The sequence below is a fragment of the Ammodytes marinus genome (genome assembly GCF_949987685.1).
Source record: "Ammodytes marinus genome assembly, chromosome: 3".
NCBI lineage: Eukaryota > Metazoa > Chordata > Actinopteri > Uranoscopiformes > Ammodytidae > Ammodytes > Ammodytes marinus.
In genome coordinates, this window is record NC_137232.1 from 7,934,814 (window position 1) to 8,068,314 (window position 133,501).

Here is a 133,501-nt window from a genome sequence, read left to right on the forward strand (position 1 = left end):
CAAGACATTGATCACTCCATTGTAGAATGGAACCGGTTCTCCAGTCAATGTGTGGATTATGTTTAATTAACCAAGGATACCCCAAGACAACTGGCTGCTGAGGTGCATTAATCAGGTGAAAGGTTAGTGATTCAGTGTGGTTACCTGATATGCCCAGATGAATAGGAACTGTGCGATGGGTTACAGTGCAGAGGAGGCGCCCATCGAGAGCAGTAGCCTCAATAGGCTCGGCCAAGGGTTCCTGGTTAACACCCAGCTGCATGGCAAGGCCCCGATCCAGAAGGTTGGTGTCAGCTCCCGAGTCAATGAGGACAGCGACAGTATGGGACAGACCATTAAAGTTGAGCTGGGCATGAAGTAGTGCTCGAGAGGGACCTTCAAAGTTCTTGATGCGGCTCACCAGCGCCCTCTGGATTCCTGGTGAGCCCTGTCTTTTACTGGACAGGATGACACGTAATGGCCTCCCTCTCCACAGTACATGCAACAGTTCTCCCTTTGGCGCCGTTGTCGTTCAGCAGCTGACAGCCTGGTCCTGCCCAGCTGCATGGGTTCAACTGGGTCACTAGAGGCAGCAGCGGTAGGAAAACACGTTGAAGTGGAAGGTGAAACTGGAAGACGTGGAAGGCTACGGGAAGTGCTGGTCAGTACCTTCTCTCGTCTCCTCTCCTGGATACGTCCATCGATGCGGATAGCGGTGGCGATGAGAACGTCCAAATCCCCTGGAGGATCCCGGGCCGCCAGCTCGTCCTTGATGGCATCAGAAAGTCCGTTGTAAAAGGCGTCAGCCAGGGAGGAAGAGTTCCAGTTACTCTCTGCAGCGATAGTCCGGAACTCGATGGAATAATCAGTCACTCTCCGGCTCCCCTGAGCCAGGTTAAACAGACCCCGAGCAGCCTCTCGACCAGGGGTAGCATGATCAAACACCTTCCGAAGACCCTCAGAGAAGGCAGCCACAGAAGAACAGAGAGCCGACTGCTTCTCCCACTCGGCGGCACCCCAGTTCCGGGCCCGCCCAGTAAGCTGGGTGATCATGAAAGCCACTCTCGACCTCTCCGTGGGATATGTGAGAGGTTGTAGTTCAAAAGTCAATGAGCACAGAGTCAGAAAGGAGCGACAGGTATCTGGAGCTCCAGAAAAGCGCTCTAGAGCACTTAAGCGGGGCTCTGGACGGGAGACAGCAGGGACAGGAGGGCTGGTGGGTGGTTGAACCGCTGGGGTCTGACTGGCCAGCGTGAGCTGCTGGAGCTGGCCGCTCAGAACCTCAAAATGCTGATTGTGGCGTTCCGAAGCTTCCTGGAAAGCCACTTCCATAGCGGTGAACTGTCTCGAATGCTGGTGTAGGGCGGCACCTTGTGCTGCCACTTCTTGCTTAAGAGCCTTTGTGTCGGCTGGGTTCATCTTTTGGCCAGATTGTACTGTCAGGATTGTACCAAAATGGCAGGCCAGAACCCAATAGCACGACAACAAGCAGTTCAGGTATAGCAACAAAGTTTAATGAGAAATCAAACCAGGTGGTAGCGAGGCAACAAGTCCAAGAGGGGCAGGCAAAGGGATAATCCAAAATCCAAAAGGCTGGGTCAAAACACGAATAGGCGGGCAGGTAAACAGGCAGGAATTCAGAATGGGCTGGAGAGCAATGTAACACAAAGACAATCTGGCAGGGAACTGAGGGAATGAACCGGTATATATACACTGTGGGGCTAATAGCTGATGGGGAGCAGGTGAGTGTGGTTAGGCCAGGTGGAAGTAATCAGCAGGGAGTGCAGAGCAGGGGGGAGTGGCCGGGTCTGAAATGACAAGAGAGTTAATATGGGAACAGACAAATGACAAAAAACTAAATTGTGGCTGAAGTAGTGACAGCCGGGGGTTGTGTGTTTGATACTAACCTCATATTATGCAAATTTAAGTTATCATACAAAAAAGGACTACAATGTTTTGGTCTAGATAATTAATAGCCTAATAATTTAATCAGTTCACCTGGGAGGTATCCGAGGTTAATTGATCACGTCAAGTTCACATCCATGCACATTGTTTATTGAGTTTATTTAAAAACATTTGGAAATACGGCTGCCCTCAGTTGCCCATGCACTGTGCTTGTCTATAGCCTACTTCAGCCTCGTCAATGAAAAAAGAGATAGCTGGACAACAGAGTTCTTCTGCTTCGTTCCTCTCACTGCATTTAAATGCATTCATTACATTACAGAGAAATGTGTCCCGTAAAAGAAAAACAGTGCCAAGCCCAACCCAGAGGACCCTCCATAATATTTTATTTTAAATTAATATTTTATGGAAAATCCATGTGTCTTTCTTCAAAAACTTCTAATTCATCCGACCCAGTGTCTCCAAATATTTATTCACACAAAATTCCTTAGATTTGGCCTCTTAATTTCCCTCTCAAAGTGCACCAGATTCATGCATTTCACTTTAAAAAGCTAAAAAAAAAATCCCAGGGGGGCATACCCCCGAATCCCCCTAGGAAGGCCTGGATCTTGGCTATTTACTAGCATTTATCTATTATTTTATATGTATCTACACTATTTCACCAAGCTGCACATTTGAGGCACTAAGCAGAAAAACAATGGGTGTGTGAATGTCATTTAGCAAAGGTCAAAAATGTGGGCTGACTATCATTGGAGAGGGCCCCCTGATCATATTCCGCTTGGGGCCCCATGAAAGCTTGGGCCGGCTCTGGTTTTGAGTCCAATTGCAAGAAAAGCAGGCAGACAGGCAGACAGACAGACAGACAGACAGACTACAGTAGTGACTCACTCGTTGAATGGGAGCAGATGACTTTTCTTGATGGTCTGGATTCCGGCCCTGCGTAGATCTGGACGAGCGTCTCTGATGAAGTGTTCCAGCGTCGCCCGGTAACAGTGTAACCGTAGCAACAGGCTCCCGTCACGCAGCCGCTCCATGTAATCCTCCATAGCGTGACACGCCCCCTCTCGCGCCTTTAAATCAAAACACTTTGTTTATATAGCGCTTTCTATACAATCAACATCTTCCCTGCGTTCCAGTCCCCATGCTATCTACTAGTTTGTATGGTAGAAAAAAGATTTAGGATGTCCCGATTCTTGTGGCCAGATTTAGTATGGTTAGAAAGACCCAGATGTCTACTACATCCGGGCGAGATTTTTAGGGTGAATCTCAATTCAGGGCAGGCCCGGTTCAAGAAAGTCAGGCTTGGGTGGGCCTGTAGAAATTTTAGGTGGGCACACTTTTGAGGGAGGCCGAAGATGCGAGCCCTTGTAAGATCTCTGTGTCTGCTTTTTGGCACATTTACTGTGCATTGTGTAGAACACAATATGCAAATAAACTTTGAGTGTTGCTGTGTGGGAGATTTGATTCTTGCATGTTTTTTTTCCAAAATGTTTATGAATAACATATAATATACATTATATACAACATAATGTATCTATTTTTCTTAATCGCAGTATTAACTGCAAGCAGCCTGAGCTGATTGCAGAGAAAGCTTTGGGACTGGGCAACCTGGATGGTGGTAGTCCAGAGCTATATACTATACACACTACTTTCCAGTATGTCCAGCTGGGTGAAAATAGTAGCCAGCCGAGGTCACGACCCTGCTGGGGGGGTCCGGGGGTAGTCCCCCCCGGGAGTTTTTTTTACCTTTTTAAAGTGAAATGCATGAATCTGGTGCACTTTGAGAGGAAGATTAAGAGGCTAAATCTGAAGAATTTTGTGTGAACAAATAATTTGGAGACACTGGGTCAGATGAATTAGAAGCTATTGAAGAAAGACACATGGATTTTCCATAGAAGTATACATTTGAAATAAAATATTATGCAGGGTCCTCTGGGATGGGCTTGGTGCTCTTTTTCTTTTACGGGACATATTTTTCTGTAATATAATGAATTAATTTAAATGCAGTGAGAGGAACGAAGCAGAATAACTCTGTTGTCCAGTTATCTTTTTTTCCACAGACGAGGCTGAAATAGACTAGAGTATACACAGTGCATGGGCAACTGAGGGCAGCCCCATTTTCAAATATTTTTAAATAAACTCAATACACACTGTGCATGCCATGGACTTGAACGTGACGTGATCAGTTAACCTCGGATTACCTCCCAGATGAACTGATTCAATTATTAAGCTATTAACTATCTACCAAAACATTGTATTCCTTTAATTGTATGATAATTTACATTTACATAATATGATGTTGATATCAAACACACAAACTAAAAAAATAAATAAAAATTGGGGGGGCCCCCCTGGCAGTCGGGACCTTAAGCAACCGCTCATTTAGCTGATGCCTTGGGCCGGCGCTGCTGACCAGTGACCACTATAAGCGGGTGGGTAACTTGGAGGCAGGCTGTCCTGCCCACCCAATAATACAATTAGAAGCAATGCATGGTAATGGTATATTCTTTAGTATTAATTAATTGTCTGAATTTTATTTGACATTTTCTTGGACAGCGAATGAACACGTCCGTCCGATAGTGGGTCTGGACTTCCACCTAAAAAAAAAAAAAATATTATTGTTTTTTTTTTTTTTGGGATTGGGTGGGCACAGCCCACATTTGGGTGGGCACGGCCCACCCTGGCCCCTGGCTACCGCCGGCCCTGATTCAGGGGTCGCAGCCTAAGAAGGCTGCATTTGAAGACCGATTGCGTCATAGCGGCGCGCAAAGGCTTGTTCCATTTGGAAGGCTCCTTCATATGCGGCCGAGAAATGCAGCCTTCGTTTCACGGTTTTGAAGGGTCCAACAGATTCATTGCGTTTTTTTTCAGAGATGGCATAAAATAAAATAAAAAATAACAAAACAGCAACGTGTTGCTCCATCTTCTTAGCTTTATCTTTCTTTCTTTTCTTGTCTTTTCTTTTATTTCTTCTTGTACTTTTTTTTTTTTCGTCTGGTAGGCAACTTCTTTTTCGTTTTTCCTCCGTTGACAAGGCTGTTTCCGTTGGCAGCAATCAGGGTTGCTAGGCAGCACCATAGATAGTAAATAATATGGATGTAGCATCCGGGCTGACCTCAGTTATTCACACGGCATCCAATAATCCTGGTTTGTGCGCGTCGCCATTTTGTGAGGGGGAGGGAGATAGCTGACGCATACCTCCGAGGCAAAGTGAGGGACAACGGGCGGAGAGCTGTCACTCAAGAGATCGCGTCAATACATTTTAACCTTCAAAAGAATAAAAACTAGCGTGGGCCAAAAAAATGCACCCCCCTCTGTGTTGAGATATGACCTAAACATACAGACTAAAATGGTTGTGTGGCCCAGGCTGTAAATAGGTTTAATAATGCTGTGAAAACGGCATGTTTCACATTGGAGTCAATGAGACATGGCTGTCTTCTGCTCCTAGCCCCCAGTGGCACTTCCTGGTTACTACAGTTGTGGTCACTTCCTTATTGGATGCTGGTAAAAATCGCTGTGGTTGGGGCTTGGGCAGCACAGGAGCGGCGATTCGTCACGCAAGGTAACGGTTTGTTACGCAAAACGGAAATGCTCATAAATGGAGACCTGCAGAGACCGTCTCGTTTAACAACGCTCGTTCGGCCTTCGAATCGGCCTTCACAGGCTATAGCCTTCATAGACCGCGTAGACCGCATCCTGTCTCTGGAATGGGATATAGCTCAATTGTTGGCAGCATCCTATTGCCATCCATTGCAAACCTGAAGTGACGTCACATCGACGGAGCCTCCATATGAAAACAAACAGGAATCCGACGGATATAAAAGCAAGAGGCAAGATCCAGGCGCAATGTTATGATGAAATAAATAAGTACAAGTATGTCCCAATAGTATGCCTACTGCATCCTAACTAGATTATTTGTATGGTCAGATGTGCAGTAGTATGTAGAATAGGAAAAAGAAAGAGTATGCGATTCGGAACACAGGGTCTATTTATATTGCACTTTTCATACAAGCAAATGTAACACGAAGGGCTGTTTTCGAAACGGCCTACTAATGTGTTCCCTCCTTACACACTCAACATGTATATACACTAGAGATTAACTTCAACTTTGGAGTTCTAAAAACTAGGAATGTAAAACTTTTACCCTGAGTTCACTTGAAAACCTTTGGAGTCTGGTCTATTTATTCTTCATGAGCGAATCTCATAGACGCCCCATGTGTGGACATACATGCAGTTGATAGAAACACATAATAACATTGTAAATGCATAAGGTTGAAATGTGCTCCTGGTATGAATATTCAAATGACATTTGCTGCGTGGCTCTCCTGTGTCTAGTGTGGCCCTCTAGCATCAAAACTCATAAATATAGTGCAGACAGATACTTTGAAATTTTGAGTTAAATTAATCGAATAATATTTCATCTGTGCGTGTAGGCCTTCCGGGGTTTTTCGTGGCTCAGAATGGGCCTTTGGGGGGACAGTACAAGGACCAACTTTTTTTGGGTTTGCGACTATGTGCAACAGTAAAGGTAAAACATTGTTGTATTTTAAGAAGGGTGTGGGGTTGGGAGAGGGCAGTTTCTGTCCAGCTACAGAGCATTTAGGTTAGTCTGTCAATCGCTGTGTTACCATGGAGCTCACTGACTGATAACATCACAATATGAAGTCAAAGTACTAATAATGACTAGGCCTACCTATTTAATACTTTAATTGTTTCTAATTGATCTAAACCATGGAAAGAAGGTAGGGCTGCTCGATTATGAGAAAATCATAATCATGATTATTTTGATTGACATTGTGTAATCATCATGATTATCAAAGACAGTTAATCATTGATTTAAGAACATCATGCATTTATTTAACTTTTAACCAGGTTGTTTCTATTTACACCATGACTTTGGACTTTAAACATAGGCCTAATTGAACTGAAAACAAGGAAAATAGAAATAGGCTAAATAAGTGAAACATATTTTTAATAATTGAATAAAACAAATATGTCAAATTAAAAATAACCCGTTGCAAATGGTGTTGATAGGCAGGGCTGTACAATGCGACAGTTTTGATCGCATTTGCTACTGAAATTGATCACGTGCAATGATGAATACAAAGTCCAGTCGCACCAGTGCTAATGAGCAGATGCTGTCTGTTTGAGACACAGAGGAGCTATGCACAATACTGCTTAGAGGGCTCTACATTAACACTCTCCAAATGCGGGTGAATGTAGTCTTAGGCGAGTAAGTTATTAAGTCTACCCTCCACTTTGGCTGGTGAAAGATGTGTGCTCGGGATCTGTGCTTGTGCGGCGATTATAGCGTCTAACTTCACCAACGGTTAAAAACAGGAAGGAGACGGCTCTCTTTACATTAACGCAGTCAAGTTAGTGTGTGTGCAAACAGAACATTTCCTGTGCGCCTTCACAATAAAAGTCGGTTACTAGCCAAATGCGAGTTGACTCTTATTTTGAAGCAGGTAAGAACAGGAAGTTAGCGCTTCACAGTCCTGCAGTCAACCATGGACCTATAAAGAAAGCAGTCAACAGCAGTAACTATCTATGATTTAAACAAAGATCGACACAACCTATTTAACTTGGCCTAAATTGTATAACTATGTTTACTAATTTATTTAATAGGCTATATGTTCAATGTTTTAAAGTATGGTTTTCATTAAAAGAATGAAATGTTCTAAAAATGTTTGTCATTATTAGCCTAATATAATGATATGTTTATAATAATATATAGGTATAGACATTTTCTATTCTGAATCAGCAAAAAAATTGCCATTGGCAGGTTAGACTCTTTTGTCTAAATTGCAATCAGTGCACCCCTATTAATTTTTCTACAATTATTACTGCACACTAGGATATCATATTCATTGAGAATCTCAAATAAAACCAAGATGACATGCTCATAGGTAATTAGAGCTAAATGCAAGGGTTAGGGTCATGCAAGTTTTCGATAATACTTTTTGTGCTACCAAATTTATTTTTGTGCTCCTGAATTCTTTTGCTTGCTAGCACCAGTGCTACCACTTTAAAAAATAAGCGCACAGCCCTGTTGATAGGGCATGTATTTTGCTAACAGGGATGTGAGGGCATCATTTATTTAGCTGGCTGGATATTGTACAGTGTTAACTGACACACACACACACACACACACACACACACACACACACTCTTGTGTACTGTTTTTACCATGCCAGCTGTTGTTCCTGGGTGAGTGTACCCATGGCAAAGGCGTTAAGAAAAACTTTATTAAAATAGCATTCTTTTTTTTAAGCTTGTGTGTGCTGGTAGGGACCCCAATAACCTAAAAAGTGTGCCCAAACACCGGCAATGTTTGGTTTTTCATAATATGTCCCCTTCAAAGGTACAGTGTGTTATATGACATCATCAAGAAAGTTCTAGAATGCAACGCTCCTTAGGTAACCCCACCCCTTTTAAATACACTCAACAAAAATATAAACGCAACACTTTTGTTTTTGCTCCCATTTTTCATGAGATGGACTTAAAGATCTAAAATTCATTCCAGATACACAATATTACCATTTCTCTCAAACATTGTTCACAAATCTGTCTAAATGTGTGATAGTGAGCACTTCTGCTTTGCTGAGATAATCCATCCCACCTCACAGGTGTGCCACATCAAGATGCTGATCTGACATCATGATTAGTGCACAGGTGTGCCTTAGACTGTCCACAATAAAAGGCCACCCTGAAATGTGCAGTTTTGTCTCACAGCAAAATGCCACAGATGCCACAAGCATTGAGGGAGCGTGCAATTGGCATGCTGACAGCAGGAATGTCAACCAGATCTGTTGCTCGTGCATTGAATGTTCATTTCTCCACCATAAGCCGTCTCCAAAGGCGTTTCAGAGAATATGGCAGTACATCCAACCGGCCTCACAACCGCAGACCACGTGTAACCACACCAGCCCAGGACCTCCACATCCAGCAGGTTCACCTCCAAGATCGTCTGAGACCAGCCACTGAGACAGCTGCTGAAACAATTGGTTTGCATAACCAAACAATTTCTGCACAAACTGTCAGAAACCGTCTCAGGGAAGCTCAACTGCATGCTCGTCGTCCTCATCGGGGTCTTGACCTGACTCCAGCTTGTCGCCGTAACAGACTTGAGTGGGCAAATGCTCACATTCGATGGCGTCTGGCACGTTGGAGAGGTGTTCTCTTCACGGATGAATCTCGGTTTACATTGTTCAGGGCAGATGGCAGACAGCGTGTGTGGCGTCGTGTGGGTGAGCGCTTTGCTGATGTCAATGTTGTGGATCGAGTGGCCCATGGTGGTGGTGGGGTTATGGTATGTGCAGGCATCTGTTATGGACGAAGAACACAGGTGCATTTTATTGATGGCATTTTGAATGCACAGAGATACCGTGATGAGATCCTGAGGCCCATTGTTGTGCCATACATCCATGAACATCACCTCACGTTTCAGCAAGAGAATGCACGGCCCCATGTTGCAAGGACCTGTACACAATTCTTGGAAGCTGAAAATGTCCCAGTTCTTGCATGGCCAGCATACTCACCGGACATGTCACCCATTGAGCATGTTTGGGATGTGCTTGACCGGCGTATACGACAGCGTGCACCACTTCCCACTAATATCCAGCAACTTCGCACAGCCATTGAAGAGGAGTGGACCAACATTCCACAGGCCACAATTGACAATCTGATAAACTCTATGCGAAGAAGATGTATTGCACTGCATGAGGCAAATGGTGGTCACACCAGATACTGACTGGTTCTGAGTCCCCAGACCCCCAATAAAGCAAAACAATGCACATTTCAGAGTGGCCTTTTATTGTGGACAGTCTAAGGCACACCTGTGCACTAATCATGATGTCAGATCAGCATCTTGATGTGGCACACCTGTGAGGTGGGATGGATTATCTCAGCAAAGCAGAAGTGCTCACTATCACACATTTAGACAGATGTGTGAACAATGTTTGAGAGAAATGGTAATATTGTGTATCTGGAATGAATTTTAGATCTTTAAGTCCATCTCATGAAAAATGGGAGCAAAAACAAAAGTGTTGCGTTTATATTTTTGTTGAGTGTATGTCCCCTTTAAAGCCACAACTCTTGTCTGTCTATACGAGCTGTTTTTGTGAAAAATTATTGAGTAATTTTCAATATTGAGGTGTTTTTTCCCGTCCGACCTGGCGAGGATGGAGTATACGTGAGGGTTAGCCTACAGCAGAAGGCTAACATTAGCCTAGCATACAGCATACACTAGTTAAGAGTTTTGTCTCGATATTGAAAATTACTCAATAATTTTTCACAAAAACAGCTCGTATAGACAAACAAGAGTCGTGGCTTTAAAGAAAGTAACATGTATTTGTGAAAGGCATGTCGTATTAAGTTTTTATTAAGTTTGTTTGAAGAATACTTTGTCATTCAATATAAAGTGAATGGAGCGCTGTGCATTGTATCCCCCCACGATGGGCGTGGCCTCCGATTATGACGCTCTGTCTCTATGGGCTGTTTTGCTACGTGTCTGTGTGTGGTTGAACCTTCTTTATATGTCCATGGGTTGAACAAACTGTGTTATATAAGTATGAGTGTATGGGAGGAGACATTTTTTTTTAAATACTACCAAGCAATTATGAAAGACAGGTGGATCTTTGGCGCTTTACATTCTTATACAGATTACTCTGAGGCGATGACAGTTTGAGTGTTTAAGTTACACCTGTGCTATTTGTACAATTCCAGGAACCCAACGAGACACAATGTGCAAATCTTCCTCTGAGCTAAGAGTCACATACCAAACATACAGCACTTTGTTACCGCTCAAAAAGCACACGTGAATGTGTCGGTATTTAGAGTACACCTATGGATTCATCATACCTAAACACAGACCACGCCCTGTGCTGGGGCCTCATATTTTATAAGGAAAGCACAAATAAATAGAGAAAGTGTAGTGGCTGTGTTTTTTGATCTTGAGAAAGCGTATGACATGATGTGGGGAGAAGGACTATTAGTAAAGCTTGGTAAATTGGGTATTAAAGGTCAAATGTATAAATGGATTAAGGATTTTTTATGTGGGAGGGTAATACAGATACGAGTCGGGAATCAATTCTCATGGAAATATGGTATTGAAAATGGAACACCTCAAGGGAGTATTATAAGTCCTCTATTATTCTCTTTAATGATAAATGATGTATATGAAGAGATAGTAGATGAGATGGGAGTTTCACTTTTTGCAGATGATGGGGCAATATGGAAAAGGGGAAGGAATGTGAGCTTCATAGTGCAGAGATTGCAGAGGGCTATAACAAGGGTAGAAGAGTGGTCATATAAATGGGGTTTCAAATGTTCTGTGGAAAAGACAAAGATAATATTTTTTACTAGGAAGAAAATTGTGAGCGAGGTTAAATTAAAGTTATACAACCAGGAGTTGGAGAGAGTTAAACAGTATACATTCTTAGGTTTATGGTTTGATGAGAGGATTACATGGGCTGTGGACAGGAGCAAAAAAATACTTAATGTAATGAGGTGTTTAGCTGGGTATGAGTGGGGGGCAGACAGAATAGCATTAAAGGCTATATATACTGGGTTAGTAAGATCTGTGTTAGACTATGGGTGTGTAGTGTATGGGTCAGCTGCAAAGACATCTCTTAAAAAAATAGATAATATACAGTATCAGGCTTTGAGGGTATGTACAGGTGCAATAAAAACAACCCCAACAGCAGCACTACAGGTAGAGATGGGGGAGATGCCTCTAGAGTTGAGAAGAGTACAGCTGGCCTTGAACTACTGAATTAACCTTCGGGGCCATAGTCAGGATCATCCAGCACAAAGCACTTTAAAACCGTGTTGGGAAAAGGAGAAAAGGGAAACAAAAAGTTTTGGGTGGACAGCGAACCAGAGAGCAGTTCAATTTAGAATAGATAAATTAAACATAGTTCCTACAGTACCGATACCTATAATTCCACCGTGGATTTTGCCGGATGCTACAGTTGATATATCATTATTAGAAAATAAAAGCAGAAATAAACAATTAATACAGGAGTACATAGAAACATTCTGTAGTTATGTTCAAATTTATACAGATGCATCGAAGGACTCAGATAATAAAGTAGGGGTAGCTTTTACTGTACCGGAATTTCAAGTGAAAATAGGGAAGAGGGTTAGTAATGAGGTTTCAGTGTACACAGGTGAACTGCTGGCATTACTGTTGGCAGTGCAGTGGGTGGAGGACAACAGGCCATTAAGGTCAATCATTTGCTCAGATTCCAGTTCAGCATTAAAGAGCCTACAGTTCAACCGTTCCGAAAGCAGACCAGATATTCTGATTGAGGTTCAACAAACATTATACCGAATACAAATGATGGGGCTTATAGTGTTTTTTTATGGGTTCCAGCTCACATTGGGATAAGAGGAAATGAAATGGCAGATAAGCTTGCAAAACATTTTACCAAAAAAAGCACAATTGATATAAGTATAAATATAGGTAAAACTGAAATTAAAGGCATTAGTAAGCAAAGACTGAATAGGAGATGGCAAAAGCAGTGGGAGGAAGAGTGGAAAGGAAGATGGTTCTATAAAGGCAAGTGGGAGATATGAGATGTGGAGGTAAGAACAGAAGAGAGGAGTCGGTTTTATCACGAATGAGGTTTGGGCACACAGGGCTGAACAGTACACTGTTTTTAATAGGTAAACACGAAACAGGCAGGTGTGAATGTGGGCAAGAAGAGACAGTAGAACATGTTGTAATGCAGTGTGAGCGATATAAGGACGAAAGAAGGCAGATGAGGGAAAAATTCAGAAAAGAAAAAGTAAGTTTTGTCGTGATCACAGCTGGCTGCTGTGCGTGTTCCTCCTCCTCCTCCTCCTTCTGCCACTCCCCCCTGTCTGTCTCCACACCTGGTTCTCACCAATCAACTCACCTACATCTACTCCTGGTTTCCCTGCTGTCGTCGCCAGATCGTTATCATTCACTACAGTGGTAACTATTCACGCCTGGCTCCAGTTGATAGTAACTCGCTCGTTCTAGTTTCTCGTGTAGTTCTGTGATCCTTCTTAACTTGTGTTTTCCTCTGCCTGCAGTTACCCGGATCACTACCTCCAGTCTACCTACCTGCTGCACTACCCCTGGCTTCCCCATTCACCACCTGCTCCCCACCTCGTTAAATAAACCTTTTTATTTAAATCCTACTTTGTCTCTGTCTGCTCTTGGGTCCAGCATTGTAACCATAACAAGTTTGGATTTAATAGATATTTTACAAAAGAATTCCATTAAGTTTCATCAAATTCTATTTCATTTTCTTAGGGTAACTAATTTGTTTTTGAAAATATAGCTTCTTATTTGAATTAGTATTACTTTATTTAGTTATAGTTTATTTTTATTTATTTTTTTGAAGCGAGGTTGTCATTTATGCCACACTCCATACCAGTAGATGGCGGTAATGCCAACCGCCAAAAAAACATTACGCAAGAAGAAGAAGAGACGGTAACGTGCGCATTCGAGAGAGACTTTCAGCAAGCGGACCAGCAGGACTGAAACTCAGTTAAACGAGGAGATTGATTATTTGTAGACGTAATACCAAGTATTGGGCACGAATATCTGTTACGGATAAACTTTGGTTGCGTTCCGAATCGCATACTCTTTCTTTTTTCTATTCTACATACTACATCCGACGATAAAAAGAATCTAGTTAGGATGCAGTAGGCATACTATTGGGACATACTTTACTCTCTTATTTCATCATAACATTGCGCCTTGATCTTGCCTCTTGCTTTTATATCCGTCGCATCCCTGTTTTTTTTTTTGTTTTTTTTTAATCAACTTTATTGAACAATTCTCATTACATAAATGAAAAGTACTCCATAAATCTTATCTTCTTACTGTATACATACAAATACAATAACAATGTAATATACATACATGCATATAGACATATATACATACATATATTAAACAATAAAAATAAACAGCACAATACCATAAATAAAAATAAAAAACATCATTCCTCCTCAAAAAGATGTTAAAATATATTGATAGTTTTGTTACTTTTTTTAGTATCAATTAGTGCCAATGTTTTAATATACTCTTTGAATTCGGCCAGAAAACCTATAAAATTGGGGGAAACTTTAGCAAATTTGCATTTATGTATGTGAAATTTTCCGAATAGAATAAATAAATTAACAATAAATTCAATGTTAGTGGATTTATGTTCGAAGTACATGAGGACATTTTGACAAGTAATTCTAATAGCATCATTCATTTTACACAATAAATAATTTCCAGTCGAATCCAGAAGGTGATTGAGTGTGAACAAGAATAAAATAAATTAATTAAAGATTCTGGTTCAACATCGCAAAAGCTACATTTGTCATCCGTTTCTAAAAATTTGGAAAAATATAAATTTGTTGGATATACAGTCGTATGTCTTTGGTATGTAAGTGGTATGTCTTTAATTTACCATGAACAGCTAACTACTGGGATGTTTTCCAAACAAAGATTTTTTGAAAAGCAGTATTTGGTTGAATGAAATAAAATAAAATGTGAAAAACTGGCTGTGCAAAAATATGGGAACCCTTGTGGTTTTGTTGATTTTAATGCATGTAACAGCATGTAAAACTGAGGACTTTAAACACAAAATTGGTTGGATTATGTTGTTAAGCCTTGAACCAGAAATGTCTGTTTAATCATGAGAAAAGGTATGTAAGGTGCCTAAATGTAAGTTGCACTTCTCTTTGGCTCTCTGCTGAATTGAGACAGAATGGGATCATCAAAGCAGCTCCCAAAAGATCTGAAAAACAAAGATTATTCATTGTCATGGTTTAGGGGAAGGCTACAAGAAGCTTTCCCAAAGTTTCAATTGTCAATTTCGACTGTAGGGAACGTTGTTAGGAAATGGAAGGACACAGGCACAGTGGCAGTTAAACCCAGGCATGGCAGACCAAGAAAAAAACAGGAGCGGCATAGGTGGAGGATTGTGAGAATGGTTGCACACAACCCACAGATCACCTCCAAAGACCTACAAGAACATCTGGCTGCAGATTGTGTATCTGTACATGGTTCAACAATTCAGCGCAATTTGCACCAAAACATCTGTATGGCCGGGTGATGAGAAGGAAGCCATTTCTGCGCCCACGCCACAGATACAGTTGCATGGAGTATGCTAAAGCTCATTTAGACAAGCCAGCTTCATATTGGAAGAAAATACTTTGGACTGATGAGACAAAAATTTAGTTATTTGGTCTTTATAAAAAGCGCTTTGCATGGCGAAAGAAGAAAACTGCATTCCAAGAAAAACACCGGCTACCTACTGTCAAATTTGGTCATGCTGTGGCCACTTAAGGGACTGGGGCCCTGGTTAAAGTCGATAGTCGGATGAATTCAACCCAGTTTCAACAGATTATTCAGGATAATGTTCAATCATCAGTCACAAAGTTGAAGTTGCACAGGGGTTGGATATTCCAACAAGACAAATTCCTGCAGAGAGAAAAGTACAATGTTCTGATATGGCCGTTGCAGTACAATGACTTGAATATCATCGAAAATCTATGGGATGATTTGAAGCGGGCGTTCCATGCTCGGCAGCCATCACATTTAACTGAACTGGATCGCTTTAGTATGCAAGAATGTTCAAAATACCTACATCCAGGATCCAGACATTCATCACAGGCTACCGAAGGCGTCTAGAGGCTGTTAGTTTGCAAAAGGAGGCTCAACTAAGTACTGATGTCATTTTTTCTTTTGGGGTGCCCAAATGTATGCACCAGTCAAATTTTGTTATGATGCCTATTGCATATTTTCTATTATTCCAATAAACAAAATGACACTGCTGAATTGCTTCTGTTTCCCTAAGGTATGTCATATATGAAAAGGAATTTGCTTCTTTGAAATCCCAGCTAATGATGAACAAAAATCCCCAAAATTGGAAGGGGGTCCCAAACATTTTCATATGACTGTATATTGTGTAACATTTTGTGAACATTTTGTGAACTTCTCTAATCTTGTTTGTAATACAATAGTTGTATGGGAGCAACCAATTCTTCTGCCAAATGATGTCAGTAAAGATGGTGGCCCAAAAGGCCTTCCCCCTTGGAGATATTTTCCTTCTGTCATAAAGTGCATTCCGTATATGTTTGTTATTGCATTTTGGGTTCGTTATATCAACACCATTAATCATCAAAAGGGATTCTATTCTAAGAGCTTCTTGAAATTGAAGATGATTTTTCATGAGAAGACATAATCCGTTTGGAATAGCTTTAGTTACTAAGTTAAATTCTCTATATGTGACAGGAAAGGATTTAATGAGAAGGAAGCGTTCATAACTAAGCATTTCACCATGAGTGTCAAAAAGATCATTAACATAAACAATTCCACGGTCAATCCAATTCTGTTTGAACATAGATTTTCTCTTTACTGTGATGTCTTCATTATTCCAAATGATACTTTTGTGTGGAGAAAAGTTATGGGAATAACATAACTTCCATGCAAGGCTTGTTGATAAAATTTAGACAATTTAAGAGGTAATTTGGTGATATTATAGTTGCAAGTAAGAATGAAGCGAAGACCACCAAATGACTTAAAAATATTGTTTGGAATAAAGAACCAAATTGAATTGGGGGCCCTAAGAGATTCCTTGATCCATTTCATTTTGAATGTGTTATCTAAGTCAATGAAGTTTAGTAATTCAAATCCCCCTTCTTTTCTGGATCCTGAAAGTATATCTTTTTTAAGGTAGTGTTTCTTGTTTTTCCAAGTAAAGTTAATTTCTTTGGAAGTTGAATCATGAACAAAAAGAGATAGAGCAGGGTAGACTAATCTTGAAATACCTTCCGCCTTAGTTAAAAGAATTCTACCAAAAATAGATAGATCACGCTGAAGCCACATATTCATTATATTTTGTGTTTTTTTAAGTCTAGGGAGGAAGTTGAGTTGTTGCCTGGTTATCATTTCTCTTGTTAAATCAATACCTAAATATTTGACGGATATTTTGACCGGAATGTTACATATGCTCTCAATATCTGTATCATATAGGTTCAAAATTTCACATTTACCTATATTAACCCATTGATGACTATTGCAATCTAGGATGCATGTCCTGAGCCTGAGTGCCTGAGGGTTTTCTGAAAAAATAGTATGAATTGTCAAGTCTACCAAAACCTTAATATCTAAGCCTGTGTAGCACATAGAAACATGAAATAAAATACATTTAAAAGTTAAGGTTCACAGGTTTTATTTAAACATGCTCCCTTAGCACTTACAAACCAACACATTTTTCTAAAAATCGTCAAAATTAGATGGGGGAGAAAAAAAAAGAATAAATAATATAAAATATTTAAAAATAATGTGCTAAATGAGGTTATAATCCTGCTTCCTTTTAGCATGGATAGTAGTGACTGAGTGTGTAGTGGAGGGATAAAGATAGACAGATATAGGAAGGAGAAGATAGCTTTATTTGATTATTTAGTTCAGATATCACTGGCAGCATAAATCCAACTTCCCAGTACAACTGGAACGCAGACTGACTCCGGCTGTCGGGAGCCGATCAGCTGGTCCAAACGGCTGTATACCACGGAGATGAAAACGAAACTGAAACTTAACTATCGCCTGGCTGGGCTGAATTTGAGTTGGAGCAGCAAAATATAGCCTAAATTCATAAATATTGTTAATAAATAGATGCAATGTGTTGTGTGATTTTCGTCAGTAGTCTATAGTAGACCTTGATTCTGCGCATCAAACGCCACTAACTGTTCAGTAATACAGTATCGCGGACACAGCTGGCGTATTTTATTTATTTATTTTTTTTATTGACGTGATTTTCGGCAAACCACACAACTTTTGGGTGGTCACGTGGTCTTAAAAAATCAGCAAAACCCACCTCATGTGTATTTGAACCAATGATGGTGCATTTTATGCTGCGCACGCCATGAAAATTAGATAAAGTAACAATGCTGCGTTACGCAGCATCAGGCAGGAGATACAATGTGGCATCGCGCAGCAGCCGTCATCAATGGGTTAAGATGTAAACCCGAAGCCTTTGAAAAGTCATTGATTAGTTGTATTGCTGGTTCTACTTGATGTTTGTCTTATAAATAAAACCGTATCATCAGCCAGCTGCGTTATTCGAATCTCTCTTTGAAATATGGATAAGCCTTTTACATTAGCACTATTTAGGACCTTCAATGAAGCAGCTCTACAGCAATCAGAATCATAAAAACACGGGACGAGATATTAACTGTCCGTTGTGCCAATAGATGGTATTGATGCTCACACAAGAGGTTTGCCTTGAAGTTGAGTGACGTGGGAACTGATATGGGACAGATGTAAATTTCGGGACACATCCTCAGTAGTGTACCTTCGAATCAGTGGGTGTTTCGGCCTTTCATCACTAGACACCCTCATCAAAGGTGGCCAGCTACAGGGTGATCAAGCCTGTGCTTGTGTCCCATGCCCAATCATAATAAATGTCATGGTTGTTGGAGCAGCCCACGGGACTATGCAAGGCAGGGGGGTCCTCTTCCCTGAGTCAGGCCTAGAGCTGACCGCATACCTTGTTCACCCTCCTCCTGGAGGGTTCTGACTTGGGTTCTCAAGTGGGTGATGGGGGTGGGGATAATTGAGCATGTCATGTTGCTGTTTTATGAGCCCAGCAAGGGTCCTTCCGCTTGATCCAGATCCACTGGCTGCTTCTTTCGGCCGCTTCAGAGACTGATTTAATTGTCTGTCGCAGAGCCTGTCCATGGATGCCAAGGTCTTTCAGCAACCTGATTGTGGAAGAAGCCACAAATAAAAATGGTGAAATTGGGCAGCCTTGGCGGACAGATCTACCGACAGGGAATCGTTTAGAAGTGCTAGGGTATATCATCAAATTACTATTTATGTCCTTATAAAGCATTTTAACTATTGAAATAAAGTTAGCACCAAATCCTAATAAATCTAAAACTTTGTATAAAAATGGGTGTTCTACTGTATCAAACGCTTTGTAAAAGTCGAGAAATACAATAACTGCCTGTGATTCCACGTATTCTGAATAATCTAGCAAATCCAAAATTAATCTAATATTGTTACTTATATGACAGTTAGACATGAAGCCTGTTTGAGTTTCATTAATAATTTCACCAAGGTCTTTTTTTAAACGTCTGGCAAAGACAAGAGCGAATAATTTGTAATCTATATTTAGAAGAGTAATGGGTCTCCAATTTTCTATACATAGAGGGTCTTTGTTTGGTTTGGCATTAGGCTAATTAATCCTTGTTTCATTGTTGTAGTCATTTTGTTGTTAGCAATACATTCTTTATACATATTCATGAGCGGGGTTTCAATTATATTCCAGAAAAATAAATAAAATTCAGTGGATAAACCGTCAATCCCAGGAGATTTTCCGGATTTCATATGTTTCAAGGCTTCGACAAATTCACAGTTCAAGATGGGTTTCTCACAGTTATTTTTAAAGTGTTCTGAAATGGTAGGGATAAATTCTTTAACGTTGTTTATAAAATCATCACATTGTTCAGCATCAAATTTTGATTTATACAACTCTTTGTAAAAGGTGCCAACATGTTCTGCAATTTCTTTGGGGTTGGTTACAACATTATCATTTATTTTCAGCGCTGAAATACTACTTCTTTTGCGGTTCCGTTTTTCGAGTGCAAAAAAATAACTTGAGTTTTTTTCCCCCTTTTCTAACCATTTAGCCCTAGATCGTACAAAGGCACCTTTAGCTGCATCAACATATAATTTATCTATACCATTTTGGAGTTGCATTAGTTTTGCTTGTTCAATTTCTGACAGTTTTTCTTTATTTAATAAGATATTTAAATTTTCCATAATATCCCTTTCTTTTGCATCATTTGCTTTTTTGATGTTTTTGCTACGACTAATGGCAATTTCTCTAATTTTAAATTTAAAGAATTCCCATTTCTGTACACTATTCATTTCTTTTTTGGTAAATATATCTTGAGCCATTTGTTTGACCAAATCTTGAAAGGTTTTGTCTTTAAGCAAGTTATTATTAAGCTTCCAATATCCTCGTACTTTCTTATTACTTTCTTTGGAACCAGTTAAGTTTAATGAAATCATTTTATGATCAGATAAAGGAGCATATGAATGAGAAACTTCAGATATATATATTGTAAGCAAGAAGTGGATGTTAACCATAAATCTATTCTAGATTGTTGTGTACGTTTAGCGTTACACCATGTAAACTCTTTGCAATCCGGGTTAAAGAATCTCCAGGCATCAGTAACTGTCTATTTCTGATTTAAATAGAGGGTGGCTTTGAAATTCGAATTGTGTGAAAATCTTTCTGGAATTCTGTCCAACAAGTCATTTGGAGCATCATTAAAATCACCTCCAATAATTAAATATGCATCTTTGTTTTTATCTTGAAGATCCCTCAATTTAGAATAAACTTCAGTAAACATTGTTTTAGCTTGTGCTATTCCATTGTGACCATATACATTACAAATTATGAAAAGAGAATTGTCTAGTTTGATTACAGCTATAATCCATCTGCCATCTCCAGAGTTGAATGTCTCCAAGACATCACCAGTGAACTTGTTAAATAGAACAGCGACCCCTGCTGAGTGATGTGAGGCATGACAAAAATATGCTTGATCTCCCCACTGTCCTTTCCAAAATTTGCTATCTGTGACACAAGAGTGTGTTTCCTGTAGAAATATAATGTTGGCATCTGTTTTCCAGGTAAAGAGGAATATTGCTTTTCTTTTAGTAATGTCTCTTATCCCCCTGACATCGAGGGAAACTATTTTTAAGGAGTTGAACTTAAATTCTGACATAAAAATAAAAACTAAATAAAGAGAGAAGTACGGTAACTGGTGAGTAAAATAAGAAAATAAAAAAACGTAGAAACAAATAAATTCGAGTCTTAAGATAAAATAGATTTGCTTATGAAAGTATCTCAAGGAATGTGAAAGAACTCTCAGAATTCCAGGCATTAATGAGTAACAATATTAACCATAACTGGGTTGCATAAATACCAATATGTGAAACCAAACGTGTTCACTGGTCTAACATATTCACTTACCAATCAACCTTATGTGAGTCCATTAACAGTATGCTCACAACATGAAAACAGAGTCGAGGGCTCTATATGTTCAGTTAAGCTGTGTTCTTGAGTGTGTCGGCTGCGATTCTTCTTCCATCGATGATCACGTCAGGACCTCGCCATGACGTCTTTTTCCCTTCCTTGCGAGCTTTGTCAACAAGCGGCCACAGTTTTTTACGACATTGTCTCTCCATGTAAGTCAGATCCTCTGCGAGACGAATCTTCTTCTCCTTCATTACTGCAGCGTTAACTGATGCTCTCCATATTTTCTGCCTGAAGTTGCGCATGGTAAATTGGATGATCACCGGACGAGGGTTCCCGTCTTCCCTGGTGCGTCCGACCCGATGCACTGTGTCGATTAAGAAGCCCAGCTTGCTTTTTTCATCCGGAACAATGTGGCCGAAGATCTGGAAGACCTGTTTCCTTGCATCCTCTGCGGTTTCGTTGGTGGCTTCGGGAAGGTTGAAAAGTTTCAGATTCCAACGGCGCCTGTAGCGCTCCGCTTCTTCAATCTTCATGTCTTGCTCTGTCAGCCGCTGTTTCACTGCATGCACGTTATCATCAGTTGTCTTCATCAGGTGTTCCATCCCTTCGACGTTTTCTTTGATAGTGACGATATCTGCTGTGTTCTTGCTTATCTTTTTTTCCAGGGAAGTGAATCTGCATGTTAACTCTTGGACAGCTTTCAATATGTCCGCATTGGACACTTCATCCTCACGGCTAGAACACATCTTTTTTGGGTTAGGACTTGCCCTGGGGGTTTCCGGTAATGGTGAGCACAGAGGAGTTGCCTGTGCCTCTTCAAACTCCATCAGAAGATTTGCCCTTCTTTCATTCGCTCGCTTAGACATGATGTCGCCTGGTTGCCGCGCAGGTAGCATTAAGGTAACTAGCTTACATCAAGTAGTTAGCAGGTCGTTGGTTTTCCTTATAAACGTTCAAAATTGTAACAAGTTTGTTAGACTAATGTTTTAAATCGGGTCTTTCTATTTTTAACAGTCTTTTAGCGTACCATCTGGTCAACTTTTCCTGTTAGGTGAACAATTATGCCCAAAATTTCTCAGAGCTCAGCACAAAGCGTGTGCACTGGCCGCCATCTTGCCAGCCTCCATCCCCGTTTGTTTTCATATGGAGGCTTCGTCGATGTGACGTCACTTCACGTGCGCACTGGATTGTGGGTCAGAATTGCCCAAATAGGATGCACTTTTCACATGGACATATAAAGAAATGGACACCGGACTGAAACACGGCGCTCATTCATTCCTATGAAACTGCTCATTGGCGCAGGGAAGCCACAAGGAAGTGATATGCGGAAATTCATGCGGTCCATGGTTCATGGCGATAGGTCCATGAGCATGACGTAGCGGCATTATGGACCTATCAAGAAAGAGGGCGGCAAGCGTAGCAATGACGTAGCGGACTGGTAGCGGATGTAGAATCATTCTTGTTCTGTAGCATCCGTAGCATCTAGCATTGTAAGCTAAAGGTCTTAGCGAGCAAAGTTGTATTGCTTACCGACCATGGTCGTATAAGTCACTAACCCCCCGATGAACCGCTATATGTGATCTTTGAATTACACTCCGTTTTTGTAAAGTAAAACAGTGGTGAATAAGTTCTAAACTACGACTCTGTTCAGCTGCCCACGGCTGCCCCCTCCCTCCTCCTCCCTCGAAAACAAACTGAAAGCCGTTAAAAGCCGTTGGGCTAATAAGACGCTTGAGGTGGCGTTTTGAAATGAAAAAACTTCAGTTTTAATAGTATATGGTCTAATGATAAGTATGAGCCTATGTTTGATATTCAGAAAAATTTTGCGGAGACACAATCTTGTTCGCCGCTTGTATTGTGTGGACGGGGAAATCTACCTCAGGACAGCATGAAAATAAGCTCCACCCCCCAGCCCCATTCACAGCATGCAGTACTAATGGTTTGGCCACTTGTCCATGGTGGTTGCTCGGAGAAGGCAGCATCCTGGGGGCCTGACTTTTCAACACTAATAATCTTGGCCGCATGAAGTAGGACATCCGGGTACTTCTAACCATCCTAAATCTGGCCACAAGAATCGGGACATCCTAAATCTTCTTTCTACATACTACTATATAGTAGAAAGTATGCGATTCGGAACGCAACCATAGTGTATAATGTGTAGTGTTGACTTAGTAAAGTAAAGTGCTCCACCGGGAGACAAAGGCCCTGTTCTCACGGTGAAAACGTGACAGTTTTCCCGTTTTTGTTTTTTTTAAAAACCCCGTTCAGACACAATTTATCTGACATCTTCACCCGTGCACATGTTTTCAGAGGAAACGGGACAACATCGATGTAGTAAGCATGCCAGGCCAGCAGTTGGCGGTACAAGGTAGTAGTAGATAGCTTTTCCGGTACAATTTGATGCATAAAACCTTACTGAAACTGAAAATGAATGCCACTAACGTTCAAAAAGCGGTTGATGTAAGCTTGGGGTTACAAGTATTGTAAATGACAAGCTTTCTGCAGGGTTCTCAACCCTCACGCAATGAGAGTGAGACACACGCATTTCAGGCAATTCACACGCTCCACGCCACACCTTGCATTTCTCACGCAAATTATAACTCTGCCAAACATTTTTTTTTATATATAGCCAATAGCTTCGATAAATCCTGGCCTTCACCACCATCACCTAGTGTTGCCACCTTATTTATACTATCTATGGTTGCCACCCGTCCCGTTTTTCCCGAAATTGTTCTCTTTTTTCACCAGCTGTCCCGAGGAAAGAAAAATCTCTCCCGGGGACACAATTTGTCCCGTTTTTTGGGGAAAAACTCATTCGTTTTTTTGGGGAAAAACTAATTTGATTTCCTTCGTTCAGTAGTTAAGGCCGTTTCACACGGGCCGTGGCGTTTGTTGCGCCCACTAATGCATTCTGCGAGAGCCGAGCGGGCAGAGAGAAGGCGCAGCGTTTCGTCAGGCTACACGACAAGCGTGCAGGGGCGGTCCTAACGATCTCGGGGCCCGTTTCAAGACCCTGTGTGGGGCCCCCCACATTTATTTTTTATTTTTTTCTATGAATAATGCTTGTGCATGCTCCCCGCAAAAATAAAAAAGATTGTGGAAACTAGTTGGTTCATAGACGGATTAGGAGATAATAGGCCCAGACTCTTAAAGCCCCCCCGCCCCCCTCCCTATCCAGTCAGTTACATTGACTTTTCCGCAAAGATACATACGTTTACTGGCATAAACATATTAAGGGAGACTCCCTTAATATGTTTCCCACAGGATTTTGGGATACTGTGGGAGATATCCTGTACCTTGTTGGAGGGTCAGGGGGCATGCCCCCCTGGAAGAAAATTGGTTTTAAAGTAAAATGCATCAATCCGAAAAATCAATCTGGAAAATTTAGATTTAAATCAAATCTTGAGCTGCAGAAGGAACATTATTTTTCTTAAACAAGCAGCACTCTTTACTCTGCAACTGTAAAAACATTTCAGTAGATTGGTCTGCAGACCCATGTTATATGATGGAGGGGCCCATTGCAACAGATACAGGGTGGAAAGCTACTTTTTATGAACAGTATATAATTTACATGTAGAAAGTGTATTCCTGTATGTGTGTGGGGGCCTTAGAGAAGCCCATAAGACATAGCTAATAATGCTTTTGTTTTGCACTTGTTTTTCGATTTTTCACCTACTAGTTGAGGGGCCAAGTTGGTTTTAGTGCTCCCACATTCAAATGCGGACGCCGAAAGAGTCTTCTCCATGGTTGGTCTTCACCAGCACCAGAAACAGACTAGCCCTAGAAGGAACATTGTCCTCCATTATGATGGTCTAAATGGCTGGTGTGGAGCCACAGTGCTTCAAGTTGGAGCCAGAAAACCCCTATCCTTTTTTGTATAATTCTTTTTATTTTGTTGTTTTGTAACAATAAGCAAACAAACAAACAAACAACACCAAACAGTACATACAAACTAAGAAAGGAGAGAAAAAAAAGAAAGAAAATGGACAGATGTGTATGTTGTTCATTATTTGATCTTCTTGACACCCTCTGAAACATGCAGAGAAATGCATCCTTAAAGATTTCAAACCTATATATAAAATAAATAAAATACTTTTACATGAAGTTATTCATCGCCCTCCTGCTCACACACACATACACACACACACACACACACACACACACACGTAACATTCAAAGACAAACACAAAAAGAAAAATCCATGTCCTGTGAAAACCCCTATCCTGAAGGCCTCAAAATCTGCCACTCGAAAGCTACAACAGCGAGCATCAGTAATATCCAGTATCCATATTTGCTGAACTGAACTAAGAGTTTTACTGAAATAACTACCCCGAAGAACTACCCTAGGCCTACACCCATCTCATTAGTCTGGCATTTGGTATTAATCCAGTTATACTTTCATCATACAATTACTACAATAGGCTATATTTTAACTAAAACAAAGAAATTATATTGAACTGAACTTGTGTTAAAAACCATTATTATGCTTTAAATTAATAAATAAACACAATAAAATGTTGTGGGAAATCCGCTTCTGTCTCACTCTAAACAATTTCCAAAAGTTGAGAACCCTGTTTCTGTCCTCTTATTTCACCGCATTGAACTCGTGAAAACAGAAGACATGCTGATAGTGAATGGGCTTTGTGAGCGGCTACTTTTCCTGTTGGGCGTACTTCAAAATAAAAGTCAACTCACGTTTGTCCGGTGAAATGCTGTTAATGTTTAGCCAGTAAAATGCTTTTACTGTGAAGCCGTAGCCTTAATGCTCCTTTTGTTGAACAGTAACTTAACCGCTGCGCGCTGAACTATGGATAGTGTTTTTTAATGTAGAGAGAGCCGTGTACACAAGTTTATTTTGCTAGAAAAAGCGGCAGAGGACAAATCTTTCCCCAGACAAAGTGGAGGGTGCATGGTATCAATAACTTACTAATAGACTACAGACTAAATTGGCGAGTGTTATAGGCCTATTTAAGCCCTGCACGTTATGTTGTCTTCTAACTTTATAACTCGCGTGTGGGACAGCAAATAGCGGTTCCCAAACTTTTTTAGCCGCGCACCCCCTTCTATGTTGACGCACCCCCACACATTAAAAAAAAAAAAATGCAACAAGCTTTTTTATAGCCATATTAAAGGTGGCATGTTCAATCATGCTCAAATGACCAGAACACACATAATAAAATAATCACGACCACAACAAGGGGCAGAAAGCAGATAAAATGGGGAAAATATTATAGCCTAATATTTTGAGTCACGTTGAGCAACAATTGCAGCAAGTTTAAATGACCGTAGAGCAAACAACCCTGTCATCATAACACAGGTTATGGAAATAAAATTAGAACGCCAGTAATTTTAAATAAATTGCGAGAATTAATGTAGAGGCCACAAACTAGGTGCGCATATGCGTAGAAGAAGATAACTTCGCTTCATTTTGAATAGCCTCCATTTATTTATTAATTAAAATTCAAGTTTTTGATTCTAACAAAGGAAATGTTTATTTACACGTCTTTATTGTGTGGAGAAAAAACACTGTACCCGTAATGGTCCGAGTATAAGACAACCCCGATTATAAGACGAACCCCCCGTTTTTCAAAACTCAACTCAATACATTTTATTTATTTAAATAATGTACGAAAATAAAAACGCATTGAAAAAAACACTTTTCTTCATTGCAAATAAACAGTAGGATAGTGCAAATAGACCGAACTCTGATGTGTTCACTACAGACTATTCTTCACACGCAAATTCCTCTGCCCCGCTGTGATCGCTCTCGCTGTCATCTCTCCTATGCTCTGGTTCGGTCGTGCATAGCGGGTCATCCTCGCTGCTGTCCTCGGCATCTGAGACGCAACATTTATTTAATGCTCATCACATAGCCTAGTGCTGAAACGAAAGCTATCAACGCCGTAGTTTAAGGCTGAAATGATAACCGGGGTACGTTAACGTTGTCGAGGGGAAGCCCTCCGAGATCTCCGTTGGTTTCAGTTTACAGCTCACAAAGTGACAATCGCCACCATCACATGGACAGCGTTTAAATAAAGCGTCTCATTCTTAAAATCATTAGCGCTTTGATGCAAATGAGGAAATCTGAACATTACAGCAGCAGTGCTGGTGCGTAAAAGGACAGCGTAGTTGGCAATCTCTCCTCAGCACAACTGCAGCAGCTAAAAAGCCACAGTAAAAGTCGATCGCTCTGCCGATTCCTGCCTCTGACACGTTGACTGGCAACATAATGATTTGAGGCTTTGAATCAGCTTCGTCGATGTCCCGTGCCTCTTTTTTCTCTCCACACAAAGCGTTCTCTCTCCAAGCGCACAAACGCCCCGGCCGCTTCCGAGAGCACAGCCAGTGTTCCACCCTATTAAAAAAAGAAAATAAACACAACTTGGAAAACACGACCCGACCTTTTACGACCTATTTCCGCGAAAATAAAACCCTCTTATACTCGGACCAATATGGATTGTGTAATGATCAGACCGCCATTACATTTTTCATCTCGCGCACCCCCTAGCAGCAGCTCACGCACCCCCAGGGGTGCGCGCACCACACTTTGGGAATCCCGCATACCTGAAGTGGAGCCGTGACGTCAGCGTTACCAGGGGAAATGGTTTCGGTGTTCACACGAAACCAAAACCGTTGTGTTTTCCAAAAAATCCTCCCTGGGACGTGATCTCAAAAACTTGCGGTTTCATGCCTGCGTTTGCTGTTTACATGTACATGATTTGTTTCGTGTTGCCGTGAGAACAGGGCCAAAGACTTCACTTAAGTGCCGTATTGGATGGATGCTGTTTGCTGCCTCGCGAGGAGGAATTCCACCGCCGGACCTGCATTGCCCACCGGAGGACTATCCGTCTTCAACTCGCCTGCTGTCCTTTCACCGTGAGCTGAGCCGTTTCATCTTGCTTGCCATCGTTTCAACGTCGGACCAGTTGCCGAGAGGGGTTTTCTGTTTCATCTCGCCTGCCATCGTTTCACCGCCGGAGCACACTGCCAGCTTTTCATCTTGACCGCCATTGTTCCGATGTCATCCCAGCTCGTTGATTTCGGCCGAGCTGGTGGATATGTGAGTAAAGTTTCCGACACAGAGAGTGTCGCCGCAAAATAAAGGAATTATTCATCATATGTGCACCAACTTATGGGCCCCAACTAATTCAAACTCAAGCGCTTGGTATAGTTAGAGAACATTTAAAAAGGTTGAACTGGTCAACAAGATTGCACTTCTTTCAATGTGAGGTGTGTCATTATTCAAGTGTGTTAGCGTTGCCTATATTTCATGTTTAAAGGGTAACTGCATACAATTTATGTTTACTCTTTACCTTTAATGTGAAAAGGTTTAAAGGGCTCTTGCCTGTACATTTATTTGCATTTATTATTTTCTTTTAAAGGTTTTTATTAGTGCATTGGTACTAATTGAGTTTTTGTGAATGAACAGTTAAGTTGTATTGAAAAGAGAACTAATTACAGGAAATATTAGAAAACAAGCAAAGAACAAGAAAACAGCATTAGTAAATAAAGTCCGATTTGTTAAACATTCTACTTTATTGTCCTGAACATTTACTTTTATACATTTTCAGGGGAAATACCATTATAGCTCATAGAGTGTGAGTTAAGTAATTCCACAGTGGAGGCACTGCGCTATTATTTCTAAATCATTTATTTGTTACATATGCCTGTGAATAATATTGTCTACTGGTAACGGGAGATTTAGCCAATTCACCATTCAACTGCTAAGTACTCAGGATCCTGTTGATTAGAACATTTATATAGTAACCTTATTTAATCATATTATACTTCCAGCGCCAGGAAGGGGTTACAGTATAAACATAAACAAACATTCGCCAAGTGTTCGCTAGAGATTACCTATGTGCCTTTTAAGTATGTATATTTTAACCTGTCTACCTTTCTCCTACGTAGTGTAATTTAGTCTCCCCCTGGGAAGCAAATGTCCTTAAAATGTGATGATTTTAAGGAAAACGTCATCACTCTTTGCAACATACCCGCGTGTATTTTGCCACTAGTGACCCTCCACTGAGATCCTTGCCATTATTGAAATAAACCCTTTTGCTTCAACAACGTATCATTCTGCTTTTTTCTCACGACAGGCCCCATGAAGGCTTGGGCCGGCTCTGCATTTGCTAATTCATCAGCAAATGCATACAGATCATAGCCTGGCATCCCCAGACCTGCCACTAGGCGCTGGCAAATTAAATTTGCTGCGCGTGTTGGTCTGGACACGCTCCGTTGAAGCTTATCAAGAAAACCAGAAATCTGGCGGGCGCGCCAGAGCCCCTTATATGGTACTCTGGGGAGGACGTAACCGGATGACGACAGTGACGTGCATGCGACGTCGAAGCCGTGATAGTAAACATCAGACATGGCTGCGGATATGTTGTGTGAGTTTGAGACTGCTTTGGCCTCGACCCTTAACGATTTAGAAGACGGCACTCAAATCTTTCATTAGCAAGTAAGTGGAATGTTCTATTTTGCCGACCGACAACGGCAAACGTTTAATTTAACAGTTTAACAGCTGTTCGCTAAACGAAAGGGCCTTACGTCGCCTTGTGCATCGCTCTGATTGGTTGTAGTGCTATCCAACTGCGTGCAGTGGCATTTGAAATGCACGAGTAGGAGCCGCCCCTTGAGTTGGAAATTACTATTGATCGTCGCCAGACCCTCTATCGTTCAAGATATCAGGGTCTGGATTTCCAGGCTATACAGATCATCTTCTTTCGTATAAAAATGCCCTGACTGCTGGGACCGTCAGCTATTTGACTTTCAAAATAAGAGCTGAGCGCTTCCTGTTGCTCACTGTTAGTTGGGTCATTGCGTATTTCCTCCTCCAGGTCATCAGGGGAAATGTAGTTTGGCTCCGCCCCATGCCACTTTTTTCACCTTTTTTTTCGTGGGAATTTTCTAGTTAAACAAAAAATCTATTTATTTCTGCTACATCACCCAAAAGGATCAAACCCAAATACAGTCAAACTATACAAAATAAAACATGTTGTCTTTTTGTGCATCATGTCCACAGAAACAAAGAACAGATATGAAGAGTTATCTCCCTCCTTGTGGTGTAAATCACAAACATCACAGCTTTATTGTACTTGATTTTATTGAATAAACGTCTGATTGTAAAGATTAATACAAAGTCATTGATTACAAATCAAAGGATGAATACATTGCATGAACGAAATAATGAAACACAGTTTGCCCAAAGTTCTTTAGATAATCATATTATTAATAACTAAGAATTGATGAGTCATTTTTGACGTTATTATCTAATGCTTTTGGATCTGATCAGACAAACAACATGTTGTGCCAACTGTCAGGTACTTGTACTTCGCTTTAATGTAGAGTCAGTGATTCTGTAGAACACTTGTCCTAAAAATCACTTTTGTCAAAATCAGTGAATATTTCCTCATGCTCCACTACCTGACTGTACTGTGTGTGTGTGCGCTGAAAACAAATACAGTGTTAATACACAGCTTAGGCTCTGTAAACTGACATTTTGCTAGCTACTGTGGCCACTTTCCAGTTCACTTACTTTGACTCAAAGGGATTTTGAAGCATTTTCCAGAATCGCTGACTCCACCTTTTAGTGCTTATATTTCATACAAGCTTATATGTCGCATTTCTGATTTGAAAGCTGTATTTCGTAACTCACATACTCTGTGGGTATGTTATGCCCCTGTCTAGGGGAACCAGAGACACAACACAAATGCGACAAATACCCACTCCCCGATCCCCAAACCACCACGCACAGACTTCTAAAGTAGAATAGATACTAATTTATTTAAACTGATCAATAATAAACAAAAGCAACATAAATCTTCAGGGTGAGTTAACGGCAAAACAACCTATACTGAAACAAAATAACAAGTAAACCCTAACCTAAACAGTGAACAAAAACTAAGAGACAAACTCTGCAAAAGAAATGACAACTCACCCCTACACAATCAAATACAATAATTAACACATAGTAAACAATAGAAGTGGTTCGGGAATCTGCGAGCGAGTGCTGCCAATCATGCCCCCGGCTGAGTGAATCCGGCGGAGCCTTTGAATGCCCAGAGGCTGATTGTGAGCCAATCAGCTTCCGCCACTTACGGAGCCAATCACCCGCACCTGCACCTGTATAGAAAAGCTCATTCACACGCAGAGGTCTCACTCCCACACCACTCTCAGAAGAAAACAAAAGGAAAACAGCACAGAACAAAACAGAACGAAGAACATACGACCAGGGTCGTAACAGGGTAATGTGCACTTTTGGCGTGTTGTACATTTTGTTAAAAAGCTACAATATGTATATGTTGAACTTTTTTAGGAGCAATTTTTTTTATGTCAAATATCATTTTGTTTCTTCCTCCAACCAGAATATGAAAAACATCTTTCTCTGTGTCCTGTTGATATATTATGTTCAGCATCAATAAAGAATCATCAAATCACATCAAAACCTTGTGATACCACTTGGTAAAACCAGAACTGCATCATCAATTCTGGCTTAGATTAAAATAATCATATTTCAAAGATCATAGTAGGGGGATGCTCGTGCTGTGTTCTTCCACGTGTTAACAGCACCATCTTTAGTTTTCACACCTAGCATCCGTAAAGCCGGTTGACGAGGGCGATGTCTTTGTCGGTCATACTGGTGGCTGTTCCGAGTCTCATGTTCGGGTTGCTCTTAGCGATGATGGTTGGACTCCCATTTTTGGAGAAGGCACGGCTGGAGGAGGACACACATTAACCTGTTTACAGACCTATACCTTGTCGGTTTGCGTCTGTATATTTATCCTATACAACGATCTTTCAATCAAATCAAAAAACCTCAACTTCTAAAGCGCTTACATCAACTAAACTTTCCATTATCCTTACTAGCACTATTCTGAAGGTTATAACAGAAGGATTTGTTCATATGTTGTTCATTGTCTGATTTATTAGATAATTTTGTTTTAAAAAAAAATGCTGAGAATAATTTCTTAACATTGTAGACATGGTATATTTGTATTTATAAAATGAAAAAAGGCTGTATCGAAAATATGTTCTGAAAACACTAGGTTGAAACATTTATTTATAGGTTTTAACTCTGGCTTTATCCAACTTCTAGTGGTTTGGTTTTCAAAGAGATGAAAATTCAAATTCATTTGTTAGATATTGACAAGTTTGCATATTCAAATATCTCTGAAAAGATGTTGATACAAAAATTAATAGTTTTACATGTCAATAATCAACTGGCAAAGTTTCATGATGATATCTATAAGTTGTTCTATCCTATTCACCTGCAGTGTAAATAGGCGTTACGCAACAGTTAGTTTAACCTGAAGTCTTATTGTTAGCTCTTGTTTGATCTCTGTTGAAATGAATACAACACTGTACAGAAGAACAGCGTAATACATGATGATATATACTGTAACTTGACTGTACACTCACCTGCTGTAATGCATGATAGAGTCAAAGTCGTAGTCAGTTCCCAAGTTGTTAGTTTCGGCCTTCCGGAAGTTACGTTCCCGTCCTGCAAAGGAAGAGAGATCAGTCCTGGGTTAGTCTCGCACATCCAGACCTAACCACAGCTAGCAGTGAGTTCTCATTTCTGCTATAAAGGGAAAAAGTGTCCGGCATGTTTTGGATTTCTTTGAAACAATCACAATGGTCTTGACCCAGGAAGGAGAAATGGTGGCCTTGCAGACTAGTCTGGTGTGAACTTGTGAAGAGGTTGGCAGTAAAATGGCTAAATCCCCACCGAAAACGCCACACAAGACTATTAAAGATATGTCACCTATGTGATGTTAGCTTTAGGGGTGTGAATGTTTACAAAAATGTACATGTTTAACCCTTAAAAAATGGATGTGGACTGCAATTGATTGGTTCATGTAGTCGTCAATCTAGCCTCCAGTCGGACCGGACCCTCCCCACTTTCCGACCGTTAGTGGAAGGCAGCCCCCTGATTGGTTCTAGTCATTGACTTCAACATGGATCAATGATTAAGCTTGTGAGATATGGTTGGTCTCACGACGCTAGATTGACAACTAAATGAACCAATCAGCAGTTGCCTTCCACTATAAGGGACAGGAACTTGGGCCCCTATTGGCCAGGTCATTTCCTGACCTACTCATCCCTACCAATATTGGAGAATGTCCAGATTAATCAGTTGGAGAGAAACGAATGGGAAGCTAATGAGATCAGACTGGTATCTCCAGGTTAAAGCCCACTGAGACAAATGTATTTGTGATTTTGGGCTATACAAATAAAACTGATTTGATTTGAACAGCAATAGCCTTCATATTCTATTGTTGGTTAATCTGGTTAAGACCAAGGATATCTTCTTTCAATTGCCCAGGGTCTGAAAAAGGAAATGAAATGAAGGTGTGTGTGTGTGTGTGTGCTGCTGACCTGACTTTATGTTGTTGTAGAGGATGGTGACATAATTGTCTCTGTCGGAGCGTTTTTGCTCGTGGTGGAAGCCCAAAGCGTGGAAAACTTCATGCTGGATCGTGTCCATGCCCAAACAACCTCTTTTCTGCAGGGAGATGTCCTGTCTGCCACCCTGACGACCCAGGTACGACCAACAGCTAACACACACACACACACACACACACACACACACACACAAAAGGACTTAATTCACCAACTGTAGAATTATTTTCCTATGCATCTTATCTAGGTGTCTGTAGGTTCTGAGTTTTCTTATCTAGGATTTGTTATTAGCTAAACACTGTTTCTACAAACACTCAGGAGCTCTCTGAAGAACATTTGAGAGCTGACAAGTGTGTGCAAAATAATAAATTAGTTCCTTTCTTTTGATTGTACAGATATTACATTGTAGGATTTAAGTTAAGCAGTGGTTAAGCAAGTTTCAAGCACTGGTCAATTTGAGATTCTTGTCTATTTTGCTTCCATAACATATCTTCTTTCATACTACAATAAATCAAAGGTCCAAAATGTAAATGTAGGTGTTTATTTGACTAAACTTTGTCTGTCTGCGTCTTTAACGGTCATCATCTCAACATTTGTTTTTTGTCAATACTCTGAAGGGTTTCTTTCATACACTCAACAAAAATATAAACGCAACACTTTTGTTTTTGCTCCCATTTTTCATGAGATGGACTTAAAGATCTAAAATTCATTCCAGATACACAATATTACCATTTCTCTCAAACATAGTTCACAAATCTGTCTAAATGTGTGATAGTGAGCACTTCTGCTTTGCTGAGATAATCCATCCCACCTCACAGGTGTGCCACATCAAGATGCTGATCTGACATCATGATTAGTGCACAGGTGTGCCTTAGACTGTCCACAATAAAAGGCCACTCTGAAATGTGCATTTTTTTGCTTTATTAGGGGTCTGGGGACTCAGAACCAGTAAGTATCTGGTGTGACCACCATTTGCCTCATGCAGTGCAACACATCTTCTTCGCATAGAGTTTATCAGTTGTTGACTGTCTGATTTAGGAGAAATGTTCTTCTTAAAAACATGCTGAAAATGCATTTTTTAAAACCTGTTACCCTACCTGCAGTGTCTTTTAAATTGCAGTAATATTGTGTGTGTGTTCATACCCAGTGCTTGGGATGAAGTTGATGTAATCCCGATGATTCCTGTGCCACAGAAAGCGAATGCAGGTGGGTCTGTAGAAGCTTACCAGTCCCTGAATGATCCTGGTGCGCTCCTGACTGCCTGCAGAAAAATCTCAGTCTCAGTTGGTGAACACAGGAATGTGTAAGTTTAAACATAGGCTAGATTCAATATTCTGAAGAGGATATATTTGTCCCCCTAAAAAGAATTATGAAAGAGAACCCCCTTCTTCCCAAAGAGGTACGGATAACAGTTCAGGGGGTGGAAAGTTGGAAACATTTCCTTCTGACCTGAAACTACATATAGGGGAGAGTGGCCTAAGTTGTGCAACTTTTCACTCAAAGTGACTTTAAAGTAAGGCCTTGACAGTAAAGTCTCCAACTCAAATATGTACATATATTTCAGGGTGTTGTGCATCCCTGGCAATAAAAACTTTGGATCTGGAATAAACTGTTAAAGAAATATAGCTTTCGGAAAAAAAGTTGTCTTGATGCACAACTTGCCCCCGGTGTGGTGTAAGTTGTGCGGTTGGAGAGAATACCATGGGGTGAATTGTGCCATTGATATATATCTCATAAACTGTAATGCAAGACAAATCCATTAGACAATCACTTATTTAAGGTGTATTTAAAGTAAATAAAGTAAATAGTTGACAAAGATTGAAGGACAATTTTCTTAAACAAGGCCTAGCAGATCTAATGGTTTTACCTGCAAAGCTCACAATGACAAAGTCACCATCATCATCTTTCTGGCCATCTGAACTCTCATCAGTGGTGTCGTTAAGTGGAATTGAGATGTCACTCTCTTCTGAGCTACTGTAGACAATCACTTTCTTTTGGTGACCAGCGTATACAGCCATGCCACTGGCACAACTCTCAGAAATGTACTTTGCACTAGTTGCTCCGTGCTTGTGGAACCAACTGCCACCTGACAAATGTGATTCCCCTACATTTCTGCCTTTAAATCAAGGCTCAAAACCCATCTGTACACCCTGGTGTTTCCTCCCCATTAACTATCTTACCTCTGCACTACTATCTGTGTTTATGTGGATGTATGGGCTTTACGTCTTTTATTTTGGTTATTGTTATTTTACCTTCATTGTTTACCTACTGAATGCACTATGTACAGCACTTTGGACAGTGCAAACTGTCATAAATGTGCTTTTATAAATACATTTTACTTACTTACTTACTTACTTACTTATAACTCACCCAGGCCCTTTGGCACAAATCACCCCAATCCCAGAAATTTGGATAATAAGCATGATGCAGCAATTTAGGGCTGACATCGTGCTAACTCTATAGACTCAAAATGTAGCATACCAAAGCACTAAAACATGTGTCAAATGTTTTCAAACTTGTCTATAATTGTTCAGACACAATAATCAAAAAACCTTGATCATGGAAATTTTACTTTGAAAGGCAAAACACAGTTTTTTGAGCTTAAATGTGCTTATATCTTATTCCTTGTGTCTCCCTTCTTTACAGGATGAGTCAAATGGATGGCTCTTCTTAAATATGTGGTCACATTTCCAATTTCTCCCACGGTTTTCTAGAAACAAGGGGTGGCACAACTTCCAAAATGCACAACTTAGGCCACTCTCCCCTACTGTATTTCCCAACAATTTCACACACCCCTAAAGTGGACCGTACCATCTTAACCTTCCACTCAGTGGCCTTTGACAAGTCACTGGGGCAGACAACACAGGAAGGTTATCTGGTATAAGCAAGGCAACCTCGCTAGCAGGACTCACTCCAAGCTGATGAAAATATTATGGATGTTCAGCAGATGCTTTTGGATGAAGCAGAAGTGACAGAAGGGATGCTGTCAACACTGACTTTGTTTGCATGTGCAGCTTACTCACCAAAGTGTATCTACATAAAGACTGAGAGCCTTACTGCATTAGATTCCATTATACTTCACTGGGGACCTGAATGTTATCTTTTTCTTTACAGAAATAAAGACATTTCCAACAGAAATTTATGCAGAAAAGGCACAAAAGTATGTACAAAAATATATCAGAATGTAGGAAATTAAGTGTTTGACGTTAAAAATGTTCTGCTTAATGTGGCCCCAAATTTATTTGAAACAACCTATGCCCATGGCTATAAAGCATTATTGGTAGGATTCACCCCCTTCAACTTATAATTGTATTTATATCATCTCTTTTTCCTATGTGACTGGAACCAAACAAAGCTGGTCCTTATAGAGTTAGTATTTCTTACTGTAGTCGGCAGAGATGCTGACTGGAACATAGACATAGCGACCGGACTTGGGCCACTTGCAGCCTGCGGCCGTGCAGGTGTGAGCGTTCCTTCTACGATTTGGCATGATGTCGCCGTCCACCAGTCTGGCTCCTACACAACAAAAGATTAACACACTTCCATTTCCTAGTCAAAGCAGGAACACTGTAAAAATAAAGAATGTAGGAAGACTCAACATTTCAAGGTAACTGTCTGCTCTATATCTTTGAGTTTTGAGGGTCAAAACTTAAACTTTTAAAGCAATAGTGCGTAACTTTTTCATATTAATGTTACTTGCATATAAGCCACAATTCGTTGATACAAAGTTGATCAAGCCTATGAGCTCCACAAAACTCTCTGTATTTCTCAATAAGCATTTTTAGGTATAAAATCCATACGCGATCACCGAAGGCTTACCTCATCTGGATGCCCCGATACAGTGTTGTTGTTATAATTTAGATTACCTCATGGGGGAAAACGTTTCAAGTTTTAAGATCTACAAACTGAGAATTCTAAAAAGTAAAAGTTAAGCAAACTTATTTATTTTAGCCTCAAAGTTTTTCAGACAGTTTTAACACTGTTTAATTCAGCATCAACATTTTGACTGACTTTGTTTTGTTTTCTGTAACCTATGGCAGATAATATGTTGGAACTATAAGTTTTGTTTGAAACTATTAGTTTGTATACGTTTTTATATAAAAAATATATTTTTATTATATATGGATGATAAGTTTTCAAAAAAATAGATCATTAGTTGGCTGTAGGCAGTTTTCCTCCAAACGTAAGCGTTTTAGACTCAGCCTCAAAACTTAAAAATCTAGTGAAGACAGCTACCCTGCACATTTGAGTTTTCTTTACTTTGTTACTTCTATATTAAATCTAGAGTGACATGTTTGACGCCATGATACTGTAAATGATGCCTTCATTATTTCTTAATTATGTATTTGGTACAACAATACATTAGTAAATTGACTTAACAATGAACTGATCATGTTTCCTTACCTGTGCCTTCGTTAGCTTCGGCGATTGCATCAGAGACGTCTGAAAGCAAAAAGAGAAAACATCGTAAACCAGGAGTCGTTCACCTCAAGTTTGATTAGAAACGGAATGAAAATATTCAACTCACCTCTTTTGACGACATTATCAGCTGCACTCTGTAACACAAAGGCATTTTTTTTAAAGATCATATGCTATTTAATTGATAACAGGAATTATCCCAATATTAGCTTTTTCAATATTTTGAACCAATACTCTCAAATTCTACCACTTCATCTACTTTCCATAATCCGTCTTAACACTATTCTGATAGTTAATACAGAGGGATTGGTCCATATGTGGTTCATTGACGAAAACAGATTTTAAGACCTTTTTAAAAAACTGTATCTAAAATCTGTTATGTTGAAATGTTGGACACTAATATGTCTGTAATCAAAGTTTCATGATGATATCTACATATGTAATTCTATAATATTATAAATGTTTTCTGTAATTTAACATAAAAAAGGGAAAATTTCATATATTTGAGATTCATTGTCCAACATGAAAAATGGAAAGTGTTCATTTAATTTTGATGATAACACCTTAAAACGCCTGGAAATCCAAAATTCAGCACCTTTTAAATAAGATAATAATACATAAAAATTATCATTCTAATGTTTTGAGATACTGGATTACTGATTTCCATGAATCTTCCATGATATTCAAAATGTTTTAGATGCACTTGTGTAAGTAAAAAAAAAAGACCCTATTACCTGCAGTGTCTTAGCTGAAAGGCTCAAAAAATAAATTGAATAATCTCAGAAATATTCTTACCGCCAATGTGAGGAAGACGATGATGATGAAGACTGGAGTCATGGTCTTGATGGTAAGGAGTTTACTTGTACTTGATGCTGGAGGCAGCAGCTCTTATATACAGGAGATCACAGGGTGTGACTCAACCTAATGCTAGTAAAGTTGTCACTCAAACACTTCTACAGTAAAAAAGAGGCTGGCACTGATTCACTTCCCATATAACCTGCTAGACAAGGTGCGAAGATGTTTTCCCCTTTGGACACTGAAGGTCATTGTTCTTGTTCACACACACTGATGGAGGGGAAAAGAGCTTGACATTAACACAAAGAAAACAAAATAATTTAGTTTTTTTTTCTATCTGACTCATAAATGTCATCTTCTTAAAGAAACAAGCTGGTACTTTCAATAATATCCTTGTGGGTGACAATAGATCATCAGATGAAAAACGTATCAAAGCAACCGTGAACTGCTAAAACTATCATTCTTAAGTTTGAAGAGAAAAACTGTAACTAATTACATTTAGTTGAGATAACTTATCATTCATATATAATGTACTAACTTCAACTTTAGAGTTCTAAAAACTAAGAATTTAAAACATTGACCGTGAGTTCACTTCAAAAGCTTTGGAGTCTGGTCTCGTTTTTTATGAGATGCGAGCGAATCTCATAGGCACCCCAGGTGTGGAAAGTTGTTTGAAACATATACTAACATTGTAAATGTTGCTGAGGTTTAAATGTGCTCCTGGTATGAACAACTAAATTACATTTCCTGCGCGTTTCTTCCATCCTCAGTGTGGCCCTATAGCGTCTAAAACTAGGCCTGTCAAGCGATTAAAAAAATTAATCTAATTAATTACAGGCTCTGTGATTAATTAATCTAAATTAATCGCATACTTTTATGACACTTTTATACCTGTTTATAAACAGCTGTATAGCCTGCAACAGTTTGTTTCCTCTCTCTCTCTCGCTCTCCGTCTCTCCTAACTTCTGTCTCCACAACAGACAGGCAGCGCTGCACTGCCACATATGCCTATGCCGATTCATTCATCATCGTCGTACTCATAGGCAAAAAATATTGACACACACACAAACACACACATGGGGCGGGTGTCCGTTTACGCGGGAGACGAGACAGCTAGCAAACAATATTGAGACACACGGAGGAAGATTGAGAGATACTTTTGAACCTACATTGCTGCACCCACTAAATCAATAATGCACAGACACTGCGGAGAATAAAGTAAAATGTCTTCCTACCTTCATGCTTATTTTCCCGAAGCATCCCATAAACCGTCCATAGAGCCCTCGGCCCCGCCCTTTCCCCTGCTTCTCTCTTTACTTTTCTCCCTTTCACCCGTGCGGGCTGTGTATGCAAGCTACAGGTGCAGCTCGGTGCAGCTGCGCACCACTTTTGCACCGGGTCAAAGGGCATTATAGAATTGCAATTAATCTGCGTTAATTTTTTTAATCGTGTTAATTTTTCTGTGATTAATTAATCGAAATTAACGCGTTAATTTGACAGCCCTAGTAAAGACTCATAAATCTAGGGCAGACAGATGCTTTGAAATTTGGAGCAAATTTAAAGTTTTGAGCAGTGCCGGCCCGAGACATAAGCAAACTAAGCGGTTGCTTAGGCACCCTGACCGCCGGGGGGGTTGTGTGTTTGATATTAACCTCATATTATGCAAATTTAAGTTATCATACAAAAAAGGACTACAATGTTTTGGTCTAGATAATTAATAGCCTAATAATTTAATCAGTTCATCTGGGAGGTAATCCGAGGTTAACTGATCACGTCAAGTTCACATCCATGCACATTGTTTATTGAGTTTATTTAAAAACAATTGGAAATGGGACTACCCTCAGTTGTCCATGCACTGTGTATAGTCTATAGCCTATTTCAGCCTCGTCTGTGAAAAAAAAGATATAGTAGCTGGACAACAGAGTTCTTCTGCTTCGTTCCTCTCACTGCATTTAAATGCATTCATTACATTACAGAGAAATGTGTCCCGTAAAAGAAAAACAGCTCCAAGCCCAACCCAGAGGACCCTCCATATTTTATTTTAAATTAATATTTTATGGAAAATCCATGTGTCTTTCTTCAATAACTTCTAATTCATCCGACCCAGTGTCTCCAAATATTTATTCACACAAAATTCCTTAGATTTGGCCTCTTAATTTTCCTCTCAAAGTGCACCAGATTCATGCATTTCACTTTAAAAAGCGAAAAAAAAATCCCAGGGGGGGCATACCCCCGGACCCCCCTAGGAAGGCCTGGATCTTGGCTATTTACTAGCATTTATCTATTATTTTATATGTACACTACTTCACCAAGCTGCACATTTGAGGCACTAAGCAGAAAAACAATGGGTGTGTGAATGTCATTTAGCAAAGGTCAGAAATGTGGGCTGACTATCATTGGAGAGGGCCCCCTGATCATATTCCGCTTGGGGCCCCATGAAAGCTTGGGCCGGCTCTGGTTTCGAGTCCAATTGCTAGAAAAGCAGGCAGAAAGACTGGCAGACAGACAGACAGACAGACTACAGTAGTGACTCACTCGTTGAATGGGAGCAGATGACTTTTATTGATGGTCTGGATTCCGGCCCTGCGTAGATCTGGACGAGCGTCTCTGATGAAGTGTTCCAGCGTCGCCCGGTAACAGTGTGACCGTAGCAACAGGGTCCCGTCACGCAGCCGCTCCATGTAATCCTCCATAGCGTGACATGCCCCCTCTCGCGCCTTTAAATCAAAACACTTTGTTTATATAGCGCTTTCTATACAATCAACATCTTCCCTGCGTTCCAGTCCCCATGCTATCTACTAGTTCGTATGGTAGAAAAAAGATTTAGGATGTCCCGATTCTTGTGGCCAGATTTAGTATGGTTAGAAAGACCCAGATGTCTACTACATCCGGGCGAGATTTTTAGGGTGAATCTCAATTCAGGGGTTGCAGCCTAAGAAGGCTGCATTTGAAGACAGATTGCGTCATAGCGGCGCGCAAAGGCTTGTTCCATTTGGAAGGCTCCTTCATATGCGGCCGAGAAATGCAGCCTTCGTTTCACGGTTTTGAAGGGTCCAACAGATGTATCCTTCGCGGCCCAACATATCCCAAGATTCATTGCGGTTTTTTTCAGAGATGGCATAAAATAAAATAAAAAATAACAAAACAGCAATGTGTTGCTCCATCTTCTTAGCTTTATCTTCCTTTCTTTTTTTTCTTGTCTTTTCTTTTATTTCTTCTGTACTTTTTTTTGTCTGGTAGGCAACTTCTTTTTAGTTTTTCCTCCGTTGACAAGGCTGTTTCCGTTGGCAGCAATCAGGGTTGCTAGGCAGCACCATAGATAGTAAATAATATGGATGTAGCATCCGGGCTGACCTCAGTTATTCACACAGCATCCAATAATCCTGGTTTGTGCGCGTCGCCATTTTGTGAGGGGGAGGGAGATAGCTGACGTATACCTCCGAGGTAAAGTGAGGGACAACGGGTGGAGAGTTGTCACTCAAGAGATCGCGGCAATACATTTTAACCTCCAAAAGAATAAAAACTAGCGTGGGCCAAAAAAATTCACCCCCCTCAGTGTTGTCATGGAGATATGACCTAAACATACAGACTAAAATGGTTTCGTGGCCCAGGCTGTAAATAGGTTTAATAATGCTGTGAAAACGGCATGTTTAACATTGGAGTCAATGAGAGATGGCTGTCTTCTGCTCCCAGCCCCCAGTGGCACTTCCTGGTTACTACAGTTGTGGTCACTTCCTTATTGGATGCTGGTAGAAATCGCTGAGGTTGGGGCTTGGGCAGCACAGGAGCGGCGAGTCGTCACGCAAGGTAACGGCTTGTTACGCAAACCGGAAATGCTCATAAATGGAGACCTGCGGAGACCGTCTCGTTTAACAACGCTCGTTCGGCCTTCGAATCGGCCTTCACAGGCTATAGCCATCATAGACCGCGTAGACCGCATGCTGTCTCTGGAATGGGATATAGCTCAATTGTTGGCAGCATCCTATTGCCATCCATTGCAAACCTGAAGTGACGTCACATCGACGGAGCCTCCATATGAAAACAAACAGGAATCCGACGGATATAAAAGCAAGAGGCAAGATCCAGGCGCAATGTTATGATGAAATAAATAAGTACAAGTATGTCCCAATAGTACTGCATCCTAACTAGATTATTTGTATGGTCAGATGTACAGTAGTATGTAGAATAGGAAAAAGAAAGAGTATGCGATTCGGAACACAGGGTCTATTTATATTGCACTTTTCATACAAGCAAATGTAACACGAAGGGCTGTTACTAATGTGTTCCCTCCTTACACACTCAACATGTATATACACTAAAGATTAACTTCAACTTTGGAGTTCTAAAAACTAGGAATGTAAAACTTTTACCCTGAGTTCACTTGAAAACCTTTGGAGTCTGGTCTATTTATTCTTCATGAGCGAATCTCATAGACGCCCCATGTGTGGACATACGTGCAGTTGATAGAAACACATAATAACATTGTAAATGCATGAGGTTGAAATGTGCTCCTGGTATGAATATTCAAATGACATTTGCTGCGTGGCTCTCCTGTGTCTAGTGTGGCCCTCTAGCATCAAAACTCATAAATCTAGTGCAGACAGATACTTTGAAATTTTGAGTTGGATTAATCGAATAATATTTCATCTGTGCGTGTAGGCCTTCATACATCTACTTTTTTAGAAACTCGAACTGTTGTTCTGTGTGCTTACATTGGTAAAGTCCCTAGTAAACACGAAACGGTGCAAACGCGGAAATATTCCCGCGGTTGCACTATATCATGTACATGAAAACAGCAAACGCAAGTTTTTGAGATCTACTCCCAGGGAGAACTTTTTGGAAAACACAACGGTTTTGGTTTCTTGTAAACACCGAAACTATTCTCCCTGATAACGCTAACATCACGGCTCCACTTCACATATGCATAGTCTATAACATTTGCTGTCAAAATACCCACACGCGAGTTATAAAGTTAGAAGACAACATAACATGCACGGTGTCTCCGCGGCACCATCACTGTGATCAGCAGAGAGTGTCGTGCAGGGCTCAAATATAACACTCGCCAATTTAGTCTATAGTCTATTAGTAAGTTATTGATACCATGCACCCGCCACTTAGCCTGGCATTCCCAGACCTGCCACTAGGCACTGGCAAATTAAATTTGCTGCGCGTGTTGGTCTGGACACGCTCCGTTGAAGCTTTATCAAGAAGACCAGAAATCTGGCTATGGTTTCAATTGGTTCTATCTAATATGGGCGCGCCAGAGCCCTTTATATGGTACTCTGGGGAGGACGTAACCGGATGACGACAGTGACGTGCATGCGACGTCGAAGCCGTGATAGTAAACATCAAAGATGGCTGCGGATATGTTGTGTGAGTTTGAGACTGCTTTGGCCTCGACCCTTAACGATTTGGAAGACGGCACTCAAATCCAGTGGCGTGGCGTGGGGATTTTTTTTGAGGAAGCCAAGTGAGACAACACCTTTAATCTACATGTGTATTGGAAGGTGGGGGACAGAAAAGAGTAGGCTACGTCGCAGCTTGTATTTAATGTAACTACAAGAGCTATTATAGCGCCTGGTCACTTTACCAGGACTTACACACGCCTGTAATCTGTCCGACACCGCTCGTTCGCTCTCTCTCTCTCTCTCACTCACTCACTCATTCACACACTTCCTTATCGTCTTATTAAATTATAAATTTTATTGTAAATGCACCCCCACCCCGACCGGAATGCACAACTAGCCGCTTAATGCCCAATGCAGATTCGAATTCATTCACAATATAATTAGTGGACGTTTTAGGCTATTTTAAGTTTCACGTTCACATGAGACACGACTCACACAATCAGTTGTAGGTGCTTGACATACACACATACTTTCTATAGGCTACATCCTTTTCGTTTAAGAAATAGGCCAAATGTTAATTACAACACTATACTTAAGACAACCCAGAACAACTTCAGTGGATATACAGTAGGCCTACCAATGCAACTTAATTCAGGCAATCAAGGCACAATTATCAATAAAATAACACAAAACATAACACACATAGTTACACAGACAGTAAAGGGAACAGTTAACCCGCGCCGGGAGAAGGTGTGTATTTTACTCACTATTTGTAGAGGAAGGCTGAAGTTTGCCGCTACCAGCTAGCCACTCGGTGCGGACATAGTTATCCTCACGGAAAGTGCGATAAACTTTCTTTCTCTCCACACGCATTGGCCTACCGTCAGATTTGATTTTTAATGGCTTCTCAATTGGCAGTTTGGTAAAATAATTTGTTACTAAATACTCAAAATCTCCACCCTCCATAACTGTTCTTGCTAATATGATAACAATGCAAACATGCTAATCTCCCGCTATTGTTATTGTTGTTAAATTTCAGTGACGTTGATAATGATGCTTTGATTTGATTGGTGTGAAGCCAAAGGCTGAGTGGCTTCCCTTGGCACCCTCCTGACCAATCACAGAGGGCAGTGTCATGGTAATAGCCTCACCTGATTGGTCAATTATTTTTCTTTTTTTTACCAAGGGAAGGCTTCCTCGCAGACATACAGTGTGCAGTGTCGTGTTTCGCCGCGTCTTCAGAATCTAAATGTAAAGGGCCGCTGTTTCGCGCATTGTGAAATGCTCACCGAGAGGAGAGAAATGGGGAAGAAATGACAGGAGCACAGCACCAAAGATTACCGAAACTGTTAATATAAATGTTTTTATTGGATGACAACTACAGCCTAAAAAACAGGGAAGCCTGGCTTCCCTGGGCCTCCGGGAGAAAACGCCACTGCTCAAATCTTTCATTAGCAAGTAAGTGGAATGTTCTGTTTTGCCGACCGACAACGGCAAACGTTTAATTGAACAGTTTAACAGCTGTTCGCTAAACGAAAGGGGCTTACGTCACCTTGTGCATCGCTCTGATTGGTTGTAGTGCTATCCAACTGCGTGCAGTGGCATTTGAAATGCACGAGTAGGAGCCGCCCCTTGAGTTGGAAATTACTATTGATCGTGGCCAGACCCTCTATCGTTCAAGATATCAGGGTCTGGATTTCCAGGCTACCCGCCACTTTGTCTGGGGAAAGATTTGTGCTCTGCCGGTTTTTCTAGCAAAATAAACGTGTGTAGCTTCTATATGCCAGGGACACGGCTCTCTCTACATTAAAAACTCTATCCATAGTTCGCAGCGGTTAAGTTACTGTTCAACAAAAGGAGCATTAAAGGTCACATATTATGCTAAATGCACTTTTTAAATGTGTTCTAACATATCCATGGGTCCACGGTGTGCCTAGAGACTGCCAAAATATTTAAAAAAAATAACAATCTCTCCTTTTCTCACTCTCCCCCTTTCTGAAACCCCCACCCCTCCCCCCCAATATACTCCAGTCAGAGTTCTCGTCGGCACAGCCACATCCCCATATTTTCTTTATATGTCCATGCTTCCCCCCCAGAAACGTCCACCGTGCAGTAGTCTATGATAACCCCACCCCCCATTTCTTATTGGTCCACGGCCCGAGATCCGATGGAAAATTTTCCGAGCGACAGCCATGTTGTTTTCCCCGCTAAGCGACAAGATGCCCTTAGTACAGCCTGAATGTTACATACACCAACACAGAATGCTTTTGCTCATACTCCACTAATTTATCATAACCACAGCAGTCTATTAATGCCTCGTTTTTAATAACACAACGGATAGGAAGCTACCTGTGCTTTTTTTTTAAACGGTGAAACTAAAATAATAGTTTTTATTGGTAGTTTTGCCTGACTGGTGTATAGCTATTAGCTTTGGGACAAGCAACCAGCTTTTGCTCATAACACGCTGTTTATATTCCCCACAGCAGTCTAAAAATGACTCGTTTTTAACATGACAAAGGATGGGAAGATATTCCTGTAGAAATCACACTTTGAAGCTACTGTTTTCACTGGTTTAAATCGTCTGAGTCTTATTTTTAGCGTTAGCGCCCATGTAGCTTCGGTTGTAGCACCAAGTTTTGCTCCTAATACACTAACTTAGCTTTCCCCTTGTAGTCTAATAATGCCTCGTTTTTAATAACACAACGGATAGGAAGCTACCTGTGCTTTTTTTTAAACGGTGAAACTAAAATAATATTTTTTATTGGTAGTTTTGCCTGACTGGTGTATAGCTATTAGCTTTGGGACAAGCAACCAGCTTTTGCTCATAACACGCTGTTTATATTCCCCACAGCAGTCTGAAAATGACTCGTTTTTAACATGACAAAGGATGGGAAGATGTTCCAGAAATCACACTTTGAAGCTACTGTTTTCACTGGTTTAAATCGTCTGAGTCTTATTTTTAGCGTTAGCGCCCATGTAGCTTCGGTTGTAGCACCAAGTTTTGCTCCTAATACACTAACTTAGCTTTCCCCTTGCAGTCTAATAATGACTCGTTTTTAACATGACAAAGGATGGGAAGATATTCATGTAGAAATCAAACTTTGAAGCTACTGTTTTCACTGGTTTTAATCATGTCAGGTCATGTCAAATTGTTAAAAGAATGGCTTAGCTCCGGGTAAACACTGTGTTTGCAGTCACACAGTGTCTCTCTAGTATCGCGAGAGCACGGCAGAGACGGTGGGAGAGCCCCATGGACATATAAAGAAAGCCCGGCAGAGAGGTGGGAGGGGCCAGCCAGATCGCACAAATATAGGTCATCCTGAGACCAGAGGACAATCAGGGTATAGAGGCTTGCTACAATAAATGATCTGAACGGGTTTTTCAGCAAACATCTAAAAAAATAAGTATTAGGGACTACTTGGACCATATAAAATTGACAGCAAAGTGCATAATATGTGAGCTTTAAGGCTACGGCTTCACAGTAAAAGCATGTCACTGGCTAAACATTAATAGCATTTCACTGGACAAACGTGAGTTGACTTTTATTTTGAAGTACGCCTAACAGGAAAGTAGCCGCTCACAAAGCCCCTTCACTACCAGCATGTCTTCTGTTTTCACGAGTTCAATGCGGTGAAATAAGAGGACAGAGAGCTTGTCATTTACAATACTTGTAACCCCAAGCTTACACCAACCGCTTTATGAACGTTAGTGGCATTAATTTTCGGTTACAGTAAGGTTTTATGCATCAAATTGTACCGGAAAAGCTATCTACTACTACCTTGTACCGCCAACTGCTGGCCTGGCATGCTTACTACAGCGATTTCGTCCCGTTCCCTCTGAAAACATGTGTACGAGTGAAGATGTCAGATAAATTGTGTCTGAACAGGTTTTTTTTTTAAACAAAAACGGGAAAAACCTAAGTTAAAGGCCTACTTCACCGGTTTGAATATGAAGGTGTATTGAATTCTGAGATCCTATGTAGTATAAATGTGCGAAAAAAATTGAAATCGGTTCATCCTAGCCTGAGAAAAGGCAGAAAGAGTGTTTTTTTTTAACCCTATATTTCTCTTTCTCGTGACATCACAGAAAGAGAAATATAGAGTTAAAAAAAACTTACTTTGTAAATATTACTGTGATGTCTTTTACTGTGACATCACAGTAATATTTACAAAGAAGTGGAAGTGCCTCAATCTTGTACTTAAGTACAGTACTGGAGTATATGTTGTTAGTTACATTAATCCGCTGCTTACAAGTCATGTTTTTAATGTAGGACTTTTTGATCTACCACATCATTTGTACAGTTTATTATTTGAACTCATTTTGTATTGTATAGTGTATTGTGATTGTTTATGTGCTACACTCTTTGTGTAGTTATATCGGTGTCTTGTAACCCTGTGTGGGATCTGGGCCACTTGTGTGGTATGACAAGAAAAAAACATCATTGTCATCATGCATTTTCATTTTGATAAAGAATGTGAATACTTCGTCCAGCATTGCTTAAGCTATACGCATAAGGGCGGATCACTGCACCGTGGTAACTTCCTGTTATAACCTTCTGAGACATGACCCCTCTGTAATCTTCACAAAGAACTGGTGTTCTGAGGGGAAAGCATTGCACATTTAATGAATTTTCTTCCTGGAACATTTAACCAGACATAATGATGTCTGACACAATAATGTGCATTGTTTGTTCTGTATGATTCAGAAAGAAAAGGATTGTGTCTTGCAACCCACGACATTCATGTTGCATCAAAGAGTAACTGTATCTTACACGGCAGGCAACAAATATTTCTTCTTTCATAATAGCATGAATCCAAAATGTACATTTATGTGTTTATTGGCATACACCTTGTCTGTTTGCATCTGTATATTTCTCCTGCATAACCATCTTTAATGGCCATTATCACATTATTTTTTTCAGTACATCTCATAAATTTCAACTTCCAGAGCACTTACACTAACTAAACTTTCCATAATTATTCCTAGGACTATTCTGAAGGTATTCACTGAACATATATTGTCTATATGTCTGATTTATGAGACAGTTTTGTTATTTAAAACATGCTGATGCTGACAAGACTAGTCCTGTACATATTATTTTTTGATTAATAAAATTAATAAAAACTTTGGACACTAATATGTTGTAAAAATGAAATAATGAATGTAATTAGTCTTCAAAAAAATCTTTATTTTTTATTTTTTTGCATTTCTTAGTTAACCCACTAGTGCAGGGGTGTCAAAACAGATTGATTGGCCCTTGGCACATTTTAAACATTTTGTGTAATATGGCCCTTTTAATTATTAAATAATTTAAATGCACTCATTATATTACAGAGAAATATGTCCCATAAAAGAAAAAGAGCACCAAGCCCATCCCAGAGGACCCTGCATAATATTTTATTTTAAATTAATATTATGGAAAATCCATGTGTCCTTCTCCAATAGCTTCTAATTCATCTGACTCAGCGTCTCCATTTTTTTCATACAAAATTCTTCAGCTTTAGCCTCTTAATTTCCCTCTCAAAGTGCACCAGATTCATGCATTTCACTTTTAAAACTTAAAAAAATCTCCCGGGGGGACATACCCCCGGACCCCCCTTGGAGGGGCAGGATCTCGGCTGGCTACTATTTTTTTATTACTATTTTTGCAAAGTGGCCCGGCCCTTTGTAGATTTTTCTGTATGTGGCCCTCAGTGAAAAAAGTTTGGACACCCCTGGTCTAGATAATTAATAGCCTAAAAATGTAATCAGTTCATCTGGGAGGTAATCCGAAATTATCTGATCATGTCACGTTCACATCCATGCACAGTGTGTATTGAGTTTATTTAAAAACAATTGGAAATGGGACTACCCTCAGTTGTCCATGCACTGTGTATAGTCTATAGCCTATTTCAGCCTCGTCTGTGAAAAAAAAGATATAGTAGCTGGACAACAGAGTTCTTCTGCTTCGTTCCTCTCACTGCATTTAAATGCATTCATTATATTACAGAGAAATATGTCCCGTAAAAGAAAAAGAGCTCCAAGGCCAACTCAGAGGACCCTCCATAATATTTTATTTTATAATAATATTTTTATGGAAAATCCATGTGTCTTTCTTCAATAGCTTCTAATTCATCTGACCCAGTGTCACCAAATATTTGTTCACACAAAATTTCTCAGATTTAAACTCTTAATTTTCCTCTCAAAGTGCACCAGATTCATGAATTTCACTTTCAAAAGGTAAAAAAAATCTCCCGGGGGGGCATACCCCCGGACCCCCCTAGGAGGGTTTGAATCTCGCCTGTCAAATATTTTCACACAGCTGGGTGTGCTAATGACATTTAACAAAGGTCTATAGTTTTGGCTGCGCTAACATTGGAGTGGGCCCCCACTCCAATGCCCCCTAATCATATTTCGCTTAGGGCCTGTGGGGGAAAACTAGCCCAGCCTGATTATACATCTGAATGGACACTGTTCTTGCAGACAGCCTCCTGCTGCTTCTCTGGTCAGCCTGCCCCTCCCACGATTACAATATCAATGTATATCGAACCTGTCTGCCTCCCAACCTGTCTCCCCGTCCCCTTGTAATGTAATTTATTCGTCTTCCCCCACCCAGAAAGTAACTGCTTCCTTAAGTATGTATATTTGAACCTGTCTACCTTTCTCCTACGTATTGTAATTTAGTCTCCCCCCCTGGGAGGCAAAATGTGATGACTTTAAGGAAAACGTTGTCACTCTTTGCAACATACCCGCGTGTATTTTGCCACTAGTGACCCACCGCGGAGATCCTTGCTATTATTGAAATAAACCCTTTTGCTTCAACAACGTATCATTCTGCTTTTTCCTCACGACAGGCCCCATGAAGGCTTGGGCCGGCTCTGAATTTGCTAATTCATCAGCAAATGCATACAGATCATCTTCTTTCATATAAAAATGCCCTGACTGCTGGGACCGTCAGCTATTTGACTTTCAAAATAAGAGCTGAGCGCTTCCTGTTGCTCACTGTTGTTTGGGTCATTGCGTATTTCCTCCTCCAGGTCATCAGGGGAAATGTAGTTTGGCTCCGCCCCCATGCCACTTTTTTCACCTTTTTTTCGTGGGAATTTTCTAGTTAAACTAAAACTCTATTTATTTCTGATAAATCACCCAAAAGGATCAAACCCAAATACAGTCAAACTATACAAAATAAAACATGTTGTCTTTTTGTGCATCATGTCCACAGAAACAAAGAACAGATCTGAGGAGTTATCTCCTAGCCTGGTCCAACCAGACCATCGTACTTCATTTCATTTGTACAGAAGGTCTGGAAGTGCTGTAATTGGTAAACGTTCACTCACTTGGAGGCGGGTGTCTGTCGAAGTTTAAAACTATTGGATCTGCCCAGTGCCACTCTGGATTAGCCAACCAATCGCATCACGTTTGGTCGTCACGTGTGTCATGAGCCGGCTTTTGACGGTGCGTTCCAGTTGGACAGGAAATTTCCGACTTCACTACATATTGTAGTCTATGAATATACCGGTACCTGGCAACAGTAACTTGTTAGAGCCTAACGTTTAGTTATTTGGACGAGAAAGGTTTTAGGCGTCCATACTTTCGCGAGCAGATGCACTGGAACACAGACAGGTCGGAACTCGGAACTACCAAGTCGGAAATCTCCTTCTTCCAAGTATAAAGGAACGCAGCATTCAACTGAAACTGGAGCGCGACTTCGACTTCATCGTTTTTAGCCACTCGCTCTGTTCGCTGATTGGACGACAAAAGATTCTCCGGCGAAAGCTGGGAAATGCACTGTACACCCAGACTGACTACTGAATTTGGCCGGAAGTAGGCGGGCGGGCGGAGCCAGGCTAGTTATCTCCCTCCTTGTGGTGTAAATCACAAACATCACAACTTTATTGTACTTGATTTTATTGAATAAACGTCTGATTGTAAAGATTAATACAAAGTCATTGATTACATTCAGCATCAATAAAAAATCATCAAATCACATCAAAACCTTGTGATACCACTTGGTAAAACCAGAACTGCATCATCAATTCTGGCTTAGATTAAAATAATCATATTTCAAAGATCATAGCAGGGGGATGCTCGTGCTGTGTTCTTCCACGTGTTAACAGCACCATCTTTAGTTTTCACACCTAGCATCCGTAAAGCCGGTTGACGAGGGCGATGTCTTTGTCGGTCATACTGGTGGCTGTTCCGAGTCTCGCGTTCGGGTTAATCTTTGCGATGATGGTTGGACTCCCATTTTTGGAGAAGGCACGGCTGGAGGAGGACACACATTAACCTGTTTACAGACCTATACCTTGTCGGTTTGCGTCTGTATATTTATCCTATACAACGATCTTTAAATCAAATCAAAAAACCTCAACTTCTAAAGCGCTTACATCAACTAAACTTTCCATTATCCTTACTAGCACTATTCTGAAGGTTATAACAGAAGGATTTGTTCATATGTTGTTCATTGTCTGATTTATTAGACAATTTTGTCTTTAAAAAAAAATGCTGAGAATAATTTCTTAACATTGTAGACATGGTATTTTTGTATTTATAAAATGAAAAAAGGCTTTATCGAAAATATGTTCTGAAAACACGAGGTTGAAACATTTATTTATAGGTTTTAACTCTGGCTTTATCCAACTTCTAGTGGTTTGGTTTTCAAAGAGATGAAAATTCAAATTCATTTGTTAGATATTGACAAGTTTGCATATTCAAATATCTCTGAAAATATGTTGATACAAAAATTAATAGTTTTAGTGTCAATAATCAACTGGCAAAGTTTCATGATGATATCTATAAGTTGTTCTATCCTATTCACCTGCGGTGTAAATAGGCGTTAGGCAACAGTTAGTTTAACCTGAAGTCTTATTGATAGCTCTTGTTTGATCTCTGTTTAAATCAATACAACATTGTACAGAAGAGTAGCGTAATACATGATGATATATACTGTAACTTGACTGTACACTCACCTGCTGTAATGCATGATAGAGTCAAAGTCGTAGTCAGTTCCCAAGTTGTTAGTTCTTCTCTTCCGGAAGTTACGTTCCCGTCCTGCAAAGGAAGAGAGATCAGTCCTGGGTTAGTCTCGCACATCCAGACCTAACCACAGCTAGCAGTTAGTTCTCATTTCTGCTATTAAGGGAAAAAAGGGTCCGGCATGTTTTGGATTTCGTTGAAACAATCACAATGGTCTTGGCCCAGGAAGGAGAAATGGTGGCCTTGCAGAATTGTCTGGGGGGAACTTGTGAAGAGGTTGGCAGTAAAATGGCTAAATCCCCATCGAAAACGCCACACAAGACTGTTAAACATATGTCACCTATGCAGGGCTGTACAGTGCGACAGTTTTGATCGCATTTGCTACTGAAATTGATCACGTGCGATGATGAATACAAATCCATTCGCACTCGTGCGACAGCTTGCTAATGAGGAGAGGCTGTCTTTGAAACACAGAGGAGCGCTGCACAACACTGCTTAGAGGGCTCTACATTAACACTGCGGGTAAATGAGTCTTAGGCAAGTAAGTTATTGAGTCCACCCTCCACTTTGGCTGGTGAAAGATATGTGTCCTCGGGATCTATGCTCGTGCAGCGATTCTAGGTATAAAAACTTCACCTACAGCAATTACCGGAAGGAGACGGCACATTACCGCAGTTAAGTTAGCGCGTGTACAAACAGAACATTTCCTGTGCGCCTTCACATTAAAAGCCTGTTACTAGCCAAACGTGAGTTGACTTTTATTTTGAAGCCGATAATAACAGGAAGTTAGCGCTTTTTTCTAGCTTGAAAGGCAACTCATTCAGCTGCAGCGAGCAGTCAACAGTAGCCTAGTCTATTTAAACACAGTTTTAAATAGGCCACTGAAAAGCTACTCCCAACACATTCACAACAACCTATTTAATTTATCCTAAATTGTACCAATATGTATACTTATTTATTTAATAGGCTATGTTTAATGTTTTAAAGTTTGGTTTTAATTAACAGAAGGACATTATAATAATAATAATTCTTAATCAGCAAAAAATTGCAATTGGCATGTTAAATTATTTTTTCTAAATTGCTATCAGTGCACCCCTATTAATTTTTCCATAATTATTACTGCACACACTAGGATATAATATAATATTAATCTCAAATGAGACCAAGATGACATGCTCAAAGGTGATTAGAGCAAAATGCAAGGGTTAAGGTTATGCAAGTTTTCGATCATACTTTGTGTGCTACCAAATTTATTTTTGTGCTACTGAATTTTTTTGCTTGCTAGCACCAGTGCTACCACCTAAAAAAATAAGCGTACAGCCCTGTACTATGTGATTTACAAAAATGTCTAAATGTTACACAACCGTAAAATTACAATGTTTACATGTGTAACCCTTAGAAAAATGGATGTGGGCTGCGATTGATTGGTATATACTGTATGTAGTCGACCGGACCCTCCCCACTTTCCACTTTGCTTCTATTTCCCAGGGCCTGTGAAATGAAGGTGTCTGTGTGTGTGTGCTGACCTGACTTTATGTTGTTGTAGAGGATGGTGACGTAATCGTCTCTGTCGGAGCGACTCTGCTCATGGCTGAAGCCCAGAGCGTGGAAAACTTCATGCTGGATCGTGTCCGTGCTCAAACAACCTCTTTTCTGCAGGGAGATGTCCTGTCTGCCACGCTGACGACCCAGGTAGGACCAACAGCTGATACACACACACACGCACACACACACACACACACACACACACACACACACACACACACACACATTAAAGTGAATTTGAATTTAAAAACTGTTTCTACAAACACTCAGGAGCTCTCTGAAGAACATTTGAGAGCTGACAAGTATCTTCAAAATAATAAGTTAGTTCCTTTCCTTTGATTGTAGATATTACATTATTGGACACCTACAGTGTCTTTTAAATTGTAGTAATATTGTGTGTGTGTGTGTGTGTGTGTGTTCATACCCAGTACTTGAGATGAAGTTGAGGTAATCCGTATGATTACTGCGCCACTGAAAGCGAATGCAGGTGGGTCCTTGGAAGGTCTCCAGTCCTTGAATGATTCTGTTGCGCTCCTGTCTGCCTGCAGAAAAAGAATTCTCATCTCTTATCTCAGTTGGTGAACACAGGAATGTGTAAGCTTAAACATAAGCTAGATTCAAATATTCTGAAGAGGATATATTTGTCCCCCTAAAAAGAATTATGAAAGAGAACCCCTTCTCCCCAAAGAGGTACGGATAACAGTTCAGGGGGTGGAAAGTTGGAAACATTTCCTTCTGACCTGAAACTATACTGTATTTCCCAACAATTTCACACACCCCTAAAGTGGACCGTACCATCTTAACCTTCCACTCAGTGGCCATTGACAAGTCACTGGGGCAGACAACACAGGAAGGTTATCTGGTATAAGCAAGGCAACCTCGCTAGCAGGACTCACTCCAAGCTGATGAAGATATTATGGATGTTCAGCAGATGCTTTTGGATGAAGCAGAAGTGACAGAAGGGATGCTGTCAACACTGACTTCCTTTGCAGCTTACTCACCAAAGGGTATCTACATAAAGACTGAAGTGTTTGACGTTCAAAATGTTCTGCTTAATGTGCCCCCCCCCCCCCCCCCACAAAAAAAAAAAAAATAAAACATTTTGAAACAACCTATGCCCATGGCTATAAATCATTATTGGTAGGATTCACCCCCTTCATCTCTTTTTCCTGTGTGACTGGAACCAAACAAAGCTGGTCCTTATAGAGTTAGTATTTCTTACTGTATGCTGGAGAGATGCTGACGGGAACCCAGACGTAGCGACCAGTCTTGGGCCACTTGCAGCCTGCGGCCGTGCAGGGGAGAGCGTTCCTTCTACGATTTGGCATGATGTCGCCGTCCACCAGTCTGGCTCCTACACAACAAAATATAAACACACTTCCATTTCCTAGTCACAGCAGGAACACTGTAAAAATTTAAAATTTAGGAAGACTCAACATTTCAAGTTAACTGTCTGCTCTATATCTTTGAGTTGTGAGGGTCAAAACGTAAACTTTTAAAGCTATAGTGCATAACTTTTTCACATTAGTGTTAGTTACACTTAATCCACAATTCGTTGATACAATGTTGATCAAGCCTATGAGCTCCACAAAACTCTCTGAATCTCTCAATAAGCGTTTACAAACTGGTGTCCCCCCCCCCAGCAAACTTAGTCCGAACGTTTTTCAGACAGTTTTAACACTGTTGAATTCAGAATCAAAATGTTGACCCACGGTGTTTGTTTTGTCTATCTAGTGAAGACAGTAACCTTGAACATTTGAGTTTTCTTTACTTTTGTATTTCTATAGTGAATCTAGAGTTTGACATGTTTGATGCCATGATAGATGATGCCTTCATTATTTCTTAATGATGTATTTGGTCTATAATGTGTCTTTACAAGTTTAAATGTTTATAGGAAACTCAGCAAATCCCAACATTTCACAAGCTTAAACCAAATAGTAAATTGACCTAACAATTAACTGATTATGTTTGCTTACCTGTGCCCTCGTTAGCTTCGGCGATTGCATCAAAGACGTCTGAAGGCAAAAAGAGAAAACATCGTAAACCAGGAGTCGTTTATGTACGGAAGAGGATTAGGGCCACACATGAAAAATAAATATATATTTTTCTCAGAATTCTGACTTTAATCTCAGAATTCTCAGAATAAAGTCAGAACTTTTTTTTTAACTTTTTTTCATGTGTGGCCCTAATCCTTTTCCGTATTAATGTCACGTTTGATTAGAAACGGACTGAAAAAATTCAACTCACCTCTTTTGACGACACTACCAGCTGCACTCTGCAACACAAAGGCAATTTTTTTTAAAGATCATATGCTCTTTAATTGATAACAGGAATTATCTCAACATACGCTTTTTCAATACTTTGAACCAAAACTCTCAAATTCTACCACTACAACTACTTTCCATAATCCTTCTTAACACTATTCTGAAAGTTATTACAAAAGGATTGGTTCATCTGTTGTTTACACCTTGGAAATCCAAAATCCAGCACCTTAAATATAAGAATATTACACAAGACTAATTCAACAAAAAAATATTATTCTATTGTTTTGAGATACTGGATTTCTGATGTCCATGCATTTTCCATGATATCATTTTCTTAGATGCACTTGTATAAGTAAAAAATAAATAAAAATACCCTATTTACCTACAGTGTCTTCGCTTAGAGGCTCATGAAAAAAATTCAACTCACCTCATGAAACAAACTGAATTATCTCAAAACTGTCCTTACCGTCAATGCGAGGCAGACGATGATGATGAAGACTGGAGTCATGGCGTCGATGGTTAGGAGTTGACCTGTCTTGATGCTGGAGGCAGCAGCTCTTATATACAGGAGATCACAGGGTGTGACTCCACCTAATGCTAGTAAAGCTGTCACTCAAACACTTCTACAGTAAAAAAGAGGCTGGCACTGATTCACTTCCCATATAACCTGCTATACAAGGTGTGAAGATGTTTTCCCCTTTGGACATTGTTCTTGTTCACACAAACTGATGGAGTGTTAAAGCGCTTGACATTAACACAAAGAAAACTAAAGTATTTAGTTTTTTATCTCACCATCTGACTCATAAATGTTATCTATTCTTGTTGGTGACAATAGATCATTAGTTGAAACACTTTTCATTGGAACTGTCTGCACGGTTTGGCAAAAACTATCATTCTTAAGTTTGAAGAGAAACTGACAACATTTGAGCTAACTAATTGCATTTAGTTGAGATCAGGGCCGCCCATAAGGGGTAGAAAGTGGGAAGGCTTTCTAGGGCCCAGCCACTTGGGGGGCCCATGGTCTTTGGAAGCCAAGAACCTAACTAAGCTAAAATTAATTTTTAGGTATTTATGTCAATATCTATTCAAAGTTGGGTGTTTACGCAGAGCCACTTACTCCACTTACGGCCATTTAAAAAGCAGTAGAAAATAGTAGAAATGTTCAAAATGTTTCCGATTGAGCACAGCGGAGTGTAACTCTTTCAAACATAATCCATCCTATAAACCCTTTGTGTGCCAAATGGTGACAAGATTGGGTTTTGATATTGCTGCGATTGATGCGATAGCCTATAATTCATTAATGGTTATTTTGAGCCTACTTGCTTGATTTCTTTTTAAATACAGAGGTTATTGGTCGTTTTGGAACATGTATTTCCCAATTTAAAACATAAAAATAAAGCAGCATTGAAGATTCTGAAAATAAATCTTCTTGGCCTACACTGTTTGAAAAATAACTCAATAGTTGAAATAATAAATACAATGTGTTTTCCCCTTAAAATGACTAAATGCATTTCAAAGACAGTAACAGTGTGGCACTTCTGTAAACACTTACTGAAACTTGCCTGGGCCATCACTCTCATGCATTCATCAAACTTTTCTCTGCCCTGTCTGAGCTGATAAATAGGTTGTGTTGCCACTGTGTTGTGGAGTCTTAAACTGTTCTAGCTTTGCAGAGCACTTCTTTCTGTTCAGCAAAATATCCCCATAGAACTGCACTGCGTTTATTATCGCCACCAGTTAAATGTCGGTTTGCTTCTGCTCGTTTAACTCTCCCGCGCACATGCCGTAGTCGCGCGCAGTGCGGTACGGTCACGCGCGCAAAGCCGCAGACACAGAGCAGCTGATCAAGACACGCTTGGAGACACATGCTTTTTACCGCAAATTGCGGCCTTTCGCACAGTTATGACCATGCAAGCACATCGCAAGCACATCACTAGCAAGCACATCGCGCTTGCTAGTACATTAATTGTGCAGCACTAAAAAAAAATAAAAAATTGTTGGCTATAAAGCTATAAAGCGCTGGGGGAAACACTGGGTACCTTTTGTAGTTCTTCTACATTAGTTACTCTGTAATTTTCCTGAGTCTACAAACAGGTTTAAATTCTCTCTCCACATAATGTAAATTTTGTGGAGAGAGAATGTTTTGGGGACTATACCTTCTAAAGGCTTTGACATAAGTCTTCAGGTTGACACGACCAGCCAAGTCTGACCAGTTTTTCAGAAACCTGGCCAATTGACCAACCAGACGGGTCATACCAAAATGAAGCTGACGAGCAGCATCATCCTGTTTTAATTATTGCCGTAGCCACCAAGGTCCTGCTTTCTGTACTGTTTCTAAAAATAAAAAATAAAAATAGACCTAAAAAAGTTCTTAATGCAAAGAAAGACACAAGGCACATAGAAGTTGGAAATGATTGAAGGAACAGATTTGAGTTCAAAGATTAAGAACTTTTTTTGTAATGATTTCAGTGCTTTTGCAGTGATGAGAGGAGAATGAACTAAGCCTAAATGTTGCAACCAAACATAGGCCAACTTTATAGTTTTGAGGGTAGGTTGGTTTGGTTATTCATGTAGAGAACCGCATTTTTTCATTTGTGTGTGAATAATTTAAGTGTTATTTATTTCAACAATACCACCAACAGATTTCAAATGATTTAATGTCATGTGCAGAAATACAAAAAAGTGCAATATATGGTGCAGTCAATTAGTGTAAATGTATCTTACCAGAAACTAGTAGCATAGAAAATGTGCAAATTGTGAAAAAACTGTTAGCTTTAGTGAATACCAAAGAAGAACAAGGTCTCTGTGTGAACTGATTATTTTGTAGAAATCTGTTGATCTGTTAAACAATTGTGTGAGTGTAAGGGTATCAAAATAAATTGGTAGGTACTATGTTGGGCTAAGTCAGAAATGTGCTACTATTTTATAATAATAATGAGCCCTTGCTCCCCCAACTGTCCCTGGTTGATAAGATAGTTAGTCTCTCTACAAATACATGTATGTGTTTATTGAGGGATGAGCGCACTCACACTCATTGTTGATAGGAGTAATGGGTAAGGGGGGTCCATTGACTGGAGGTTTTCAGGGGCCCAGCCATTTGTGTGGGCAGGCCTGGTTGAGATAACTTATCATTCATATGTAAAGTACTAACTTCAACTTTAGAGTTATACAAACTAAGGATTTAAAACTTTTACCCTGAGTTCACTTCAAAACCTTTGGAGTCTGGTCTATTTTTTCCACGAGATGCGAGGGAATCTTATAGGCGCCGCAGGTGTGGAAAGTTGTTTGAAACACATAATAACATTTTAAATGCATAAGGTTGAAATGTGCTCCTGGTATGAACAACCAAATGACATTTGCTGTGCGGCTCTTCCATGTCCATGTGGCCGTAGTGTCAAAACTCATAAATCTAGTGCAGACAGATGCTTTCAAATTTTAAGCAAATTCCACGCATAGTGGTCACTACAGTGGACAGCTATTCAAATGCTGTTTTCTTGAATATGCATGGGTGTAGATCGCCTAGTTGCATATTAGCCACTACAGTGGACTCTTGTGTGTCATCCAATGCATTGCCAACCAGTGGCCAACCATTGTAAGAGCAGCCACAATTAGTCAAAACCAAGATGGCCGACAGGGAGCAGAAAAGTTGTGTAGCTCAGGAATATCCTGTAAATACTTCTAAAATAGGAGAGCTAAAATATGGCAACATCAAGTAACATCTTAGGAGTCATATAGTTGTTAAAATTTCCAATTATTGATTTTACATTGGGAGGAAATTATGTTTAATCACCTGTCCACTATGCATCACCGACTTCAATAAATACTATGACTGCAGATGTGTTGTGCTTGAAAAAGCTTACTTTGCTGTAACTTTTTGGTTTTAAATCAATTGATTTATGTTATTAGAATGCAACTTGAAGTATTTGTGTAAAAAAAACATTTTTTCCAGATTATTCCATTATGTGTAAAACAGTTGGTGTCACTATGATGCCAATTTTCATATAACAATAGCTTTGATGATGTGATGTACAAGTCAGTAGGCTGTATTACTGAATTACACATGCAAAAGAGAAATTGGAGAATCAAGGAAAAAGTTATGTTATTTTCATAGAACATTTTGATTGAAAAAATTATTCCACGCTTTTGCATTAGATTAGTAGTAGTAGTAGTAAAAATATTTATTTCGGTCCATCAAAGCACATCACATGCGATCAATAAAAAAAAAAAAATAAAAAAAAAAAAAAAAAAAATAATGGCCGAAAAGGTCTAGGCTGAAGCCGAGGCTTATTATGCCGACCCTTTTTACAATAATAGTAAGTTCATTATTAACACCTTCATTTACCATTATTAATTATATATATAAAAGAAAAATACATATACTGTATATATACTATATATATATATATATATTTTTTTTTTTAACGTTTACAAATATATAACTCTGCAAATACGCAATATAATATAATACAATACAACAAGATATAATATGACATAATTCAATATAATATAATATAATACTATAAATATAATACACTAAAAATATAATATATATATTCATATTTTAACCTCTAAAATATATCATTTTCTACGCTTACACAACATAGCATAACATAACAGAACATAATATAATATAATACGATACAATATAACATAATACAATCTAACATAAGATGACACAATATTATAAATATACCTTAAATATGAATATAATATACTATAAACATTATTTACTATGAATACAACATAAGATAAGATAACATAATATAACACAACACATAATACAATATAATAATTCGAAAAAAAGAAAAACAACAAAAAAAACTAAAAAAATAAAACAAAGCAAAAACAAAGTCATAATGACGCTTTATATCTTTCTATTACCTTGGTTTTGAAATTCCTTTTGAATTTTTTAATAGAGTTGCACGTTTTTAGTTCACAGTCCAATTGGTTCCATAGGTTGATACCTTTAACGGAAATGCACCTACTCTTAGTGTCCGTTCTTGCCCCTGCACTTCTAAACATATGTGCGCCTCTTAATTGGTAGTGACCATCTCTAGCCCCAAACAGCTCCTGGATGCAGTGCGGAAGTGTTCTGTGATGTGCCTTGTACATTACAACTGCCGTTCTAAGGACAGCTAGATCTTCTAATTTCAAGGCGTGGAGTTTAATGAAAAGAGGATTTGTTGGTGCATAATAGTTAGCATGATTTACAATTCTTATGGCTTTTTTTTGCAGTAAAAAAATTTGGTTGATGTTTGTTTTATATGCGTTACCCCATACCTCAACACAGTAAGTGATGTAAGGAAGAATGAGGGAGCAATACAATATATATAGTGAGTTCTGATTTAAAATATTTTTCATTTTATACAATATTGCAATGGTTTTTGATATTTTTGATTTTATATTATTTATCTGTGGTTTCCAGTTAAGTTTATTATCGATTATGGTTCCCAAAAAAATATTTTCATTTACACGCTCAATTTCAACATCATTAATCTTAAGTTTAGCCTGTTCATTAATTTTCTTATTGCCAAAGATGATAAATTTTGTTTTTTTTAGGTTCAAAGACAGCTTATTAATGTCAAACCACTTCTTTAGAATTGTTAATTCGTTTTCCACTGCATCCAGGAGCTGCTCAAGGTCTTTTCCAGAGCAGTGCAAACTGGTGTCATCCGCAAACAAAACACACTTTAGTAATTTTGAGACGTCACATAAATCATTAATGTACATAATAAAAAGTTTAGGACCCAGCACAGAGCCCTGTGGGACCCCATGCGTTACTTTTTGCAAGTCAGAGTCTACATTATACATATGCACATATTGGTCTCTATCATCAAGGTAACTTTTAAGCCAGTTATGAGCAATGCCTCTTACACCATATCTTTCCATTTTTTCCAAGAGTATACCATGGTCAATTGTGTCGAAAGCCTTCTTTAGGTCGATAAAAACCCCAACTGTATATTCCCTGTTGTCTATTGCAGTAGATATCCCTTCAACCAGCTCCATCACTGCCATTGAGGTGGACATATTGCTTCTGAAACCGTACTGGTGGTCGCTCAATAGATGATGCTTCTCTATAAAATTATCTAATCTTGTAACAAACAATTTTTCAATTATTTTTGAGAATTGTGAGAGCAGAGAGATTGGTCTATAGTTTGTGAATTGATGTCTGTCTCCACTTTTGAAGATTGGAATTACTTTAGCAGTTTTCATTGCATTTGGGAAAATTCCTGTGAGGAAAGATTGGTTGCAGATATAAGTGAATGGTGTTACTATGCAATCAACTATGTTTTTTACTAGCATCATATCTAAATTAGCAAAGTCAGTAGACTTTTTGTTTTTGAATGTATTTACAATATCAAGAATTTCATTTTCATTTACATTGTAGATACAAATGGAATTTGGATTCCTTCTGATAATGTTTACATCCAATCCTTCCTTGTCTCTCTGCTCTACAATCTCTGTGGCTAGGTTAGATCCAACTTTTACAAAGAAATTATTGAATTCATTTGCAATTTCCTTTGATTTATCCATGGTTATATTCTCTTTAGTAAAGTACGTTGGATAATCATTTTTGCCAGTGCCTTTTTTGATTATGCTATTTAAAATGTTCCATGTCCCTTGGATGTTACTCCTTTGCTGTTCCAGTAGCCTATGGTAATATTCCTTCCTATGAAATCTAATAATTCGTATTAATTTATTTTTGTATGCCTTATATTTATTTTCAGCATCTTTTGTTCTTTGTTTTAAGAATATCCTGTAAAGTAAATTTTTCTTTTTACAGGCATTTTCTATACCTTTAGTAATCCATGGCTTATCATGTCTATATTTTCTTCTGGTAGCAGTCTTTCTTATTGGACAGTGTTTATCATATAGCTTAAGTATAGTCGACAGAAAGGCCTCATAGGCTTGATTAGGGTCTTCAGTTGCATAGACCTGATTCCAAGTCTGTGTGCTTAAGTCCATCCTAAGGGCAGCGATGGCTTCTGGTGTTCTACATCGAGTCAGCTGATGGGTGTGGTTCTTTTTTATATTTTCCACCTCAAGAAGATTTTGAAAGATTGCAAAAACAGGAAGATGATCGCTTATGTCATTTATAAGGAGTCCAGCTGTCACTTGACTTGCTATTGTATTTATGAAAATATTATCTATCAATGTGGCTGTGTCTTTTGTTATTCTACTTGGTTTTGTAATAACAGGAAATAGACTATTACTATACATTGTATTGATAAAATCAATTGTGTTATTATTTCCATGGGGATTAAGCAGATCAATATTAAAATCTCCACATATAATATGGACCTTATTGTGGTTTAGGTTAGCAAACATTGCTTCTGATTTACAAGTGAAAGTGGCTAGACAGGATCCAGGTGTTCTATACACACAGCTAATAATTATATTTTTGGATTTTTCTACTGTAATTTCTATAGTTAAGGATTCAAGAATATCATCTATGTTTATTGTCATGCTTTTAAGCATGGTACATCTTAGAGCTGTGTCAACATATAGTGCAACTCCTCCTCCTTTTTTGTTTGTCCTGTTAGATGTAAACAGCTCGTATCCCTCCATTTCCACATTATGACCTTTCTCATCATCAAGCCAAGTCTCAGATACAGCAATTACATTAAATTTATTAAATTGGCACAGGTAATCCTTGATTTTGGTAAAATTTTTGTAGAGACTTCTACTGTTGAAGTGTATAATAGAGAAAGTAGTACCCCTTCTTACATTTTTAAATTGTTCGTCAGAGTAGTATTCACAATTGTTGTTTATGTTATTATAAAAGTGGTTTTCAGGATCAATTTCATTACAAACCTCATACATTTTGTGCTCCGTGTGGTCAAAGTTTGCAAAATTTAAATGTTCATATTTGCTATAAAGATTATATTCGCAGTCTCCCCCAACATTATCATTGTCTAAAAACTCAGCATCATCAATATTTCTGAATGGGTGCAAGTAGTCATCCACAGAATCTGTCATTAGCATTTAGAACAATACCCACACACCAGAGACACAATAAACTCATACCCAGCAGGATTTTGTTTAGGAACTACCTAACTTGTCTAGTTGATCAATGCTCCAGATGCACAGAACTTTAGCCTGTTCAGGTATGCCATTCAATTTAACAAACACTTTACAGTTAGAGGTCCAAGTGGCCTGAATTTTCCCCTGCTTCTTCATGACCCTTGCCTGTCTTGCAATATCTGCATTTCTTTTTGTGAGATGGTCATTTATATAGACATTTGTGCCCTTCAATCGGCGGCCCTGCCTGAGCAGGTCAATTTTGTGCTTTCTGTTAGGAAAGCGAACAATGACAACATGTTTGTCTTTTTGGTTTTTTGTTGGGATGATGTGGCAAGCTTCAATGTTGCGTCTGTCGATAGCTATCTGTTTGTCATGGAGGAAGGCTGTTACCTGAGCCTCAGCTGAATCATCATGGCCAGCACTGTCCACCTCACTCACATCCCCATTCAGGGCCCGGGCATAAGACCGTGGCTTGATCACTAGTCCAGTTATAATTACGTCATTCATACGCGTATACTGCTCTAAGTCAGATACACGTGTTTCCAAAGAGTTTATCTTGTTCTGCTGGTCCTCATTTACCATCTTAAGAGCCTTGATTTCACTCATCAGATTAATTATAGTACGCTGCTGTTTGTTTATGGTTGCCAATTCGTCCCCCATTATGTTCAAGGAAGCTTTTAATTCCTCTATGTCCTTCTTAATCTCTTTAGTGACCATATTGCCGCAATAAACACACTTGCAACACTGACCTGGTGAAGCCTGTTTGTTGCTGCCTGCTGGAGCTGGCTGGTAGTGGATGGGCCTTGTCCTAGCCTGCTGGAGCTGGCTGGTGGTAGTGGATGGGCCTTGTCCTAGCCTGCTGGAGCTGGCTGGTGGTAGTGGATGGGCCTTGTCCTAGCCTGCTGGAGCTGGCTGGTGGTGGTGGATGGGCCTTGTCCTAGCCTGCTGGAGCTGGCTGGTAGTGGATGGGCCTTGTCCTAGCCTGCTGGAGCTGGCTGGTGGTAGTGGATGGGCCTTGTCCTAGCCTGCTGGAGGTGGCTGGTGGTGGATGGGCCTTGTCCTAGCCTGCTGGAGCTGGCTGGTGGTGGTGGATGGGCCTTGTCCTAGCCTGCTGGAGCTGGCTGGTGGTGGTGGATGGGCCTTGTCCTAGCCTGCTGGAGCTGGCTGGTGGTGGTGGATGGGCCTTGTCCTAGCCTGCTGGAGCTGGCTGGTGGTGGTGGATGGGCCTTGTCCTAGCCTGCTGGAGCTGGCTGGTGGTAGTGGATGGGCCTTGTCCTAGCCTGCTGGAGCTGGCTGGTGGTGGTGGATGGGCCTTGTCCTAGCCTGCTGGAGCTGGCTGGTGGTGGTGGATGGGCCTTGTCCTAGCCTGCTGGAGCTGGCTGGTGGTGGTGGATGGGCCTTGTCCTAGCCTGCTGGAGCTGGCTGGTGGTGGTGGATGGGCCTTGTCCTAGCCTGCTGGAGCTGGCTGGTGGTGGTGGATGGGCCTTGTCCTAGCCTGCTGGAGCTGGCTGGAGCTGGATGGGCCTTAGCCAGGCCTGTTGGAGTTGGCTGGAGCTGGATGGGCCTTAGCCTGGCCTGTTGGAGCAGGCTGGTGGTGGAAAGGCCTTGGCCTAGCCTGCTGAAGCAGGCTGGTGGTGGAAAGCCTTACCTGGCCTGTTGGAGCTAGCTGATGGTAGAGGGGCCTTAGCTTTGCCTGGCCTGCTGTGCTGCTGCTCTGCTGTGCTGCTGGAGCAGGCTGATGATGGAAAGGCCTTGGCTTAGCCTGCTGGAGCAGGCTGATGGTGGAAAGGCCTTGACTTAGCCTGCTGGAGCAGGCTGATGGTGGAAAGGCCTTGGCCTGGCCTGCTCTGCTCTGCTCTGCTCTGCTGTGCTGTGCTGTGCTGCTGCTCTGCTGTGCTGTGCTGCTGTGCTCTGATTGAAGTATTGGAATATGTTAATATATGTGAACAGGCATTGAAAATATATATTATTTTATAGTTTTCAGATAATATATTTTTTCACTGTTTTGTTAAATAAATAAGTGCAAAGTTGAGAACTCAAAACGCATGGAGTCCACCCGAGTGGACATGTGTAAAACTCTCTGAAAAATGTGTGTTTAAAAAAAATGAAGTTATATTTTTTCTTTTCATGCCTAAAGAAGTATAAAATCACTTGAGAAGAAAATCCAGACTAAGGATATCATAATTCATGCATGAAAGGGTTTTAAAGTTATGAGTCTTTGTCTCGTTGTTCTATTCTGAGAAAAGTACAAGGCTTTTCACTGGGATTACATTGCTTCACAATCATATAATTTAATCTTGTTCAATGAAGGCTCATCCAAATATGACTCTAGAAAACCACAACCATGGAGCAGAGACTAATGCAAAGGAGGGCAACCGACCAATCACATTGCCAAATGGGTGTTGATGTTGGATTGTTTGCTTTAGGAGAAAGGACAGACTGTAGACATAGCCAACAATAACCTACAATTATATTCTGGAGACTTTATTACTACATGAGTTTCTGAGCAGGCCTTTCTACGCTATTCAACATTCAAAAGTATACTTTTTGTAGTCATAAGTTATATAGTACACATGAGTTATACCTGGAGTAATTTACTGACAATAAATCAATATCGTCACCCTCTTCAAATAATGGCCTAAGTCACTTTTCACCTCTGGTAAAACTCTCAGCATCCTCAGTTGAACAGATCATTTGATCCCACCCCTTTAGTGTAATGGCCTATGTCAAGAGTGTGAATTAGGCCATTTTATTTAGCCTAAGTCACTAGACGGAGTGACTTAAGCAATTTTATAAGCGTTTCAAAATGGCGGTGGTTTGTAAAAAAATATATTTTATATGAAATTATAACCAAATATGGTAAACATTTACAATAAGGTTTAGGGTTAGGGGGTTAATCAGCATAAACAGTAAGTGTATGTTTAATTACCATGCTTATTCACGTAATGCTTAGTTCATGCTTAATATCTTAGTTAAGCAGTTAAGTTAAAGGTGTGGTAAATGATTATTCAGAATGTTTGTTGACAAATCGCTTTTTGTCAACATCAGTGAATATCTCCTCCCAATCTGCTACCGGTCCATACTGTGTGAGCACTGACAAAAATCTTGTTAATACACAGCCTAGGCTAGGGAATTTTAACAAAGACAACCCGCTTAACCCACCTTTAATGCTGATGCTTAAGTTGATGCTTATAAAACAATAACTTAGCATTGATAAATGCTTATTAACCCTCTGAACCCTAGGGCTATTTTGGCCGTTTTGCATACTTTTGATCAATCCCTACTAAACTACAGTAAGAAATGTTTATCATGCCAAAGTTTGGTATCTTTTTGTTCAGAACACCCTAACCTATATGACCTGATAGTTATTTATTTCATTTTGACATGATAAATGATCATATTGGACCAAAAACAACATGATAAATGTAAAAACGGATTAAAAAATATATTATTGCTACCATGGGTAACTCAAACATTCATATTGAATTTTTTTGAAAGCTGAAAATAAATACATGGAATGTTTTTATGGTAATTTAAAAGTTTGATTGAGGTGGCATCAACCTTCATACAAATTGTATGAACAAATAGCAGGTGAATACATAGGCGTTTTCCCCAAATTCCTCAAAGTTCTGTCAATCATAACACAGAGGGCACATACAAAAATGTTAAGCTTGCTGTGTTTGGTATATTTTGTTTCAGTAAAACTTTACCTACATTACCTGCCAGTTTTTTTTTCAATTTGACATAATATTTGAACATTATGGACCCAAACCACAAAAAAAGGAAAAAAAAACATATTTTTTTCATATATGCCTTTTTATTAAAAAAAGCTAGGCCTAGGTAGACCTATATAATACAACATACAGTATATGGATACATATATGACATGTATATTTAAAGAACAGATTATTAGGCTACTGTGTCTGTAGGCTACACGTTATGAAGGCTGGCTGCTGTGTGTGTACTCAGTGCTTCAGTCAGACAACAATGGCTTTATGTAGCCTACATATAGTCATACTTTGACTCTGAGGATGAACTGTCCTCTTCCTTCATGTCAAAGAACAAGCTGATAGCTTGACTCACGTTCAAAGTTTTCTTCAATATGACTAAAACATTCTCAGTAGTCTATCTTCAAACCTCTCAGTACCTCTCAATCTTCCTCCGCGTCTGTCAATTTTGTTAGCTAGCAGCCTCGTCTCTCTCTCGCATAGAGAGACTGCCGCACAGCTCCCGCCCCCTGTCACTCTTCTTCTTCGTCTCTTTTGGTGTAGCTTCGTATCACTCCGCCAACCCCTGCCCCTCCTCCTCCCCTCCCTGGTAAATGCAGCCTGTTGAGTAGGAACTAGTTTCCGGCATAATTTTCTGATCGTAAAATGACAAAATAATGGCCGCGACCATCGAATTCTCATACTTTTGAGCCCGCGAAAATAAAATAGATATGTATCAACTTCAAACCATTATATCTCTGGTTATACTGGGTCAATTTAAATGAAACAAAGACTGACATATAGCTTTAAGCCAGTACTTTCGACACACACTGTCGGCGAAGTTGGCCCCGCTCTAGTTTCTATGCTGCGTCAAGTAACGCAATGCTGCGTGACCAGAACGCAGTACTGCGGGCTCCGGGTTGGAAGGGCATTAAATAACCATTAATTAATGCTTATTAAGCATTAAATAACCATTGATGAATGCACCCTTATTGTGTGCATTAATAAAATAAGATAAGATAAGATACGACTTTATTAATCCCCGTAGGAGAAATGTGTTTGTTGCAAAAACAGCCAAGCAGCAGTGGAAGGACACAGACAGATAAAATGTCCTTGGTAGCCTGCCACACACGTCAAACGACCTGAGCCTCCTGAGGAAGAAGAGTCTGCTCTGACTCTTCCGGTAGAGGGCCTCTGTGTTGTCTGACCAGTCCAGTTTATTGTTGATGTGTACTCCAAGGAATTTATACGAATCCACCGTCTCTATTTCAACCCCCTGGATGGTAATAGGGGTTGGGGGCTACCTCTTCCGGCGGAAGTCCACCACCAGCTCCTTGGTCTTGCCGATGTTGAGTTGGAGGTGGTTCTCCTCTGACCATCTGACAAAGTCCTCCACCACACCTCTGTACTCGTCCTCCCTGTCCTCACTGATGCAGCCCACGATGGAGGAGTCGTCTGAGAATTTCTGGAGATGGCAAGTTCCAGAGTTGAAGCTGAAGTCAGAGGTGTAGATGGTAAAGCGGAAGGGTGAAAGTACTGTTCCTTGGGGTGCGCCAGTGTTGCTCATCACAACATCTGACAGGCCGCTCTGCAGCCGCACGTACTGTGGCCTGCTGGAAAGGTAGTCACCAATCCAGGCAACCATGTCGGGGTGTACCTGCATTGCTGAGAGCTTCTTCTCAAGCAGGAGAGGCTGGATGGTATTGAACGCACTGGAGAAGTCGAAGAACATGACTCTCACTGAGCTCCCCGGCTTCTCCAGGTGTGAGTAAGCCCTGTGCAGCAGGTAAATGATGGCACCGGCCACGCTGAGTTGGGCCTGGTACGCAAACTGCAGTGGGTCCATGGAGTCACACATCTGGGGCTTAAGGTGAGTCTTTCGAAGGTCTTCATTATGTGTGAGATCAGCACCACTGGCCTGTAATCGTTGGGAGAGCTGGGGCGAGCTATCTTAGGCACAGGAACAATGCAGGAGGGCTTCCACAACTGGGGCACCTTCTTCAGCCTCAGGGAAAGGTTGAAGAGGTGTTGGAACACTCCAGCAAGCTGTCCGGCACACGCTTTAAGCACCTTGGGATTGATGTTGTCCGGACCCACTGCCTTATTCCTCTGGAGCTTAGATAGCTCCCGCCTCACCTGGCTTGATGTGATGACACGACTGGTAACAAGGGGGGGAGGAGGGGAAAAGGGAGGGGGAGAGGGGCAGCCTCTCCTTATAGCTGTTTTTGGCCGCCCTTAGTTCCCTTCTCAGTTCCTTCTGAACTGATTTTACCCCCTCTCTGTCTCCTGCCATGAAAGCCCTGTTCTTCCTGTTGAGTACGTTATTGATCCAGGGTTTGTTGTTAGGAAAACAGTGGACCTTCTTGATGGGTACAACGCTGTCCTCACAGAACCTGATAATCTGTAATGCAATGGGAGAGTCCCTCAATGTCCTCTGTGTGGTCCTCCAGGAACAGATACCAGTCTGTTCTCTGGCAGCAGTCCTGCAGGGCCTCCTCAGCCTCTCTAGACCACACCTTCACAGTCCTGGTGATAGCCGGCTGCTTGCTTACTACAGGCTTGTACACAGGTGTAAGGTGTATCAGGTTGTGGTCAGACTGGCCAAGGGGTGGGAGGGGAGAGGAGCTGTATGCCTCCCTCACATTGGCATAAAGCAAGTCCAGGATTGTATTTCCTCTGGTTTTACATTTCACATACTGTGTGAAGCTGGTCAGAGTTTTGGAGAGGGAGACATGATTGAAGTCTCTGTTGATTATCATGAGAGCTGTGGGGTGCCGAGTCTGTAGTCTTGTGTCGGTAGAGTGGATTAATGGTGCCATTCACAGCCAAACTTCCCTCTGTCTCATGAGTTTATGTGTACTCCACTAGCATATTCAAATGTTTGTGGCATACCCTTCCTCATGGTATGTTACAGTAGTTGGGGAAAAAAAAGAAATGCACTGTTTTGCTAGCCTGGCATTTCCAGACCTGCCACTAGGCGCTGGCAAATTAAATTTGCTGCGCCTGTTGGTCTGGCCACGCTCCGTTGAAGCTTTATCAAGAAGACCAGAAATCTGGGTCTCACGTTTCAATTGGTTCTATCTAATATGGGCGCGCCAGAGCCCTTTATATGGTACTCTGGGGAGGACCTAACCGGATGACGACAGTGACGTGCAAGGACGGATTAACATGACCACGGGCCCTGGACACAAACCTGCCATGGACCCCTACCAACACGCAAATACACGCACTAGCACACCGTGCAATCCACAATCACACACATTATAATGCAGTGCGCAGCCTAGAGAGAGAGAGAGAGAGCGAAATACAATTCTATAAAAGCTCTCTGGTGCTGCGCAAGAGAAAGAGACTCTTTGCGCCTGAGCCTACTAGACAGTTAGATTAGGGCAGAGACACCGAAGATGCGAGCACTCGCTAAGCGCGCGAGCAGAATTTTTTGCCATTGTAAGATCTCTGCGCCTGCTTTTTGGCCCACCCTTGCCCCCCTCGGAGCCTACACTCAATGTCTGAGCGAAGCAGCGCGTCACCCGGTGAAACGCTGTGTTGGTGTCGTTCACAGTGAGACCGTGCCAGTGTGAGCCGCCGTGCAGACACACTGTGGTTTAAGACTAATTGATCAAAGGGTATTCCTGCACGTTAACGGGTGTCGAGGGGACAGGCGGGTGACAGGCTCCGCGATCCGATTGCATGTCCCGAGCCTGGATACCCCAATCCCCAATCTCACTGCCGACTAACTGTAAAGTGACACAGCCGACACAGTTAATATAATCACCACCTAAGCATGGACATCGGTTAAAAAAAGCGATCTCATTCTTATTGTCCTAAGGGCTTTGATGCAATCTATAAAATCTGAACATTACGGAAGCAGTGTTGGTGCGTAAAAGCACCGCGCACTTGGCAAACTCTCCTCACTACAACTGCCACAGCAGAAAAGCCACTGTATGTCGATCGCTGTGCCGATTCGTGCCCCTGACACGTTGACTCGCACCATAATTTGATTTCAGTGCGGGGATGTGGAGCTCTTTGGCCATTTCCCGTGCCTTTTTTTCTCTAGACACATCGTTCTCTCTCCAAGCGCGCACACGCTGGTCCCGGCCGAATATAAGACCCCGAATATTAAACGACCCGACTTTTTACGACCCATTCCCAGGGGAGGAGGGGGGGGGGAAACCCCCGTCAATTTTTTTAATTACAAAAAAAAAAAAAAAATCAAGGGCCCCCCTATTGGCCAGGGCCCTGGACATGTGCCCACTTTGCCCATGCGGTAATCCGTCATTGGTGACGTGCATGCGACGTCGAAGCCGTGATAGTAAACATCAAAGATGGCTGCGGATATGTTGTGCGAGTTTGAGACTGCTTTGGCCTCGACCCTTAACGATTTGGAAGACGGCACTCAAATCTTTCATTAGCAAGTAAGTGGAATGTTCTGTTTTGCCGACCGACAACGGCAAACGTTTAATTTAACAGTTTAACAGCTTACGTCACCTTGTGCATCGCTCTGATTGGTTGTAGTGCTATCCAACTGCGTGCAGTGGCATTTGAAATGCACGAGTAGGAGCCGCCCCTTGAGTTGGAAATTACTATTGATCGTGGCCACACCCTCTATCGTTCAAGATATCAGGGTATGGATTTCCAGGCTACTGTTTTGCCTTACTTATCCCAGAATTAATTTGGCCCAAGTCAGGTTCAAAATTGTGTAAATCGCAAAGGCATGTTCATAAATTGGCCTAAGTCATTTTATCCTTTCATGTTACACAATTGACTGACATCCTTATTTGTATATCAATAGTCATCTATTGTCACAACCTTTTTGTTTTAAATGATTCATAAATATCATATACTCTATGGTTCAGTTTTTTCTGTTTTCTGAACAACTTGAAAATATGACTTAGGCCATTACTTTAAGAGGGTGACGATATAGAAATGTCACATTCAAATTGCAGGTTCTTGCAACTTTCAGGTACAGAAGACGTTAAATGCATATATTACCTTTTGGCTTATGTAGTTTTAAACTGTTAAAACCATTTTGTTGACAAAGTGTGAAGATGCTTTTCACTTTGGACACTGAAGGTCATTGTTTTTGTTCACACAAACTGTGGACTGATACCAAAGCTTTTGACATTAACACAAAGAAAACGAAAGAATTTAGTTTTTATCTCACCATCTGACTCACAAATGTTATCTTGTTATGAAGAAACAAGCTGGTATTTTCAATGACATCCTTGTGGGTGACAATAGATCATCAGATGAAAAACAGTTCATGGGAACTGTCTGCACTGTTTGGCTAAAACTATCATTCTTAAGAATCAAGAGAAAAACTGACAACATTTGAAATAAATGATTATATTTAGTTGAGCTGGCACAAGCGAACTTGGCAAGAAACTGGAGTGACTGGAGCAATGTGAGTGAAATGCAGTTAAATTTATTTGCTGTGGGAGTGAGTGAAGAAACAGGGTGGGAACAGCAGCGGCCATGCGCATGCGCAATTAATTTGCAGCCTGGCCCCCCCCGGTAGAGTGTCCGTGCCCCCCCGGTTGAGAACCACTGGCTTAAGCTATACGCATAAGGGCTGATCACTGCACCGTGGTAACTTCCTGTTATAACCTTCTGAGACGTGAACCCTCTGTAATCTTCACAAAGAACTGGTGTGAGGGGAAAGCATTGCACATTTAATGAATCTTCTTCCTGGAACATTTAACCAGACATAATGATGTCTGACACAATAATGTGCATTGTTTGTTCTGTATGATTCAGAAAGAAAAGGATTGTGTCTTGCAACCCACGACATTCCTGTTGCATCAAAGAGTAACTGTATCTTACACAGCAGGCAACAAATATTTCTTCTTTCATAATAGCATAAATCCAAAATGTACATGTATGTGTTTATTGGCATAAACCTTGTCTGTTTGCATCTGTATATTTCTCCTGCATAACCATCTTTAACAGCCATTATCTAAACATTAGTTTTTGTCAGTACATCTCATAAATTTCAACTTCCAAAGCACTTACACTAACTAAACTTTCCATAATCATTCATACGACTATTCTGACAGTATTCACTGAACATATATTGTTTATATGTCTGATTTATGAGACAGTTTTGTTATTTAAAACATTCTGAAATTGCGTCTTTAAGACCTGTCCTGTTGAAAGTATTTTTTGCTTCATAAAATGAATAAAATCTTTATTCAAAATCTGTTCTGTAAGGACACTAATATGTTGTAAAAATGAAATAATGAATTTAATTAGTCTTCATCCAACATCTAAATGTTTGGTTTTAGAGAGATGCAAATGTACGCATAATAAGTTTGATATTAGCAATTCTTCATATTTATTCAAACATTTCTTGAACCGCCACGGGGTCAATTTGACCCATGGCGGTTTTTCAACTGCCCATAACTATACTTTTACGAAATATTGAAGCCCCCAACTCTTTGACTTTTCCTAAAATGGTGTTGTGATGCTCTCCCTATGGTTAAATAAAGTCACAATTAAACTGGATTAAAAAAACAGGCATTTATACCTAGAACCGCCACACTGGGTCAATTTGACCCGCACAGGAAAATGGAATATTTTCGAGCAGGTTGCTAGGCAACGGCATTGTTTGGGGTCCGCGATCTGTCAACTGTACGTGCAGTCATTCATAAACACTTACAATAAATTAGAGATGAAGATAAATAGGCCTACCTAACAACATTAGAATTACTAAGTGATATGAGTGATGCCAGTCTGATAGCGAGAGATCTGAACTGAGCGCTGTCTTCCACACACCGCGGCTCGTCCAGCTCAACTGACAGACAGCTGAGTGCTGTCTGTGAGCCGGACAGAGAGCGTCCGAGGGATCCTCCGCCTCAAAACATGTCAACGTGGGGAAAAATGAATGAATAATCAATTAGAGCTTACCTAAAAATAAGTTTGCCATGTTACTGTTTATTGTATTTAGGATTTTAGCTCATTTGGACGCTGTTTTGACCTTCTGTTTTCATTAGCCTACTATACTTGCGATATTATATCTACTTACAGTTTCATTAGCCTACTGAGTCGCTACGAAACGTGATTAGTGTTCTTAAAGATACTTAGATTATAAAACAAGAGGTCCAAAACACAGATGATTATTAAACAAACTAATTTATGACTTTATATCACACTAGAAATGCACGGGTCAATTTGACCCGCCTGGCGGTTCTAGGTAGGCTATAAATACAATGCTGCTGGCGGTTCTAGTGTTAAAAATAGTAAAACAAAAAATAATAGTTTTCATGTAGGCCTAGGCCAGGGGTCGGCAACCCGCGGCTCTGGAGCCGCATGCGGCTCTTTGGCGCTGCCCTGGTGGCTCCCTGGAGACTGCATTTGGGAGCAGATTTTGTGAGTTCCGAAAGGAAAAAATGACACTGTCTTTCCCTGTCACACCCCTGGAGATTGACCCATCCTTGTTGAGCACATTCCCAGGAGTAAATCAGGCTGACCTTGAAATGGAAATGGCTGATATAGCCGACAAAGATTTATGGGTGTCCAAATTCAAACATCTGACAGCCGAGCTTGAAGACGTCATTCGCCAGAAAGCCCAGCTTGCCCAAAGCCACAAATGGAGCGAAATGGAAAGCCTCCCAACACCCGAGAAACTTGTCTATGACACATGGAATGCTCTTCCTGACAGTTACAGGAACATGAAGTTATATGCATTTGGAGTATTATCCATATTTGGATCAACATACCTGTGCGAGCAGATCTTCTCAAACATGAACTACATCAAATCAAAATATCGCACCCGCCTCACAGATGACAGCTTGCAGTCCTGCGTCAAGATTAAAGTTACATTTTACATGCCCGATGTTGAGAAGCTGACGGGTGATGTCCGAAAACAGAAGTCACATTAAACGGGTAAGAACACAATCCTGTCATAGGCACATATTTAGTAACAAAGTGGCTTTTTTTTATAAAGTGATTTCTGATTTTTGTCAGTGTATATTTGGAATGACACTTAGGGACATTATTGTGTTTTGTTGCTCAGGTCCGAGGATATAGCTGCGTTGGTTGCGTGTCAAAAGTGAAGAGGATGCTGCTGCGTTTTACCCTTGCACTGACTTGCTTGGCATTTGCACAGAAATCAAACTAAACTGTCTTAATTTGATTTTATATACTTTACCTTTTCAAAAGGCTGCTGTTTTATTTTTATAAATGCAGGCTGCGTTTTATTACACTCCGTTTGTTGCCCAGATAAGGGGCACGTTATGCACGTTCCATTTTGTTGTTGTTGTTTTCGAATCCTCAAAATAAAAACGACATAAAAAATCTGATTTCTTTATTGCATTTCTTTAATTTCATCAAAGCAATGAAACATAATTCATTAATATTGTGATGAAGTTAAACTTGAGGCGGCATCGTACAACAGAGTAGTCACGTGGTGCGTCATTCTCTAGGATGCGCTGCGGGGAAAAATACATTTAATTGTGAAGGCTCATAATGTATTTGTAGCCAACTTAGTCATTTTGATAGTAGGCTAATATAGCTAATATAGATACATACAGCATGTGTTGCCTTCATTATAAGGCTTATGTAAGGCTTTTAATTTTTTGCGGCTCCAGACATATTTGTTTTTTGTTTTTTTGGTCCAATATGGCTCTTTCAACATTTTGGGTTGCCGACCCCTGGCCTAGGCTTAGTCTTGCAAAGCCAGACCAAACTACAGCACGTAGTATGGTCTGGAAGCACTCTGTTTAGAGCCGTCTATTCGGGTGGGGAAACCGGGGGAAACTGGGCTAGCCTGTTTGTATTTGTTTAAACCAATCACAATCATCTAGGGCGGGGCTAACCCCGGGAAGCAGCAGCGGTGTCCTGCAAAATAGTGCCGGGGGACTTATTTTGATGGAACGTCTTCACGTCCAGAGACTGTCAGAGAAATGGCTAAACCCGCAAACGCCACACAAAAACTATTAAAGACAAAAGGAATATACATAGTGTGTTGCTTTCTAACCAGCATGTCAAGACACCATACATATTAGCCCCCGAGGAGCTCACGGGATAACTTAACCGGAGTTAACTAGCCACGTAGTGTTATCTCTGGTAACATTATCATCGGCGGTTGAGAGGACGGCTACGGCGGTCGAGTAGAATTTTTAGCATTCGAGAACTTATGTCACCACCTCCTCCTATCGCTGTAGTCAGAGCCGTAGTCCGTCTGTTTACAGGCAGAACAGGGTTTTGACGTTGTGAGCGCTACACCAACTGCAGCAAGTAGCCGTAAGAGTTGCTAGGTGATAGTGGAAGCCTTTGGAATCTTTCCCCGTCGCTAAAACACCGCTGCTTAGTCCCTAATTCACCAAAGAAAGGGAATGGCGGATCTTAATCTAGCTGGTTATAAGGTCCGGTGCTCAATTCAAACCCCCACGCTTCATTTTCCAGAGTTTATGAGGGTATTTCTGCCCGGGGGTAGTTGTACAATGAAGTTGGACAGCTAGGCTAGGCTAATCTAGGCTGCGTCCCGGACCGCCGCCGCCAATATTATTATCCCGAAGTATCGCCACACTTTATTTCTGTCTACAGTAATGTGACTTCTCACACCCTGTGTGTGTGTGAGAGAGCGCTGCACATAAGCACACGGGTTGACTGTGAGCGAATTGTTTCCGAATTTGAGGGGGATCACAATAGGGGAAAGCCAGCAACCGGAAAAGGAGGGGGCTGCGTCAGGGCTGCGTAGCTTGCCGCCGCAAGCGAATAGACGCTGGCGGAAGTGGTCATGCCAGACTAGCCTAGGCTAAGTAATCAACTGGCAAAGTTTCATGATTACATCAATAAGTTAAACGTATTGCCCTAATCACGTGCAGTGTCTCGCCTTCAGTGATGTGAAAGGTGTGTGCATTTGCTAACTATTCATCAGCAAATGCATACAGATCATCTTCTTTCATATAGGCCTACAAATGAACTGACTGCTGGGACCGTCAGCTATTTGACTTTCAAAATAAGAGCTGAGCGCTTCCTGTTGCTCACTGTTGTTTGGGTCATAGACATTATAATGTCTATGGTTTGGGTCATTGCATATTTCCTCCTCCAGGTCATCAGGGGAAATGTAGTTTGGCTCCGCCCCCATGCCACTTTTTTCACCTTTTTTTCATGGGAATTAAATATCTATTTATTTCTGCTAAATTACCCAAAAGGATCAAACCCAAATACAGTCAAACTATACAACATAAAACATGTTGTCTTTTTGTGCATCATGTCCACAGAAACAAAGAACAGATATGAAGAGTTATCTCCCTCCTTGTGGTGTAAATCACAAACATCACAGCTTTATTGTACTTGATTTTATTGAATAAACGTCTGATTGTAAAGATTAATACAAAGTCATTGATTACAAATAAAAGGATGAATACATTGCATGAACGAAATAATGAAACACAGTTTGGCCCAAGTTCTTTAGATAATCATATTATTAATAACTAAGAATTGATGAGTCATTTTAGACGTTATTATCTAATGCTTTTGGATCTGATCAGATTGTACAAACAACATGTTGTGCCAACTGTCAGGTACTTGTACTTCGCTTTAATGTAGAGTCAGTGATTCTGTTGAACACTTGTCATCAAAATCACTTTTGTCAAAATCAGTGTATATCTCCTCATACTCCACTACCTGACTGTACTGTGTGTGCGCGCTGAAAACAAATACAGTGTTAATACACAGCCTAGGCTCTGTAAATTTTGCTAGCTACTGTGCACTTTCCAGTTCACTTACTTTGACTCAAAGTGATTTTGACAACTAGCATTTTCCAGAATCGCTGACTCCACCTTTTAGTGCTTCTATTTTATACAAGTTTATATGTCACATTTCTGATTTGAAAGCTGTATTTCATAACTCACCTCTCTAGGTAATGTGCACTTTTGGCGTGTTGTACATTTTGTTAAAAAGCTACAATATGTATATGTTGAACTTTTTTAGGAGCAATTTTTTTTATGTCAAATATAATTTAGTTTCTTCCTCCAACCAGAATATGAAAAACAACTTTGTCTGTGTCCTGTTGATATATTATGTTCAGCATCAATAAAAAATCATCAAATCACATCAAAACCTTGTGATACCACTTGGTAAAACCAGAACTGCATCATCAATTCTGGCTTAGATTAAAATAATCATATTTCAAAGATCATAGTAGGGGGATGCTCGTGCTGTGTTCTTCCACGTGTTAACAGCACCATCTTTAGTTTTCACACCTTGCATCCGTAAAGCTTGTTGATGAGGGCGATGTCTTTGTCGGTCATACTGGTGGCTGTTCCGAGTCTCGTGTTTGAGTTTCCCTTTGCGATGATGGTTGACTTCCCATTTTTGGAGAAGGCACGGCTGGAGGAGGACACACATTAACCTGTTTACAGACCTATACCTTGTCGGTTTGCGTCTGTATATTTATCCTATACAACGATCTTTCAATCAAATCAAAAAACCTCAACTTCTAAAGCGCTTACATCAACTAAACTTTCCATGATCCTTACTAGCACTATTCTGAAGGTTATAACAGAAGGATTTGTTCATATGTTGTTCATTGTCTGATTTATTAGACAATTTTGTCTTTAAAAAAAAATGCTGAGAATAATTTCTTAACATTGTAGACATGGTATTTTTGTATTTATAAAATTAAAAAAGGCTTTATCGAAAATATGTTCTGAAAACACGAGGTTGAAACATTTATTTATAGGTTTTAACTCTGGCTTTATCCAACTTCTAGTGGTTTGGTTTTCAAAGAGATGAAAATTCAAATTAATTTGTTAGATATTGACAAGTTTGCATATTCAAATATCTCTGAAAATATGTTGATACAAAAATTAATAGTTTTAGTGTCAATAATCAACTGGCAAAGTTTCATGATGATATCTATAAGTTGTTCTACCCTATTCACCTGCAGTGTAAATAGGCGTTACGCAACAGTTAGTTTAACCTGAAGTCTTATTGTTAGCTCTTGTTTGATCTTTGTTGAAATGAATACAACACTGTACAGAAGAGCAGTGTAATACATGATGATATATACTGTAACTTGACTGTACACTCACCTGCTGTAATGCATGATAGAGTCAAAGTCGTAGTCAGTTCCCAAGTTGTTAGTTTTGGCCTTCCGGAAGTTACGTTCCCGTCCTGTAAAGGGGGAGAGATCAGTCCTGGGTTAGTCTCGCACATCCAGACCTAACCACAGCTAGCAGTTAGTTCTCATTTCTGCTATTAAGGGAAAAAAGGGTCTGGCATGTTTTGGATTTCTTTGAAACAATCACAATGGTCTTGGTCCTGCAGGAGAAATGGTGGCCTTGCAGAATTGTCTGGGGGGAACTTGTGAAGAGGTTGGCAGTAAAATGGCTAAATCCCCATCGAAAACGCCACAAAAGACTGTTAAAGATATGTCACCTATGTGATTTACAAAAATGTCTAAATGTTACACAACAGTAAAATTACAATGTTTACATGTGTAACCCTTAGAAAAATGGATGTGGGCTGCAATTGATTGTTATATACTGTATGTAGTCGTCAATCTAGCCTCCAGTCGGACCGGACCCTCCCCACTTTCCACTTTGCTTCCATTTCCCAGGGCCTGTGAAATGAAGGTGTCTGTGTGTGTGCTGACCTGACTCTATGTTGTTGTAGAGGATGGTGACGTAATTGTCTCTGTCGGAGCGACTCTGCTCATGGCTGAAGCCCAAAGCGTGGAAAACTTCATGCTGGATGGTGGACGTCCTCAAACAACCTCTTTTCTGCAGGGAGATGTCCTGTCTGCCACCCTGACGACCCAGGTAGGACCAACAGCTGATACACACACACACACACACACACACATTAAAGTGACTAATCAAAAGGACTTAATTCACCTACTGTAGAATTTAAAAACTGTTTCTACAAAGACTCAGGAGCTCTCTGAAGAACATTTGAGAGCTGACAAGTATCTTCAAAATAATAAGTTAGTTCCTTTCCTTTGATTGTAGATATTACATTATTGGACACCTACAGTGTCTTTTAAATTGCAGTAATATTGTGTGTGTGTGTTCATACCCAGAGCTTGGGATGAAGTTGAGGTAATCCCGATGATTACTGCGCCACTGAAAGCGAATGCAGGTGGGTCTGTGGAAGGTCAACAGTCCGTGAATGATCTCGGTGCGCTCCTGACTGCCTGCAGAAAAATAATTCTCACCTCTTATCTCAGTTGGTGAACACAGGAATGTGTAAGCTTAAACATAAGCTATAGATTCAAATATTCTGAAGAGGATAAATTTGTCCCCCTAAAAAGAATTATGAAAGAGAACCCCTTCTCCCCAAAGAGGTACGGATAACAGTTCAGGCGGTAGAAAGTTGGAAACATTTCCTTCTGACATGAAACTATATACTGTATTTCCCAACAATTTCACACACCCCTAAAGTGGACCGTACCATCTTAACCTTCCACTCAGTGGCCTTTGACAAGTCACTGGGGCAGACAACACAGGAAGGTTATCTGGTATAAGCAAGGCAACCTGGTTAGGAGGTCTAACTCAAAGCTGATGAAAATATTATGGATGTTCAGCAGATGCTTTTGGATGAAGCAGAAGTGACGGAAGGGATGCTGTCAACACTGACTTCCTTTGCATGTGCAGCTTACTCACCAAAGGGTATCTACATAAAGACTGAAGTGTTTGAACCAAACAAAGTTGGTCCTTATAGAGTTAGTATTTCTTACTGTAGTCGGCAGAGATGCTGACGGGAACCCAGACATAGCGATCAGTCTTGGGCCACTTGCAGCCTGCGGCCGTGCAGGGGAGAGCGTTCCTTCTATGACTTGGCATGATGTCGCCGTCCACCAGTCTGGCTCCTACACAACAAAAGATTAACACACTTCCATTTCCTAGTCAAAGCAAGAACACTGTAAAAATGAAAAATGTACTCAACATTTATATAATATATATATAATTAATACATATAATTTTGAGTTTTGAGGGTCAAAACTGAAACTTTTAAAGCTGTAGTGCGTAACTGTTTCATATTAATGTTAGTTACATTCAAGCCACAATTCGTTGATAGAAAGTTGATCAAGCCTATGAGCTCCACAAAACTCTCTGAATTTCTCAATAAGCGTTTACAAACTGGTGTTGGCCCCCCACCCCGACACTGCCGCAGGAGCTCAGAAAAATCCCAAGAAGCGCCCAAGAAATGTTCCAGATGTTGATTCTACTGCCAGGAAAAAACCTGCACATACAGCAGAAGGAACATATTCCATGCGCGATCACCGAAGGCTTATCTCATCCTGATGCCCCGATAGTGTTGTTGTTATAGTATGTTTCGATTTCCTCATGGGGGAAAACTTATCATTCATATGCAATTCCAAAAAGTAAAAGTTGATGCCATGATAGATGATGCCTTCATTATTTCTTAATGATGTATTTGGTCTATAAAGAGTCTTTACAAGTTTAAATGGTCATAGGAAACTCAGCAAATCCCAACATTTCACAAGCTTAAACCAACAATACATTAGTAAATTGACCTAACAATGAACTGATCATGTTTCCTTACCTGTGCCTTCGTTAGCTTCGGCGATTGCATCAGAGACGTCTGAAGGCAAAAAGAGAAAACATCGTAAACCAGGAGTCGTTCACGTCACGTTTGATAAGACACGGACTGAAAAGGTTCAACTCACCTCTTTTGACGACATTATCAGCTGCACTCTGCAACACAAAGGCAATTTCTTTTAAAGATCATATGCTCTTTAATTGATAACAGGAATTATCTCAACATTAGCTTTTTTAATACTTTGAACCAAAACTCTCAAATTCTACCACAACTACTTTCCATAATCCTTCTTAGCACTATTATGAAAGTTATTATGGAGGGATTGGGTCATATGTGGTTCATTGACGAAAACAGATTTTTTTAAGACCTTTTTAAAAAAACTGTATCCAAAATTTGTTCTGTTAAAACGTTGGACTCTAATAATAAACTTGCAAAATTACATGATGATACTGTATCTAAAGATAAATCTCTAGAATATCACAAAAAGGTACTTCTGTATTTTAATTCAAAGTGAAAAATGTAACGCTTATTTTTTTTAATTTTGATGATTACAGCTTACACCTTGGAAATCCAAAATCCAGCACCTTAAATATAAGAATATTACACAAGACTAATAAAACAAAAAAATATTATTCTAATGTTTTGAGATACTGGATTTCTGATGTCCATGCATTTTTCATGACATAATTTTCTTAGATGCACTTGTATAAGTAAAAAAATAAAATTAAAAAATTACCGTATTTACCTACAGTGTCTTAGCTTAGAGGCTCATGAAACAAACTGAATTATCTCAAAACGGTTCTTACCGTCAATGCGAGGCAGACGATGATGATGAAGACTGGAGTCATGGCGTCAATGGTTAGGAGTTGACCTGTCTTGATGCTGGAGGCAGCAGCTCTTATATACAGTAGATCACAGGGTGTGACTCCACCTAATGCTAGTAAAGCTGTCACTCAAACACAGTAAAAAAGAGGCTGGCACTGATTCTCTTCCCATATAACCTGCTATACAAGGTGTGAAGATGTTTTCCCCTTTGGACACTGAAGGTCATTGTTCTTGTTCACACAAACTGATGGAGTGTTAACACAAAGAAAACGAATGTATTTAGTTTTTTATCTCACCATCTGACTCATAAATGTTATCTATCCTTGTTGGTGACAATAGATCATTAGTTGAAACACTTTTCATTGGAACTGTCTGCACGGTTTGGCAAAAACTATCATTCTTAAGTTTGAAGAGAAAAACTGACAACATTTGAGCTAACTAATTGCATTTAGTTGAGATAACTTATCATTCATATGTAAAGTACTAACTTCTACTTAAGAGTTATACAAACTAAGGATTTAAAACGTTTACCCTGAGTTCACTTCAAAACCTTTGGAGTCTGGTCTATTTTTTCCATGAGATGCGAGGGAATCTTATAGGCGCCCCAGGTGTGGAAAGTTGTTTGAAACACATAATAACATTTTAAATGCATAAGGTTGAAATGTGCTCCTGGTATGAACAACCAAATGACATTTGCTGTGCGGCTCGTCCATGTCCATGTGGCCGTAGTGTCAAAACTCATAAATCTAGTGCAGACAGATTTAAATTTAAACTTTCAAATTTTAAGCAAATTTAAAGTTATGAGTCCGATTGCTAGAAAAGCCTAAATTTAGAGTGTATTGTGACTTGTTTTTTTGTCACAAATACAACTCCTCTCTTTGTTCTATTCTGAGAAAAGTACAAGGCTTTTCACTGGGATTGCATTGCTTCACAATCATATAATTTAATCTTGTTCAATGCAGGCCCATCCAAATATGACTCTAGAAAACCACAACCATGGAGCAGAGACTAATGCAAACCGATCAATCACATTGCCAAATGAGTGTTGATGTTGGATTGTTTGCTTTAGGAGAAAGGACAGACTATAGACACAGCCAACAATAACCTACAATTATATTCTGGAGACTTTATTACTACATGAGTTTCTGAGCAGGCCTTTCTACGCTATTCAACATTCAAAAGTATACTTTTTGTAGTCATAAGCTATATAGTACACATGAGTTATACCTGGGGTAATTTACTGACAATAAATCAATATAGAAATGTCACATTCAAATTGCAGGTTCTTGCAACTTTCAGGTACAGAAGACGTTAAATGCATATATTACCTTTTGGCTTATGTAGTTTTAAACTGTTAAAACCATTTTGTTGACAAAGTGTGAAGATGCTTTTCACTTTGGACACTGAAGGTCATTGTTTTTGTTCACACAAACTTTGGACTGATACCAAAGCTTTTGACATTAACACAAAGAAAACGAAAGAATTTAGTTTTTATCTCACCATCTGACTCGTAAATGTTATCTTGTTATGAAGAAACAAGCTGGTATTTTCAATGACATCCTTGTGGGTGACAATAGATCATCAGATGAAAAACAGTTCATGGGAACTGTCTGCACTGTTTGGGTAAAACTATCATTCTTTAACTGACTGTTGCGTTGCAAAATCAACATTGTCATAGCATTTGAAGATATTCAAATATATATGACATGGTTGAAAGCTCGACCAACACCCAGACTGTGTAAAGTTGTGTAGACAGTGGACAAACTTTTATACTTGATAGCACTCCAAATAGGATCTCTTGTGGATCAACCAAATAAACTGTTGAACCAACTTTTCCTGACTGTTGTGTTGCAAAATCAACATTGTCATAGCATTTGAAGATATTCAAATATATATGACATGGTTGAAAGCTCGACCAACACCCAGACTGTGTAAAGTTGTATTGACAGTGGACAAACTTTTATACTTGATAGCACTCCAAATAGGATCTCTTGTGGATCAACAAAATAGACTGTGAACACCAACTTTTCCTGATTGTTGCGTTGCAAAATCAACTTTGTCATAGCATTTGAAGATATTCAAATATATATGACATTGTTGAAAGCTCGGCCAAACTACTCTGTAAAGAAACTAAACTAAATTGAGTCACCTTATGCCATTTTTACCTGGTCCTGCTGTTGAATCCCTATGACCTCTATCTACATAACACAAGCCGTGTGGGTATTGTCTTCCTCGGGGGCGCTTTTTATTTGAAATGTGTAAATACATTTGCATTCAATTGTTTTTTTTCAGAGTGCAAAGATCAGTCAAGTGGGTAGAGAGGGATGCCAGTTGTACACTTGCAGTTTCTCACTGGCCTAGGCCTGTGACCTTTAACCCTTTTGGGACTGATAACAGCAAGGATGGACAGTCTCTTGTGTGGGTGTCTCCATTGGAGACATCTCATTCTTAACTAATGGCCTTAGTTTAGTTTACGACGTTCACCTCTTTACCACCTGCACTTAGTGTAACTCTATATTTAGTTTTTACTTTCTACTACTTTAGTGTATTTTTTCTTTTATCTTTTCACATATTCTCAGTCTTCTCGATCATAGAAGATGTTGTTCTCCCAGCACATTCTTTTTTTGTTTGTTTTCCTAGCTGAGGGTAAAACTAAAATCACCAATAGAATGACTTCAAATTTTATTTGATGTTGCTACGGAAGGATGGGACTGGTAACACTGTTTTTCGCGGCTTTATTTGAAGTTTAGTTACTTGTAGGCAGTGTAGAGTCTCTGGTCCGACGGCCCATTGTGTGGTTGGCCAGAGCACCCTTTAATTTTATTTTGCCAGCCCATCCAACCTTTTCCTATTTTAGGGTTTTGGGGAAAGTAAATCATATTTTTTTTATTTATCTCAGTGGCCAAAACATAATTATGGAGTAGCAGCTTCTAGTTTGTATGCATTGCATGTCTGGAATAGACTCCCAGAAACTGTAGGTCTGCTGCAACTCTCAGCTCTTTTAAAACAAAATCTGAAGACTTTTCTACTTGCCTTTTAACCTGTGAATTTTATTCTTTGTTTTATTTTAAAATAAATAAATAAACATGAGTGCTTAACACCAGTATAGCCACAATTTTCCTAGATTTTTATCTTTATCATATTAAGTTACTATTGAATTTTTGAATGATTTGCTATTATTTTACTCCTGTAATAGGATTTTTTTTGTTTTGTTTTGCTTACCTGATATTATGTCAGTACCCGGAAATAAATCAAAATAACCAATAGAAGCATAACACCAGTAAAGACACATTTGCTACCTTTATTTTATTGATGGATTACTACAGTTTTTGGTTTCATTTGCTACTTTTATACTGTTTTTCAATCATGAGATATTTTTCCTCTCATGGACAAGAGGGCTCCTTTGCCTATTCACTAAACATTAAAGGCCTACTTCACCGGTTTGAATATGAAGGTGTATTGAATTCTGAGATCCTATGTAGTATAAATGTGCGAGAAAAATTAAAATCGGTTCATCCTAGCCTGAGAAAAGGCAGAAAGAGTGTTTTTTTTAACCCTATATTTCTCTTTCTCGTGACATCACAGAAAGAGAAATATAGGGTTAAAAAAAACTTACTTTGTAAATATTACTGTGATGTCTTTTACTGTGACATCACAGTAATATTTACAAAGTACGTTTTTTTTAACCCTATATTTCTCTTTCTGTGATGTCACGAGAAAGAGAAATATAGGGTTAAAAAAAACACTCTTTCTGCCTTTTATCAGGCTAGGATGACCCGATTTCAATTTTTTTCGCACATTTATACTACATAGGATCTCAAAATTCAATACACCTTCATATTCAAACCGGTGAAGTAGGCCTTTAAGCTCTATGTTCTACCAAGAATCTACAGGATCCTTTCTATAAATCCCAGATATAGCTTCAGCAGCTTTAGCTGTTGATATGCATTTTTTCTTTAACATGGAGTACTATATCACAAGCACTTGGAGACTTTTTTGTCTGCAGAAGAAGCTGACAAGCTTCTGGGGCCTACTAGACCTCTGACACACAGGCATCCCCTGACAGCTACATCTTCAGCTGTGACACCTCCAACTCTGATCAACTCCTGGTACATCCTGTTGAACTGCACCATGCTTCCTGAAGCTGCAGAATCATCCACTGCTGGGTGAGGTGAACCATTGCGCCTCCATCAGTTGCTGTAGGTCGGCAACCCTATCCTGCTGGGGCATCAACTCTACCTTGTCCTGCAGTGGGCCTTTCATCATCTGCCCATATTCCTGCTCTCACTGCTGGGCATTCGCAGATGTTCTACGAAGCGAGCCAGGGGAAAGTGTTCTATTCTGAGATCAGAATACTGGGGACTTGAGACACTGTCCTATATGCTAAGCTTGGAGAAGATTATAGAAAAGGTGTATGCCTGGGACAAAGGCTGCCACCTTATGTGTAAGCAGACACTCAGATATTGACTCATCTACATGCTCTGTGTTTGAAGAAGAGCCTCAACAGGCCGAAGAAAATGGTCTCTGTCTTTATGATTGAATCGTCGTGGGACTGAATTGTTGCTTTTTGGACATTGCAAAACCTTAAGAACTTTTGACTATACTGTCTGATAGACTCATTACTCTGGATTTGGTCAAGATGTTGTGATTCTTCTACATGGGTACTCATTTGTATTCTGCTTGAGGAATTTCCATGTCTACTTATCTCAGGGTGGTGTTTTATTGAGACTATATGATTTAGGGGACTCTTTTCATATTATTGATTTGAACTTTGAGGTTGCTTATATAATCCTTTTATTTATATAAATTAGGTTTTTGGTAATCCATCACTTATTTTTTACTTTTAATTTTTTTTTTTGGATCTGGTGTTGTGAAGAAGGTCTGCTGGTTTTTTGGGGAAGTTTTGACTGTTCCACTTTTTGTTCTTTTAGCATGGACGAAAGACTTAGAAGAAAAACTCGAAAGAAACACTCTGAATCTGAAACACTCTGAGTGCAAAATACTTAGAAAAATTGAGGGGAATTATTTTTTTTCTTCTTGAGAAGGGGATGAAGCTCTGAACCAATTCTTCTTTTTTCTGTGAAGATTGGTAAGGAAACAAATTGGGTTATTGATAGGAACTAATTGATGAACCAGGTTGTAAAATAGCATCGAGTTAAGGTTTTAAAACTGTTGAACCAACTTTTCCTGACTGTTGCGTTGCAAAATCAACATTGTCATAGCATTTGAAGATATTCAAATATATATAACATGGTTGAAAGCTCGACCAACACCCAGACTGTGTAAAGTTGTGTAGACAGTGGACAAACTTTTATACTTGATAGCACTCCAAATAGGATCTCTTGTGGATCAACCAAATAAACTGTTGAACCAACTTTTCCTGATTGTTGCGTTGCAAAATCAACCTTGTCATAGCATTTGAAGATATTCAAATATATATGACATGGTTGAAAGCTCGACCAACACCCAGACTGTGTAAAGTTGTGTAGACAGTGGACAAACTTTTATACTTGATAGCACTCCAAATAGGATCTCTTGTGGATCAACAAAATAGACTGTGAACACCAACTTTTCCTGATTGTTGCGTTGCAAAATCAACTTTGTCATAGCATTTGAAGATATTCAAATATATATGACATTGTTGAAAGCTCGGCCAACACCCAGACTGTGTAAAGTTGTGTAAACAGTGGACAAGCTTTGAAAATTGGAGAACTCATGAACTAAATTCAATGTGAACAAAATACATAAAACAAATAAGTTAAGACTTGTACTTCTCTATGTATATTAACCACTTTAATGGGAGTGTAGGTACTTATTTTCCTTCCTTTCATTTTATTTTATCTTTTCTTTCTATATTGTGAACGTATAATCTTTTTATATTGGTTGAATAAAATTTCTTGAAAACGTTATAAATCTTTGGCCTGAGTTTTTAGTTTAGAGTTGGGAACAAGGACTTAATTAGGGTTTTTCTTTAAAGAGATCGCGGCGCCTCTGAGGTAAGCAATCCAAACCTACACTACGGCTACACTACTGATAACAAAGAATACACATCCCATAAACACACTCCTTGAATTAGGAGGGAATTGCATTTATGGCAGGCTTGACAGGCTATATTTACACAAAAACGTCCTGATATTAATTTAGGGGTGTTTAATCTGGTGAAGGGAATACCGGCATATTCATTATGGCGCCCGCACGTGGGGCTGATAAGATAAATAGACCCATAATCACTATTTACTTATATTAAGGATTTACAGGGAAGATAGGGCAACTATTATTCTTTTCGGCTTAAAATACAAGGATCCACAACCCTTAGTGAGGGTCTTTATTCAACCAGCGAAATCAAGCTGAGAGAGTATTCGAAATCTGCCAGGAAGTATAAACGGGGCAAAATATCCTTAAGATGTGTTAAAGTTTCCTTTAATAAAAACAGAACGCATGTACCGGCAAAACTAGGATTGAGTGTTTATTACTTCCTGCTTTGCTTAAACTAAGCTGAAGACTTTTGGCAAAGGCTTATAAAACTCACCTCTAAAAACTCTGGTCACCCTTTTCACTGGAGAAGGGATTGTCTGTTTAAAACCTTTGCTACCTTTATTTTATTGATGGATTACTACAGTTTTTGGTTTCATTTGCTACTTTTATACTGTTTTTCAATCATGAGATATTTTTCCTCTCATGAACAAGAGGGCTCCTTTGCCTATTCACTAAACATTAAGCTCTATGTTCTACCAAGAATCTACAGGATCCTTTCTATAAATCCCAGATATAGCTTCAGCAGCTTTAGCTGTTGATATGCATTTTTTCTTTAACATGGAGTGTTGGAGCTATTCATTTGTCCGATTGATTATAAAAACATTTATTAAGTTTTGATTTGATATAAAATAGTTTGATTATTTTATGTTTATTTTCTTGTTGTATTACATTACAGTTAAAGTTAATTTGAGTTTGTTTATACTTTATGTTTGCAATTAGTGGCCAGCTGTGGCGCACCAGGTGCCTATATATAGAGGTGGGCGGGCACAAGTAAGATAGGCACTGGGTAGGGTCATGTTTTTTTACCAGATACAGGAGAGAGACAAATGTGTTTTGTTTGCTTGTAAAAGCCAAATAATAAACCTTCAAAAACACAAATTCCCGACTGGACAGTGGACTCTTTTTCCCTACCCTGCGTAAGATTCGTCCCCCCAGTGCCTCAGTGACCATTTTTATTACGTTGTTTTGTTTGATTTCTTTATTTTCAAGTTATTGTTTTATTTGAGGACAAATGGCCAATACAGTAAAAAACCTTCCCTAAAGTATTCCCCTCGACGAAAGCCCCTAAAGTGGACATTGGACAACTAAATTGTTTGGATCGCTCACCTGCTGAAACGGAAAAAACTCCTCGCACACTGCAGCCGATAGCCGGCGAACATCGCTCAAAATCAACTGATGGGTATGTGAAAAGATTCCCTCTCTAAGCCGTATTGGAAAACGGTGACACTATTGGAGTGCTCGAGGCATTGTTTCACACTATAAGCAAGTTGATTTGTAAATACATCGAAAAGTTTGCAAGCCAGCACGTTGCGCACGATGACGCGCACTACGTCATCACCAGATACGCTCATTCATTAATGCATTCATTCATAAAAGCGCTGATGCAAACCAGATGTCTGATGTGTGACAATATTCTGTGCTAAAGAGGAAAAATAAAAGGTGTGGCAATTAAATGAGTGTAAGGCAGCGGAGTTGATAGATACGGAAATGTCCAACCCTGTGTTAAAGGCAAAAAGCGACTCTATGTCCGTGTCCGCTGCATCACGAGACGCAAAGCTTACATACAAAGGCTTGGAATCCCACCTCGGAACGAGACAAAAGGATATGGAAATGTCCGAAACTGCGTTAAAAGCAAAAAGTGACATTTTGCCCGTGTCTGCTGCACCACGGAACGTAAAGTTTACAGCCAAAGGCTTGGCATTCCACATCGAAATGAGCCAAAAAAAGAGGTCTCTAAAATGCAAACAAGCAAAAAAGTACATGGAACAAATGTCTGTCTTGATGGAATCAACTGACGATGTGAATGCAGTGCAATATCAGCTAGGTCAGTTCATTCAATGCTATGAGGAAGCAAATGCAACACATGAATCTTTCGTGAATGTAAACCTGCCAAAGAGTGAAGTTGAAAGACAAGATAATTATTTCCATGCAAAAATTAAAACGTTTTGTGATTTTACAGAAGAAGCCAAGAAGTGGTTATCTGATGCCGGTCACCTATACGTGCAAACTAAAGAAAAGGTTAATGAACCCCTAGACAACCAAGGTGTTGTTTATGATGGGATTAATCCAGAGGACAGTGTTTCAAACATTTCATATCCTAACGGGGCTCATTACAAAGCCAGTTCTCATGTATCCAAAGCATCATCAACCACTTCCTCTGTAAGAATACAAGTTGAAGCTGATAAAGCAACACTAACAAAGCGACTGGCTGCATTAACAAGGAAACATTATCTGGAAGCCAAGGAAGAGGAACTAAGAAAAGAAAAAGAAAAGCTAAGAAAAGAAAAAGAAAGGCATGCTCTGGAAACTGAACTGGCAGCAGCCAATGCAAAACTTCATGTGCTGGAAGTAAACTCAAAGTGTGGTTCAAAAGCATCCAATGGAATGAGCTCTTATTTTGAAAGGAACGCTGCTCAAATAACAAGCCAACTTAATCCACATGCACAGTTTTTTGTACCAAAAAATGCAAATAAAGGTGAAATGTTGGGTGAACCACAGTCTCCAGGGTTGGTTGTCAGCCCTAAACACACAGCTGTGACACAAATGGACTTCAGACCTGCAACAAATATTCAAGCACAAGGCACACAAATGGTTCATGATGCTCAACAGTTTGGATGTGAATCCTATCTCAATCTAGGCGGCAACCATAACACCCAAAATGATATTGTAAACATCATGCAGCGTCAGAATGACATCACAACATTGCTGGTTCAGCAAAATTTAGCATCTGCTCTGCCAATAAGAGATATTCATGTGTTTGATGGTGATCCGCTGCAGTTTCAATCCTTTATCAGAGCTTTTGAAGTTGGCGTAGAAGGAAAAACAAATAATTGGAGTGACCGCCTGCACTTTTTGGAACAGTACACCAGGGGTCAGCCCAGGGACCTGGTGAAGAGCTGTCATCATCTCCCCCCTGCTCAGGGCTATCAAACCGCTAAATCCCTTCTCACCGAGCATTTTGGAAATGAACATAAAATTGCTTCAGCATATATGGACAAGATTCACAACTGGCCACCCATTAAAACAGAACATGTGGAAGCACTGCAATCGTTTTCACTCTTTCTTCGAGGTTGTGCAAATTTAACACAGCAAATTGTGTACATGAAGGAGTTGGATATGCCATCCAACCTCAGAAGCATTGTCTTGAAACTGCCCTATAAGCTAAGGGAAAGGTGGAGGACGGTGGCATGTGATCTGCAGTAGCAAAGAGGACAAGTTGTGTTCACTGACCTTGTGACCTTTTTGGAGAAACAAGTCAAGATTGTTTCTCACCCCCTTTTTGGCAACATTCAAGATTCACAACCTGCCAGCCACAATAAAGCCCCCAACACAGATTATGCAAATCAAAGGAAAGAAAGAAGCACATTTGCCACCAGCATCACTGCAGTGAATGAAGAAGATAGAAGCTATGAGGCCAATGAAAGCATATCCTCTTCTACGGAAAGTAGCATCAAATGCTGTTTATTTTGCCAACAAACAACTCACTCGATGGAGAAATGCTCACTATTTAAGATGAAGATGCATCAGGACAAGATATGTTTCATAAAGGAAAAGGGAATTTGTTTTGGTTGCCTAAAGCCTGGCCACATAAGTAAAGACTGCAGGAGTCGCTTGGATTGCAATGTGTGTCAGATGAAGCATCCCTCAGTACTTCACATTGAGACAAAGGATAGAGGTACATCCTTTAAAGAAATACAAGCATCTGTGAGTTCTCCACTAAGCATTTCACCTGGGCAGCCTCAGACATGTGGGCATATAGGGGCCGGTGATGAGGACAATACTGTCTTTTCCATTGTTGCAGTCAAAGTTAAAGCCCACATGAGTAACACAACTGTGCAGACGTATGCATTTCTGGACCCGGGGAGTTCCGGTACATTCTGTACAGGCAGTTTGGCAGAGAAGTTGGGCTTGAAAGGCAAGCCAGCCAACATCCTACTAAGCACAATGGGCCAACAAAGGATTGTGAGCACCACCATATTGACTGGTTTGAAAGTGTCTGGTATGGATTCCAATGATTTTATTGAGCTGCCTAATACCTTAACTCAAAATACTATGCCGGTGTCAAGGCTGAATATTCCACGTCAAGAAGATGTTGAAAAGTGGTCTTATCTGAGGAATGTAAAGCTTCACAATATTGATGCAGATGTGGATTTGCTCATCGGCACTGATGCAGCTAAAGTGATGGAACCCTGGGCGCTGATAAACAGCCCAGGCGAAGGACCATACGCAGTCCGAACAAGGGTCGGCTGGGTCATTAATGGACTACTTCGTGGTGGAGATAACAACCAAGTGAAGACTGGCTGCTCTGTTGTTACAACAAACTGTATCTCTGTGACACACCTTGAAGAAATGCCCATTAAAAGTACAACAGAAATGAAAACGGGTCATTACTGCAAAGACTTACCTTTGAGAGAAGAAGACCCTGTGCTACAAAATAATCGCTGTGTCCAGCGGCTCCAGGGTTTGAAAAAGAAATTTGAAAAGGATATAAAGTTTAAGCAGGAGTTGTGGAGAAGAAGCGTGAAGTGGGATGAACCAATCCCCCCCCTTTTCTTTAAACAATTGTCTGATTGGCTCAATGATCTCCCAAGAGCTAGTGGATTCAGAGTAGAGCAATGCATTAAGCCTAAAACCTTTGGAACATCTGTGACAGCACAAATTCACAATTTGTCTGATGCCAGTGAGGCTGGGTATGGCACAGCGTCCTATCTGAGACTGGAAGATGGAACAAATCCGATGCAACTAAGAGGAGAAACAAGAGTGAATACTAGTGTCAAATACGCAGATAATGCCACAAACCACATGCTGTACAGACCTCGACATAAATACTGGATCAGTATTGCCAGTAATGCATGCAAGAAGGACAAAGCAGGGCTTATCAAAGAAGAAACTTCTCTCAAGGAGATATTGTCAGCATTGCTGACGCTACAGCCTCAAGAGGATCCTGGTTGAGTGGCAGAGTTCTTAGAACAAGGTCGGACTCCAAAGGATTGGTCTGCTCCGTCTTCATCCAAACCAAGGTGTTGGAAAGACCTGTGACCAAGATATGCCTTCTCCTGGAGGCTACGGCATAAGACTATGGACAATATTCTTTCTTTTTCTCCATCTATCCTGTCTTCAATCTTTATTGTTCTCTTTCAGCACAACCCATCCAGCTATCGGGAAGAAGACAATAGAATATAGTCTAAGACTTAGGGGCAGATAGAGAGAATAGCTCCCCTTATGGGTTTAAGTAATTGTGTGTTTACACTTTCCCCAATTAGGGGCCAGAATGTTGGAGCTATTCATTTGTCCGATTGATTATAAAAACATTTATTAAGTTTTGATTTGATATAAAATAGTTTGATTATTTTATGTTTATTTTCTTGTTGTATTACATTACAGTTAAAGTTAATTTGAGTTTGTTTATACTTTATGTTTGCAATTAGTGGCCAGCTGTGGCGCACCAGGTGCCTATATATAGAGGTGGGCGGGCACAAATAAGATAGGCACTGGGTAGGGTCATGGTTTTTTACCAGATACAGGAGAGAGACAAATGTGTTTTGTTTGCTTGTAAAAGCCAAATAATAAACCTTCAAAAACACAAATTCCCGACTGGACAGTGGACTCTTTTTCCCTACCCTGCGTAAGATTCGTCCCCCCAGTGCCTCAGTGGCCATTTTTATTACGTTGTTTTGTTTGATTTCTTTATTTTCAAGTTATTGTTTTATTTGAGGACAAATGGCCAATACATGGAGTACTATATCACAAGCACTTGGAGACTTTTTTGTCTGCAGAAGAAGCTGACAAGCTTCTGGGGCCTACTAGACCTCTGACACACAGGCGTCCCCTGACAGCTACATCTTCAGCTGTGACACCTCCAACTCTGATCAACTCCTGGTACATCCTGTTAAACTGCACCATGCTTCCTGAAGCTGCAGAATCATCCACTGCTGGGTGAGGTGAACCATTGCGCCTCCATCAGTTGCTGTAGGTCGGCAACCCTATCCTGCTGGGGCATCAACTCTACCTTGTCCTGCAGTGGGCCTTTCATCATCTGCCCATATTCCTGCTCTCACTGCTGGGCATTCGCAGATGTTCTACGAAGCGAGCCAGGGGAAAGTGTTCTATTCTGAGATCAGAATACTGGGGACTTGAGACACTGTCCTATATGCTAAGCTTGGAGAAGATTATAGAAAAGGTGTATGCCTGGGACAAAGGCTGCCACCTTATGTGTAAGCAGACACTCAGATATTGACTCATCTACATGCTCTGTGTTTGAAGAAGAGCCTCAACAGGCCGAAGAAAATGGACTCTGTCTTTATGATTGAATCGTCGTGGGACTGAATTGTTGTTTTTTGGACATTGCAAAAGCTTAAGAACTTTTGACTATACTGTCTGATAGACTCATTACTCTGGATTTGGTCAAGATGTTGTGATTTTTCTACATGGGTACTCATTTGTATTCTGCTTGAGGAATTTCCATGTCTACTTATCTCAGGGTGGTGTTTTATTGAGACTATATGATTTAGGGGACTCTTTTCATATTATTGATTTGAACTTTGAGGTTGCTTATATAATCCTTTTATTTATATAAATTAGGTTTTTGGTAATCCATCACTTATTTTTTACTTTTAATTTTTTTTTTTGGATCTGGTGTTGTGAAGAAGGTCTGCTGGTTTTTTGGGGAAGTTTTGACTGTTCCACTTTTTGTTCTTTTAGCATGGACGAAAGACTTAGAAGAAAAACTCGAAAGAAACACTCTGAATCTGAAACACTCTGAGTGCAAAATACTTAGAAAAATCGAGGGGAATTATTTTTTTTCTTCTTGAGAAGGGGATGAAGCTCTGAACCAATTCTTCTTTTTTCTGTGAAGATTGGCAAGGAAACAAATTGGGTTATTGATAGGAACTAATTGATGAACCAGGTTGTAAAATAGCATCGAGTTAAGGTTTTAAAACTGTTGAACCAACTTTTCCTGACTGTTGCGTTGCAAAATCAACATTGTCATAGCATTTGAAGATATTCAAATATATATGACATGGTTGAAAGCTCGACCAACACCCAGACTGTGTAAAGTTGTGTAGACAGTGGACAAACTTTTATACTTGATAGCACTCCAAATAGGATCTCTTGTGGATCAACCAAATAAACTGTTGAACCAACTTTTCCTGATTGTTGCGTTGCAAAATCAACCTTGTCATAGCATTTGAAGATATTCAAATATATATGACATGGTTGAAAGCTCGACCAACACCCAGACTGTGTAAAGTTGTGTAGACAGTGGACAAACTTTTATACTTGATAGCACTCCAAATAGGATCTCTTGTGGATCAACAAAATAGACTGTGAACACCAACTTTTCCTGATTGTTGCGTTGCAAAATCAACTTTGTCATAGCATTTGAAGATATTCAAATATATATGACATTGCTGAAAGCTCGGCCAACACCCAGACTGTGTAAAGTTGTGTAAACAGTGGACAAGCTTTGAAAATTGGAGAACTCATGAACTAAATTCAATGTGAACAAAATACATAAAACAAATAAGTTAAGACTTGTACTTCTCTACGTATATTAACCACTTTAATGGGAGTGTAGGTACTTATTTTCCTTCCTTTCATTTTATTTTATCTTTTCTTTCTATATTGTGAACGTATAATCTTTTTATATTGGTTGAATAAAATTTCTTGAAAACGTTATAAATCTTTGGCCTGAGTTTTTAGTTTAGAGTTGGGAACAAGGACCTAATTAGGGTTTTTCTTTAAAGAGATCGCGGCGCCTCTGAGGTAAGCAATCCAAACCTACACTATGGCTACACTACTGATAACAAAGAATACACATCCCATAAACACACTCCTTGAATTAGGAGGGAATTGCATTTATCTATTGGCCTAGTTCATCCAGGTGCATGAACTTAGTGAGGACTTAACGGTAGTCTTTTGAAGCCAGGGGTAAATGTGAGGTATTCATCCACCAGAATAATTAAAACCTATTATCTAATCTCCTCCTTTCTAAAAACGTATCTAGGATAAAGGTCTGAAATCTGGACTTAACCTAGGATAAAATTAGAAGTGACAATTGTACGGGTCATTAGGGGATCAACACAGGGGGAGATCTGGAGATAGGCAGGGGTCAAAGGGTCACATGCTTTAAAACCAGAGCCTTTAAGGTAATATATGGTGTGAAGGTTTTTTGGTGAAAAGTAAAACCTTTTGGGAATTGTGTAAATCGGCTTTTGGTCTTTTTTTGCCATATAAAAGTGTAGGGGTCGATGAACACATAAACTTTATAGTGGAACATGTTTAAACAAGGAACAAATAGACTTGGCAGGCTATATTTACACAAAAACGTCCTGATATTAATTTAGGGGTGTTTAATCTGGTGAAGGGAATACCGGCATATTCATTAAGGCCTTCCAAAAAAATCTATCAGACAGCTTCAGCTAATTCAGAACGCTGCTGCTCGAGTCCTCACTAGGACCAAAAAAGTGGATCACATTACCCCAGTTCTGAGGTCTTTACACTGGCTTCCTGTCACTCAAAGAATTGATTTCAAAATACTGATGTTGGTTTATAAAGCACTAAATGGTTTAGCGCCAAAATACATTACTGATCTGCTGATACGTTATGAACCGTCCAGAGCCCTTAGGTCGTCTGGGACAGGTTTACTTACAGTCCCAAGAGTTAGGACTAAACGAGGAGAAGCAGCTTTTAGTTTTTATGCACCAAATATCTGGAACAAACTCCCAGAAAACTTGAGGTCTGCTGCAACCCTCAGTTCTTTTAAATCGAGTTTGAAGACTTTTCTGTTTCCATTTTAACCTGTACTTTTTATTTTATTTAAATGTTTTACTTCTTTTCATTCGCTTTTAAATGTCTTCTAATGTGTTTTATGTATTTTAATCTTGACCCTGTAAAGCACTTTGAGTGGCCTTGTGTTTGAATTGTGCTATATAAATAAACTTGCCTTGCCTTGCCTTATGTAGTTTTAAATCGTTAAAATCATTTGGTTCACAAGGTGTGAAGATGTCTTTCACTTTGGACACTGAAGGTCATTGTTTTTGTTCACACAAACTTACGGACTGATACCAAAGCTTTTGACATTTACATAAAGAAAACGTAAGATTTTTTTTTTTTTTATCTCACCATCTGACATTTTATGAAAAAACAAGCTGGTATTTTCAATTATATCCTTGTGGGTGACAATAGATCATCAGATGAAAAACTTTTCAAGAGGGCGGAGAAGCACAAAGCGAAGTGTGGACAGAGACTGCTGTGCTCGCTCAGATGAGAGGAAGAGTTTCCTGAAAATCTACATGGTTTTTTGTGATGTGATTCGTGTCAGGTTGCTTTATAGCAGTTTGTAACAAGAAATTAAGACCAGAAAAGTAGTATAATAGGAGATCTTTCAAGACCTACTTCACCCATGGAAATATGACGGTGTATTGAACTCCTGAGATCCTATGTAGTATAAATGTGCAAACATTTTAAAAACCGGTTCATCCTAGCCTGAGAAAAGGCAGAAAGAGTGTTTTATGGTCTCACTGTCTAACCCTAAATGTTCCCATGTGAGACATCACACATGTAGGGTTAGGATTAAGGGGCCACTCACACTAGGGCCGCGGCCCCATGCCAAAGATCATTGGCATACTAAAGTCTAGAACGTTTGGCTAGTGTGACCACGCCAACTGTATTCCAGCACGGAACAGCCCCTTGGCCACGTTACACCTGGGAGAGGTGTGCCGTGGCCAAAGTACAGATGCTAATGAGATGACACGCGCACAAGCAACCGCACAGGCGGCGTTCCTGACGTGAATTTATTAAGGATGCATAGTCCGTTAACGTCCGCTGCCTTACTAGTCGGCACCAGAATTGCCCACCACTTGGACTTGTAGCTGCATAAAATGTGTGAGAATTAACGTGTGTGTGTGGGCTAATAAAAGAGAGAGAGAGCTAAATAGGTGAGCGCAGAAAGCAAAGCAAAAAGGTTTTCGTGTTTACTCACGTTCGTCAGATGATTTTTTTCTTTTTCCTCCCGTCAGCTGTCATAACTGCCTTTACGCATGGCGGGGAGACGAACGCAAAACAACACACCGCGGCCCGGTGATAAGGAAACAGTATAGCCTACACTAAGGTTTAAAAATAAACTTTATAAAGACACTTAAAAAACGATCTCTGCCCATACAAAAAGTTCTGACTTGGATTTGATGGAGCGATCGATGTGTATAAAACCATCCGATACGTATGGTCTGATGACGGGCCGTTATATTAATAATAAACAGCGTGCTGCACAAATATGAGACTGCCCACCGCGACCTATTACATCAAGGCTACATTTAAAAAAAAACAATAGCTTAAGGATTCTCGTTGCTCTAATGTGGAAGTGGAATATATGATGCAGATTTGGCCGGATGAAGATATTCACAAACAGTCGTATAGCCTACAAGTAGACTACGCTCCAAATCCTAAACGCGCACGGTGACGTAGGCAAGGTGCAATCGTGCCCAGGCCACGAGCAGTGTGACCACGGGCCAGGGGGGGGGGGGGGGGGGGGAATCGTGCTGAATCTTCCTGCAGCACGGAATAGGCAAACGGCCCTAGTGTGAGTGGGCCCTAACAGGACAGCTGGGCCAAGGGAAGACTGAGGGAAGAAAAAAACGAATTCATTACATTATAATAGTGATTTTATAATGATAGAACGCCGGTCCCGTATGGGTAAAGTATTCCTTTAAGTACAGTACTGGAGTATATGTTGTTAGTTACATTAATCCTCTGCTTACAAGTAATGTTTTTAATGTAGGACTTTTTGATCAACCAAATCATTTTTACGGTGTAGTATTTGTACTAATTGTGTATTGTATTGTATTGTATTGTATTGTATAGTGTATTGTGATTGTGTATGTGCTACACTCTTTGTGTAGTTATATCGGTGTCTTGTAACCCTGTGTGGGATCTGGGCCACTTGTGTGGCATGACAAGAAAAAAAACATCATCATCATCGTGTGCTTAAATTTTGATAAATGATGTGAATACTTCCTCCAGCATTGCTTAAGCTATACGCATGAGGGCTGATCACTGCACCGTGGTAACTTCCTGTTATAACCTTCTGAGCCGTGATTCTCAGGAAATCTTTACAAAGAACTGGTGTTCTGAGGGGTAAGCATTGCACATTTAATGAATCTTCTTCCTGGAACATTTAACCAGTGATGTCTGACACAATAATGTGCATTGTTTGTTCTGTATGATTCAGAAAGAAAAGGATTGTGTCTTGCAACCCACAACATTCATGTTGCATCAAAGAGTAACTGTATGTTACACGGCAGGCAACAAATATTTCTTCTTTCATAATAGCATGAATCCAAAATGTACATTCATGTGTTTATTGGCATAAACCTTGTCTGTTTGCATCTGTATATTTCTCCTGCATAACCATCTTTAACGGCCATTATCTAAACATTAGTTTTTTTCAATACAGCTCATACATTTCAACTTCTGAAGCACTTACACCAGCTAAACTTTCCATAATCATTCCTAGGACTATTCTGAAGATATTTCTTGAAATATGTCTGATTTAAGAGACAGTTTTGTTATTTAAAACATGCTGAAAATGCATCTTTAAGACTTCTCCTGTACATAGTATTTTTTGATTCATAAACTGATTAAAAACCTTGGACACTAATATACAAATTAAATAAAAAATGTAACTCTGTCTTTATCCAACATCTAGATTTTTGGTTTTAGTGAGATGCAAATGTATGCATATTTAGTTCGATATTCTTCTTTCGATAGTCAAATCTTTATATGTATTCAAACATTTCTGAAAAAATAGTCAAACAAAAAATAATAGTTTTAATGTAAGTAATCAACTGACAAAGTGTCATGATTATATCAATAAGTTAAACGTATTGCCCTAATCACGTGAAGTGTCTCGCCTTCAGTGACGTGAAAGGTGTGTGCATTTGCTAACTATTCATCAGCAAATGCATACAGATCATCTTCTTTCATATAAAAATGCCCTGACTGCTGCTAAATCCTCTTACTATTCTGACATTATTCGCAATGGTGAAAATAACACTCCACTGTCAACAACCTACAGTACTTTAGCTTGCAGAAGCCATGAATCACCCGTCACACACTACCGAGTGTACAACCTGTGCAGGTTCATGTGCAAGACGAGGTGCTTGGGATGATCTACACAGGGCACAGACAGAGGGAATTTCTTTCTTTGAAAAAACAAGAGACTAATTGCTATAGATACCTAGTTTTAGAGTGTATTGTGACATGTCACAAGTCACAAACTCAACTCCTCTTTTTGTTCTATTCTGATAGAAGTATGAGACTTTTCACTGGGATTGCATTGTTTAATTTAATCGTGTTCAATGCAGGCTCATCCAAATATGGCTTTAGAAAACCACAACCATGGAGCAGAGACTAATGCAAATGAGGTCAACTGACCAATCTCAACGCCAAATGGGTGTTAATGTCAGATTGTTTGCTTTAGGAAGATTACAGAACATTACAGATAATAGACACAGCCAACAATAATCTACTATTATAATCTGGAGATGTTATTACAACATGAGTTGCTGAGTCATTCATTAAATCAATATAGAAGTTTCACATTCAAATTGCTCGTTCTTAGCAATTTTGTTTTGTACTTCGAGCAACTTTCAGGAACAGAAGACGTGAAAGTGTATTTATTTATTTTGGCTTATGTAGTTTAGAAAAATAAAAAACAGTTTTGTAGGAACAGGCTTACGGAAGTTGTGCTTGGCACATGTCCAATGCTTTCACTTCAGAACACCAGTTCTAAGTAAAGATTCCTGAGGCTTTACGGCTCAGAAGGTTATATCAGGAAGTTACCACGGTGCAGTGAACAGCCCTCATGCGTAGAGTTTAAGCAGTGCTGGAGGAAGTATTCAGATCCTTTATCAAAATAAACACGAAATACTAAACTGTAAACCTACTCTGGTAGTTGAAAAAGTCCTGCATTAAAACGATACATGAAAGCAGAGCATTAATGTAACTCTCAACATATACTCCAGTACTGTACAAGTTTGAGACAGTTGTACATCACTTGGCATTTCCCCTCTGAATATTTGTTCCCACTCAAGATAATACAGTATGAATTTTTCAAATATCTGTCTTAAAGTGCGTTGTCATATCGGTGGAAATATAAAGGTAAAATTCCAAGTTATTTGTGTTACTTATTTTGTCCCATGCATTCGGGATATCCCATCATGATGCACTCATCTACAGCAACTGCCCTGGTCAGACCAGATGATGCCAGTCCTTCTAAGTGGGTTACCCTGGTGTCACCATTTATCCAGAATAAGAATCCTAACCAGGCAAAAACTATTGCTTTGCTACCTCCTTCATAAGGCTGAAACAAAACGGTTTGGTGACAAATAAAGAGACAATTTTGTGTTTTTGCCACCAGGACAAAAAAGTAGCTGATGTGATGAATTGAACACAAAGGAACTCCCGTACCACATGCACATGGGCCATCACTAAGAAAGAGCTGGAAGGCACAGAGAAAGACATTTCATTTCATTTTCCAAGTGGGGATCAGTAAGGTAGTCGCAGAGGTAGATGAGATATGTCCTGAGATGATATTTAGACATTCAGGGCGTAGTATAGTGTTGGTTGACAGGCCTCTTCGATATGGCAGTGTTGTGGACTCCATCTGTAAACAGCTGTGAGCTGTAAAATCCAAAGTATTTAGTAGAAAAACACATATCACTAAGGGGGAACTGTAGAGTCAGGTGATCATAGGGTTCTGTGGGTTCATCTCCAAGAGCTTTCACATTACACACAGTTATTTGACCCATTCTAAATATACAGATATTGAGTATGGCAGCTAAATATAACTACATAGGCATAACGTGTTATTGACTAAAGTGGGTACTGGGTTTACATTATACTGTGTCTTGTATCAGGCCAGAAAACGTCACTGATTAGGTCCATCCTAAAGGGACGAATTAGCCTGATCCAACCAGACCATCGTACTTAATTTCATTTGTACAGAAGGTCTGGAACTGCTCTATTTGGCAAACGTTTACTCACTTGGAGGCGGGTGTCTGTCGAAGTTTAAAACTATTGGATCTGCCCAGTGTCACTCTGGATTAGCCAACCAATTGCATAACGTTGGTCGGGACGTATGTCATGAGCTGGCTTCTGACGGTGCGTTCCAGTTGTAGGGAACTCGGAAATTTCTGACGACTTCACTACATATTGTGGTCTATGGATCTACCGGTACCTGGCAACGGTAACTTGCTAGATCCTAACGTTTAGTTATTTGGATGAAAAAGGTTGTAGGCGTCCATACTTTCCCAAGCAGATGCACTGGAACACAGACAGGTCGGAACTCGGAACTACCAAGTCGGAAATCGATTTGATTTGGAAATGTAAAGGAACGCAGCATTCAACTGAAACTGGAGCGCAACTTCGACGTCATCGTTCTCGCTGATTGGACATTCCAAAATGTTCCTGAGCTAAAGCTGAGAAATTCACCGCAGCCCCAGTCTGACTACTGAAGGGAAAATGACATTTGAGCGGAAGTAGGAAGGCGGGCGGAGCCAGGCTATGGACAAATAGGGTTGTTGTTCAATACTCTGGTTGAGTCACCAAGGGAAATTTGGGAAGATGCTTGTTTGGAAATGCAACATGTATCGAAAACAGTTGGTGCCCAATCACTCAAACTGATCAATTAGAGTCACAGATTTTCAACGTTTCACTTACCGCTGTACGCATTGGAGATTTTTTTTAAATTTCACAGCACTAGTATTGAAGAAATTAGTAAAAAGCGTATTCCAGTTAAATTAATCCAGGGTTTTCATTCAGGGTCATATGAACACCAATACTCTAACTCAGGGGTGTCCAAACTACGGCCCGCGGGCCAACTGCGGCCCGCTGCCCGCTTTTTATTGGCCCGCGGCCGATTTTAGAAATATAATGTAATATGGCCCTTTGAAAAAATATATAGTGCAGGGGTGTCAAAACTAATTGATTGGCCCGTGGCACATTTTAAAAATATAATGTAATATGGCCCTTTTTAATTTTTAACTAATTTAAATGCACTCATTATATTACAGAGAATTATGTCCCATAAAAGAAAAAGAGCACCAAGCCCATCCCAGAGGACCCTGCATAATATTTTATTTTAAATTACTATTATTATGGAAAATCCATGTGTCTTTCTTCAATAGCTTCTAATTCATCTGACACAGTGTCTCCATTTTTTTTCATACTAAATTCTTCAGCTTTAGCCTCTTAATTTCCCTCTCAAAATGCACCAGATTTATGCTTTTCACTTTAAAAACTTAAAAAAAATCTCCCGGGGGGGCATACCCCCGGACCCCCCTTGGAGGGTCGGGATCTCGGCTGGCTAGTATTTTCACCCAGCTGGACATTGGATGCAAAAGCAGAAAACACTGGCTGTATCAATGGCATTTAACAAGAGGGGGATATATATCCGTTTAATGTGCAAGTAAAGTGTTGCCGTGAGGAAGGATTACAATTTACGAAGACACTATGAAACTAAACATCAGAGCAGCTACATGTCCTGATAAATGTGTTATTTTTGCAAAGTGGCCCGGCCCTTCATAGATTTTTCTGTATGTGGCCCTCAGTGAAAAAAGTTTGGACACCCCTGCTCTAACTGCTTATATATTTGGCTGTTTCTTTGTGAATGTGTGAGAGTATTTTCATTTGCTCCTAAGCTTCATGTTACACTATACACTGTATATGTGTTAATAACTCCTGTTATCACTACTTGGATTTTGTTTTTGTTTTTTACTGTGTTGATGAAATGGTGGCTGATGTTTTGAAAAGACAAAAAAAATAGTGCCATTCATTCGTTCATTAATGCATATGTTCCAGTAAATTACAGTGATTCAGGCTGTGTTCAAGAGAAACACTTATGTGTTTCAGTTTTGTATGTTGATATTTGCCTTTACTATCAATGCAAAATTCCAATACTTTATCCCCTTGCTTTTTTGATTTATTTATCTGTGTGAATGAATTAGCTGTTAAATGATAACATACATCATGTTGACAACAGTGTTAAACTAAATTCGATTTTGCTTTATTACCACACTTGAATCAATATGAAAATTATCCGGTCATGTTCTTACAAATTTAATGTATTGGGACAATGGCACCTTTGAATGATTTTTCATTAGCCCTGTGTTATCTTCTATGCCCTGCAGCTGTTAGAAAACAGCTCCCCTACTGGCTGGTTGGAGAACTGCTGGAGGAATTCTCCCAGCTCATCGATAGAGAGCTTCTCCACCCAGTTTTGGTCTGTGTTCCTGGCCGTGGCGGCACCACTCTGGACGGGCCTGCCGTTGTTGTCCACACAGCAGTAGGCATTCCACAGGTAGTCTGGGATGTTGACGCGCCTCACATTGTTTTTGACTATCCAGTTGTCTGCGGAGGGAATGGCACCGACCAGCACGTAGGCCTTGGCGCACTTGGCCCGGAAAAGATCGGTCAGCTGGGTTTCGTGGATCCTCCAGGCGTTCTGGTTCATCTTGGGGTTCTGAGGGACCACGTTGGTCAGGGTGAATGTGGCATTGCGGCTAGGGACTGAGAGAGAGAGAGAGAGAGAGAGAGAGAGAGAGAGAGAGGACCGCAGAGTAAGTCATGTGAGAATGATGGTTACAAAGAAATAAAGGTAATCATGTGAAAGAGAGGCAGAAATGCCAAGAAGTGTCTGGTGGCTGGATCACTCTCATTTGACCAGGTTTAAAACCTTTCCTAAAGAATCTTTTTTCAAATTGTTGAGGTATGAGACAGAGGCACAATTACTGGAGAAGGTCAAAACCCAAGCCTACAACAGCAGGATGAAGGAAATATCCATAGACTGTAAATAATAGATCTTGAAAATAAGGGTTGCTACACTAGATATCCGGTAACTATATACTTATACTCTATACTAATATAACTTTAGAATCAACATTTGCAATTTGAATTTTTTTAACTGTTTGTTTCTTCATGTTGTCTACATAAAATATTTAGTGAATGCAGATTAAGGAATAGTTGTATGGCGCAAGCATTTCTTTCTTGTTCCAGAGTAGATAATACATGGAAAATTATTTTTATGCAATTCCCCTTTTGTCTTGGTAAAACATATGAATATAAAATAGACTTAACAATTTGTAATTAAGTATCTGCAAATGTCCACTGGCGAATTAACCACTCCACACTTGTGATTTAAGAGATCTATCTGGCTGTAGCCTCCGTAGCTGCCCTGAAGTTGCTATGACAATAACATGCAAACCCATGAAAACCAGGAATCAGACTAATTCAACCTACCAATGCATCTGTGTGACAGACAAAGTTTAAATGTGAAGATTCAGATTATATTCAGAGGGCCATTAATCCACAGTGTGTATATTATTTCTTAATGTTCACCTTATCTTCTACAATGGGGGTTATCAGCTGCAAATAGCTGGTGGCTTTACTCTGTTCTGACCTAAACCAGGCTCGTTTAACCTCCCTCACCTGCATGGTGTCCGTTGGGGTTGAGGTGTCCACGGTCGAAGCCAGAGTGTTTAAAGTCCTCATCTAGAGCCTGTCTCTCTCCTTGGTAGACCCCAGGGTGATCTTTCCCCAGCCAATAGCTATCCTTCATCTCTGATTGCCAGGACGTGTTCACCAGCTGTAAGGTACATTACAACAACTTAGATTGAACATACAATGGATGTCGCTGGGAAAAATGTCAATGCTATTTCCTCATATATAGAAATATAATATACTGGAAGATATCAAACTTTAATTCCTTACACAAACTCAGTGCATTGGTAGACTCCATACTTGATATGTTTAACACACAGTCTGATGATTTGGATCACATCAATACTGTGGATGTACAGTGAGCACATGTGGCACCAACCTGGGGCTCCACAAACCACCTTCTCTCCCTGCCGCCTCCATTGCTGGGCTGGAAGTGATAGGCAGAGTAGACAGCAATACGGTGGTTGGTGTCATACAGAGTGGCAAAGTGGTACCTGGTGGTGCAAAGATTAAGTAAAGGGATTTGAAAATCAGAAGAAAGTTGAAGTGTAAGAAATGCACTTAAGGCAAGACACAGCAGGCCAAAACTTGCGAGTTCTAGTATATTTTGTGATTTTTGGCTATTTTGCTTCCGAAGCATGTCTTCTTTCATACTAATACTGTATAAATAAAAGGAATTTACATTTATTTCACTAAACATTTGTTGGCGTCTCTATATTCCACCTATAGAACCATCAGCCATTATTTCAACATTCGATTTTTCAATACTCTGAAACAAAACTCTCAACTTCTAAAGCACTTACGTCAACTTAACTTTCTGTAATCATTCTTAGCACTATTCTGAATGATATTATAGAAGGATATGTTCATATGTTGTTAATTATCTGATACATTTTGTTCTTAAAAACATGACATGTTTAAGACCACAGTTCATAGTATCCTCTAAAAGTAATTAAAGATTTTAACTCTGGCTTTATCCAACATCTAGATTTTTATGCAAATGTACCATACAGTCTATGAAATATACGCATAGTTAGTTAGAAATTACTACATTTGCATATTCATTCATACAATTCTGAAAACATGTAATGCAAAAAATAATTGTTTTAATGTAAGTAATTAACTGGCAAAATGTCATTATGATATTAATAAGTTTAAATGTGTTACCCTATTCACCGGCCGTGTCTTGCCTTAATGCGTAAAATAGTACTTGGCCAGATTAGGCAAGCAATAGTCCTGTTATCTGAGGTTCCAACGATAATTGGAAAATGAATTAATTCAATACAATGGTGTATGTGAAGTTATCATTATAGTGTTGTATTTGTTTTAGTATGCCTGCCCTTTCCCTACCTGTTGGCGAAGCGCTGACAGAGATGGGCAGCACCATGTGTTGAAGCTCCCCACTCTGGCACCTTCTCTCTATAGAAGTACTCCATGCATTCTGGAACATCCTATGACATAAAAACACAGGCATCTCAGTCAATCACATATGCAAAAACACACACAAACTGATTTAATGTTCCTTATGTTTTGAATAAACTGGAACTAGCACACAGACCTCAAAATGTCCTACAACATCTGCATGAGCAGAAAAGAGGACTGAGAGAAGAGCACACAATGTTATTAAGGTTTGCATCCTGGTATCCCAGATTCTTGACTACCCTGTGGAGTCAAATAGAATAGAACATAATATGAATAATGCATGTTATATTCAACAATGTAATGTATGTATGGTTCATTGCAATGCATGTGGGTCTACTTTAACAGTGTAGGCCTGCACAATCACGTTCTTCAGTTTGTAATATCTGGCTCTGTATGTATGTGTGTGTTTCCACTCACCTGCTGGTGCACCTATATCTGCTGCCACAGTGCACCCTGAGCAGAAACTGGCTCTCATATATAACTTCTCCTCACCTTTCACCTTGTTTGTCCTCTTACTCCTGTGGTAAGGACACACAAGAACACGTGGTTTTTGTGTGGGATGAACCCAGAGCCGGCCCAAGCCTTCAGGGGGCCCTAAGCGAAATATGATTAGGGGGCCCCTCTCCAATGTTAGCGTTGCTGAAACTATAGATCTTTGTTAAATATCATTCACACGCCCAGTGTTTTCCGCTAGTGCCTCCACTGTGCAGCTGTGCGAAAATATTAGACCCTCCTAGGACCCTCCTAGGTCCGGGGGTATGCCCCCCTGGGAGATTTTTTTAACCTTTTTAAAGTGAAATGCATGAATCTGGTGCACTTTGAGAGGAAAATTAAGAGGCTAAATCTGATAAATGTTGTGTGAACAAATAATTTGGAGACACTGGGTCAGATGAATTAGAAGCTATTGAAGAAGGACACATGGATTTTCCATAAAAAATATTAATATAAAATAAAATATTATGGAGGGTCCTCTGGGTTGGGCTTGGAGCTCTTTTTCTTTTATGGGACATATTTCTCTGTAATATAATGAATGCATTTAAATGCAGTGAGAGGAACGAAGCAGAAGAACTCTGTTGTCCAGCTACTGTATCTTTTTTTTCACAGACGAGGCTGAAATAGGCTAAAAACTATACACAGTGCATGGGCAACTGAGGGCAGCCCCATTTCCAATTGTTTTTAAATAAACTCAATACACACTGTGCATGGATGTGAACGTGACATGATCAGATAATTTCGGATTACCTCCCAGACTGATTACATTTTTAGGCTATTAATTATCTAGACCAAAACATTTTATTCCTTTGTTTGTATGATAACTCACATTTGCATAATATGATGTTAATATCAAACACACAAACAAAAAAAGATTTTTTTTTTTTTTTTAGGGGGCCCCCCTGGCGGTCGGGGGCCCTAAGCGACCGCTTAGTTCGCTTATGCCTCGGGATGAACCAGAATTCGGCCGTCCCCAAGGGTTTGGATTGCCAAGCGTGAATGTGTAAAAATGTGTAGAAACACTGTTACTGTATGAGTGGAATGTATGAAAGATAAGAGATAACAGTCTTTTACATTTGCTCCCCTCTAAGGGAGCTAAAATTATTTATCACTCAAATTTACACATTTCCCATTAATTCAGGATGTTTCCTAGAAATGGGCATTAGCAGAAAGACAAAGGGCAGTGAAAATATGATTGTTTTAAAAAAAAGTTGTCATGTTGCTCACTTTACCCCAGCTGTGGGGGTAAACTGATCCACTTACTTTTTCCACTCTGAAACTACCATAACAACACATATTGTAACAGTAAGAATCCTGAAAGCTAGCCACACATTCCAGAACTAATGTCGGACTAGTAAAAGAATGATGGGGTTTGGTCAATTAAGCAAAGCAAATTTTCTAAACACTTGAAAGGAACTCTGAACAAAATCAAATATAACAAATTATAATTCAAAAGATTTTAATAAGATTCAAATGAAAGATAGAACCAGTTAGATTAGAACACAATCTGGGGGTCAGAACACAGGACCCTTAGAGCCAGCTAGTGTCTGGGGGTCAAAGCATAGGAAAATCAGAACCAGCGAGAACAGCCTGGGACTCAGAACACAGGAGAAGACCCAACTGGATTATAACATCAGCCTGTCATACTCTACAACTAGGCCTACTCTACATTCCAGCCCTGAAGGTTACAGGGAAAGATGAGAAGGTGCTCCTTCCGTGTGGTTGTCCCAGGTCGTCTTCCTGGTGTATTTCCTTGGCATGATGGCTTTTCAACAATGTGTATGACATTAAAATAAAACATATGTCATGTAATATTACATTAAAATATGTTTAAGACTAAACTTAACTTGTGCCTCATGGTGGTGGAAAGTGAGACAGTGGCTCACTTTCCCCCACAGCATCTGAGAAAAAACTACCTCTCTTAGCATTTCAGGCTAATCTTCAGTTATCAGCATCACATGGTTTCATTTTCTACGTGAATACATTTGCTTTGGCACAATAGTTGATTAAGTTGACAGAAAGAACATTTACTTTTACATGCAAAATACCTATTTTGGTGAAAAAAAACATGCTTACCACAGCACCATGAGGTCCTCTCTTGCAGGGCCATGGGGAAATGAGATTGGCTTGAAAACATATATCTCACATGACCACAAATGTTTTCCGTTGCCTAGATACAGGGGGTGGCTCACATTACCCGATGCCTCAGATTCCCCCGTTCTCCCCTACAATTTTTATTTTCTGCCAATGTATACATTTATTTGAAATCTTTAGTTTCTTGTTACTTTGTAGATTCAGATTGATAATACAAGTACATTATGATGATGTATTAATTGGTTAAATTAAGTTTATTGACAACTGTGTTGCCAGCAGTATATAAATACAACCACCATTGCCAGCTGCAACATTAAAGTGATGAATGCATTTAGGCATCAAGAATTACAATATAATGAATTGATCATACATATATTATTTTTTAAACTCAATTAACGCAATGTGAGTACTTTTGCTTTTGGTTCTTTGAATATTTGGATGTCAATACTTTTGAATATCAGGAGTTCAACTACTTTATTTCTACACTGTGGCCCTGCTGCTTTCAAAGATCTGAGTACTTTACAGCCTACTGTGCATGTCGGGTCTCGCCTAATACTGTATGAAATCAAATACTTTTCCAATATATAACTGTCTATTTTTAGCAACTGTCTTGTTCCTTGGAAACTGGATAATTTTACCCCAATCTCTGTAAGACAGACAGGGAGGTACAGCTTCATGGTGAGATGAGACATTAACGCACAATGGGCCTTTCTGTGCTGAACTATAGTCACTGGATTGACCGTGATACCACAAAAACACTTTAATGGTTATATTCCTGTTATTGGATATCAACATCACCTCCAGGAATATTTACAACACGTGTATTTGGCAGATTCCCGCACAGTCTCCCACAGCCAGCTTCTGGTTAGATAACACCAAGATATACGTCCATGTGTCATTTTCCCCACGACCACAGCGTGTTTGAACCTCACATGTTGACTCCTCCCTGTTTTCCATATTACACAAAACTACTCTCAATATTGACAACTCCTAAGAAAATGTCCTACTTTAACTCACTCCACGTGCCAATAGAGGTCAAGAAGTCAGGTTCAGCTGCAGGGGCCCTATTGCTCCAATGGAGACTTCATATGCTCCTAACGGTTTTGCGGTTTAGACAATTGGTTGATCACAGTTTGTAAATGTAATGGCATTTATCAAGGTTATAACATCGGACACATTAAGCTATTTTTATGCATTGAGCACTTTTACATTTCATACTTTAAGTAAACATTTTTTTTTTTTTTTTACTTAGATTTTAATGTTTTTTTTTATACAGACAAAAAGACACACAACCCCCACCCCCCACCCCCCCCCCTCACACAGACAGACAAGAAATACAAAAAAAAAAAAAAATGAAATAAGCAAATAAGACAAGATGATTACGAAAATAAGCTATAAATACACACACAAAAACAAAACAAAAAAGAAGAAGAAAAAATAAAACTGGGGCAAACCTCTCATGTCCACTGCAGGTGGCGCTTAGGGGGCATAAGTTTCAGGCCCCCGATGTGCTGCAGCACTGGGCACCATACTGCGAGAAAGCCGGGAGCGCTGCCTGACAGCTCATATCTTAGCCTCTCAATGTGTAAGATGCCCACCAGTTCCCTCAACCAAGAGTCAAATTGAGGTGCCAAGTCCGATTTCCACAGCTTTAAAATGCATCTTTTAGCTATTACCATGCCATAGACCAAGATTGTGCGAGCGTTATGGTCCAGTTTTTCCAAGGCTGCGGAATGTCCAAACAGAGCAGTTTCCGGATCAAGAGTTAAAGAAACATTTAAGACATTAGAATACCATTGAAATACAAGCAGTGGCGTGCACAGACATTTTGGGGGGCAGGTGCTCATTGCAAAAAAAAGCGCACAATATATTCTATCGATGAATGACCAAATCATTTTAAGGGTACTTGTAAAAAATCCCCCCCTGCCCTAATGACTTTTAATACCCGGCCACACATAGTGTTTCTCAAAGGAATTTGGGAGACTGTGTTTGGGACCCTGGACCTTCTAGGGGGGTCAGGGGGAATGCTCCCCCGGAAGAAAAATTTTAACCTTTTAAAGTAAAATTCATCAATCAGGTGCATTTTGAGAAAGCTAAGGCTAAATCACCTGTGTCAATGTGGGCTATTTAGTACTATTTTCTGGAATAATTTGGAGACACAGAATTACCAAAAAGCAGAAAGAAAAAATGTACATGTTTGAAAAAAAAAACTGTCAGTTTCGGATTTTTTAAAATAATCCCTTATCCCGAATTATCTCTTTGAAGTCTTCGTTAGGCCCCTGATCTCCGTACTAATAATATCCTACTAAGATAAATACAAGATTACTGCAAGTCTGGTAACATAGAAATAACTTATGGTTGGGACAAAATAATATAATTAGCTTATATAGCTTCATGATTTAGTACCACCAACCCACTTTGCGTAGTTAAAATAAAATGTGTGGACAGCTTTTAAGATATTTCAATAACATTTGAGGAACAGTTCAACATTAAAATCTGAGCTTTAAAAGGCCCTGGGGCCGGTTGCACCAACTGGTCTTATAAACTAAGCCTGGTTGTAACTGCTAAGTAGGGCGTAGTTAAGACCAGGCTTGAGAATGGGCGTAGTTAAGACCAGGTTTAAGAATGGGCGTAGTTAAGACCAGGCTTAAGAATGGGCGTAGTTAAGACCAGGCTTAAGAATGGGCGTAGTTAAGACCAGGCTTAAGAATGGACAGTTAACATGACTCTGGTCTTGACTCTGACCCTTCATCTTCATCTTCCTCCTTGCTGCTGGTGGATGCTTTCATCCAGGAGAGCAGAGAGCTGCTCCCCTGGGCTGCCTGCTGTAGCTCCCTTTCTTTTGCCTTTTTAACCTCTCCTTTCTAGGCATTATACTGCAATTTGTAAATAAAAAGAGACCAACCATATAAAATAAGACTGCTTGGTTACATTACAACCAGGCACAAGGCTACTTTATCTGCAGGCAATTGGGAATTGCCTGTTTGTCATTTAGCAAATAAATTACTGCATGTGTTAATTATATAGCCTAAAGTAAACCTAAACAACACTAAATATTCAGCATACTGATAGATTCACATGCTGTACCAGTGACAAACTCCGCCGAAATTAGTTGTGTTCATCACGTCATATCTATTTTTTTTTTTGGGGCTAGCTTGTTAAGCAGGACAGTCGGCTAATTTATGCTCAGCTGTGTGGCGCTGCATGATAGAGGCTACTTTAAAACAGAGACAGATAAATGCAAGTTATAGCTTGGCAACTGAGGCTTTGGGGGCAAACAATACACTCTTGACTCCATTCAATGTATGTGTTACCTCGCTGGTGGGGCAGGGCAGGCCGGGGAGTAGGTGTGTGTGCAGCAGCTGTGAACTGCTGCGGCAACGCGCCTCCGTTTGTGTCCACTCTGCGCGTTCACGTTGAAGTGTGTGCGGAGGAGGAGGAAGGGGGGCATTATTGTCAAACGTTTTTAATCGTTGAGCATTTATAGATGATAATGTCGGCATGGGCCACATACACTGTAAAAAAAAAAAAGAACTTTCAGATTTTATTTTTTTTTTTCAAAAGGGCACTTGATTGGGCCAGGGGAAAAGGGCAGGTGCTTCAGCACCACTTCAGGTCTACCTGTGCACGCCACTGAATACAAGACACCAAAAGTTGTAAAGATTTGGACATTCGCAAAAGTGGTGAGCAAGTGTACCCTCGGTAATCTTACACCTGTTACATAAAGGTGAAAGATTTGGGAAATAGTTATGCAGTTTGACCTTAGAATAGTGCAATCTAAGTGTGACCTTAAATTGAATTAACTGAAGCCTCGAGTTTATAGAGCAGGATTCTATGCTTTTTAGCGCTCCCTCCCAGACATCGTCAGCTATTCCAATGTTTAAGTCTTTTTCCCAGGCTTACTTTATTTTTAAAGTGGATTTGTCCTGCCGGTCTAAAAATATTCCCACAAAAGATTAAATCAGGTTTTTAGCTTCTGGTGAGCCTAGCAAAGTTTTGGACAATGAATCATCTGCGGACAGGGACTCAGAGGATGGTATATTCTGTCTGACATAATTCCTCACCTGTAGATACCTGAAGAATTGAGCTTTCGACAGTGAAAACTTTGATACTAGCTGATCAAATGAAGCAAAGTGACCATTTAGGTCCTCTACTGTTACTATTCCCTTCCGGCTCCAATCTCTGAATGCTGAATCTGTGAACGATGGGGGAAAGGCATGGTTATGCCAGATTGGGGCATGTATGGTCGTGCTCGGTAGTTCACAGGCCTTCCTAATTTGGTTCCAAATTCTCTGACCGTTGGATAGATTAAAGTGGTCTCCTCTAAAGGAGGCAGGCGGTCTGGGAGAAGAGAAAAGGAGGGCAGTAAGAGAAGTTTTTGGGGCCAGGCTTTTTTCAATGGCCAACCAGGGGGGCAGTTCAGTTCTAACGTCTTTTTCATATGTAAATTGCCAATACACCATGACTCTAGCATTGGCAGCCCAGTAATAATGTACAAAACATGGTAACCCCAGTCCGCCATGCTCCCTGGATTTCTGAAGGTGGGCTTTTGAGATCCTATCTGCTTTATATCCCCAAATGAAAGGCATTATAATAGAATCAATTGACTTAAAGTAAGATTTAGGAATATAAATTGGCATATTCTGAAATAGATACAGAAATATCGTCAGGGAAACCATCTTTACTGCGTTCACATGGCCAATAAGGGAGATCGGTAAAGTTCCCCATGTCTCTATGTTCTCCTTTAGTTGTTCAATCTTTCCGTAAAATGTAACTTAAAAAGTGTCTTTGGGTTATTAGATAATTTAATGCCCAGGTACTTTATACTGACCAGATTTGTTTTAAACTGCGTATTGGCTAGGAATGTTGGGTCCAGATCTGCTGTTAAAGACAAGAGTTAACTTTTTTGCCAATTTATGGTGTAGCCCGAGACGTCGCCAAAATAATTAATTAGCTGGAGTAGGTGGGGGATGGAATTCTCGGGGTCGTCTACAAAGAGGGCGATGTCATCTGCGTACAGAGAAATCTTAAGGTCCATCCCACCTAGTGATATTGGCTTTATAAGTGCTAATGCTAATAGCCAGGGGCTTGATGGCCAACAGGAAGAGGAGCGGCGAGAGGGGACAACCCTGGCGCGTGCCCCTCTGAGGGGCAAATGGTGTGGATCTTTCCTGGTTTTTTAGAATGGAGGCGGTGGGGTGGGCATATATTAAGCGCACCCATGAAATAAAAGGGGCCCCTAGACCGAACTCCTCCAGCACCTTGAGCAAGTACCCCCACTCAACCTGGTCGAAAGCCTTTTCCGCGTCCAGACTCAAAACAGCTTGTTTGGAAGAGCTGTCAAGTTTATTATACATAATATTTAGGACTCTCCTAACATTAAAAAATTAAAACCTATTGGGGATAAACCCGGTCTGATCTGTGTGAATAATGGATTCTATAAATGTGTTTAGTCTATTTGCCAGAATTTTTGTGAACATTTTGAAGTCCAAGTTATGCATAGAAATTGGTCGATATGAGGACGGGTTAGTTTCATCCCTGTCTGGTTTTAACAAGAGATAAATGTTTGCGTTATACAGTGTTGGTGGGAGTCTGTTCGCTTCGGTTGAGTGGGAGAACATTCTTTGCAAGATCGGGGTTACTACTTATAAAATTCAACTACGAAGCCATCTGGCCCAGGGCTCTTGCCGTTATGCAGTGATTTGATAGTGTCCGTGATTTCTGCAGGGGACAGTTCAGAGTTTAAGGCCTCGCGGGAGGCGCTGTCTAGCTTTGGTATGTCTAGCTTTTTTAACCATGCGTCGATATTACCCTTAGCTTTGGATTTATAAAGCTCCTGGTAATACTCCTTAAAGCATTTATTTATCTGTTTCGGGTCAGATAAAGCCACACTTCTGCTAGATTTTATTGTACGTATGGATCTGCTGGCTTGTTGCCCTCTGAGCTGGCGGGCCAGCAAGGTATGTGGTTTATCCCCTAATTCAAAATAATGTTGCTTAAGTCTGAGAAGCTGATCACTCACTTGACTCGTTAAAATAGTGTTATACTTGTATTTAAGGCTAAGAATATTTTGCAGAGTTTGGGGGTTATTTGTGTTTCTGTACAATGTCTCCAGCGAGGCGAGCTCCAAGTCAATATCTTTTAAACGTCTTACTCTAGATTTCTTTAAAGACCCTTCATATGAAATGATATAACATCTCATGACCACTTTACAAGTTTCCCACAAGGTGGAGTCAGAGACATCCGAGGTATCGTTGGTCTCTAAATATTCAGTGATTTTTCCCGACATGTATTTACAAAAATTTCTGTCGTTGAGCAGCGAAGGGCGTAACCGCCAATTAGCTCGTTGTTTGAATCTCCCAAAGTCAAGAATAATGGCCGCTGGGGCATGATCCGAGATCAGGATGTTGTGATATTTGGTCTCTATTACATTGGGTATGAGTCTTGAGTCTAATAAAAAATAATCAATACGAGAATTCGAATTGTGCATTTTGGAAAAAAAGGAGTAGTCTCTGTCTGTGGGGTGCTGTATTCTCCAGATGTCAACTAAATTAGAAGTTGAAATCAAGTTTTTCAGAACTGTAGATGAGTTAGAAGGGTAGCTTGTTTTCTTTGATGACCTGTCCATATGCCAATCAAGGATTACATTGTGTTCCCCTGCAGCAATCACATTTGTGCCCGAAAGGTCAGGTAACATATCAAAGGTTTTACGGAAAAAGGCAGCGTCATCAATATTTGGGCCATACATGTTAAGATGTGTTACATGAACAGAGCAAAGGTACCCAGTTACTATAAAGGGCAGGACACACCGGCCCGATAACCGCCGTCGGAGAGTCTGGAAGGGGCGGGGACACGAATCTGTTTGGTGCTTGCCGCCCGTGACGTCGGTCATCGTAGATGTCGTCGGGCTTCTTTTGGCGGCGGGCAGTCTTTCAGTTGGAGCAATTTGATTGGTGGAGGGCTAGCGAATCAGTGAAGCCCGGAAGTGAGGCGGGTAGCACAAACAGCTAACAACAGTTAGCCATTGTTTTAATGTGTTTGTTTGTTTCGTTCAGCGAGTACTCACATGCATCAACCCTTGCGCAAGCGCAGAATGTACGGAAAGTCAGTAGTCGGCTCGGTGTGTTCTTGGCACTTTTTTGGCCGCGACGGGCAGACTTGAGCTGCCTGAAACGGCAGACTCCATTTTCGGGTAGTCGGACCGGTGTGTCCTGGCCTTAAGGAAACGACCATTCGGGTCGCTTACTGTAGAGATATGTTTGAAACCTATGTTTTTCTTAATAATAATTGCCACACCACGGGCTTTGCTTGAAAGTGTGGATAGAAATATCTGGTAAGCCCATCTGCAGCGCAGCCGGTTCCGCTCTGATGGTCTAATTTGAGTTTCTTGTTGTTTATAACTGTTTTTTGCTTGGGGCAAACTACTGTGTCACTTCGTGTGTATTATGGTGTATAACTCTGTATGATACTCGGGTGATGATACAAGCAGGGGGGTTACCATGGTGAGCTGGAACGTGCAAGGCATGGGCCATCCAACTAAACGGGTTAAGGTTTTTTCACAACAGTTAGACCACTAATAAAAAAAACACATACAGCCCTCGAACATGCCCCTCCACCCTCCCCCCTTTCCCAAAAAAAGCAAGGGAAAATACCCTAACATACTGCTAGCTAACTAAAAGCTTAGCTGCCCGCCCTCCGATATACAAATAAGAATGTCGAACATAATAACGTTTCCCTTTGAAAAGTGAGCAAGAACATATCTTGTGTAAACAACCTGCTCCCGGAATATATCAAGGCACATTTATAACCAAACAAAAAATAAATAAATAAAGCGTATAGCCCAGTGCCGAACCTGTAAGCAGATATGTGTCTGTGGCTCAGCTTTGGCCGTGCTTGGCCTGGCCCACGTTAGCCGAAGCCCGCTGTCCACTCCGCGTCGGCGGGACGAACATAAATAAACATGAAAAAAGTCAGTGCAGCTGGGCAAAAAAATACTGTCCTCTGTCTTAAAGCTTACCCAATAATAAAGTGACCATGGCTCCAAGTTGAAGTTGGTTGTGAGGGTTGGTCAGAAGACCCATTAGCCACAGTTAGCCCGCTAGCCGATATAGCCAGCTAGCGGCCCTTAGCTCACTGGTGACGCCGGGATGCCTGGTATGTTGTCGGCAAATCTAGTGGCCTCCTCCGGGGTGGCGAGCATTGATGTGTTGGAGCCCCGGGTGACTCGCAGGCGAGCTGGCTAGATGAATCCGGTACGAAAGCTGTTTTGGCGTCTAGAGCGCGCCCCAAGGTCGATTATTTTGTCCTGGAGAAGCTTGTTAGCATTCTCTAGCCTTAGCCCCTGTTGTTCTAGGAGGGTTAGTCCGGTGTCGTGGTCACTGCTAGCATCTTCCACCGCAGCCATCCGCTGACCGTGTTCAGACAGAGTAGCCTGCGTGATTTGAAGAGACGCCTCTAGGGCTTGAAATCTGTCGTCCATCTTCTTGCTCAAGTCGCATATAGCTTTGAGAATGACGGCCAAGCTAGGGGCACCTCCCGCCATTGTTAGCTCTGGTGCCTCGCCATTAGCCTCCTCCTCAGCCGGCAATGGTGATGGGCTTTTCGGCTTTTTACGAGGCATTTTGTTTCGTTGCCGGTAGTAACGTACAGAGCAGCACTCAAAGTGGGAATTGTGCAATAAATTGTCTTTTTTTATGTAATACTACACTACATCGGAGAGGAGCGCAAGTGAAACACATTTATTCCATCGCATGCGCTCTAGCGCCCCCCTAAGTACATTTTCTTCAATACAATTATAATTATAATATAGTTTTCTAGAATCGGAATAGTTTCTGTTTTTAATAATAATCTTGTGATATTAGTCCTGTTTTTTATTTGCATAGGTTTTTAAATTTTTCTGTAAAACGTGCCACTGTTTATTCAATATGTTTTATTATGCAGGTTCAACAATACAAAAAACTATTGCCCCAGGAATTACTGTATATATTGAACCTATAGTGCCAAGGCACATTAGCTTGCAGTGCCTGATGAACTCAAAGGGAGATGATTGCACACTCACAAAAATATATTGTGTCAACTTAAATGTATAATATTATACCAGATATAAAGAAGAGATATTTCTTATTGCAGTAAAGAAGGAAGAAAAGAAAAACATTAAAGTTTGTTTTTTTAAAGTGTCCAAGTTTTTTTTTAAACTTTGTAGAAAAATGTCTTTATTTAATGATAGACTAAATTAGTTTATCCAAATGTGGTTTAGAAATATATTTTGGTACAGTGATCAGAACATCAACAAAACTATATTTGTAAAAACAAACAACTTAATGCGATGCCGACTGTAATGTGTTGGGACATGATCATGCTACTCTTCTAACTTCAGAGGTTGTCTTAATATGAAAAGCTGTTACTGATGTTGCCATAAAACAAAATCCTCCTCCGGGGTAGAAATAACTGGTGAGATAAGTGAGAGTTCTCCACGCAAAATAAAAAAATCCTTTAAAATTGGAACTAGTTCATGGATGCTGAACTGTGGCTGCCCCCTGCTCCAAAAACATCAAAACGGGTCCGACAATATATTTTCCTACTACCATGTATTCATTTTTTAGTGTGTTTTTTCATTACACATTTTTTAACCTTTCATTAATACAGGTAAATCCCATTGAGACCAGATACTCTTTTTCAAGGGAGACCTGGTCCATTCTCATACACACACACACACACACACACACACACACACACACACACACACACACACACACACACACACACACACGCTAACTATCGGGAGCAATTTAGGGTTCAGTGTCTTGCTCAGGGACATTACGACATGTGGCAGTGGGACGGGGGATCAAACCACCGACCCTGTAGTTGAGAGGTCGACCGCCCTAACCACTTTGCCCCAGCCGCTCCTATTAATACTTTTTTTTTATCAGTCAATCCTTCAAACACTTGGATAAAAAAAGTGGCCCACCACATAGGTTGAGTATTGAACTGGAATAAAGCCACAGAGGCTGGTGGATGCCAGAGAGAACACGGAGAGCATTAGGGATAAGATTATGAGAGTGAGGCTTTATTTAATCAGCCCTGTATTTTCCCATTACTCTACTGACGTTCATTTTCTCACATTAACCAATCAGTGTAAATCTCACTAGTACACAACTGCAAGACAGCGCCCGTCAGTATACATGGTGTCATAACTGTGTTGGCTCAAGGTAATTGCTTTGTTATTGGGCTAACTGAATTAAGGTGGTAATTAATGGCCCACACTATTTGGTTGTGTATCTTATTTCTGATTTAAAAGACTTTAAAGCAAGGTCTCAGATTACGATAACAAAATGCATCAAACGTCTTTATTAGCTTTTGAGCTATATTAAGGCACATCACATGCAATAGATCCATTTAGAGTAAACAAATGGGATCAAATATGGGGAAAGAGACTTCAGTCCGAAGAGGCTAATGTAGGCAAAGATTGCCTCCTCTTGTGAATACAGATTCCCCAATATTTTTAAAATAGTTTGAAACTATAAAAGACTAATTAAGTTGAATAGGCTATAGAAAATAACTATATTGTCAGTCACGTAATTTACATTGCAGCCATTCCACATCGCTCTCTAACTGTTTAATGTGTAATCTTGAATCTTGATGTATTTTCTTTGTATTTACTATCTCTTAAATGCTATTTTTTAATGAATAATCTTGTTGTATTTTATACCCCTGTAGAGCACTTTGAATTGCTTTGTGTCTGAATTGTGCTGTATGAATAAACTTGCCTTGCATATGTAAAAGCAGCATTTAAATAAATAAACCACTTGAAACAATGATCACTGTGGTTTTTATTTATGTCTTTACATATGTAATTATATTTTCATAATGTTGATGTTCTGTTCTGTGTGCACCTATTTGGTTCTTTGACAAATGTTGCATTAGGTAAAACAGGTACCGCCTTCTCTATTTGTCTGGGCACAAGACAGATGCTATTGCTAAAGTCTGCCTCTAGGTGGCAGTGTGGAACTAAGATTTCAAGTTCACCACCGTTGAAGTTTGTTTTTTCTTCTTTCCAACAACATTGCAGTGCACGGATTATTCAAGTGTTTATCCATTCGGAAAACACTCTATTCTGCAAAGTGCAGATTCCAATCAGTGACTGGCTGCAGTTATCAACACTCGGAACAGGTAAATTACAGTTTGGAGTTAATAGATGGCCTCAGGGCCGTTAAATACCATCGTGGTGAGGAGGATCGTGGCAGATAATAATTAAAAGTGACACTCTGAATGACAAGAGAACAAACTGAACCGCCACTATGATGGATTCTAGCAACTCTTTTATCTTTTTTTATGAATTGGCCAGGAAGTTCATTTTGAGTGGACTGCATCTTTAATTGACTTGAACAGAGCTTTGTCACTGAAAAGGATGAAAGGGAGTTGGAATCCCCAGACACAGATTTAGTCTAATCCTTGCCTTAAAAGCATCCTCAGTGGGTGCATGAGAAGGAACTCAGGGTGGTTCAACAGCAACAACCATATGCATACCAGACTCTAGACCCATCAACACACAAGTCCCTGACGTGGTCTAGGAAACCACAAGCTTTGAATTACATTGATCCCGGCAGTCACTTGATTGATCATCGTATTAGAATGTTAATTAACCAATTGGGTTGCTCCCTGGTTATATGGATCCAATGTGGATAATGAAGGTTATTGTTATCGGGTGATTGTGTTAAGTAGTCAGCATTCATTATTTACATAAAGTTCTGTTTGTGGGGTTGTCTGAAAAAAGCATATCCATGAACCTTGCTATTGTTATGTGAATTGCTTTACAATAGCTTTTTAATGAAGTATTACTCCTGTTTGGACTCACAGAGACTTCAGCTTTACATTTTCTGAGGGGGATTTGTTATATCTGTGGTTTTTGTTGACAGTAGTTGACTTCCTTTCCAAGTCCTTACAGTATGAGCTAGATCCACAAAGAGTGGATTGCACGCTATGTTTTTCTCTTATTAGCACAGGTTTAGTGGCTGCAAAAGCAGCCCAATACTTCATCTGGCCCTATGTCTATTTGGATTAATGACATGGGGCTTTTAAAGGGACGTGTTAGTACACACCTTACATGTAAGATAAGGAAACATTGATTAAGTATGGACCCTTTTTTATGCATCTTTAAATTATAATTATTATATTAATTATATTTTTTACACATACAGCAAATACACCAAACAAGGAGAAAGTAAAGCCAACAACAACAAAACACAAGGGTTAATAACAATCTGTCTCGCCTCTTTTTGGACCGGTGAAAACATGTCATTCGGGTTAGGCCTACCACTGGTTTGTGATTTTCACTCACACAGCTGAACTTAGTAGGTGGCATTTTGGCAAACAGTTGTAATATTCAGCGTGACTGATTGAAGTGCATCATCTTCTCATCGCATTGCCTCCGTATCATAGCTTCAGTTGGAACAGATTGAGGCTGAACAACACTGAAGTGGTTCTTCTGGTACAGTCTGACTGCAGTGCTGCTGAGGAGGCAGAAAAAGGTGAGACTGCATCTCTCTGTCTGTCTGTCTGTCTGTCTGTCTGTCTGTCTGTCTGCTCCAAGGACAGATGGCCGGGGCGGACACACATCTCGGCCCAGACAGAGGAGGGAGAGAGAGGATTTCAATCACACACTGCACAGCACCCCCCCATCACAACCCAACCCCACCCCTACAACCTCATTTCCCAATATCTTCTGCCCCTCCACCACTCCTCCCCCACTCTCCCCTTTATCATTTTCTCTCATTCTTTTTTTTCTTCATCTTTTTAAGTCGCTTCATTTCGGATGCATTCATACATTTCCAATATCTTTATGTATGAGCCCCTCACCCTCCCTCACCACCTCACCCCGCTTAATTTTCTCACTTTCTCTCTCTCCCCCTCTCTCTCTCTCTCGTTCTCTTCCTCCCATGATCCTCACCCTCTTCCTACATCTCCCCCCTTCTCTCTTCCTTCTTCCTCCCCTCTCTCCCTCCCTCCATCCCATTACTGTAATCCATCACTCTTCCATCAGCCACCATGCAAACAGGCCTCCTGGTTACCATAGCAACCACCTCCGGCCCGGCAGTGCGCAGCCCCTCTCCCATTGGCTGGCATGGCCTAGGCAGTCTCAGTCTGTCTGGGAGATGTGGTAATTGGCTGGGAAGTCATAGACACACACACACACACATACACAGAAAGACACAAACACACGCACGCACACACACACACACACACACACACACACACAGACAAGCATGTGCACACACATACACAGCACAGTCCACACAACACATCGGCATACAGTGTACACATCCTTATGCACACAACAACCACACATACACACACACACACACACACACACATATGAACTTACTTGTGCTTACTCTGGGCCTAAATAAATATACATACATACTGTATATTCTATTGGGTATTGCGTGGAAAACACACACACACACACACACACACACACACACACACACACACAAACTGCATAAACATCCTCAGAGATATGAAAAGGAGACTGGGGTCAGAGTAATGAACCTCATAAAAAATGGGTCTCTAGGCTGTGTGTGTATGTGCAGAGTGTTCTCTCAGTGTGTGTGTGTGTGTGTTTTTGCTTGCACGCATGTCTGATTGTGTGTGGCACACAGGCATTTTGTGTGTGGGTTTCTGTATGCACACGGTGGCGAGGGTTGGGGGTGCTGTGCAGGATTTTTTGGAAAAGTCTGGAGCTCTGCCAATGGATGGATGGAGGAGTTTTTTTCAGAGCATCTTGTTAAAAATACCTTTATTCCCCTGAGGAACCAAGTGTGCACCGGTATTCGGCTTTTTCTGGCTTCTGGGAGGAAGCAGGTAAGGGGGAAAAATGGAATTGTTGATCAGCTTGACTTCACCCTGCTGCTGTTGCTCAGCCGGGTCTGGCCAACACAGCAGCTATGATGAATGTCTCATCTCCAGGAATACATCACAAACAGCAAAACTCTACCTGCCCTGAATAGCAAAGTGTATTCTCATCCGCAGTGTTGTTCGCAGAAAAACTATTGCAGACGATGGGGCTCTTTTTTGGCCCCCATTTCCCCATGTCTTTTCAGGCCAGCTACAGCAAAACAATGTTGTCCCTCAATCTTTTGTCCAGTCCTGGGCAATTTGTTCATTTTTCATACACATGAAAAGGTTAGAATATATTTGGAGAGCTCTGCAAAAAAAAAGAAAAAAGAGTGGTGGATGAGTTTTCAACCGCAAAGTGAATTTAAAATTGGGAATGATAATTAGTTATTCAGGGGCTGAAAGCTGACTTTTTGAACACACTGCTTTGATAGATTGTTATCTGCCTGTACAGTTAATGTTGGCCTCAGCTCCAAGTTAAGTGTAACTGCATGTGAGGGAATAATTGTGTGGGCTAGAATGTCCTACCCACCTGAGAAAGAATTTTTTTTTAGTGAGCTGCCCTAGTTAAAAACAATACAGACAACCAGACAAGCAGACTGACTGACTGACTCACTGCTGTCCGAGAACAGCCAAATATTCAGTGACTGATTCTGACGGAACTAAAGCAAATAAACGTACACCCAGAACCACACAACCACACACACGCAATGTCAACACAAAGGTAGAGGTCATTTTTCAATCTCATCTTTTTAATGGAAAAAAAATGAGTCGAGGGAAGGGAGAAAAAACTGGGCAAATTGAGAAACTCGGATGAATTCACAGAGAATGACTGACAGCAGTGATGACAGCAATGTGGCCACAGTCCACATTTTAAAGCATTCCCCAGCCAGAGAAAGAGAGAGAAGGGGGGGAGAGAGAAAAGGGGGAGGGAGGAGGGATTTTAAAAAATGTCCAAGAAGATTTCATCTTCCTGTCGAGGTAAAAAATACAAATTAAAAACTCATCTTTATCCAGTGTTTGTTTACAACAGACAATCACGTTGATCAACAAAAATGGCAAGATTGAAACTCAAAAGTGCACCCGCACTCACACACATACATACTTACAATTAGTTTTGTATTTTTGGGAAATTAAAAAAAAAAAGTGCAAGCAAGATATCACAGGACGAAAATTTACAAGAGAGGCCTAGAGTGGCCCAGAGTCTCAACCCTCTGACAAAGCCAGCCCAACAGGCTTTATTGGAGGGAGATGGGGGTGTATAATGCCGTCTACTTGAGGCATGGAAGTTCCTGGTGTGGATTTTGTTTGGCCCCCATTATTATCACCGCCATCTCCATCTGTCCGTTTGTACAAAGGGAAGGCTCAGGTTTCATTAAATAATCACATGGATACCCTTCCAAAAAAACCCAACATGTCTTCCCCACCCTCCCCAGACAGTACAATCAAAATGAGTTTGACTCCACCAAGCTTCTCCTATTAAGTGGCAGGAAAGCTCCCAATATAAAGGCTTCTCAATCACCATCAACATCATCATCATCATTGTCCATTCACCTCACAAACATTTCCATTATATTTATTCAATTCACCATCGACATCCACTTCATCCTCAAACCATACTTCAATAGATAGTAGCTCAGATTGGTCATTGGAATATTTTGATTGGATGCAAAGAGTTTTGTTGACAAATCCAACACTGACTTAACGCATGGTAGAACGAAACAGCATCCCTCTTTAGCCAAGTGGCCTGTGTACACTCAACAACACTTTCGTTGTAATCTGTACTTAACTTCAAAGTCCTCTAGTAGTGCTGTGCCATGCTTGTGGTTCTAGAGAAAATGTCTGCAGAATAATATTAACATTAATAATAATTCAACGATTTTGGTTCGACTTTCTGTTCTCTGACCTTGCAGTAATCATAAGTGGTTTAAACACACACATACGGACACACACAATGACACACAGACTTAAACACACTCGAAGAGCAAATGCAGCCACGCTGTGCAAAATGTGACAGGAGGACACAGATTACAGAACCAAACGAGGTAAGAAAACAGGAAATGAACGTGCGTTACATGTTATTCCGCATCATTGTTTTAAAAAAAGCAATACTGAAAATATCAAAATATGAAATCAGACACATTTCAGGTCTCATTCATGCATCAGTGGAGTTACACTGAAACAAAGGTTATAGCACAGTATTTGCACCTATATACTTTCTGTATCAGATGGCAAACACAATTTAAGTTCAGGTACATTTACTCACAAGCCATCTGATCCTGCCGGTTTTCCTTTAAGAGTTGTGATGCAGCATTAAAATGAGATGGTCATTCAAACCAGTGTTGACCTGTTTCATACTTTAATGTAACTCAGAAATATGAAATACTTTAGGAAATGGTCATTTGTTGCCCTCCATTCAATCCCATGTTTACAGCTATTGTCTCCAGGCTTGAAGCTCACTAATGAATGCCTTCTTTTTAGTAACAGAGAACTCAGACATTTTGAGAATCAGCATCTGCACTTAGTTATCTTGTTGATAGAAGTTGAAGTCGGCTAACTGTTTGAGAATAACATAATAGGCCTTTGGGTTCTTCTCAGTGCAAGCACAACAACAATAAAACATGCTGACTGGCCTGGCTGGATGAATCCTGCTATGGCAATCTTAGCTTTAAAGGAATAGTTCAACATCTAGAATGTTTAGCTTTTTGCCTCATCCTCCGGCTCAAGAAAAGGTTACAGAAACCGTTCCTGAAACTGTGAGTGCATTTTTGATATAGAGATGGGCAAAGGTCGTTAATCCAGGTTATTTGAGCTCAAACACTGATAGTCAAGGGGAGCAGGTAAAAATGTAAATTTCTTGTTGTGTGCTTGTTGGGACTTGTTTATTTACCACATTATGTTGCGCTCTATATTTTCGCACGTTATGTCATTTTAAAATCAAATACATAGTGGAAAGAAACCAGGAAGTGCCTGTGATGGTCATGTATGTATTTGGTTATAAAATGTCATAACGTGTCACATTAAAGAGCGTAACATAACGTGGTAAATTAAAAAGTCACAAGGACTGTTAATTATGTTGTAAAGTGTATCTTTTGACCTGCTCCTCTCGACTACCAATGATTGAGCCTATGCCCATTTCTGTCAAAAATGCACACAGTTACAGGAACGGTTTCTGTCACCTCTTCTTGAGCCGTAGCGTGAGGCTAAAAGCTAAAAATTAAATTAAAATGTTGAAATATTCCTTTAATATTTCAGCTTGGTTTTCAAGCTCTAATTTATTATTCTGACTTCTATCCTTTGGAGCAAACTGTCAGAGAGCAGGGTTTGCTTTGCCCAATACAAAGGTGACAAAAAAACTTGTTTATTCCCTTATATGCTAGCCTTTGGTTCCCTCACCAAATCCCAAGATAAATAATGATGTTATTAAAGCTAATGCTTTAGTTAGCTTCTTGATGGTGCACGTGATTCGAGTGTCAAACAGTTTGGATCTACAGTAAATAAAAAGTGGAGGAGTGGATTAAGTTAACGGAGTAGTTTAGTGTGTGTTTGAAGCCATAATTTAAGATGAAAAATGTTGGAGTATGATGCTGAAAGGGCATATTTTGGTTGGAGTATCACTTTGCAGTAAGCTAGTACCAAGAGCTTAGCGTCCCTGAAAACAAAAAATCAATGACCCTTGTAAGAGTCAGTGTGTTGTGGTGATATTTACGAGCTGTTCTCCTGCATGTTGTGTAGAAAGATCAAAGCGTTTTGAGAGAAAAAAGGTGAAAAACATAGTAAAAAAACATAAAAATACTATGTAGTTCTTTAATCAAATAATAAATTACATTTGGTGAGCACTTTAGTTTTTGTAGGACTGTCAGATCAATGTTTAGTAAATGGGCTGGACATAAGTAAATGTTACATTTTGGAAATTCACTCATTCACTACCTTGCAGAGAGTTAGTTATGGAGATTGATACCACTCTCTTATTTGTATTTTAAATATAAAGCTACAGCCAGGAGGTGGTTAGCTTATCTTAGAATTAGAACTACAAGCAGGGTAAACAGCTAGCCTGGCTCTGTGCAATTGTAATAACATCCACCTAGCACCTCTAAAGCCCACACACTGGAGTCAGAAATAAGCCATCACTAACAGCCCACATAAAACAATAATTCCTGTTGATTACACTTCAATTCTTGTTCAATTCTATATCTATGTATTTCCCAAATGTCAAACTACATCATTAACAAGTTGGACTTGCTTTTGGGCTTGAGCACCAGCACCTGTGAGTTGTAGAACAATGACTTTGTCCCCACCTCGGTCAGAATGCCTGAACAGGAAAATGCTGACTTCCCTTAACTTGGTGCTACTCAAAAATTCTCTCCCAGATACCAACTAGCATGGAGCTGGCTACAATTAGCCTACTGTAGTGCTCAGACACACCCACACAAACAGACACACAGGCACACACAGAGTTTAAAACACAGTTTGGCCAAAATAGCTCATATCACAAACACATTATTGCGAATTAAGTGTGCTTTCTCTTCAATTTCAATCAAAACCAATTGAAATAACGACATGCAAATTAAAGTAAATAAATTCAAAATAAATTAAAAAGGAACCATAAAAAAAGACAATTTTAGGCAAATATCTGCATTGTCCACACACAATCCTACATTCTGAACACAAAAATAATACACATCAAAGCACCAGGAGCATTTCAGTCTCGCATTGGCTTCACAGTCAGTGTTTCATAGGAGGGTAGGGAGGATAAGGGTCAGGTAAAGGATTTGTGAGAGTTTGCTTAGCCTAAATTCGTTCTTTAAATACACTGTTTGATCAGAAATAGCAGACAAGGGAAAAATCCATCTCTCTATGTCATCCGAGGATCACATCCGAACACTAAAACCTTCAGTATCAATCCCAAAATGCATCATTCGTTTGTGAAATCCACATGCAGGGAGAGAGGACACGGTGAGGTCATGGAAGATGGTCTGAGTCTGTGATCAGATGCTCATTGTTTTCCAGTGAAGAGAGTTTTCGAGAGTGTGTCGATAGAGAGTCAGTTGGAATTCTGTACAAATCTTTTCCCCTTTGCAAAAGCTCAGGGCGGGGAGCCCCGCAGACAAATAGCGGAGCAGAGTTCAGTGGAATCTCAGCTGTGCCCCACGTGGTAAAGGACTGAAGGAGTAAATGAAAATTTGGTTAGGTGTGGCTAATACACCGAAACACACCACTCCACGATTATCCAGGGTCTTCCATGGCCTGTCCTCGGCCTAACACCTATCCATCTTATTAATTCTCACTCAGTACTTGACTGAGTTGCGGCTCAAGATCATTAGGGCTCTTCCGAGGGCCCTTAAGAGGGTTCCTGTGGAGTAGTATGCCTCTGAAGTGCCCTTGGCTAGGCTGGAGTGTGTCTCGCTAGCAAACGTATTGGTAGCTGATGAATTCCTCTGTTGAGACAGAGCAGGGAAGGGGGCCAGTGAGGGGTTCAGGTCAGGCACATCAGGGAGTGTGAGCGACACAAGAGGACAAGGAGCTCGGGTCCATAGACGGACAGATGTTTCAAGATTGTGGGGTTGTTGGGCGCCATGGGTAACGTGTGCTCAGTGGAGTGTAAGGTCACTGGGACGGATTGTAGAGGAAGAGAGGCGGTCTGGGAGAGGATGAAGGGCTGACAGGATGAGGCGCAGCTCCGAGGATTAAGTGAGGGTGATGTAGGCTGAGGCCTTCTCCTTCAGTTGTCTCAGACACAGATGACAGCTCCAGCTCCCTGTACAATACATAGACACACACACACACACACACACACACACACACACACACACACACACACACACACACACACACACACAGCCACACACACAGCCACACAGCCACACACACACACACACACACACACATACATGCACACAAACACAGACATAGACCAAAGCACAGATCGGAAGTTCAATCAACGCTATTGTAAAGGCTTTTGGATTAGTCCCTCATTTAAGACAGAGCGTTAAGTAATTCTGTAAATTAAAGCTCCATGTTGCAACACCACATGCTGTGTCTGTGATGGCCTGAGGATGCAGGGGGGGATTGGAAGACTTGTTTGGCTTGGATTTGAGCATGGGATTTGTGACATTAATTAAACATCAACTTGGGATGGATGTTAAAATGCAGCTCTCACCCGTCTGTATAGTGCCTCAAGGTGAGCATTAAGCACAGCATGTATAATAAAGAATATATGTTTACCATGCATGTGAGAGCTCAGTCACGTGCCTCCTGGAGAGTAGGCCTGAAATAACTTAACTGACTACTGGTGGATTTAAAAAAATAATAATTGTAAATTGAAAAGTGTTGTGTGTGTGGGCAGAGCATGACACCGTGAGTGTTGAACACAAGCGACACTGCCACTGTATGATCAGACAAGTGAGACTTTTGCCATGGAAACAGATTATCTTTCCTACTACTCATTTCCATGACAACACCAGCAAACATCCCAACAAGGCAGCCATCTTATGTGTGGTAGGCAAATGACAGGTTCATTTGAATAGATGTACCTGCTCCATTTGTGTGATGCAAGAGTACCCGGATCATTCTATGTACATTTAGAAGTTTGGGCTGTGCCCAGTACAATGACATCTGTGAAATTCCTGCTATTCCATCCTCCACACTGGGATTATCTCTACAAACCTACAGTTCGGACAATTACGTAATACTACTATACATGTTCTCAGGTGACTTTCCTTGGCCTGACCAGATACAGTTTTTATGAATTCTGACTTCCTTGATAAGAACTTCTGGTATGCAGTATCTCTAATGCTTGTATTCTTCTTCTCATTGGTATACATACCCTCTGGTGGTTCAGACATGGGAGGGCTCAGACAGTACATGTGGTAGCCTCTGTCACAGTCATCACAGAACAACAGCTGGTCCTGGAACAGAGGAGGATTTTCACATAAACAGATGTATTGGACATGAAAGAGCACACGTGTACATATCAATCACAAGGTTGAGGTGTGATATTATAGGCTACATGTCCCTTGGTTAGCCATGTTCATTTTTATTTTATTGGGCGATAAAAAATTGATTATCAACAGCTTCCCTTCGTAGCAGTAGTTATTTATTCGCTTTAGCCAAGAAACAGACTATATTGACTGTGTTATCTGCTGAATGTGTATCTACCTGCTCAGTCTTCTGAAAATCAAAAAGGCATTTATTCCGGGTCCAGGACATCTATGCATCTTTGAAATTCTCTCTTGAGACTGACTGGGCAACAGTATAAGCAAGTGATGAGATATCATCCTTTAGCCAGAGGGATCAGACCAGTATGCACTCAAGTCTGGAAGTGAGCCAGTGAGTCTGAAGTAGCTCCTGGATCACTGCTCAAATAGTGGATTCCTTCAAGGATGCATATGAGTGTCCACTAACCTTGCTCTACCTTTAAAAAAGACTGTATGAAGCTTAAATTAAAGCCATGAGTCAAAAGGTGTTCCATATTACAGTGTGTATGTTGAGGATCAGCGTGTGTGTGTGTGTGTGTGTGTGTGTGTGTGTGTGTGTGTGTGTGTGTGTGTGTGTGTGTGTGTGTGTGTGTGTGTGTGTGTGTAGCCACAGGTGTTTGGGGCTATCATGTTTATATAAAAGGAGATCCTACATCGTTCTCAGAGGTGCCACACAGACTGCAGGACTTGCACTCGATGCACTGCCAACGATAAGTCCTCACCGCAGCCGTCATGTTGACTGTGAACTGCAGACAGGATGGGTGGCCTGCGTTCACACACACACACATACACACCGCCACACACACACACACACACACCGCCACACACACACACAAGCACACGCCCACAAAATGTTTTTTTTCACCATCGCTTCCTGTATTTTGAGTCAGTCATTTGTCATCTACTATTCCATCTGTCCATACTTTTCTTGGCTTTATAAGGTTATCCATGTATATTTGAATGGGGATTCAACCATTGGATTATTGCAGATGTGGACATTGCATTGATTGAGTTCTCAGAAATCATTTTTGGACAGCATTTATTTTTTTTCTGTATTAAAACGATTAAGTAAATTAACCTATATTTGATTCCATTCAGCTAAGAATAAAATTACCATGAGCTTACTTTTGATTTGATGTTGAGAACTGATTTATGATAATA

The 133,501-nt window shown here is 40.2% G+C and overlaps 5 protein-coding genes across 5 annotated transcripts in view; all 5 read right to left on the reverse strand.

Annotated features, from left to right (window-relative positions):
* Positions 1–31,499: 31,499 nt before the first annotated feature.
* On the reverse strand, positions 31,500–41,221 carry LOC307271292 (hatching enzyme 1.2-like; the record flags this gene model as incomplete). Its single annotated transcript, XM_080053701.1, has 9 exons — positions 31,500–31,626; positions 32,331–32,412; positions 33,291–33,436; positions 34,458–34,575; positions 36,699–36,830; positions 37,719–37,757; positions 37,843–37,870; positions 38,529–38,620; positions 41,086–41,221. 9 exons carry the CDS (start codon positions 41,219–41,221, stop codon positions 31,500–31,502), a joined length of 900 nt encoding a protein of 299 aa, XP_079909827.1.
* Positions 41,222–51,993: 10,772 nt separating this feature from the next.
* Positions 51,994–57,148, reverse strand: LOC307271293 (hatching enzyme 1.2-like; the record flags this gene model as incomplete). Its single annotated transcript, XM_080053702.1, has 8 exons — positions 51,994–52,120; positions 52,825–52,906; positions 54,358–54,422; positions 54,801–54,918; positions 55,599–55,730; positions 56,353–56,391; positions 56,624–56,651; positions 57,107–57,148. The coding sequence occupies 8 exons, from the start codon at positions 57,146–57,148 to the stop codon at positions 51,994–51,996; spliced, it is 633 nt and encodes a 210-aa protein (XP_079909828.1).
* Positions 57,149–78,707: 21,559 nt separating this feature from the next.
* On the reverse strand, positions 78,708–83,745 carry LOC307270762 (hatching enzyme 1.2-like). Its single transcript, XM_080053521.1, has 8 exons — positions 83,690–83,745; positions 83,011–83,038; positions 82,887–82,925; positions 82,057–82,188; positions 81,396–81,513; positions 80,974–81,152; positions 80,411–80,492; positions 78,708–79,706 (listed from the first exon to the last, which is right to left on the reverse strand). The coding sequence occupies exons 1-8, from the start codon at positions 83,729–83,731 to the stop codon at positions 79,574–79,576; spliced, it is 753 nt and encodes a 250-aa protein (XP_079909647.1). The 5' UTR covers positions 83,732–83,745; the 3' UTR covers positions 78,708–79,573.
* Positions 83,746–106,140: 22,395 nt separating this feature from the next.
* Positions 106,141–119,670, reverse strand: LOC307271294 (endonuclease domain-containing 1 protein; the record flags this gene model as incomplete). Its single annotated transcript, XM_080053703.1, has 8 exons — positions 106,141–106,532; positions 107,451–107,607; positions 107,842–107,956; positions 108,813–108,913; positions 109,036–109,040; positions 109,302–109,402; positions 116,514–116,614; positions 119,605–119,670. The coding sequence occupies 8 exons, from the start codon at positions 119,668–119,670 to the stop codon at positions 106,141–106,143; spliced, it is 1,038 nt and encodes a 345-aa protein (XP_079909829.1).
* An 11,380-nt stretch (positions 119,671–131,050) lies between these two features.
* dpf1 (double PHD fingers 1) overlaps positions 131,051–133,501 on the reverse strand; it is a gene marked incomplete at both ends in the record, with an annotated part of 42,876 nt that continues 40,425 nt past the window's right edge. The window contains 3 exon segments of the mRNA XM_080053535.1: positions 131,051–131,121; positions 132,190–132,271; positions 132,994–133,106. Of these exon segments, the coding sequence (XP_079909661.1) occupies positions 131,051–131,121; positions 132,190–132,271; positions 132,994–133,106 (266 nt within the window).

Excerpts from the sequence above, each read along its gene's own strand:
- LOC307270762 (XM_080053521.1), bottom strand. The coding sequence starts at position 83,731 with ATGACTCCAGTCTTCATCATCATCGTCTGCCTCGCATTGACG. Across the intron at positions 81,514-82,056 it reads CAGCATCTCTGCCGACTACA|GCAGTCAGGAGCGCACCGAG; the intron begins GTAAGAAATACT and ends ATTTTTCTGCAG. Across the intron at positions 80,493-80,973 it reads CTACAACAACATAGAGTCAG|GACGGGAACGTAACTTCCGG; the intron begins GTCAGCACACAC and ends CCCCCTTTACAG.